General features: G+C 50.3%; 1 protein-coding gene, 1 non-coding gene and 1 pseudogene across 4 annotated transcripts; all 3 read left to right on the plus strand.

The window, feature by feature from the left end:
• The first annotated feature begins 14,577 nt into the window (after positions 1-14,577).
• Positions 14,578-119,349, plus strand: CTDSPL (CTD small phosphatase like). 3 transcript variants are annotated; one of them, XM_054729813.1, is made up of 9 exons: positions 14,578-14,863; positions 88,394-88,548; positions 97,703-97,735; positions 103,731-103,832; positions 107,071-107,127; positions 110,665-110,757; positions 115,250-115,435; positions 118,768-118,889; positions 119,225-119,349. In XM_054729813.1, the coding sequence occupies exons 1-9, from the start codon at positions 14,785-14,787 to the stop codon at positions 119,298-119,300; spliced, it is 903 nt and encodes a 300-aa protein (XP_054585788.1). In that variant the 5' UTR covers positions 14,578-14,784; the 3' UTR covers positions 119,301-119,349. The 3 variants fall into 3 exon arrangements, with proteins under 3 accessions (XP_054585788.1, XP_008153170.1, XP_054585787.1); XM_008154948.3 differs by having other exon boundaries at positions 14,689-14,863; positions 118,768-119,349; XM_054729812.1 differs by lacking the exon at positions 97,703-97,735 and having other exon boundaries at positions 14,689-14,863.
• Positions 34,176-37,074, plus strand: LOC129147147 (uncharacterized protein C3orf38 homolog; annotated as a pseudogene).
• On the plus strand, positions 108,675-108,755 carry MIR26A (microRNA mir-26a). The gene has a single exon (NR_129010.2). It is a non-coding gene; the product is annotated as a microRNA mir-26a (primary transcript).
• Positions 119,350-126,225: the final 6,876 nt, after the last annotated feature.

The raw sequence follows: 126,225 nt of genomic DNA on the forward strand, positions 1-126,225 counted from the left end.
TAGGTCAGCACATGAGTTTCACAGTTCTCACTGTAGGACATCCTAGGTCAGCACATGAGTTTCACAGTTCTCACTGTAGGACATCCTAGATCAGCACATGAGTTTCACAGTTCTCACTGTAGGACATCCTAGGTCAGCACATGAGTTTCACAGTTCTCACTGTAGGACATCCTGGATCAGCACATGAGTTTCTTATGAGGTTGGGTGTGGAAGTGCGTCTACCCAGGGAGGGCACGGGGCCTTCCAGGGTACCACCCCAGCCCTCAGCCCCCAAGGCTGTGTAACTAGGGTTACTAATAGTAATCATACATATAATCATGCAAATAATCATACCAAGAGTGTGATAAGGGCACGAAATGGCAGGGTTTGCCTCTTCTGGGAGATCAGGGAAGGCTTCCCTAGGAACAGAGATGCTCGAGAAGAAGAAATAAGTAGGTGAAAAAGGAGGGGACAGCATTCCAGGCAGAGGGAACAGATGTGCAAAGGCCTCGGTAGCAGGTGGGAGCCTAGATTGTTCACGATACTGAGGAAAGCCCAGAGGCCAGAGTGCAGGAGCCAGGAGGCACGGGGGTGAGGTGAGGCATGACAGGCAGAGCCAGGATCTCCCCTGGAATGGCAGTAGCGCTCTGCCAGCTCACGTGCTGGAGGGGAAGGCCCGAGGTGAGGGCAGCACCAGCACTCGCCATCCAGAGTCAGCGAGGAATCAAATAATCCGGCTCCCGGCTGTCCCCTGGTGGTCAGGACATGTCGGGCAGCCTTCCCGACAACTGCTTTGAAAGCACGTGGATATTTTTTTTGGTATTTATGGGAACAGAACATGGAACTCCCTCAAACGTCAGTGAAGTAGTGCTGAGAGGCCACACAAATCAAGAAATTAAGTTAGGCAATTAGTGGGAAAAGACAAGAAGGCAAGTGCCTTTTAAAAAAACAAAAACCTACTTCCACCATCAATTTATAAAAGCAATGTTGTAACTGGGCATTCATTTCAAGTTGCAGAATTATGGAAAAACTGAGAATTATGATGAACAGACCATAGAGACATGGGGCCATTCTCAGGCCCTCCAAAACTCTATCATGTCAAGAAAACCACTCTTAACCCCCAGGTAACGATGAGGGAAATGCTACTATGTCGATAGGTGTCTGTTGGCATCATTTCCTCTGCAATGCCATTGCAGCTACTAGAAACATCTGAATGTTAAATAATCCTATAAAGGCAACAGAGGCCTACTTTGATTCTAAGCTGTTTAGCATAGATTATTTTCCATGTCTGTGTTCATGTATGTATGTATGTATGCTTAACTACAGGCTCTGAGGCCATGAGTTGAAAGCACTTCATTGAGCCTAAGTCTCTTTACTCAGGTTTCTCCTAAAATTTTCTGAAAATTAATATTGTTCTGTCTTAAATATATGACCTTGAACTGTGGCATACTGACTTAAAACACTGGCATTTTGCCACCAGGAATGTTACCATGTGTTGTGTTAGATATCTGCAGGGGGGTAAAGCAGGATGCCTTGTTATTTAAGACATTTTTTTAGGGTAACTAATAATGCCAGTTAGAAACAGTGGCAATTCCAGAAAAAAAAATTGTAAACCAAAAAGGGACAATAAAATGATTGCATCATATATACATCCAAAATAGTATCTGCCACAGTATCAGGTCTGATGATTCTTTAGGCTCCCCAAATTTAAAGTAGTTCAATAAAGGCCAGGACAGACACAGATGCATCCATTTAATTTATTTGAGGAATAGCACTCAGCTTAATACACTTTCCTTTTTCAAATCCATTTCCCATTGATCATATGCCATGTGCCAAACCCTATATAACAGAGAAAACCTGTGTTATTCTCTGAAGAGTTCCTGAATTTGCCTTTTAACAATGTAGAAGATCTTGGTTTCTATCATTCTAGAACTAGAATTACCCCCAAAATTCTTTCTTTGCTAAATTCCCCATTTCATCAGCTGGAATATTTCTTTTCTTTCTTTATTTATTTTTTTATCGCGAGGCCTCTGTGTCGTGGATATTAACATTTCGTCTTGGAATTTCCTCTATTTCTCCCCTGGGTGGAGTGGTTTATTGACTGTCAATTTGTAAAGTGCCCTCTGGGATTGTCTGTATGCAAGACAGTAAGAGTGGAACATATTTCATTGCCTTTTCTGTCCCAATAGAATTACCATGCACAATATATCACCCTCTAGCGAGCGTGGTTTGAAGGCTAGGTTAAGGGAAAAAGAAAGGTACAAATGAGTATCTATTGCATGCCACCTTTCACATAGGCAGTGAGAAACAGGAATATACTGTTTACGTGTATCTTCTATTTGTACGGAACAAGAAAACCAAACCCAGAAGGCTAAACCAGAACGGAATGGGGGTGATGACCTAAACGCTAGGGTAGAAGCGGGGTGGAGAGGGTGTGGGGTTAGAGGTGAGGCACCCAAGATGGGGGAGTGCTACTTCTCTGAGGACACCCTTCTGTCTAGTTCTGACTTCAGGGACCACATGAACGTTCCACGAACCTGAAAAAGAATCAACAAGAATGGGAGGAAACCCTAAAATAGAATACAGACAGAAAGAAAAAAAAAATGACCCTAATTAGGGGGTGGAAGAACTAACCCAAGTCACATTTGAATAAAGTATTTTGACAAAAGACAAAGAGAACCATAAGCAAATACTGACCTCCACTCAGTGGGTTGGACTTTGCCGTGGAATGGGTTAGCAATTCTGAAGCCGCACTCTGGGGGTTCTGATCTTAGGTATACAAATATAGCGTGGGTGCTGGGAGTCAAGTTTCTCACTGAAGGAGAAGGAGGTTTCCAATGGTGGGAAGTGGGGAAGCTATAATAAATCATGTAGCATTAGACAGGAATTGGAGGAATCACTATAAACTCATGGTATTAGAAGATAGAAGAGATAGATGACATAGATAGATGATAGATAGATAGATAGATAGATAGATAGATAGATAGATAGATAGATAATAGATAGATAGATGATAGATAGATAGATAGATGATAGATAGATAGATAGACAGATAGAAATTTATTCTGTGTCCACTGAATGAACCGAGGATCAATAACAGCCCAATACTAATGAGCATATCTAGCACCCAGATCTTGGTTTGTAAACACCATTCTCCCCCCAAAATAACCAAGCCTCCTTAAATAAGTGACTGTTTTCAGGACTGGTGCCGAGAAAGGACAAGATGAGCTGGGGACTCACTGTCCTAGACAGTGAGCAAGAGCTCAACGAATAATGGGCATCTGCCAAGCGCTCACAGAAGCCAACTTGAACGGCCCCCCCCACTGACCAGACCGGAAAGCTGATGGCAGAAACTGATTCGGGCCAGCGTCCCCAACAGACGCTGAACCTGGAAGGTAAACGTTTGAGGAGACTAAAAATATTGACCCTGTCTCAAAGCACCTCCCCACACGATGCCTTTCAGTTAGAAAGGGGACACACAAAGGCACAAAATTTACAGTGGCCTTAACCAAGGCATGACAGTTAACGTTACCAATAATGCTCCAGCCCTGACGGGTAGCTCAGCTGGCTAGAGCATCATCCCGATACGCTAAGGTTGCAGGTTCCATCCCCGGTCAGGGCTCATATAACACAGCCAGTTTGTATTATCCGGTTTAGACCCGTTTTCCTGAGTTGATTTTGAGTGAGGCGTCGCTGATGACAACCTTGCCACTGCTGGGGCATCCTTCGCTGCCCCTGGAACTTTAAAACCAGCTTAGCAGCAAGGAAGCTGTAGAGACAGCCCTGATAGAAATCACCCATTTGGTCATTAAGCAGCTTACCTCTGAACGCAGCCCCAGGCCTCGGACATGGAGAAAAGCGGTTGTGGTCCAGACAGTCTCCCCGGGCGGAGAGCCTGCGTTTCGTTAGCTGTCTCGGAGAGGCTCAAGCAATCTTGCCTCCCGGTTTCTGATCTCAGCCTTACACAGCTCCAGAGGGGTAGCTAATCATCCTTCACTGAACCCCACTGCGGGAGATGTGTCTGTGTACATAAAGGGAAAAAAGAGACTTTATTTTTAATTTTTTAAAATATATTTGTATTGATTTCAGAGAGGAAGGGAGAGGGAGAGAGAGATAGAAACATCAGTGATGAGAGAGAATCATGGATTGGCTGCCTCCTGCATGCCCCACGCTGGAGATGGAGCCCACAGCCTGGGCATGTGCCCTGACTGGGAACTGAACCGTGACCTCCTGGTTCATAAATCAACACTCCACCCATGCCGGCCAGGTGAAAAAAGAAAACTTTGAAGTTGAATTGAGTTCTGAAGGGAGAAGCGTGTTTCAGTGCTGGGAAGGGGAATGTTCCTGGAACATCCAGCTTTTCCAGGTAGGAAGAGAAACCAGGGGCGGCACGCGGGTGGTCTCATCCGAGGGTGCCGCCCACTCTGCCAGAGCTAGGATGTCTTCAGTCAGTTCTGAGACTGGTCCAGGGGACATGTATGCCACCTCTGCCTTCTCACCCTGCAATTGCTCTTTCCCGATGAGTAAGTCCAAAGGCCAAGGGAGGGCATAGCCCAGGAGTACGGAACTCAGAGGAGGAAGCTGCCCGTGAGCGGGCCCGGGGAGCCGGAGAGGCTACCCAAGGGGAAGAGCAGGGAACAGCAATTTCGGCAGAGAGAACAGCATATGCAAGAGAATCCTGACGTGTGACATAACTTTGGGGCTGCGTCTTACTCTCTTGCCATTTCTCTCTACCCCCTCCTTTCTCTCTGGGAACAGGCCAACAGATAGGCAGTCTAGAGGTCTGAGTTTAGCTTCCTGAAGAATTAAGGGTCTTCTGAGCACGTACCTAGTACATCATGGCTCTCAGGCCTCATCACCAGAGCACAGAAAAACTGCCCATCTCAGCCCCTGGCCATACCCTGCTCACCCCAAATAAACACGTCTCCACTCAGGCCAAGGAGGTGTTGGTAATGATTGTTAATCCCAGAATACTGGTCCAGATTTCTGCCAGTGCCATCCCTGCTTCAAATCAATTAGGGACAGTCATTTTCTGAGCCACCCTACTGCAGGCACAGTGTGCAAGAATGGCAGAGCTCAGAGTCAAGATCTGGAAACAATCCCAGCCAAGGACTTGCCCTGAAACCTTGAGCAGCTGCTTCCTAGGCAGGGAGGAGCCCCAGACATGACTCTCTGAGCTCTGCGCTCTGGCTGTGTGACTGAGCGCGCCTCTTACCCGCTCTGAGCCTGTTTTCTCCTCTGTAAAGAGGCAGCATTGATCTCCAGCGCACAGAGAGGCTGTGAGGACCAGTGGAGACCGTTCCATGGCAGAGCTTGACATGCCCCCACTGCATTAGACTCTTCCCCAAGCCTGGGGGGCCGAGCGGGGCAATCTCTCCGCCTCTGGAAACGCCACCCCCCACCCACAGCCTGTGGGACCAGGGCAGGCCCGTGTCTGACACCTGTGGAGCCAGAGAACAGTGGAGGCCCACATTCTGTGTGCTGGCTGGGTTTTCTTCACGCCATCCAGTCCAAACCAGGACGCAACAAAGAAACACAAGGCTGGCAGGCCAGGTCACACTTCACATGATCAGAGTCCCTGAACTTCCGGACTGGAGCGTGACCTAGCCCAGGCTCCTGGTCCAGAGCCTGCCTCCTCCCCAGCCACGTGGCGTCCATGCCCATGCGTGAGGACTCTCTCTCCCTGCGCATCCCAGCTGCATCCTCTCCCTCCCCACCCCACCCTGCAAGCAGCCAGCCACCCTTTGACAGAATGCAGTACAAGTGGCCCAGAGTAACTGAGACCGGGTCATAAAACGTGACATCATTCTCTCTCTTGCTCAGGGCATGCTCGCCCTGGCTACCCAGCCTCCATAGTGTGAGGAAGCCCACGCCACTGGAGAGACCGCTCTTTTAAAACACAGATTTTCTTATTATTCAGGAACGGAAAGGCCCATAGACAGGAGACAACTGCCACTAGACAGAGAGTGTGCTATACTCAGAGTTCCCAAGAGAAGGGGGCACACCATGCCTTCGGGGGGGGGGGGGCCACACGGGGAAGCTCCAATCTGGGTCAGGAGGCAGAGGGAGAAAGGGAAACTGTGTCAAGAGACTTCGGTGTGGTTTCCACAGAAAGGAACGGGTGAGGCAGGGTGAGCAGGCTTAGGATTGGCTAGTTTGAATAACGCCGGTGGCCTCTGGGGTGCAGGGACTGTCCCTGGCTGTCTGGCACGGGGCCCTGAGGTGATTAGGGACAAGGAACAGTGGCCTGCAGCGGGAGAGCCTCGCGGAGGCGTGGTGTGGGCTGGCTGGTCTGCAAGGTGAGACGTGCTCACGGGCAGTTTGCTATCTCTAGGAACGAGCTTGCCTGGCCTGGGAGGGGCAGCCACTCGAGCAAGAGCCGGCAAGGCCCCAAGATGTCGAAACACCCGAGGACAGTAAATAAAAGGCACAGCTGCTACAGCCGTGTGGGGGTCTTCCAGCCAGCAGCCCCAGGTCTCAGGGCACAGCCGGCATCCACGGTGACTGAGAAAGTGAGTCTTCGGATGAGACCAGCCCCCCACTCCGCTGTCTTCAAGGGGTTCAGGGGACACCATGTGCAGCAGAGATGAGCCATTTCTACCGTGTCCTGTCCAGACTGCAGATCATATGCATATCTGTTTGTTGATTTTTTAAAAATATTTTTAATTGATTTCAGAGAGGAAGGGAGAGAGAAACATCAATGCTGAGCGAGAATCATTGATCGGCTGCCTCCCACAGGCCCCACATTGGGGATTGAGCATGCAACCGGGCATGTGCCCTGACTGGGAATCGAACTGTGTGTGACCTCCTGGTTCACAGGTCTATGCTCAACCACTGAGCCAGCCAACCAGGTGTTGCTTTTTTTTTTTTTTTTTAAGTCATTAAGTTTTCGAGTAATATTTTATACAACCATAGGAATTTGAACGATGGTAATGAACTGAGCCAAACAGATTTCTCTCTCTCCCCAGAAGTGAAACTAGGACTTGGGAAAATTAGTGAGTTGCTAGCAGGAGGACATGTGTTTAGGCCCAAAGAGAAACAGTGACGGGAGATACAGCTGAGACACAGCATGCCAAGGACTTATCCTGGAACAATGGGGGCGCTGGCCAGGAGTGCCCTGGTCCTGCGGGGTCTAGCTGCCGGGGGTCAGCCGTGGAGCCCAATCATCCCGGAGGCCTCCCAGGGGGTGAGTTTCTCCAGGGCCTGAACTGGATCCCTGTGAGGCCTCGGGGGGGGGGGGGGGCCGGGGAGGGTGACGGTGACAGAGAGCCCTGCTCTGGGCCCCTCATGCTGGTCCTCCCCCAAGAGAGTCTCCACCCCTTGTGTCCGTGGGAGCATGTGGTGCCCAGTCAGAGGCTGGCGTCCTGTAAGCACGCAGCATGGGTGACACCGCCGCACCTTCATTCCCCCCGTCAGGAGCTCTCGGGGCCTTACAGAAACAGTCCACGTTAAGGGGCTTGGTGAATTCTCCAGGTCTGGCCAAACCCACGTGGCAAGTCTCTTCATTTCTCACGAACATTTTGCGTTCAGCGTTTTAAAAATAGTTCGAATGGTTCCAAATGTCCAGACATTTTACTTCCTCAGTCCCATCTCCAAGCTCAGACCAGGACAGGCGCCCCCTTCTGGACCACAGACCATCTTCTGCCGTGTTCCTGCTGGAAGAGCAAGGCCCAGAGAGAGGAAGGAAGCACTTGCGTGTGGCCTCTTTCCATGGAGATGGGGCCTCCTCAGCCCTGGGTCCCCACACACCTCCCCCTCCACCCACCCAGCCCAGCAGGCAGATGTGGGCACAGGAAGTGCCTCCCATGCCATGTTAGCACCAGAGCAGGGCTGGGTAGACAGTGGTGGGTCTTTGGGGTTAAGACCCATCTGAGAATCGGCTTCAGTGCTGCGTTTGGGACGTGTGTGTAGGACCAAGCACAGCAGGTGCGAATGAGTGAGGTGTTGGGGGCAGGGGGAGGGAGACACACAGAAATGGATAAGCTGATTTATTAACATTACTTTTTCTCCTTGTATCCTCCCCTCCCCCAGTTCCAATGGAGATAGCCCAGCTCTCTCTCTCCACCTAGGCCTCTGGGGAAGTTTGTGGAAAAACAGAAATCGCCGGCAGACTCCTTTGCTCTCACTGTGACCATGTCCGTGAGGAGAGTCCCAGGAGACCAGAGGGGTGGGAGGCAGGGCTCAAGTGCTGGGCAGGGCTGGGACATGGATGCCAGACGGTGGGGGAGGAGGGAGAACCTTGCAGTGCCAAGGCGGGAGAAACCAGCCTGGGCAGACAGCCTAGTCACGTGTGCACTGTGCCCCGGCTTGCACTTGAGCCTGTGCACGAGGTAGCTTGTACCTGTGTGTGCCAAGATGCACATCTGTGACCAGACCTGCCTGTGAGAGAGCGCACGTCACAGGCTGTGGGCATGTCTGGGTCCGTCCGAGTCAGCTCTGCAAGCGCAGGTCAGGGGATGAAGGGAGTACCCGTGGCTGGGCCAGAGCCCAGGGCCTGGGGAACCTGGGCGAGAGCAGTTCCACCAGCCTGGCCAGGTGACACCTTGTGCCCTGGGACATAGGAGAGATATCGACAGGGCAATTCATCGATCTGTGGGGTCGCACCTCAAGGGGCTCACTGGCTCTAGAGCGGTGGTTCTCAACCTTTCTAATGCCGCGACCCTTTAGCACAGTTCCTCATGTTGTGGTGACCCCCAACCATAAAATTATTTTCGTTGCTACTTCATAACTATAATTTTGCTACTGTTACGAATTGCAATGTAAATATCTGTGTTTTCTGATGGTCTTAGGCGACCCTGCTAGCGGTTGAGAACTGCCGCTGTAGAGCCAAAGACCATCGGAAAACACAGATATTTACATTACAGTTCGTAACAGTAGCAAAATTACAGTTATGAAGTAGCAACGAAAATAATTTTATGGTGGGGGTCACCACAACATGAGGAACTGTATTAAAGGGTCGCGGCATTAGGAAGGTTGAGAACCACTGCTCTAGAGTCGCCAAATCATTTTGGGACTCTCTGTCTGCTCCATTCAGGAGGCAAAGCCCCTCCTGCCAATGGGCTGAGGACACACGGGGCCCTCCCTGCCTGCTCCAGTGGCTCTTCCTTTGTAACAGGCTTTCAGGGTGCGGCCATGTCCTGTCCCCACACAGGGCTCCGAGGGAGGCCCTGAGACGTGTCCCCTATTTCCACCCCAGTTCTCTGGGCAGGACAGGGCTTGGATTTTGGAGTTAGGGGGAAGGGATAGGGGTGTCTTCCTCTAGGAAGTCTTCTTGGATTCGGGTACCCTGAGGCTGTAACATCTCAGCCCAAGGCCCCAGAGTCTGTCCCAGACCAGGCTGTGCCTTGCTCTCCAGCTCCCCCAGTGCTCCCTGAACAACTTTATGCCGGGCGTCCTTGCCTCTGTGCTCAGGACCCTGGCTGACCTCCCGTCTCTCCTCCCCAGCAGCCAGCATCCACTCTGCCACTCCATTCCGACCCCAAGACTGGCTGCCAAGTGGGGGGATATCAATTCCCTACTCTCTACCCTCCAGACAAGCACACAGACCCTCACATTCCTGAGGGATTTCTGTTAACACCCTGGGGGCAGCTGAACAGGAGTGCAAATCAAAACCGCTAGGTGAGGTGAAGGACATGAGTGAGGCCAGTCTGGCTATGGTCAACCCCAGGCAGCTGGCAGGGACAGGAGCCAGCTTTCTATCCAATTGGGCACAGGACTAGGACCTCACAACACGGGGGCCACCAGGGGGCAGACTACACCTGCTGGACCGCTGGTCCGTTAGGGGCCTAGTACTTGGGAGTGAAGTGTCTCCAGGTGGGAAGGATCCCTTACACACGTCCCACGTGGGGCCCGGTAGAAAGCATCCCTGGGGATAAGGGCAGAGGGAAACGGTGCCTGGGAAGCCCCAGGTGTCAGTGGACAGAGGCATTTGGTGGGAGGGACCGAGGTGTGATGGGGAGAGGGAGTCCTGGAAAGGAGGGATCAGGAGGTCATGGGAGCATGGGTGTCGAGAGCAAAAGGAATAGCTGTCGGGAAGCCCTTAAGAATGATGTCGTGGGCATCTGAGCGGGGAAGACCAGACAGGGCGTCTTGGGACCTAAGGAAGCCCTCTGGCTTTCCTAGTAACACCAGTCACGGGAGGGGCAGCTGGAGTTCACAGCCTCCTTCTAGGGCCCTCCAGCGCCTCGCTTCAGGGGCACTGCTCCCAGAACGCTCCCGCCCAGGCAGGGAACCCCGTTTGGTTTCATGCGTCAAGATAGTCCCCAGGGTTGCTTAAGCTGGTTTGAGTTGTTTTGCACTTCTACCTCCGGAGAAGAGAAAAGGCAGACCAAGAATGGAGCCTGGTGGGGAGCGAGGCAGAGAGGGAGAGCAGAGCTGGGACAGGCTGAGAAGGGCAAACCCAGAGACAGACCCCTTAGCTCCCCTGTACTGTTTCTGGGGCTCCCGCTCTGAGGTTTGATGCGCTTTGGCCTTCAGTGGTTGGCATCTGTCCCAGGTCACTGGGGCTGCTCTGCTTTCTCCCCCCAGGGAACCCCAAGTGCCTGGGGCTTAAGGCCCTCAGGGCAGCCCCGGCTAGATCTGACATGTGAGAGCGTGACGGCCCAGCTCCCAAAACCTCCTTTCGGACAACCCTGAGATTCTGGGTCTAGACCAGAACCCAGCACGTAATGAGCACTCAATAAATGTTGGTTTAATGAACAAATGGAGCCAAATTTACATGTGTCGTTTCTGGAGTTTTTTGTCACTCTTAGGCTTTTTTCCATCCAAGATCAAAAAGGCATTTACTCATATTTGTTCTGGTGTATTTACTTCCTTACTTATGAATTTTGTATATTTAACAATTTGATCTATCCGAGGTAAATATGGATTTTCTCCTCATGGCCAGTCAGTTGTCCCAACAGCAATTCTTGAATCTCTCCTTTATCTGTAAAACCAAGATACTATATTATCTAGGTATTAAGCAATCATTTTAATGGTAGTTATAATGATTATGTCACCACAAGGAAAAATGCTCACCTTGTAATTTTAGCTAATTTTTAATAGACACATAAAAATTATGTCAACATCTAGGCAAGGGCAGGGAGAAACAGAGGGAAATAGATTGATGAAAGGGTAGGACTGTGTTTTTTATGTCTATTACTATTTATGGAATAAATTGAAACTTTAAATGAACAGAATATGGAGGAGAAGGGGAAGAAGGACTTTAAAAGATAGCAAGCTGTTTTGTTGCTCGAGCCTGAGACAAACACTTGGGTGGTTGTGTGGGTGATTTGTTTTGTGTTTGTTTTGAGGTGATCTCAGGAAGCTAAGGATAGAGGATGCAGGTAAGGGAAAATTGTTACTAGAGAGTCCTGGGGGTCATCCTATATAATAAAAGGCTAATATGCAAATAGACCGAACAGCTGAACAACCAGTCACTATGATGTGCACTGACCACCAGGGGGCGTGCGCGGAATATGCGGGCGTCAGCAGCAGGCAGCAGAGTGCAGAACATGGCAGGCGTCAGCCGTGGTGGGATGGTGGAGCAGGTGAGCAGAGGGGGGGGTGGGGGATGCCAGACCAAGGCAGGGCGCCAGTCACTGTCATCAGGGCAAGCCTCTGGTAGTTACTGAAAATTCTTCACACCTGCGCGCCACAGTCCCACCCAGCACTTGCACCTGCTGCCAGCACCGGCCCCCGCTCGCACCCACTGCCAGCACCGGCCCCGATTGCTTGGCGCCGTCAGCAGGTGCGAGAGGCGGCTGTCAGTCCCGATTGCCCCTGATGGCTTCTCCACCTCCCCATGCTCCTGAAGGGTGATCGGGGCAGCAGCCACCGCTTGCACCCGCTTATGGCACCAGCCCCACTCGCACCCGTTGCCGGCACCAGCCCCAATCGCTCCACACCATTAGCGGGTGGGAGCACTGGCGGTGGGAGCAGGGCTGTTGGCAGACAAGGGACCAGGGGCTGTGGCAGGAGGGGCCAGGTGGGGGGACAGAGGATGGGCTGAGATCCACCCCTGTGCCCACCGCAGCCTTGCCCACAGCTCCTTTCAAGGTGCACGAATTCATGCACTGGGCCCCTAGTTATTAGAGGAAAGGCCAGTAGAGAATCTGTCATGAAAACCACTTCCTTTGGCCCTGTACCCTTGAGCTCTGAGCTCCTTCCCAGCCTCAGCTAAGTGAACAAAACCTCTGAGAGTCCCCTACCCAAACTAAATCAGGCCTCAGGCTGTGGATCAGTGAGTCCTAATGCTCCCATCACCTTGCCCTGGCTAATGGGGTGCTGTGTCAGCCAGGTAGCAGGGATGCTGATCTTTGTGGTTATACACTAAGCATCTCCCCACACAGCTATCTCTGGAAAAGCCCTCTCTGACCCCTTAGAATTCAGTAGTTTTCTAAAATAGAATTCAGAGAACATTTTAATTCGTCAGGCTCTGGCCCGGCCAAACCCACCCTTATAACAGATGTGAAGAGCATCAGAAGTAGGGACCAAGGACGGCCTGGGTGCCATCGGGCCCTAATCTGGTCTGTACTTGGGGAGGGTTAGGCAGGGCATGTCCTGGGGCCTGGGCTACTTAACTCTGTCTTGCCTTCCTAACCAGAGAGCACTTCTCAACCTTCATGGCTCAGCTGCCCCAGGCTATCCACTGGGGTCCCAAAGGGGCCGTTAGAAGCGCTCGTGCCAAGGCAACTGACACCAAGACCCTTCCTCCCCCCTCGCACACAACCAGGATGTCACTGGAGGTCTGGCTTTGGGGGCAACACACCCCCTGCTCACCCAGCTACCTCTTAGAGCAGCTCCCCTGAAGTGCTCTCCCCTGCTTCAGCCACAGGAGCCCTGTCCCAGGGCAGTCTCCCACATGCCACCCTCACTGGGCTACACCTGGTGCAGAGAACAGACAGGCCTGCCGGCTGCCCCCCCCCCCCCCCCCCCCCCAGCAGAAGCGCGCTTCCTTAAATGTACAATGCATTCTTGGAGAGGCTCGCTGGTTCCCCCGTGAGCACTAGACCTGGCTGCACCCAAATCCAAGCTCCAGTGTATGTGCAGGAGAAAGGTCCCATGGCCTGGCTTCCTCTAGGGCACAAGCCTGGGCGAGCCTACCAGGCCCGGAGTGCGCGCGCAACGCAGCGCCCCGCTTTTGGGCGCTGGGGCGGCAGCCCGCCCACTCAGCCTGGCCCATACGTCACGCCCCGCAGGCCCTCCCACGTCCTCCTTGATTGGCGGAAAGCGCGCGCGAGGGCGCCCGCCCCGCCCCCCGCCCCGCCCCTGCGGCGCGGCCCCGCCCCCTGGCTTACAAAGCTGCCTGTGAGGCGTCCAAGTTGGAACGTGGAGGCGCGGGCGCGGGAGGGCTCCCGCTCTCCGGCCCGGAGAAGGGGCTCTTCCCCGTCGAGCTCGCGCTCGAGCCGTCGCCCCAGGCTTGACGGCGGCCGGCGGCGCTTCAGAAGCACAGTCCCTGCCCCGCTCGGCCCGCCACAGGCCCCTTCCTCTCCCCAACCCGCGATCGGAGGGGGGGTGGGGACCCCTTTCAGTCGAGCACCCGGAAATTCCCATTGCCCAGGCCCCCCTCGAAGGGACACCACCACGTGCCAGGAGGTTGATCCTCGAGGGCCCCGCACGCGGACTCGGGGGCACAAAGATGATAAGGATTCCGCCGGCACCCCGCGCCTGGAGCCTCCGTCCCAGTCCGCAGACGCCCCCATCCTGGCCCCTGCTCACCCCTTGTTTCCTCCTCCCGGGCCCTTGCGAACCCCCCGTAACCCCGGGTTCCTCCGCACACCAGCGCGCGGGACCCCTCCGCGGACGCCTCGGAGTAGGCACCCCTCCTTAGCAGCCTCTACACCCGCACACCCGGGCGCTCCCGCCCACGTCCCTGCTCCTCGGTTCCCTCACTGGGGCGCCCCTCACCCAGCGTCTCCCCCCGAACACCCTCACGGGACCCCCAGCCCCATCCCACACTCTACCCCATACTCCTGCCTCTTCCGGGTAAACACCCCTCCCCGGGGCCCATCCTCACCCCCGCAGCCATGCGATCCCTCCAGGTCCCAGAGTCCCCGGGTCCCCGCACCAGGCACCCCTCCTACCCCACCACACACCCACGGGCCCTGCTTCTCCCCCCACTCGTCTGCCAGACCCCCCCACACACACACACAGCCCTCACACCCCAGACCCCTCACCCACTCATCTTTGCAGCCCCCTGACACCTCTGACGCCCAGGCCCCTCACGTCTACCTCCAGAACCTCCCTGGAATCCCCTACACCCCAACGCTTCGCCTCACTCATCTGCCCGGGACCCCCTACGCGCGCGCCCCCCGCCCGCCCCACACTCACCGCCTCCAGCTCACCCCGCACCCCTCTCCCCCCGGGGCTGGCGGGCAGAGCCGGCGGTGGCCGCGGAGGCCGGTCCCTGGGCCGGGACACACCCACCCGCCCGCCCGCCCCCCTTCTCTCCCTCGTTCCCTTCCTCCGTCCCTCCCTCCTCCCGCCCTCCCGCCCTCGCTCCGCGCTCGCTCCTTCCCCCTCGCCCGCTCCGGCTTCCCGCGGCGCCCGGCCTCCCCTCCGCCTCCCGGTGCGCGGCTCTCCCGGGCGCGGCTCCGCGGTTCATGGTGACGAGGCGGCGGCCGCTCGAGCCCAGCGGCGGCCGCGGGAACTGGGGCGCGGGCGCGGGCCGCCTCTCCCCGAGCGCGGGGCCGGGCGGCGGGCGCGCCCAGGCGGCGGCGGCGAGCGCCCCCCCGGCCCGCGGCCCCGCGCGCCCACCGCGCCGCACCCCCGCGCGCCCGGCAGGCGGGGGGCCGGGCCGGTGGGCGGCCGCCACGCCGCGCACCCATGGACGGCCCGGCCATCATCACCCAGGTGACCAACCCCAAGGAGGACGAGGGCCGGGCGCGGGGCGCCAGCGAGAAAGGTGAGGAGGGGCGCGGGCGCTGCGGACCGGGGCGGTGCACCGCCCGCACCGCCGGAGTTTGCCGTCCGGCGCTAGCTGCCCGGCGCTGGCCCGGCCTGGGGCGGGGGCGGGGGTGCGGGGTGCGCCCGCAGGGGAGGCTGTGAGTGTGCGTGTGCCGGCCGAGATAGGCCGAGCGTGCCTGCGCGGGCGGAGAGCGTGTGCGGTCGTGTGTGCATCTCAGCAGGAGGTGGTGAGTGCGCGGGGTGACTGCCTGGCTGTGAGTTTGTGTTTGTGCTCAAGCCGACAGAGAAGTTGTGAGCGGGTGTGTGTTCCTGGCAGGTTGTGAGTGTGTGCCCTGGTGGGTTTTGTGTGTGCACTCGACCGAGGGGGTTGGAAGGATGTGTGTGCACGAGACAGAGGTTGTGAGTGTGTGGGTGTGCCTGATGGATTATGAGCGTGTGTGCACTAACTTGTGTGTGCACGCTCCAGCTGAGAGATTGTAAGGATGGGTGTGAGCGCATGTTTTCCTCATGCGCTGTGAGTTTGTATGTATCTTATGTAGAGGTGTGTGTGTACCTCAGAGGTGGTGGTGTGTGTGGGAGAGAGACAGAAACACCTTTGCCTGTGTGAGCAGGAGCCTGCAGAGATGTTGTATGTGTGTGTTCGCTCCTGATGGGGTTTGAGTGTGTGATTGTGTTCCTACACCACTCAACTGGCAGGTTGAATATGTTGTGTCCATGCGCAGGGAGGGTGTAGGGGTGTGTGCACTCTCGCACTTGAGAGCTGTGTGTGCACATGTGTGCGCCTGCCTGTACCGTATGGATGTGTCCGCCAGACAGTGAGGCTGTGTGCCTGTGTGAGTTTAGCTGGTTGTGCAGTGCTGGTGGGGGCTCGGTGCCGGGCAGTGCTAAGCCACCCGCCCTTCTCTGCTCTTCGAAGTCTCGGTGACCCCAGCCTGCGAGGCCTGGTCCTCCCTGGGCTCACTTAGGGCCCAGCTCGGGCAGGCGCTCAGGCAGCCCTGGGGTGGCCAGGTGTGTCCGTTCCCAGAGCCGCAGCACCTGGTTTGATTTTGCCACGTTTTGGTCCCATCACCCTCTTCCGTTTCCCCCTTCCTTTTTTCCTTTTTGTCGTGGCCCCTCTCTGAGACTTGGCGTCCCCCTCTCTCACGTGTCCTGCTTACTGTTCCTCTCCTGAGCTGTGCAGAGGCTTGGACAGAATATTCCGAAGGGCCAAGGCATTGAGCTAGTTGTGTGCTGATGAAAGCTTGTCTCACTTTCTTACTGCTGAGCCCCAGGTGGAGGTCAGGGGGGGGGGGGGGGGGCCGCTCAGCAGGAGGGACCCCTCCCCTCTGCAAGCCTGGCCTGGCCACACCGACTTAGGGAAAGAGTCACATTTCCTTCCAAGTGTTACCACCCTTGCTGTGCCAGTGGGGTGAGGTGGGCAACCCTTCTGAGGGAGCTGGATGGGGTGGGGGAGCGCTCCACTGCCTCTCCCCGAGGGGGGCCCCCTGGGCAAGCCCACCAGGAACACGCAGGAAACAACCAGAGGTACCCTCCGAGTGGGAATGTTCAACCCGTTTGCACTTTTGTAGACTGTAAACATTCTGTCTGCAGACTTGTTTTCTTTCATGTAAAATGAGAATTCAAACAACCCCCAGGCACTTTTCTGTGCCTTACCAACTGGCTAAAAACTTCTACCAGGTGAGCCTCCTTGTTCAACCGTGGAGCCCCAGCAGGCAGCACCGAGGTGACCTGGTCTTCTGCCCTAAGGACCGTCAGTTCGGGGGCCTGGCCTGCAGGCTCTGGGCTGGGTGTGTCCCCTGGGAGGGGTTAGTAGAATGGCATCAAGGAGGTGTGAGGCCTGTCCTCCCGCACCCGCTGTGGATTGAGTGTTTTGTGTGATGCTTTGCCAGAGAGAGAATCCACAGCTCTGTGCGGCGAGGTGGGGCACAAAGCAAGGGAGTATTTGTCAGGGCCTCAGCCCTCCTGCTGCCCCGCACCTGGCTCCGGGATCAGGACCTCCTCAATTTTCCCTTTTCCTCTCGCTGCAGGGCTTTTTAAAGCGGAGTCCGTCCATCCAAAATCCAAGCGGTGTCCAAATACTCAGGATGGTGCATGTTCTATTCTACTTGTTTACATTGCTTTTCACCACAGCCTTTTATCATCTTTAACAGCTCATTTTGTTTGTTTTCCAGTGTCAGACTGGTTGATTGTTAACTGATTAGAGGAATTCTTTACCCGTTTGCTCTGGGGGTGGGGTAGCTAGCTAGTAGCTTCTTTTTGCTGAAGCATTACAATCCAACTCGACTTAGTGTTGTTGTTTTTTTTTTTTGCTTTTAAAAAATGGAAATAATTTTGGTTAATTACAGTGTGGCAATAAACTTTGGAGCCAAACTTTGGAACAGCTTCTTCAGATTCATAAACCACTAAACAGGTTTAGCAGTGCTTCTAACTACCGTAAGCACGTTGATGTATTTAGATAGGCACAATACGTTCTACATCCTTTTAATTCCAGGCAAACACTTAAATCATTTTTGTTTTTTAAATATGGGGCCTGGAATGTTGTGAGTTTTTTTTGTGGCAGGAAAGAAACGATTGGTTTTCAAAGTTTGCTTTCATCACTTATTCTGTAAAGTAGGAATACTAATGACTTGCCTCGTGGGGTTGACCTGAAGGTTAAATGAGTTAAGGACTCTCTGCCTGCCTCGCCGTGTGTCACCGTTTCATAAGCCTGGCTTTGGGTGTAGATTTGCAAAGGAAGTGCTAAGCACGGGCTGGAACAGTGTTTTGCGTGACTTGAATTACTTCTTGACCCTTTGCTATGTGGTGGGGCAGCGCCCGAGGTCCCTGTCAGCCTGGCCTGTCATGGGAGATGGATTTCCTAGTTGTGTTTGATTTGACGGATAGCGTGAAGACGCAGAGACAGATTTCCCCAGGAGTTTAATTCCGTCTGCTTTGCTATCTGGAAATTGACTCTTACAGATCAATAAGAAAACAGTCAGGCAGTCCAGGAAAACGTGGTCCAGGGCTATACACAGGAAAGTCACAAGAGAAGAAATCCCCATGTCCAATACATGCATGCAGGGCTGCTCGGCTTCCTATGAAACGCTTCCATGCGTCAGCTTGGTTAAACATCTCAACGATTGCCAACATCCAGGGTAAATAAAAGTTTTAGGGGATGGGTGCTCTTCAGGATGTCTTGTGAGAGAATAAATGAAGTGAGCACAGACCTTTTAGAGAGTAATTTAGTCCTGAATCATGTGGCTACAAGGTAACCGGAAACCAGACTGACTCTGCGGCATGTGCCCGCGGAGGAGTTCATTTTTCTCACCTAACAAGCCGTCTGGAGGTAGGCGACGGCTGGCTTTGTTTCAGCAGCTCCTCGGTCAAGGCTGACATCACCCTGATTCCCCTGGCTTTCCTTTATGTGGCCGCAGGGCCGCCACCCCTCTGAACACCACAGCCACCTTCGGGGCAGGGAAATGGGGCAGTGCCAACCACGTCTGTGTCCCTTTTACCTGGAAAGCAAAAACGTTCCTAGGGAGCACTTACGCATTCTTTTGCTGGTGTTTAATTGGCTGCAACTGGGGCACGTGGCCACCGCTAGCTGTCAGCAAAGTGAGTTTCCAGCTTTTTTAGCCTTGGTTGTGGGAGGAGGAGAGGAGAGGATTGAAAATGAGGGGGAGGCAGGTCGTGGTTCAGCCAGACAACAATGCTGGCTATCCCTTCCAAGCCCAGTTCCACTTCTGGGTGTCTCTCCTGTTGAAATAGCCCCAGATGTGCTCAAAGGAGCATGTGCAAGGATTGTCACTGGTGGCTACGTTGCATGCAGGAGCCAAAGTTGGAACCTTCTGAAGTGTCAGCAGGCAAACGATTCGCCTATGGTACATCCATACCACAGACAACTGGAAAGAATGAGTTAAATCAGATCAAATATACTGACAACTAAATTTCCAAGACATTTCATTGGGGCGGGGGGGGTGGGGGCGGGGAGTGGAGGAATTTGAAAAACAGTTTAAATAGTATGATTCTCGCTGTAAAAACACGCACCTGCGAAACTGTACATATTCTAGAAATACAAAAAAGCCAGAAAGAAGTACTTCAAACTGGCAACAGTGATTTTTCTCTGGGGAGAGGGCTGAGATGGCAAGTGAAGGAACTTTGCCTTTTTGTTTAAATATTAATGACAGTGGACTCCTGTTTTTCAGATGAATTTTTTTTTAAACTAAAATAGAAAAGAAATTCCTCATCGCTGTTTGGAGGGAAATAAACAATGTAGGGAATTTAATAATGATGAAACAAAGACCCCTCGATTAATATGCAGCTTAGCAAGAACATAGCAACGGCAGCTAAACGGTTATTTTGTAAGCTGATACATGTCCCTGGATGGGATTTCTCTTTAGGCAAGTTTATTTTGGCAGATATTTTGGCCCAAGGTGCTAGGTAGATTTCTCCCAAATGTTTGCAGCATTTAAGCTTAACCTTTGGGCTGCTAGCAAAATTACAGCAAGCGGAAAACTCTTGGAAGCAATCGTTCTTTCAGATGCCAGAAGACATTAGGAGTAGATTCAGTTTGATTAACTTTTTAAACTTAAACCTTTTATTTAGAGACTAGAGGCCCGGTGCACAAAATTCGTGCACGGGGCTCGGCCCTCACAGCCCCGGCTTCATCTGGAAAGTTGTCCAGACAGACGTTCTGCTGTTTGGTCTAATTAGCATATTAGCTCTTTATTAGATAGGATAACTGTAGATTTACATGCAGTTTAAGAAATCACACAGGGAGCCCTTATCCCCTCTACCCACATCTCTCCAGTGTTAACATCTTGCAGAGCTATCGTGCAAAATCAGGATGTCGACACTGGTATAGTCACGACACAGAAAAATTCCATCACCAGGAAGGCCCCTCAAGATGCCTTTGTACAGCCACACCTGCTTCTCCCCCATCCCTGCCTCCTCCTTAGCCCACTAGTGTGTTCTTCATTTCTAAAACTTGGTCGTTTATGTGCGATCTTTTGTAATTGACCTTTTTCAGTCAGCATAATTCTCACTCTCTGGATTTTCACTCAGGTTGTTGTTTGCATAAATAGTGTGTTCTCTTTATAGCCCATGATGTGGATATACCACCACCGTTTGTTCAAGCATTCACCCTTCGAAGGACACCTGGGTTGTTTCTGGGTTTTGGCTGCTAGGAATAAAGCTCCTATAAGCACGAGTGTACAGGTTTTGTGTAAACACAAGTCTTCATTTCTCTGGGATAAATACCCAGACATGCAATAGCTGGGTCTCATGGAAGTTGTATATTTCCTTTTTTAAGAAATTGCCCAACTGTTTTCCAGAGTACACGTACCATCTTTCATTCTCACCAACAACGTGCGAGTCATCCAGCTTCTCTACATCCTCACTAGCATTCAGTGTTGTCACTGTTTTTTATACCAGCCATTCTGCCAAGTGCGTAGTGGTGTCTCATTATGGTTTTAATTTGCATTTCCCTGAAGGCTAAGGATATTAAACATCTTTTTATGTGCTATATATTTTTGGTGAGATGGCCCTTTGGATCTTTTGCTTGTGGTTTGGATTTTTTTTTTTTCTTTTTTGCTGTTGAGTTTTTAGAATTCTTTACATATTCTAGATGCTAGTCCTTTGTCAGGTAAATGGTTTGCAAATATTTCCTCCTTGTCTTATATTGGTTTTTCCTTTAATTGATTGTACTTTTTGTTGTTGTGTTAATCCTCACCAGAGGATACTTTTTCACTCATTTTTTTTTTAGAGAGAGTGGAAGGGAGAGGGAGAGACAGAGAGAGAAACATCAATGTGAGAGAGACACATCTATTGGTTGCCTCCCACATGCGCCCTGACCAGGGCCAGGGATCGAGCCTGCAACTGAGCTACATGCCCATGAGCAGAATCGAACCTGGAACCCTTCAGTCCACAGGCTGATGCTCTATTCACTGAGCAAAACAGGCCTTTTATTTCTTTTTCTTGCTTTATTGCATTGACTAGAACTTCTAGAAGTATATTAAATAGGAATGCTGAGAATGGACGTGTTGTGTATTTCCTTTTTTAAGCAATTGCCAAACTGTTTTCCAGAGTACACGTCTTGTTCCCAATCAGTCTTTTACCATTAAATATAATGTCATGTGTGAGGTTTTTTGTAGATGCCTTTATCGAGTTGAAGAAGTTCCCCTAAATTCTGAGAGTTATTATCAAGCATGGATGTTGAATTTCGTCATATGCTTTTTCTGCATCAGTTAATATGATCACATGAGTTTTTATTTTTAGTCTGTTAATATGGTAGATTACATTGATGAATTTTTTAATATTGAACCAGACTTGTATCCCTAAAGTAAGCTTCATGGTATGGTATATAAATCTTTTTATATATTGGTGAATACTACTTGTTAATATTTTGTTAAGTATTTTTATACCTATATTCATGAGTGATATTGTTCTATAGTTGTTGTTGTTTTTTGTGTGTGTTTTTTTTTAATTGTCTTTATTTGGTTTAATATCAGCTTCATAAAATAAATTGGGAAGTGTTTTCTCTTTTCTGGATGAGATTATGTAGAACTAGAGGCTCGGTGCACAAAATTCATGCACGGGTGGGGTCCCTCAGGGTGGCCTGCGGAGATTGGGCCCCAGCTCGCACCCCCAGCCTCACAGCCCTGCAGCTCCACCTGGCATCCCACCTTAGCCTGGCGCCATCCACTCACCTGCTCCACTATCCTGCCACAGTCCTGCTCTCATTGGGGTCCATCGGGGCCGGCAGCGCCTCCCCTGCCACCCGCTGCCAGCGCCACAACGCTGACGCCTGCCATGTTCCGCACCGCCCCCTGGTGGTCAGTGTACATCATAGAGAGCGGTCGAACTCCCAGTCGGTCAAACTCCCCCCTGGTCAGTCGAACTCCCGCCCGAAGGGACAATTTGCATATTAGCCTTTTATTACATAGGATAGGATTGGTGTTAATTCTTTAGTGAAATCATCTGGGGCTGGAAATATCTATTTGGGGGAGTTTTTAACTACAAATTCAATTTTCTTAATAGTTAGAGAGCTATTCAGAATATCTCTTTCATATTGGGTAAGTTGTTACAGTTTTTGTTTTTTAAGATTTTACCAATTTCATCTAAGTTGTCAAATATGTGTGTATACTAGTAATTGCTCATAGTACTATTCCCTTGTTACCTTTTGATGCCTACAAGGTATGAAGGGATAATCTCCTGTTTTATTCCTGATGTTGTTTGTTGGTCTCTTTCATCTTATTTTTTTGTCAGTCTTGTTAGAGGCTTCTCAATTTTCTTGTTCTTTACAAAGAACCAGCTCTGTGTTTCATTGATTTTTTCTCTATTGCTTTTATGTTTTCAACTTCATTTATCTGTGTTCTTTTATTAGTTCCTTCCTCCTGCTTGATTTGGGTTTATTTTGCTCTTCTTCTAGGTTCTTGGAGAAGAGCTTAAACTGTTGATTTGAGACATTTCCTCTTTTCCAATGTGTGCATTTAGTGCTACAAATTTTTCTCTTAGCACTACTTTTGCCATGTCTTAAGACATTTTGGTGTGTTGTATTTTCATTTTTATTCAGATCATTGTAATTTTTTAATAGACCTTATTTTTCAGAGCAGTTTTAGGCTCACAGCAAAATTGAACAGAACGTAGAGTTCCCATATAATATTGACTACTCCACTGGTAATACCACTCATACCCTGCACCAGAGTGTTACATTTATTGTAGTCAGTGAACCTACGTGGGCACATCATTATCGCCCAAAGTTCACCTTTTACATAAGGGTTCACTCTTGGTGTTGTGCATTCTGTGGGTTTGACAAGTGCGTAATGACGTGTATCCATTATTATAGTATCATACAGCATAGTTTCACTGCCCTAAAAATCCTCTGCGTTCTGCTTATTCGTTCCTCCCCAACCCCTGGCGACCCTGATCTTTTTAACTGTCTCCATAGTTTTGCCTTTTCCGGAATGTCACCTGGTTGGAATTATAAAGTATGTAGCCTTTTCAGATTGGCTTTGTTTTACTTACTAATATGCATTGAATTTTCCTCTATCTTTTCATGGCTTAATAGCTCATTGCTTTTTAGTGTTGAATAATATTCTCTGGTCTGGATGCACCAGTCACTTTGTGAAGGACATCCTGATTGCTTCCAAGTTTTAGCAATTATGAATAAAGCTGCTATAAATAGTTGTATGCAGGTTTTTCTGTACACCTAAATTTTTAACTCATGTGGTTAGAAACCAAGGAGCACCGTTGCTGTATTGTATGGTAAGAATATTTTTAGTTTTGTAAGAAACCACCAAATTGACTTCCAAAGTGGCATTACTATCTTTAGTTTTCTGAAGTTTAGTTATGATATATTTTGGCATGGATTTCTTTGTGTCTATCCTGTTTGTGGCTCACTCAGCTTCTTGAATTTGCAGGGTTATGTCTCTTGCCAGATTTGGGAAGTTTTCAGCCATCATTTCCTGGAGTACTTTTCAAGTGTTGCCTTTTCTCTTCTTCTTCTGGGACTATGAGGACACAATTATTAGATCCTGTGTTATAGTCCCACAAGTTTATCAGTACTAATTTTTTTAAAAATTTCTTTTCTCTCTGTTGATTCAGATTAGGTAATTTCTATTATTCTGTCTTCAAGTTCATTCATTTGTTCCTAGTCCTCTCCATTCCGCTATTAAGCTCATCCACATAGCTTTTTATTTCAGTTTTTGTATTCTTTAGTTCTAAATATTATATTTAGTTTTTCGTTATTCTTTGCATTTCTTTGCGGGGGCCTTCTATTTTCTTCATCTGTTTTCATTGTGTTCCTAATTGCTTTTATCGTAGCTGCTTTAAAATCTTTGTCAGATGAGTGCAACATCTCCATCCTCTTGGTGTTGGCATCTATCCGTTGTCTTTTATTTGGTTTGAGATTTTCAGATTCTTTGAATAGCAATTGGATTACAATTGAAGCCTGAACAATGGAAACTCTGCATCTTATTTAAACCTACTGTTTCCGTTGGTTTCCTCTGACCCTGATCCAGTAGAGGAGGGGCAGTACCGCCTTGTTACTGCCAGGTAGAGGCAGAAGTCTAGGATTCCACTTGGACTCTTTGGAGTCACTGCAGGGCCAGGGAGCGAGTGCAGCTCCCACGTGGTCTCTTCTAAACTGGGATCCGGCTGGCATGGCTCAGTGGTTCAGTGTTGACCTATGAACCAGGAGGTCACGGTTTGATTCCCAGTTGGGGCACATGCCTGGGTTGCAGGCTAGGTCCCCAGTGTGGGGCATGCAGAAGGCAGTGTGATCAATGATTCTCCATCATTGATGTTTCTATCTCTCAAACATCATTGATGTTTCTATCTCTTAAACATCATTGATGTTTCTATCTCTCTCCCTCTCCCTTCCTCTCTGAAATCAATAAAAAAATATATTTAAAAAAAATAAACTACAGTGGGAGTGGTGTCATTACTACTAGGCAGTGGTAAAAGCCCTGACTCTTCTGACATCTTCTCTGACACTACCCCAACAGGGCCAGTGGGTGCCTCCTTACACCCTGATAAGGGTGGAATTCTAGGTACCCATTGGATTTCGGTCATATGGTTGGGGATGGGGCCATAGTGTGTGTGTGTGTGTGTGTGTGTGTGTGTGTGTGTGTGTGTGTGTGGCTGGTGTTAGGCTGCAGTAGGGCAGTTACTGTCTGAAAGTTTTCTGTCTTGCTTGATTGTCTTTTTACTAGTTTTTTTAGGTTACAAAGAATAGGCTTTTGAGGGGGCTCTTTGTCTGCAACTATTGGTTTTTCTCTATATCCAGCCTCTTCAGCTCTAAATCTGGGCTATACGAGATAGAACAAAAACCCAGGATTACCAACCACCATGTTTTTTTAGATCTCAAAGTCCCCAGCTAGTCCGCCTTCTCTCCACCTTTCAGAATCTCCTCCATATATGTGCTGGATAAACAATGTTTTAGTTGAACTTAATGGGGAGAACAGGAAGACGTATGTCTCACTCCATCTTCCTAGAAGGAGAAGAAGGCGCCTGGTTAACTTTTAGACCTGTCTAAAGTGAGTACGTGAAGGAAGGCTGGCGTTGGAAAGTTATCATTTTAAAGGTTTATTTCAACATTGTGCTAATGACCTATGTGAAAGTCAAACTGAGTTAGGGCTTTGAGAATCCTGATTGTCCCCTAAAAAGAGAAAAACGGTGATGAATTCCATGTGAAATCATGTAGCTCAGTAGGGCTTCAGTAGCATCTCTTATTTCACCAATCTTAAACGAATACATTCGTGAGTTTTGCTCTTAACACCAAAATTTTGGATCAGAGTTCATGAGTATCCTGATTTTTAAATGCATTTTTTTAATCTCATATTCTGTTTGATTGGCAAGCATGTTTAAACCCGTATCTTATCTTTCCTTTTATTACTCAATAAAGAAAGAATTCACTTAAGTAAGTAGAAATGTCTTCCTGGGGCAAAGACAAAGGAGCTTATCTTTGGATTCAGCCCTCCTGACCACTAGACTGGGTTCCCTGGCCAGTGACTGGAAAAGACTGGTTCCAGACTGGGCTGCCCCGGGAGCAGGCTGCGGGCCTCAGAAATTTACCGACGCTGTGCTTGACTGGAGTGACCCTGGTTGTAGAGAAACCCCATTTGAAATGGCAGGACTGGGTTTTCAGGAGGGACCACACCGCTTCCAGTTTAATTCTGAGGTATGCATTTGTTTATCTTTCTTCTAGTTTTATGGACATACAATTTATATACCGCACTGTTTAAAATTTATAGCATAATGACTTCACAGGAAGTTTAGTGAACACCCATCACTTCATAGAGTTACAAAAAAATTGTTCTCCTAAGAACTTTCAGGATTTACTCTCTTAGCAACTTTTAAATATACTATACAGTATTGGTAGCTATAGTCACCATGTGTGCGTTACATCCCCAGTAGTTACTTACCTTATAACTGGAAGTTTGTACCTTCTGACCACTTCCACTCAATTCCCCCCTCACACCTCCAGCCTCTGGCAACCACAAATCTGATCTCTTTTTCTATGAACTTGTGGTTTTTTAGATTTCCCATATAAGGGAGATAGTACAGAATTGGTCTTTCTCTGTCTGACTTATTTTATTTAGCATAATGCCCTCAAGATCCATTCATGTTGTCACAAATGGCTGGCTTTCCCTCTTTTTATGGCTGAATAATACTCCATTATATATATCTCACATCTTCTTTATTCATTCAACCATCGATGGACACTTAACGTTGTTTCCATGTCTTGGCTATCCTATATAATAAAAGGCTAATATGCAAATCGACCGAATGGCAGAACAACCGGTCGCTATGATGCGCACGGACCACCAGGGGGCAAATGCTCAACGCAGGAGCTGCCCCTGGTGGTCAGTGTGCTCCCACAGGGGGAGCATCGCTCAGCCAGAAGCTGGGCTCACGGCTGGCTAGTGCAGCAGTGGTGGCAGGAGCCTCTCCCGCCTCCGCGGCAGTGCTAAGGATGTCCGACTGATGGCTTAGGCCTGCTCCCCATCAGGGAGGGGAGCGGGCCTAAGCTGGCAGTCAGACATCCCCCAAGGGGTCCAGGACTGTGAGAGGGAGCAGGCCAGGCTGAGGGACCTCCTCCCCTCTTTCCCCCCAGGTGCACAGATTTCATACCGGGCCTCTAGTTATAAATAATATTGTAATGACCCTGGGGTGCAGATGTCTCTTCATGATAATTATTTCATTTCCTTTGCTATATACCCAGAAGTGAGGTAGGTGGCTTTTTCTCTTTTAATGATGTTGGGGGCTGGGAGCAGGGATACATGGCAGTGCCAGTGGGTTCACTGGGTCCTTTCAGCCAGGAACTGGCAGAGGTCACCAAACACTCTGGCCACAAATGATTCTAGACTTACATTTGTTTTCTCGCTCCCTTTGGCGGTAATGTATGGTGCCAAGGTCGGCAGCATATAGCTACTAAAAAAAAAAAGGAATATAAGGATTCTCTTGGGTAATGTTGAAGGTATGATATATACCCTGGAACTTACTTTCCAGATCTTAAATCTTGGTTTATGAGACATTTAAAGTTCAGTGTTTTTAATGACCTTTCTTTTTAAAACGTACTTTCTTTGCCCTGGCTGGTGTGGCTCAGTTGGTTAAGCATTGTCCCATGTACCAGGAAGTCACTGGTTTGATTCCTCTTCAGGGCACATGCAGGTAGGGGGCATGCAGAAGGCAGCTGATTGATGTTTCTCTCTCTCCCTTTCTGTCTCTCTGTCTCTCTGTCTCTCTCTCTCAAATCAATAAAAACATATTCTAAAAATTTTTTTTAAATCTACTTTCTTTAAATGGTTTTCTTTCCTTTAATCTTTTAACATACATTTTTTGATTTTTTTTTTAAAGTGAGAATGCATATTCAGTGCTTTATTTAAAATAAAATTAAGCAAATATTTGCCTTTATGGCCTTGAAATAACATCGCATAATGGAGCAAAGACTTGGGAACTGCCTGTAGCACTGGGTTGGGATGTGGACAGTTTTATATTTGGGATCGAGGCTGAAAACACTGGTGGCATAGTTCTGGGAAACCAGAGCCTCATACACAGTGGTCTGTATGGATGCTGAGGATTATGTAATCACCTAAGTAATAGCTCATTTTGATTCTGAGTAGCTGCTTCAAGATAAAAACTGAAAGGTCTCTTTGTAATTATAATTTGTGTGAAGGCTATTTGCCAAAATGTTTTTTAAACCCTGGTACTTGAAGCACTTTCAGAATCGAAGAGAGCTGGCTCAGCGTTTGATGACTAATACTATCCTTACCTTTCAAAATCTGTATTTAACCTCCTCTTCCGGTGTTCCAGGGTATCTTGAAGAACAAACTGCTCCACCTTGTCAACGTGGCTCGAATAAGTGTAGCCTTTCCGTACCAGAGAGAAGTCAGAATTCCAACAATGACTCGTACTGTACTTTAAATTGTGTGTAAGGTCTCCCTCTGCGTCCTGATCAAGATTTAGCTTTCGTGCTTAGCATCTCGTAAATTTGTTCTAAGTACTTGGCTGACTTCTGTTCGAGTCAGACACCAGTGACTTGAGTTCCATAGACTTCAGTCAGAGCCCTGTTTCCTTTCCCCATTTGGAGGAAATGGCTCGAGGTATTTTTGTTCTGGTTAGACTCGAGCAAATGCATTTCATAGCAGTCATCAAACAAGTGTATAACGCAGGTAGCTATGGACTCTGTCGAGTGTAGAAGCACTTACTGGGGAGCATTAATTTTTCCGCTCTGCAGTGTACCCTGATTCACTACCATAGGCCTGACTTCTCTCCTTGAACTTGAAGTCTTTTATTCAGGTGAAGTTAAATGCAATAAAAATTATTACTTTTGGTGTTACCCGAGGTTGCAGCGTTCTGTGTGTTTGGACAGACTCACGCAGCACCATCAATATAGAGAATATGACCTGTGCCCCTTGGCTGGTACCGTCCCTCCCCACTCAGCCCCCAACAATGACTGGTCTGTGTTCTTTTCTCTGTCACTTTCTGCCTTTTACAGAATGTCGTCTGAATGGAGTTGTTACCGGAGAATCCAACTCCCCTGTGGCTTGTGGGAGTGAGGTTCTTGCCATAGCTTCAGAAAAAGAGTTTTCTTAAGATTTGCACGGGAGGGTGGGATGTGGATAAAGATTTTATTGGCGTGGAGTTACATTTTTCGGGTTTCCAAGTCCCCTGCCCCTTAGGCCAGTCCTGGACAAGGTAGGGCTGGGGTTCCAGCAGAGCCCGAAACAAGGGCAGGGGCCAGCGCTTCCTTCCATGTTGCAGCTGGGTGTCGTTCAGCATCTAAACTGAAGTTCATGAGTCCACGTGTGGAGTCCACTATGGCCGTGCGCCGTGTGGGCACAGGGGAGCGTGCCCCTGCCACAGGAACCGCAGGAACCACAGGAGCCCTGGAGCCTAGAGAGAGAGTGGCTCCTTTGTCTAGTGTGTATATGTTTAGACTAGAAGCCTGGTGCATGAAATTCGTGCACTAGGGGGAGGGGGGTGGTCCCTCAGCCCAGCCTGCGCCCTCTCACAGTCTGGGAGCCCTCGGGGGATGTCCGACTGGATGGCTTAGGCCCGTGGTCGGCAAACTGTGACTCGTGAGCCACATGCGGCTCTTTGGCCCCTTGAGTGTGGCTCTTCCACAAAATACCACGGCCTGGGCGAGTCTTATTTTGAAGAAGTGGCGTTAGAAGAAGTTTAACCCTTTGCACTCGCTTGCTTTTTTCTCGATTCCTTTATTCTAATGCTAACCGTGTCAGGTCACACTCGACATCCGAGTGCAAAAGGTTAAGTTTAAAAAATCTGGCTCTCAAAAGAAATTTCAATCGTTGTACTGTTGATATTTGGCTCTGTTGACTCATGGGTTTGCCGGCCACTGGCTTAGGCCCATTCCCCACTGCACTCGCCAGCCGTGAGTCCGGCTTCTGGCTGAGCGGTGCTCCCCCTGTGGGAGCGCACTGACCACAAGGGGGAAGCTCCTGCATTGAGCATCTGCCCCTGGTGGTCAGTGCGCATCATAGTGACCGGTCGTTCCGCCATTCGGTTGATTTGCATATTAGCCTTTTATTATATAGGATTTTGTACACTTGCAGTGGCCACACTCATCCTGGCCACTAATGTGTCCCCAGTTATGACTGGCAGACGGGTAGGCACCTTTCCACGTCGCTCAGGCCTTACTGGGCGTGCTTCTCAGCTGCCTTTGTCCGGTCTCTTTCCCCGTTGATCCGTGAGGAACAGACTTGGAAAATGTTAAATGCAGCCTTTTGGCAAAGCTATAGAGATGGCACGCCTGTATGGTAGTCTTCCCTCTCCTTCTTTTCTGTTCAGTAATGGCCAGGTTATTACAACGGCATCCTTATCACGCAGGGTGTGGCTTTTGAGTTTGGGTTCTTTCCACGTAGGGTAATACTTTTGAAATTCATCCAGGGGTTGTATGGGTCAGCAGTGTGTTGCTGTTGCTGAGTACTATTCAACTGTAGGGATGGACTACAGTTTGCAAGTGAAGGTTTTAACTTTATAAAAAAAAACCTGCAAGTCGTTTTCCAGAGTGGTGGCACCATGTTGCATTTCCAGCAGCAGTGTAGGACAGTTCTAGTTGCTCTGTATCCTTGTCAGCTCTTGGCATTATCCGTTTCTTATTTTAGCCACTCTAATGGGTATCTAGTGGTTATCTTGTTATGGCTTTAATTTGTATTCCCCTAACAACTGATAGCACTGAGATTCTTTTTTATGTCGTCTGCCATTTAAGTTCTTTGGTGAAATGTCTATCCAGATGGTTGCCTATTTTTTTTAAAGTTGGATTGTTTCATTTCTTATTATTTAGTTTGAAGGTTGTTTATATATTCTAGATACCACAGTACTTTGTTGGATTTCTGCAAGTATTTTCTCGCAGTCTGTCATTTGTCTTTTCATTCTCTTGGCAATGTTTTTTTTCCCCATTTTTAAACCATTTTCAAGGGTACAATTCAGTGGTTTTAAGTACATTCAGATTGTGCAACTATCACCACCATCCATCTCCAGTACTTTTTTCATCTTGTGAAACTGAAACACCGTACCCGTTAAATAACTCCCCATCCCCCCACCCCACCCCAGCCTCCAGCCCCTGGCAACTGCTATTCTTTCTCTCTCTGATTTTGAACACCCTGGTATCTCATATCAGCAGAATCATACAGTATTTGTATTTTTATGATTGGCTTATTTCACTTAGTGTAATATCCTCAAGGTTAATCGATGTCAGAATTTCTCTCCTTTTTAAGGCTGAATAATATTACATTGTGTGTGTGTGTATGTGTGTATACATTATAATGCATAAATATTTTACATATTATGTATTTTTATATGTGTGGTTTACAAAATATACCACTATTTGCATATTTGTTCATCCCTCAGTGGACACTTGGATTACTTGCATGTTGAGCTATTGTGAATAATGCTGTGAACATGGATGTACAGAGAGTGTTTGAGTCCCTACTTTCCGTTCTGCTGGGTGGATACCCAGGAGTGGAATTGCTGCATCGTATGGTAACTCTGGGTTTAACTTTTTGAGGAGCAGCCACACTGTGTTCCACAGCAGTCGCCTCATTTTCTATTCCCACCAGGTCCACAAGGGGCTAGTGTCTCCACTCCTCACCAATACTTGGTATTTTCTGTCTTTTTGATAGTAACTATCCCGATGGGTGTGAGATGTTAAAGATGTGTTTTGAAGAGCAGAAATGGAGGTTTATTTGTTTGCATATGGATGTCCAGTTGTGTCCACATCCGTTATTGAAAGGACCATTTTTCTCTATCGTATTGCCTTTGAACCTCATTAAAAATCAATTGACTGCATACGTGTGGGTCTATTCTGGACGTATTCTCTCCTTAAATTTTGATCAGCCTCCCTCATGTGAAGCAGTGCGAAGCTTAATATAGCACCAGCCCTCCCTCAGAAGTAACTTGTGGGTCATGATTGAAGCAGAAGAGAAGATGAAGACATTTTGCAATCTGGCAGGGCAGGCTTACTCTGCAATTTGCAGGGGTGGGGGGTGCGGGCTCCGAAAGATAAAACCTATGGCTTTCTCCACTCTTTTTTTTTAGGAACGAACCCAAACAGATTTTGTATAGTATATCTTTTTCAGGTTTAAAATCGGGGCTGAGACTTTCTTCTGCAGAAAGCTAACACAGAGGTACAAGATGAGATAAATAAGCATTTGGATTTAAACTATAGGCTCCCGTAGTTATACAATAGTATAAAAATAACGACTATCTTGATGGAGGCTAAGAGAACAGAGGAATCGAATATCACTAGAACCGAAATAAATGTGCTGAGGTCCCAGCTGCACAGAGAGGGCCTGGGCTCAGGAGGGTGTGGGGACACCTTTCAGGCTGTTCACAGATTTCTGCCGGGGGGAAAAAAGGAGGTGCGTCTACGCCCTAAAACAGTAGGGAAGGGCCGGGCTCATTCACTGGTAGCGGGAGTTCTTTCGCCACCAGTTCAGTAACCCGGGTGTAACTCTTCTGGGAATGAAACCCTCATCCAGGGAGTGTCGCCCGGTTTGTATAGAGAGCACAGTTCTGTTTGCCCCTCCTATGAAGACGTCCCTTAGACCCGTGGTCGGCAAACTCATGAGTCAACAGAGGCAAATATCGACGGGACAACGATTGAAATTTCTTTGGAGAGCCAAATTTTTTAAACTTAAACTTCTTCTAATACCACTTCAAAATAGACTCGCCCAGGCCATGGTATTTTGTGGAAGAACCACACTCCAGGGGCCAAAGAGCCGCATGTGGCTCGCGAGCCGCAGTTTGCCGACCACGGCCTTAGACAGTACTGTCGAGATGGCCAGGGTCTCAGAAATGGGAAAGAACGACCGGGCACATAGCTCACATTCTTTTCTATCTTCCTACCTCCCGTCGGGGCTCTCGTTCCCGCTCTTCCTCGGGGAGGCTGCTGGGTGTACATTTCTAAAGCACAGCTCTGATCGCGTGGCTGCCTGATCACGCTGTGTTTCAATGGTTGCCCGTCGGCCCCCAGATAAAAACATGACATTTCACAGCTGCAGCCCTTCAGGGCCTGGCCCTGGACTACCTTTACCGCCTTTTCTCGGGGCATCTCCTTTCATGCAGTAATGGACGGCCTGCTGAGCCCAAAGAGGCTATGCTTTTTCACTCCACTGGCCATGTACTGGTCCTTCTTCCCGGGATGGCTTTTCCTTTATGTGCCTCATGGATTCCTCGTCATCCTCTGAGATCCAGCTCAAAGGCCACCTTCTCTCGACAGCTCCCTGCACTGCCTGAGCAGGAGGCAGTGAGTAGAGGATAATGTTCAAGGGCACAGGCTTGGGTTTGAATTCCAGCTCCATCACTTACGAGTTGTGTGGATTTTGACAAGTTACTTAATCTCCCTGAGCCTTGATTTTAGTTTATAGTTTTTAAGATTTTTAGAGAGAGAGAGGGAAATATCAATGTGAGAGTAAAACATCGATTGACTGCCTCTTGCAGGCCCCCAACTGAGGATTGAGCCCACAACCTGGGCATGTGCCCTGACCCAGAATCAAACCAGCAACCCTTCGGTGCACTGGATGACACTCAACCAACTGAGCCACCCGGCCAGGGCTGAGCCTTGATTTTATAAGAGTAAATACCTCAGGAGGTTATTATGATAATTAAATAATATAATACATATGCATTATATAAGTATTTAATAACCATGTGTTCATATTAGTATTATCTTTAACTCATTGATTCAGTAAATATTTATTGAGCACCCACTACATGCTCTTCACCTGTACCAGGTGCTTGGGATGCACAAATGAATGAGACCCGACCAGCCACGTATTGGAGGTGCTCGTGTGCAGTCCTTTAAGAAGAAGGTTTGCAAAGCACCATGGGAGCTACCATTTATTTTGTGGCTACCATACGCCGAGCACTCACGTGTGCATCTCAGTTCATCCTCCAACAACCTCCAGCTGGAGGTGGTATCATTCCCGTTTCACATCTGTGGACACTGGCTCTCAGCGAGGGTAGGTAGCTTGCCTATGTGATCCGGGGATACCTACCGAGTCGTACAGGCAAGAGTTAAACCCAGCCTGCCTGACTCTGTCTAAAGGAAACTTAGGAACTGTCTGGAGGATTTTATAAGCCCTTTGAGATTTGCATCTTGAAAGGCACAACCATATTTTCCCAAAAGATGCTCCTTTCTGCTTCTGCCAGAGGCAGCGTGTTCCGCGGGATCACTTCTAGGGCTTACCCGAGATGACAGGCCACGCTTCCTTACAACTCACGTTCTGTTGTTCATATACCAAACGCTGTTTCCTCGAGTCTCGCCATGAACTCCTCAGCCTCTTCCATATGCACCTGAACAGTAAACAGGAGAGAGCTGAAAGTTCATAGGCAAGGTCAGGAACCCAGTAGCTTTTCTCGCTAGAATTCTGGAAGAGGTGGTAGGCTTCACTCATCACTTACACGCTCTGTCCAGGTGTGTAAGTAAAAGCAGCGTTTTAAGATGTTTTTAGTTTTCCGCAACCAGCTGCCTTGTGGAAGGTGGATGTTCCCGGTGTAAACGGTGGTGCCCCCCTAAAGTGAGATCCGTGGGACTCTGCTCTGCCCTGAACAACTAGTTGGAGCAACTCGTTTACAGATTGGCCTCATTGGCGATTCATTCTGCCCAAAGGTGTGGAATACCCGAGGCGCTTTGGGGGGGACCCGAAAGGCACTTCCAGTGCCTGTTGCCAAGGTGCTGGCCCCATGGACCTACAGGAGCGACATTATTGTCATCATCCTCTTCCCCCTTCCTGGGGGTCAAGTTGTCAGGGCTCAGCTGCCCAGGTCCTAACCTGCTCGGCCTTCTGGATGATGATGAGATCATGGATACTGATGAGATCATGGATAACGATGAGATCATGGATACCGATGAGATCATGGATAACGATGAGATCATGGATACCGATGAGATCATGGATAACGATGAGATCATGAATAATGATGAGATCACGGCCCTATGCGACACCATCACCAACCGCCTGGTGCAGCCTGAGGACCGCCAAGATGCCATTCGTGTGATATTCGTGCACAGTCAACTGTAGGAGAACTTCTGAGGTGCACAAAAGTCCACCAAGATGTCATATTTAAGTGCTTGTCATCACAAGGGGTTATTATACCTCCAGCTCCTGAAAAACAGTCTTATCCAGCATGCAAAGGGTTACTGGAAAAAAGCACCTACATCTGAAATTGAAGGAAACCCCCGAGCCAGTTAAGACCTCTGAGGACATTAGACTCTTTCAACAGCAGGAGAAAGAAGATTTAAAAAAGCTGGAATAGCCCGGCTTCTGTGGCTCAGTTGGTTGAGCGTCCTCCCATGCACCAGGAGATCGCCAGTTCGATTCCCGGTCAAGGCACATGCATAGGTTGTAGGCTGGATCCCCAGTAGAAGGCATGCAGGAGGCAGCCGATGGATGTTTCTATCTCCCTCTCCCGTTCTCTCTCTGAAATCAATAAAAACAATTTTTTTTAAATTTTAAGCTGGAATAGTTGATTTCTATTGATTAGGAGAAGAATCCTGTCAATGGTTCTTTGAACTTCTTAATTCTCAGAATACTTTTCTTGGACCCCCTCAACATGATTGGGGGCCACAGCACCTCTGCACAAAATGTGATAGTCTACCAAGGAGCAGAAACTGTGAGCCTTCGTCTGCTGTCCCTCGTGAAAGGAGGACATATTGTTTTCAATGCCAACCTTTATTCCCACGGATTGAAATGTGCTTCTTCTTCCCATCACCTGGCTGTGGTTGGAGTTGCTGGGACTGTCCACTGAGGGGAACACTTGTTTGGGCATTTTTTAACAAATTTTTTGACTCATCTGCTGCTCTTTTATGGAGAATACTTAGAAAATCAAATTTATTGGTCTGAGAATTATTGTAGAGACTTGCTTCCCTTGCTCCTGGAACGTTAATGAAACCAGCTATTCATTTGAACCTAGTGATACAGAGGCCTTTTATAACGTAATCATTTGATGTGGTACCTACGAGGTAGGACATGATATAATGTCAGGCAGGCCTTGGCTGGCGGAACTGGACCCGCCTTTATGTGGTGGAAATGAGACGTTGTTGAGCAAAAGAGAACTGAGTTTACTAGTAAATTACCCTGTAAAGCATCGAGCACTGATGTCAGTCCACACAGAAACTCTCCCAGGTACTGCATGGGCATATTTGAATTGAAATACCTTTTTGGACTACAGACTTACATATTATGCGAACACTTGCCTCTCTCTACCTGAGCTGCAGCAGATGTTCTGAAGGCTTAATGCAGTTCATCAAATAAATCCCATGGTAGATATTTTAAAAGAGATGTTTTTAAGAAGAAAAGCGTGCTAACAAGGCTCTTAAAGATGTTTGGATCCCATTGCATTGGTCATAGTTGTTAGTGGCAAACACATACTCCACTTAAACTATTTTAGTCTGAAAAGAGTTTGTCTCAAGAGTTTAGTGGCTTGTAGATCACCTCGGATGGCCAAACAATCACATTTGGCTGTTCTCACAGCCAGGAAAAAAAAATGCTTAATGGTACCTTAGCACTATTCTAGCAAAAAAAGACACTGCTGCCTCCACCTGCTGAGGATTGAACCTAGAAGCTTCAATATAACAGCACTTATTCTCCCTTAAACTTGGTGCTCTCTTTCTAGGGAATACAAGAAATAAAAGAAAACCAGTTCTTATAGGTGAATTTGACTCTTTAGGTATATATATTTATGCTCACTCTAGGAACTGAGCTGAGATCTTGTTAAAAGAGGTCTTATAAAAACAAAAGCCTAGATAAACAGATTGAGGCATGTTTAAACAATGAAATCATTTATAACCAGTAAAAGGAATAAACTAGAGTCACATCTGTGCATATGCTTACAATGGAAAAATGTAATGTTGAACCACAAAAAGCAAGTTCCATAATAACACATAATAATAACACATACAGTGGGATATCATACATACAAAGTTTGAAAACTTGCAAAAACAGTTCCTATATAGTATATGGATATATGTATATGTTATAAAACTATAAAAAACATCCTTAAGAATGGTAAGTTCATACTAGTAATTATTTCTGGAGAGGGAGGAAAGAGAATGGGATCAGCAAAGGGTACACAGGTAGCTTCAGTTGTATTTTTAATGTTTTGTTCTTTTATGAACTATTTTCTTGAGACAGATAAAGCAAAATGTTAAGATATACTAGATCTGAGTCATTGGGTAGCCTAACATATAGTTGTTTGTTATATTTATTCTCTGTACGTCTCTGTATGTTTAAATATTTTATAATTTTAAATATTCTGGACTTTTGAGTATTAAGATACATTTATTTTAATTAAGTATTAAGATACATTTTTTTAAATATTACCTTTTTAAAATATATTTTATTGATTTTTTACAGAGAGCAAGGGAGAGGGATAGAGAGTTAGAAACATTGATGAGAGAGAAACATCGATCAGCTGCCTCCTGTACACCCCCTATTGGGGATGTGCCCGCAACCAAGGTACATGCCCTTGACCGGAATCGAACCTGGGACCTTTCAGTCCGCAGGCCGACGCTCTATCCACTGAGCCAAACCAGTTAGGGCAAAATATTACCTTTTTTCCATAGAGAGGAATTAAAAAGAAGTGGTGAAAATGCAGTTACTGAATTCCGTCAGTTCTCTTCCCTCTAGGAAAGTGTTCGGGAAGGTATCCAGAAAACTGTATCCAGAAAACTTGGTCATTGAGCTGTCCAAAGGGGCGTAAGCGACCCTCAGTGCTCGCTCCGGCTTTGCCAGGTGTGTGAGCTGGAGCCAGAGCACACCCCGGCCCTATCATGTTTCTCTCAGGTGACCTTCCAGAGGGTGTCATGCGTGCTTGGTCTGGAGCCACGTGGGCTTTGTGTAGAGTTCTGACCACAGAAGTCCATGTTGGTTTAAAATGTTCTGTTTACAAACGCGTAGTCCAAGAGCTGGGATGTCATCAAAGGAATGATTTGCTTGACTTGCCAATTCTGCCCCGTTATCGTGGGAATTCACGGGGAGGACTAAAGGGACTGAAATGTTCAGTGAAGTCCTTTCTGTTAAGCAAAGTGAAATCCCATTGGAAGGAGAACAAAGAAATGTGTGAAATGCAGAATCAGGAGGAGGCCTCTTAAAAGAAATCAGCTGAAGGAGTATTTGAAGGCTTGTGGGTCCCAGCACAGAGGCCCCACCGAGATCTGACCTGCTGGGATTCCCGCGTGGACTGAGCTCTGCTTTCCCAGGGGCTATGCTGCCTCCAGCACCAGTTTGTTTGTTGGTTGGTTTGTTTTTTCAGCACAGGAATTTTGACATGGAGGCCACAAATCCCCCAGTGGTCCATGAATAGACTTCAGAGATAGTACATCTTCCTTTTTATTGACCTCTGACTAAAATTTAGCATTTTCCTCCGTTACGGAGGTAACTGGCAACAAACAGCTGTGGTATTAACAGTGCCTGTACCTTTATCTTTATGTCCAAAACAGACCGGTCGGTGATTTCCTTCTCTTTGCATGTCCTTGTGAGGTTTTGGTGTCAATGTTATGCTGGACTTAAAAATAAACTGGAAGAATTTGAGTAAGGTTGGTGTTATTTCTTTCTTCGGTGTTTGGCAGAATGCATTGGTGAAGCCCTTTGAAGCCTGGAGGTGTTTTTGTAGGAAGGTTTGAAATATAGATTTAATTTACCTAACAGAGGCGGGCCTATTCAGATATTCTATTTCTTCTCAAATAAGTTTTGGCAAGTTTCTCTTTCCGAGGAATTTGCCCGTTTCATCTACATTCTCAAAACAATGGGTGAACATTATTCAAAATATCCTCATCTTTTTAATGACTGGAATCTGTAATGCTGTCCTCTTTTTCATTTTTGATATGAAATGAAATTTGGAAACATTGCCAAACCTTGGGGCTCTTAAGGACAACCATGGATATAGGAGTTTAAATTAGTTCAATCTTTCTGGAAGACTGTTTTGCAGTGTATATCAAACATTATAAAAAAATAAGTATATTGTACCCAACAATCCCTTTTAAGGAATTTGTCATAAATAAATAGTTTCACGAATTCAAAAATATTCAATACAGCATTCTCTACACAGCAGAAAGAAAACGCTACCTGTAAACTAACAGGGGATAGAGAAGTCAGTATGTTGTTTACTTTCACCAGAATGCCTTTTGAAGTTACAAACAGAGGACTCTGAGATGGGTCAAGTGCTGGGGAGATATTGCGGGCTCCCCAAAGCAAGTCATAGGAGAACATGTGCAGTGTGACCTCCGCTGTGTTAAATACATACTTCCACATGTGAATGTTTACATAGGAAATAACTGGGAAGCATGGTCATCGCATTCCTAGGAGCGGTTATCTGTGAGGGGTAGGACGTTGGGTAATTGTTTTCTCTGTGCTCGTCTGCACTGTTGAAACTGTTTGCATGAACATGTGTCGCGTTAACAGCTCCAGCGAAACTTTCTGAAGAGCTTGGCAAGTAGCAAGGAGATGAGAGGGTGTTAGGAGGAGGGAGTGTCAAAGCATTTTTCTTGCATGATGGCGGAGAGCTTGAAGTCTACAAGAAAGAAGGAATTATCAACCAAGTTAATCCTCTAGAAGGCTAGGAAGACACAGAAATTAGCCTTAAAGGGACAGGACAGCCTATTTTTCCAGAGAGAAGGAAAAGATGACTGGAGGCATGCAAAAGTTCACAGCTGAAGAGAAGGGAAAATAAGAATGTTCATAACGCATGGCTGCCGGTATCTTAGTGAAACAAGGTAAGATCATTTGCCATGAGTGGAACGTGCTAAGGGTCTCCAATAGAATTGGCAGTAAGATTGGGGTTCAGTGGGGTGTGGGCAGCTGAGCTGACCTGGGTGCCTTACTTGTGTCAGGGAGCCCCATGGTATGCTGGGCAGTTTTTCTCTCGTCGGTACCAGGCTTAGCAGAGCTTCACAGGATAGTGATGAGGGCCGTTTAAATAATTGGCCTCAGAATCCGGGATGCTTGGCAGGAAAGTGAAATCGAAGGAGAACCAATGACTGGATATTTAGTTGGAATCTGGCTGGACATCCAAGAAGTCAGAAGACGGGGGTGTCCACGGTCAACGTGGGGTCTCAGAGCTTGCCATGTTATATGTGGGGGGCGTGAAGGTCTGCTCGGTGGCCGTGGGTGTACAGGAATGGTCAGAGAAGTTGGCTGGTCAGCGGGTTGTGATGCTGGGAGGTTCAGTTGCCTTCCTCTCGGATGGCAGCCTTTCCCAGGATGATGACAGGAATTCTTTGGGAGAAGAAGATGTTGAGGCAGGTACCATGGGATTGGCTCCAAGGAGAGAAAGAAAGCTAACTCCTCAGAGACTGCTCGGTGAAGAGAGAGGTAGAGTCCTGGCCTGGAGCCACTGCGGGATAGCAGGGAGTTTACTGACCTCAGGCCAGGACCCTGGGCTGCCCGGCCGGCGTGGCTCAGTGGTTGAGCATCAACCTATGAACCAGAAGGTCACGGTTCGATTCCCAGTCAGGGCACATGCCCAGGTTGCGGGCTCATCCCCAGTGTGGGACTTTGCAGGAGGTTGCTGATCAATGATTCTCTCTCATCGTTGCTGTTTCTCTCTCTCTCTCCCTCTCCCTACCTCTCTGAAATCAGTAAAAGTATAATTTTTTAAAAAAGCAAAGGAGAAGGAATGTTCTGCAGAAACCTCCCAGCAAAAGGACAAGAGGTATGGGGTGCAGAGAAGTTGGTTAAAAAAAAAAACGAGAAAGGGGGTTCTTAAAGAGAAACAGACTAGTGAGAGGAAGGGTTAAGCTGCCAAGGGATGGAGATTAGTTTGCTGGTTTCCCAAAGGAAATGCTGAACTGTATGTTTCTCTTTCTTATCACAGAGCAGTATCAGCTCGCTGCAGAGAGAACAGAAACTACAGATAAGCGAAAAACAAAAACAAGTAAAACTAAAAGAACCATAACAACTACCCAGATCCCAGGGCCCCAGAGCTCTGCCACTGACATGTCCTCCCCTCCTGTTCCCACTGCCGCAGACGCAGGTCCGGGCCACATCATCTCAAGAATAGGCTTGTCCCCTGGGTCACACGTGTCTCCCTCGCTGAGTCACCAGGCCTGTCCCTCCCACTTTTCCCATCCTGCGTGGGTCGCCCGGTCTTCTTCCCAAAACACCGCTTTCCATTGTCGCTACATCGCCTCCCTGGCTTTCAGGGGCTTCTGAAACCTGGAGCCGTCTTCCCTGCCCACCCATGTTTCCGAACCTTTTCCTTTACTCAGACCTGCTTCACTTCCCCCCCACTCACTCCCCCTCCACCCCCACACCTGGTCTCTCCCCTCGCTCTGATGCCTGGCCTGTCAGGATGACCACCCCAATCCGGATTCTCCCCATTGTCAAGGCCCAGTGCCCTACTCCAGCCCACACTGACTGGTCATTGCCCTTCCAGGTCCTCACTTGGCCACTCCTCTCAGGACCTCACCAGTTCTGTTTAAGCAACACTCAGGTTTGGTGAGGATACTTAGGTAGGAAGCGCAGGATTCCAAGCGGGGAGGAGCGTAGTCCCCTGATCGTACTGATGGGGTGCCATCGTACAGACTCACAGAGGCCAAGGGGTGTCCCCGATGTCCACCCGCAGGCTCTTCATAGAACTGAGACTAGAGCCTGGGTTCTCAGGCCTGAATGCTACTTGTTGAATTGAATATTGCTTTTAAAGGACAGCTTTTCTCCGATGCCTGACCTGCAACCCCAGAGACCCACAGCAATGGGTCAGCAGTGTTTAGAAGACAACAGAATTGCCTGGGGTGACTTCTAAACATCTAGACTTCTAAGCCCAATCGTGGGAAACCCTGGTTCAGGAGGTCCAGGGTCGGACTTGAGTGTCTGCGTTTAAAAACAAAACGAAACGCCCGGCGGTGCTGGTGTGGCTCAATGGCTGTGTCCACCTGTGAACCCAAAGGTCACCGTTGGAGGCAGCCGATCAGTGATTCTCGGTCATCATTGATGTTTCTATCTCTCCCTCTCCTTTCCTCCCTGAAATCAATAAAAATATATTTAAAACCAAACCAAACAAAAGAACCTCCCTGGATGATCCTGACAGAGGGAGCCCATGGATCAGCCTTGGAGACGTAGAGCTCAGACCTTTGGTTTTGCTTCCTTTGTGAGTTCCCTGATCCGGGCCCCGTGGACACTACTGCTTGTCTGAAGCTTCCGGTCTCAGGAGCCGGCCAGGGTTACCCCACGTCCACCTTCCCATCCAGGAGGTACCAGCACCAGCTCAGTGCTGCGGCCCACGTACCTCCTCAGGCATGACTGGCCTGGGTCCCAGGAGCAAAACTGTTTTCCAAAGTACTTGGGGGCGCACCTTGGCAAAATAGTGAGTGTAGTGGCATTGTTGGAAACACTCCCGTTTGCCAAGGTGTCCCGAGCACCTGCAGCGTGGATGCCCAGCCTCTGTGGCCTGCCAACTGCCCATGCCACAGGACACCCATGTGCCCAGAGCTCGCCAGCCCCCAGCACACGGAGCCCTGGGCCAGGATGGCAGGGAGCAAAGGCACTTCGCATGGTGGTTAGGGTGAGACTCGGGACACACCGCCTGCCTGGGTTTGTATCTCAGTTCCGCCATTTCTAGCTGCATGGCCTTGGACATCCTTCTGCCGCCTCTGTTGGCTCATCTATAAAGTGAGGCTAGAAATTAAAAACATCATATAATTATAAAAATAATTCCTGTCACAGGATGGTTATGAGGATAACAAATAAATGCATGGAAAGCATTTGAAATCGTGTTTGGCACATAGTAAGTGCCCAATAAGGGATTGCAATTCATATAATTATTTCATAAAAACTGGGATGAATTTATGAGACTCTAAAGAGGTGATTCATTGCTCTACACAGTTATCGGTCTGCAAATTAGCAATTCCCTCCTTGTTGCATATGAGCATGGATCAGAGGAATAGCGAAAAATGTAGTTATAGCTCCTCAGAATGTTTCCAGAACCTCTGAGGACAATTAAAATATGCTAGGCATTTTCTAGCAGGAAGGTCAAGCCTTGCATAATGGAAGAAATACACAGAAGTTCAGCATGCTGGTGCTTTGATAAGGTGGCAGTTACATAACGGGCTGCAACCACGCAGACGAGCAGAGCCGCGGGTGGGAGAGCGGCTGCTCTTAAAAGATGGAGTGAGGGGTGTGATGAATGACGGACAGGGCAGCAGCTGCAGCCTTCATCAAGACTGATTCTGGGAGGTTTGGCTCAGTGGATAGAGCGTCAGCCTGCGTACTCAAGGGTCCCAGGTTCGATTCCCAAGGGCATGTACCTTGGTTGCGGGCACATCTCCAGTGTGCAGGAGGCAGCTGATCGGTTTCTCTCTCATCGATGTTTCTAGCTCTCTGTCCCTCTCTCTTCCTCTCTGTAAAAAATCATAAAATATATTTAAAAAAAAAAAAAAAAAAAAAAGACTGGTTCTGGGAGATCCGTGCCTGCCCTGTGCCAGTTTGGGGGGCACATGTTGGCTTGACAGCGGGAAAAACAGCTCCCGACATTCACTGTCAGGCTAACACCTATGGGAGGTGTGAACGTGTGCCTTGCATTGGCCATGCTGCCAGTGTTTTCTCCTTGGTTGTGTTCTTAAGCTAAAAGTAAGATCGCATCAGTCTCTAAAGTGGCACAAAGCTGAATTCGTCTCTGAAATCATCTGTTTTATCAACCGTTTCTGTAAAAAACTCAACTTGTAGCCTGGCTCACATGACTCAGTGGTTGAACGTCTACCTAGAAACCAAGAGGTCACGGTTCGATTCCCAGTCAGGGCACATGCCTGGGTTGCAGGCTAGCTCCCCAGAGAGGGGTGTGCAGGAGGCAGCTGCTGATCAATGATTCTCAGCATTGATGTTTGTAGATCTCTCTCCCTCTCCCTTCCTCTCTGAAATCAGTAAAAATATATATTAAAAACACAACAACAACTCGACTTGTAGAGTTGCCAAAGCATCACCATCCTGTGTCACGTCGCCAAGTTAACCTTGCTCGGTGCTTCAGACTTCGTGGTGCCATACCTCAGATTCCAAGCACGGGAGGGCCCTAAAGGGTATGAGAAGGCAGGTCCCAGTGGCTCATTTCTGCTGGGGATGGGAGATGCTAGTCCGTGAGCACCTAGCCAGTGATCTCCCGTGCTAGCCACTAAAGTACTTCTTAGACGGCCCTATTTGAATTGAGCAAGATTTCTTTAAAAGAGGGCTGACTGATTTAACTAGACTGCTTGGTGTTTGTCACCACGTAAGGCTCAAACTTCTAGAGACCAGCAAGCCATTTTGTTTCTGGAACCATCATTAGGCCTGGCATCATCTTCATCTCCTAGGACAGTGGTCGACAAACTCATTAGTCAGCAGAGCCAAATATCAACAGGACAACGATTGAAATTTCTTTGAGAGCCACATTTTTTCAACTTAAACTTCTTCTAACGCCACTTCTTCAAAATAGACTCGCCCAGGCCGTGGTGTTTTGTGGAAGAGCCACGCTCAAGGGGCCAAAGAGCCGCATGTGGCTCACGAGCCGCAGTTTGCCGACCACTGTCCTAGGAGGAGCCAGAATAGTTCATTTGTTGCCCAAACTTCTTGGAGATGATGCTCCAACCAGGGTTCTTGAGATCCATGGATGGGGAGGGTGATAGAGGGGGCTGCTGCCAGCCAGAGCCGGCTGAACGCTGTGGCTCCGCCTCAGCACTCGGTAGCTTGCTGTTTGCCTTAGCAAGAGGTTGCTGTGAGTCCCTGGAAACGGATGAAGCCAGGAAAACCTTGTTGGATTGAAAACCATAATCTTACCTCCAGGTCTCGTACACGGAATAATTTTTAAATATTTACAACGAGAGCAGAATGTGAGATGGATATATTCTTTTTTATTGCTGCCTATCCAAGCAACGTGGGGATTAGGATGCTGGCTCGATGGCTGGGTGGCAGGCAGGAGCCAGGAGGCCCTAACGAGCTACAACTTTTTTTATTAACGTAAGACCCCCTTGACACAGGAGGTGGACCACTCAGTGCTGTGCAGGAAGGATGATGACTGAAGTCTCGCCGAGTACATGTGTGTCAGGCATTATTTGGAATATCAAACTTGGAAATGTTTTATCATCCAGTTTTCTAGAAGTGAGTATTTGAGAACAAGAAGGAGACCCCGGAAAATAAAAGTATAACTAACTTAAATTATTTTCAAATATAATAGAAAGGACGTAGAACAAAATCAGTGAGCTTCCAAAGGTAAAGTGAGAAGAGGAAGGGAGAAAATAGAGGCGAAATCAGAAGTGAAAATGTTCAATGGCAAGTCTAGGAGTTTCAATATCTGACGAATAGGAGTTCTATGGTGAAAGGGCACAGAAAATAGAGAAAAGGAAATTATCGAGGAAATAATAAAAAGAAACATTTCAGGACTGAAGGTCAAAACTCTCTGTATTGACAAGTGCTTTAAATCTAAAGCCCAGTCCCGTGAATGGAAACACACACATACACACATACACACGCGCGCACACACACACACACACACACACACACACACACACACACACACACTTAACGCACACCAAGGCATTTTATCATCAACATTTAAAACTCCAGAAACAGTGAATGATAAAAGCTTGGAGGAGGGAAACTTGTCACAAATAAATGAATGAAAATCAGAATGATGTCAGGGTTCTTAACTTCAATATTGGAAGCTAGAAGATAATAGAACGAAGTCAACAAAATTCTAGGAGAAAACTTTTTTCTTTCTAGAACTTGATACCCAGCTGAACTTTCAATCAAGTGTGAGCATAGAACAGAGACATTTTTAAGTCGGCAAGAACACAAAATTTTGCTTCCTGCAGATCCTTTCCTAGGAAACAGCCAGAACAAATACTTTAAGGAGCGGAGAAGAGAATTCAGAAAGCAGGAACCAACACAATGTGTATGAAATAGGCCCAGTTACTTTGAAGGTCACAGATTATCTGATGCAATTGGCCATTTGGAAAATAATGTTTATATATAGTGATAGTTCCGATAGATTGTTTGGGGGAAAATTCAAATGTAAGGGCATAGGGAAATAAGCAAGTGAAATAAATATGGAAGTGTTAATTCCAAGGGGAAAAATGTACAAGGAAAAAAAGAGTCAACTCCTTGGCTTTATGGTGAACAGTTCTTTATCATAATACTATAAGGAATGGGGAAGTGTGGGAGGTGGTATGAAAAGCTAAAATCTAAACCATTATAAGAGGCAGTTAATTAATGAAGGATAAATAGATAAACCAAGGAATGGCAATATTAACATATTATTTGGTTAAAAAAAGGCTGCAAGCATTGAAAGTGTTTGCCTCGGGGCAGTGTTGTTTCTTTTTTTTTTTTAACTTATTTCAGTATTTTTGAGCAATTTCATTTAAAACCTGATTTTGTTTTCTTTGATAAAAATGAAAATTAATTTTTAAATCAGATAAAAGGTCAGAATTTTGGCCATCCGTAGGAAGCGCGAGCCTGTGCCAGCTAACCAGCTTTTGCCACCACCAGCTTCGCCGTCGTGGTGGACGGTGGCACACTATCAAAGTCGTGATCGAATCTGGACTCCCTGTCTCCGGGCTTTTGGTCACAGGATATATCCTCCCTGTCCTTTGGCAGGTGACCGGGCCGTCTCCTGCCAGAGTCATACCAAGTTTCAGATGAGGTTGGAAGGCTGAGCAGGGGTGTGTGCCTCACCACAGGAAGGGAGGAAGAAGGAAGGAGGAAGGAAGGAAAGAAGAAGAAAATGCCTGCATGGATGGATTTAGAAAACAATTTGCCACTTTGCTATCGAGACAGCTTCAGGGAAATTCTATCTGAAATGCACCCACCAGCTGACTATGGCATCAAGTGACGATTTTGCAGCTTTTCCATCTGAAGCTTGCTGGCGTGACTCAATAGTGCGTCTCTAGGCCAGCCCCAGGAAGCAGAATTAAACGGGGGGCAGACCAGGCTGTCCCATTCCTGCCCCTGCTCCCAGGCTGGAGTTGAGGTGCTGTAATACTAAAGGTTCCAGGCTGGCCCAACCCAGTGATCCATATAGAGCACATAGAATGGGCCAGGTTACCCTCCAGCCTCACCCCTCACCCGGGGTGGGCGGGGGGGGGGGTGACCTTCTCTCCAGCCCTCACCACTGCTGACTGCTGACTGCAGCTCAGCCTTGTCCGTAAGTCTGGGCCCACCTCCGTCCACACTAATCCGTCTGGGCCCACCGAGGCTGGTGGGATTGGACCACCCAGATCATGGCAGTACTCAAGCAGCCACTCACTTCTCTAGACCCTCCTTCTGTTGGCCACACTCTCTGAAAGAAGTGATTGTCCAGGGAAGAGCCTTTCTAATCCTCCACACAGGTGTGCAGGGCACCAGGCCAGACGCCAGCGAGGAAGCAGCTGCTTGTGTCGACGGGCCTGCGTTAAAGCCCAGACTGTCCCCTATTCCAGGCCCTTTTATAGTGGAAACGGCTGTACCAGCTCCTGGTTGGGGAGGACCCCTATACTTTCAATTAGTGGTAACGTAGCCTGTTTATGGAACTGTTTCCCTTTGAAAAGAAAAGGATCTTTTATTTTTTAGGTAGTGAGCCATTTTTTAAAATCTGTTTTATTACACAAGCATGTTTATTATATGTTTATAATAGATTGAAGCAATACAAAAGAATGTTAGTAAAAGGATAGTGTATATGTAGTACAACTTTGTACACTATATTTATGTATATGTGTGTACATATATAACATACATGTGTACACACATGTATTTCACAAACATCTGTAACTACACGTTATTGCTCAACAAAAATGAGACTTTTATCTATAAAATGGAACTTGTTTTTTCTGTTTACGTGATATATATATATATGTATATGTACATATACATATATATATATCTTTTTATATATAGATCTGTCTCATACTCAGAAATATTCTTTATACAGATACACTTTGATTTATCTCGCTTCCCTACTGTTGAATGTTTAGATTCTCCCAGGCTTTTGATGTTATTAGTGGTGCAATAACACCCTTAACTCTGAAGTCAGACAGCCTTAGTTCCGATTCCAGATACCCCCTTTACTTACTTTGTGTCCTTTAGCAAGTTATTTAAACTCTCTGTGCCTCTGTTTCCTGGCCTGTGAAATGGGGATAAAATTGTCCTTGCAATATCCCCATGAAAAAAAAACAAAAACCTAAGTAAAATGATATGTATATACATATAATGCACTTAGCATGTTCTAATAATGATAATTATCAGTTCTGAGTACTTACTATTAGCCAGGCATCATGCAGGTAAACAAATACCACACTGTTTTTATGTGTTAGCCTTATACCATGTTTTTAATATCTGCAAAGGCAAGTACCCCATCTTCCTTATTAAAATGACATTCGCTATTCCTGTTCATTTACTCCTCCAGGTAAATTTTTTAAATCAACTTGCCACCTACTTCCCATCAATATGACAGGTGTTGTTTTTTTAAATGCCGTTGGCATTTTCAAGGGTGTCTCTACCCTTGAAGGTTGCCAGAGTAGACTGACCCTTGGACTTGAGTCACACAGACCCGGGTGTTCATGCGGTGTCCCGCCAAAGCCACATGGCCATGGGAAGGTCATTTAAATGCTCCGAGCTTCCCTGCCTGTGAAATGGGAGGGACGGGCCTTCCAGGAGTCGGGGAATGTGGTAAGAAAGCACTGCCGACACGTTTATTGAGTGCCTGACGCTAACTACACGTGCTTGCTTTGGAGGCAAGTCTCTTTACTTCATCTTCAGGTCCCTCGTCATCAGCCCCGTTTTCAGTGGCAGAGCCAAGATGATCCTCAGTGAAAAGCGTTCGTGTCAGAGCAAGAGCCGCCGTGTGTGAGCAGGGTGAGGTCCGAGGCCCCTGCTTCCTGTGCGAGGCGAGCGGAGCATGGACGGCCAGTGAAGACTCGCAAAGGGGAGGAAAGGGAATGGGAACAAACAGAGGCCACCCCCCGGTGCCGGCATGTGCCACCGGCCATGGAGTGGACTTCCTGCGGCAGGATGCGGCTGACCTTTGGAGAGTCACTGTCTGGGTGAGGCTGCCCTTTAGCAGGACAGAGCACAGCTGTTGTTTAGATGTCAGAGGCTCGCTTAATAACTTTGTTTGGCAGCCAGCTTGGGATGGGAGCAGTTTGGAAAACAGTCTGCTTTTAGGTTGAAGGAAGGCCCGTATGAAGGGAATCTTTGTTTTGTGTTACCAACAGGTTGTTTTGGTAATCCTCCTTAGAACAAAAATGAGCACTTAGCAGCAGCTTTAAAAAGTATTAAGGGACCTCATAAAAGTCAGAGCAGATGTGCAGGAGACGGTCACACTTCCAGACCTCTCTGGGGGACTATTTCTGGACTAACAAGTCCAACAAATGTGTTAATTCAGGTTGAGATTTTCTTATGCAAATATTGACTCGGTCTCCATCTTTGCAGTTAATTCTCCAGCTTGAATGTGTTCTTTCAGGAGAATGTGCCGATATGTATGTTTTCTTTCCTCCTGCCTAATAGTTTGCCCACCCTTCATTTTGAACTCGTAGCAGGTGAGTTTTTTAATGGTCAGTTCTGAATTCTTTTCCTAGGTCTGAAAAATGCTTATAGGGATGAATTTAACCGTTCCTTCATTTTCCTACTGGCATAATTGTGGAGAAGGAGAGAGAAGAGACAGACACTTGACTCCAGAAAATCCTGGCAGAATGTAAATGACTCTCAGTCTTAGATCAGATTGCATAAAAATAACTTCTAACCCACTATTGAATATTAAAGAAAAACGGAGGACAGATTTTGTTGATTCCTCCCACCCACCCACCCAGTTCACATGATATTTTAATTACCATTAATTTAAAAACATGTGTTCTGAAGTTTATATGAATTCATGTGTAAACTGCTACCTGGCTAATTTTTAGTATAAAAGTAAAAATTTTGACTAAAACACATAACAAATATAATATATACTTACTTCACCTACATTCTTGAAAGATATTTTCACCGGATATAGAATTCTGGATTGAAGTTTTTTTCTAGATGCATCTTCTGGCTTCAGTGGTCCCCAGAATTTTTGTTACCTTTATGTAATATTATCATTTCTCTCTGGCTGCTTTCAAGATTTTGTTATTTTTATACTTGGGTTTTCTTTGTATTTATCCTGCTTGTAGTTCATTGAGATTCTTGAATTTGTAAATTTAGATTTTATACCAGATTTGAAGAACTGACAAGCCATTATTTCTTCAAATGTTTTTCTACCCCATTCTCTTTCTTCTCCTTCTGGGACTACAATTACACCCATGGTAGACTTTATTTGTCCTAAAAGCCTGAGATTCTGTTCAGGTTTTGGTTTTTTTTTCCCCAATCTTTTTTTTTTTTCTCTCTCTCAGTTCTTTAAGTTACATTATATCATCTCCATTCTGTTCAGCTCATCCAGTGATTTTATTGGGGGAAAGTTTTACATATTGTTGTTGTTGTTGTTGTTGCTTTTAGTTCTAGAACTTCCCGTTGGTGTTCTTTTATGGTTTCTGTTTCTCTGCCACTGTGCAGGCCACCACACGCATACATGGTTCAGGAGTCAGCCGGAAATCTAGGCAGAAGTTTTACACAGAACTTGAGGCTCTTTCTTTCTGACTATATGTTTTCTGGGATTCCCTCTTCACTTTCTATTTCACATATCCTTTCCTGCCATTGGGCATAATTATAATAGCTGCTTAAACGTTCTTCTCTGCTAATGGCTGCATCTGGGTTATCTTGGGATCGTTATTGTCTTTTTTTTTCTTGAGGATAAGTTGCACTTTTCCTATCTCTTTGCTTAATTTTTATTGTACTTTGAACATTGCACTATTACGTTATGGAGACTCTGGATCCTGTTCTTCTGAAGAGGTTCATTTGGGAGCAGAGTGAGTTGTTTATTTTGGGTTTTGCCTTAGCCAGCAATTAGCTTTAACCACAAACTCTGTCTCTTGGGCAGCACCTCAGTTCTTGGCTCAGTTATTTTTTCCTTCTCTAGGTTGCTCAGAGGCCACCGCATGCATACATGGCTCAGGAGTCAGCTGGAAATGTAGGCAGAAATTTTTACACAGAATTTGAGGCTCTTTCTTTCTGACGCTATACTTTCTGGGATTCCCTCTTCCCTTTCTAGTGGCTGTGGTTGTCCCGAAATCTGTCTCCCAGGTATGCATGCTTTCTATTGGAGTGTCAGCCACCCAGCGTGGCACCACCGGCAGCCTGCTCCCAGGAGTTAGACCAGCAGGTCTCCAAGGCCCCTCTGGCCCTAGCGTTCTCTCATCAGGCGGCCGCTTGAAAAACTTGTTGCCCAGATTAAATATTTCCCCCTTGCCATGTGATTTTGCTCTGCTGGCCAACTCTTTCTTTATAAAGTCTGGATTGTACTGTTAGATCCTGTGCAGATTCCATGTTCAGAACTCATAAACCGTTGCTGTGTGGTAATCTTCTTTTTCACAGAGTTGTGACATGGCAAGCTATTGAACTTTCACATTATGAAGAAAACGACTGCGTTGTGAAGTTAGATGAGGGTCACAGGGGAAGCCTCATAGCGCTTGTCTCACATGGAATCTCCTGTCGCAGATGAGTCTGAATAGTCCAAACTTGAAATGAGACTCTTGGCAGAAAGCTTATACCATTCTGGTAATTCCCACATGCAAGGAAATGAACTCTGAAAGTTGTATCAGACAACACGATGTCTTTTGTTGAAAAGAGCACATATGACCGTGTGAGTTTTTAATAATGGCTCTAGCATTATCTCTGATGTACTAAGTATTTTCATCTTTGGCCCAGGAGGGTGGGGGGAAAAGTCTGAAACAATATATTGAACCATTGGGTGAGTGATGAAAAATGCACTCTTCGTCTGTACGCGTCCAAGTCTAGCGGGACGTCTGTGTCAGAGTGAAGACAGGATGCTGGAAATAGTGTTATCCTCACTGGGAGGATATGCTGGGAAAGCTGTGTGAGGTGGGAGCGCAAACCTTTGGGAGGAGAAACAGAAAGAGGGGTAGCCCGGAGCACCCCCATTGGTGAGTTTGCCGTTGCTGTGCTGGCTCGGTAACTGGCTCAGACCCAGTTCCAGAGACACAAGCTCGATCCCCTATGGAGGGCGGCTGGTGATGCAGACCGCTCTCTTGCAGAGAAAACATGTTTCTTAGCATTCCGTTCACTTTTCATCTTAGTGGGGAGAGAAACCATGTCCCGACCTCATCAAAACCATTTGAATGAGCACCAAGCCACACGTCTCCCAAGTGTCTCATGTATGTGTGGCCTATGAATTGGACAACGATGCTTCGTCTTCAGATTTCTTGATAGAATGAGTCAAGAGTAATGTCAGAACCCCCAGGGCCTTTTACAAAGAGGGGCTTCTCTCAGGGGACCGCAGTGAGAGGGGTCTCGGATCCGAGCCTCCAGCCCGAGGCCCCACTGAGGGAGGAGGGTGCTTCCCTGGGCTGGGAGACGAGGGGGCCACATCCGAGACTCTGCCATCTTACAAATATTTCACTGAAATGCATGCTTACTGGTTGTTAGCAAACAGCATGCTTTGAAGCCAGATACCCTGTCCAAGCAATAAACACTCTGTCTCAACTTCTGTCGTTAGCACACTTTCACCTTTCCTCAGCTTCTTTATAAGGATTTTTTTTTTCTTACGGCTATAAAAGGGACTGAAGAAATCTTAGAAATATAGAAAAGTGTAGAGACAAGAGAGTCATCCATAATACCGCGAATTAAAGATGTTAACCACTGTTCGCTTTCTACGATGTTTCGCCTTGCCTTTTTAATTTTGTGCATAAATATCATAAAGGGACCGTGGGAAATAGGCTACATGTATAGTTTAACACGCCAGCTCTTTGTCACATAACAAGAATTTTTCCATAAGAAAAGATGAAGTACTGCCGTTTGCGACAACGTGGATGGGCCTTGAGAATATCACGCGAAGCAAAAGAAGTCAGACAGAAAAAAGTTAAAACCATATGATTTCACTCATATGTGGGATATAAAACTGAAAGCAACAAATGAACAAATAAGAAAAACACACCAACCAAAACTCATAGACACAGACAGCAGAATGGTGGTTACCAGAGGGAAGGGGGTGAGAGGTGGCACAGTAAAGGGGCATATAGTGATGGAAGAAGATTTGATTTTGGGTGGTGGGCACACGGTGGGTTATACAGATGATGTGTCATAGAATTGTACACTTGAAACCTATGTAATTTTATTAACCAGTGTCACCCCAATAAATTTAATTTTTAAAAAATTTTGCCATGGCTCAGTGGTTGAGCATCGACCTATAAACCAGGAGGTCACTGTTCGATTCCCGGTCAGGGATCATGCCAGGGTCGCAGGCTCAATCCCCAGTATGGGGTGTGCAGGAGGCAGCCGATCCATGATTCTCTTTCACGATTATGTTTCTATCTCTCTCTCCCTCTCCTGTCCTCTCTGAAATAAAATACATTTTTTAAAAGAAAAAGTTTTGCCATGTTATATAAAACCTTTAGAGGATATTATATTTGATGACTACAGAATATTTATTGTATTTTGCAGACATAACACCATTTTTTAAAACAGTACCTTACTAGTAGACGTATAGGCTGTTTCCCGAGTTCAGTTGTAAAAGTGGCAATGTCCATTGTTTTAGGAGACACACTTCTGTGTCTGGGGAAGGTGGAGATGTGTGCGTTTGCCACAGTGCCTATGCCCCTAACGAACCTGTCTAGCCCTCTTCTCAGGGCCTCTGGCTTTCTGCGGGTGCTCCAAAGGGGACCTGGGTCCAGGTCGAAGGGACAGGGAGGGCGTACTCAGATCCACCGATGGTGCCAGGGGTCACCTGTACCTGCGCTGCTCTTCCCGGAGGACGAGCAGGCTGTGGGAATGGGAGGTGAGCTCAGTGGACAGCCCCTCTGCTCCCAGTGCCCCTGTTAGGGCAGAAGACCTAGCCCTTCCTCACTCTCTCTTCCTCGGAAAGAGGGACACCTCTTTCTGGGTCCCTGTTTGTCCATGGTCTAAGGTCGATGGTCTCCTAACACAGGAGCTTCACGTGGAGTGGCCGAATCAAAATAGTAATAACCGTGGCCAGTGTTTATTGGGCATCTGCTAGGGTGGGTCAAGTGCTTTACATATAGCATCTCATTTAATTCGCAGGCCTTGTGTTCTGAGAGCCAGAAGCAGTGTTGTCCTGGGGAAGGAGGTGACGTGGGCTCCGGCGCAGTGCAGACCTCGGTTAGATGCTCAGCTTCACCATTGGCCGGCAGCTCTGTGCCTTAGGCAGGTTATCAGTGAAGCATGCAGTCCCCTGCAGCTAGCAGAAAACCCAACCAAGAGTGACTTAAACAAGTAGGTGGTCCTTTCTCAGACACAAGGAGCATTCCGGAGGGAGCCAGCCCAGGGCTCATACGATGTCATGAGGGCCCGATCTCTTATCTTCCTAGCTGCTCTATCCTTGGCACAGGGCTGGCATCCTCATGGTTCCCAGCGGGCTGCTGCATGTGAGGGCTCCTCTCTGAGTGGCCCAGGCAGGAAGAAGTAGAGGAGGAGAAGTGGGGTGTCTCGGGGGGGAGCTCAATCAGGAAAACAAAAGCTTCTTGGGAAACGCTCAGCTTACGTCTCACTGGCCAGACTTTGTCACATGGCCACCGGCCTGTAAGGGAGCCTGTGGGAGAAGTTTGGGCTGGGCACCTGGCCATCCCTAAAGAAGTCGGGGTTCTGTTAGAAAGAGAGACAAGGGAATGCTTGGTGGGTAAGCAGCCATCAGCGTCTGTATCAGCAAGCCGCTTAATCTCTTTGAAGCTCAATTACCCCTCCTGTAATCATTCCCCCCTCTTCCAGCCAGGCTCTTTCAGTTCATGGGAGGTGTGCCCAGTTCGCCCCGGGGGTGATGGGGGCTCCTTGTGAAGATCCCCGGGGACACGGGCAAACTCAGGCATGAGTGCAGCGACATAGTCCATTCACCAAGGGCTTCTGTCCTTCCCAGCCGACCTGTTGGCACCTCGTTGTTCAGGATGTGCCAGGAGCTCTGGGGACGCCCCATCATGCCATCACTTTAGAATTGGGCATTCGTGGCTCCCTTCCCTAGGAGTCCTCCAGGCGTGGAAGGCTCACTCCTTTCCCTCGCTTCTACTCTTCTCTCTACTGCCTCACCCCAACTGTTGTCTGTGCTGCCACTGCTGCAGCTCACATCCAGCCCACCCCCCAAAAAGAGACAATGGCTGCTCGAGCCGGTTTGGCTCAGTGGATAGAGCAGTGGCCTGTGGACTGAAAGGTCCCAGGTTCGATTCTGGTCAAGGGCACATTCCCAGGTTATAGACTTGATCCCCCACAAGGGGCATGCGGGAAGCAGCCGATTAATGATTCTCTCTCATCATTGATGTTTCCATCTCTCTCTTCCTCTCCCTTCCTCTTTGAAATCAATAAAAATATGTGGGTTTTTTAAAAGAGAGACAATGTCTTAGGTTGGTCAGTTACCACACAGCGAGGACCATCACAGTCGTCAGTCTCACCCCAGGCTACCCAGCGGTCACCAGTCGTCCTTGAGCCCCAGGACACATGTGGCTTCTTTCCTCAGCAGAGACCAATGGCTGTGGCAAGTGCTAATGGACCCCAGACCCTCTCCAGCACCTCCCTGCAGAGAGTCTCGGGTGCACAGCACTGCACAAGTCAGGGTGGGGGGGGGCCCACCACCCACAATGCAAATGGGAGTTGTTTCCCCTTTCCTTGAGGTTGAGGTACAGGTCCCGGGTGGGCCTGGGCTGTTGTTTGAGACCGTGAGACGATGGTGGGCTTCTTGTTGTCTGGCTGTTAGGGAGCCAGCCTGGGCCACTGGTGTACTAACCCCGGGCCCAGGGGAGCGTGGGGGTTCTGTGAAAAGAATGAGGAGACGTGGGAAAGAGCCGCTGATCTGATGGCTCACATTCCTGAGGGGGGCCTTGTCTTGTGAACAGGAAGCTGCTGGTAGCTACTTTCTTCTTCATCCCAGCCGCTGAGAGGTGAGGGGCAGTAGTTAGGACACGCGAGGGATTGTTTGTGCACATACTTTGAACCGGTGACTCACGCGAGAGGCCTCCTTGTTGCTGTTATCACAGCTGCTGCTGCTGCAGAACAGCTTGGAGCCCTGAGGCATAGGCGGCCTTTGGAGGTAGGGCAGGGAGGGGGGGAGTTGTTGGCCAGCACAGGACCTGAGAGCTTGCACTCAGTGGCGGGGAAGGGGACATGAGGAGGGTTGGTGAATAAGGCTTCTCTGTTTCCTAAATAGTGGTTTGAGGTTGTTTGTGAAATTCCTGATGCAGCGATAGAGCACATCTGGGTCCTGAGTGTCAAATGCAAGAGTCAGGCAAGGATGCCCTTGTTACGCAAGAGTTAACCACGGGGCGGTCTAGGCCACCAGTCGGCAAAGGATACACTGAGTGGCCAGATTATGATGATCGCTGAACGCATAATAATCTGGCCATTCAGTGTGTGTGTGTGTGTGTGTGTATATATATATATATATATATATATATATATTATATTAGAGGCCTAGTGCATGAATTTGTGCATGGATGGGGTCCGGCCAGCCTGGCCAGGGGGAGGAGGGGAGGGGACATGGGCGGTTGGCCGGCCTGCCTGCTGGTCAAACTCCTGGTCAAGGGAACAATTTGCATATTAGATTTTTATTATATAGGATATACACTGAGTGGCCAGATTATCATGCGTTCAGAGATCATCATAATCTGGCCACTCGGTGTATATCAGGCCTTCACTAGACTCCTCTCGGTGTGGGCTATGAGTTGGCTTCATAGGGAACCAGGCACAAGCTCGGAGCCTCCTGGGATAGAAGCCCAGTGGCATCTCTTCCCTCGTCCACCCTGCGTTTATACTCTCCCCCAGAGAAGCTGCAATAGGTCGGATGCTGCCACTGCTGGGGCAGAGTTCTTGCCAAATCCACCCTCAGTTGCTTCTGGCTGGTGCCAGGCCCCCAAGCCTGCCTGCTGCTGCTGCTGCCACTGCCTCCAGGCAACTGGTTCATCCAAGCAGCGCAAGCCTGGGCCGTGCCAGCGTAAACCGAAAAGAACTAGAGGGCTCCGCCTTCCTCGCCAGATCCCTGCGCCCACTCCTGTGGCTTCGGGACTCCTCCTTCAGCCTGTGCAGAGCTGGAGGGCTGGAGAGAAAACTCCTTGACTTGAAGAAGTTGGCTGCATGGGCTGCTGGCAGCAGAGCAGCTCTCCACCGAAGCTCAACAACCTGGACTCCGTGTCACCTGCACCCTGGGCAGAGAAGAAGGCCAGACTGCTGAGCAGAGTGCGCGGCTGTGGTCCTTGCTTTGACTGTTTCGTGCACTGTCATCCCCTGAGGGGGAGGGGCCTCGCTTGGCCCTTTTCAGACACCATGAGGAGGACCCGTGCGCTCTCCCAAGCTTCCACCAGTGGATGGAAGGCCCAGGGGGCTGCACCCACCCACGCTGCGAAGAACCTCGTGTGCAGAGCTGGCTGTGACCCACTGGGGTGGAGGTGGGAGCGTGGGGCGCCCCTCAGGGGCGAGAGGGCCCCTACTCACTCCTGGCCAGAGCAGGGCTCCTCCAGGCTCCCAGGAGTCGGCGCCTGTGGATACCAGACTCTGAGACTACGCACAGGGCAGGGCCCAGCTCTCTTGTCTCAGCCCTTGGCCTGCAGCCTGCTGGTCACCATCAGGACACACCTCCCCTGGTGCATCGCGCACACCTGGTCCAAGTCTCTGCTGCTTCCTTCTCTGCGTTCTCTGGTCTGAGAAAGGGGTTTGTCTGTCCATCCTCACGTCTTTTCATTTGTTTATCTTTATAGTTGAAACCATTACAGATGTTCCCCTTTGTCCCCCCGTTGACTCTCCTCCTCCCCTCTCCCGTCCCCTCCCCAGGCCTTCACCCCACTATTGCCTGGGTTATGCATATAAGTTCTTTGGTGGGTCTCTTCCCTCTCCCCTTTCCTGCCCTCTGAGGATCCTCAGTCTGTGGCAAGCGTCTATATCTCTGGATCCACTTGGTTTGTCAGTTTATATTTTGTTCATTCGATTTCACATGTAAGTGAGATCATGTGGTACTTGTCTTCCTCTGGCTGACTTATTTCCCTTAGCGTAATACTCTCCAGGTCCCTCCATGATGTTTCAAAGGGTCAGAGATCCTTCTTTTTTACAGCTGCATAGTATTCCCTGGTGGAAATATACAAAGTACTCATACAACTCAACAAAAGGAAGACAAACAACCCAATCAAAAAAATGGGCAGAAGGCCTACATAGGACATACGGATGGCCAAGAGACCTATGAAAAAAATGCTCAACATCACTAGTCATCAGAGAGATGCGAATTAAAAAGACAAGGTGGGCCCTAACCGGTTTGGCTCAGTGGATAGCGCGTCGGCCTGCAGACTGAAAGATCCCAGGTTCGATTCCGGTCAAGGGCATGTACCTTGGTTGTGGGCACATCCCCAGTAGGGGGTGTGCAGGAGGCAGCTGATCGATGTTTCTCTCTCATCGATGTTTCTAACTCTCTATCCCTCTCCCTTCCTCTCTGTAAAAAATCAATAAAATATATTTTTTTAAAAAATAAAAGACAAATGTGGTACCACCTCATACCTGCTGGAATGGCTGCCATCGATAAATCAACAAACAACAAGTGCTGGCGAGGATGTGGGAAGAAAGGAACCCCTCCTCACATCTTACTAGTAACTGCGATACTACCGCGCCCTCCTGACGAGGCTCCCTGTCTCTCAGCCTCATCCTTGTCCCCCCTGCATCTTTCCAGCATCATCTGCCAAAACGAGATGCAGCCCAGTCACCCCCCTGGGGGGAAGTTTTCTGCGCTGCACCTCGCCTCTGCCTAGAAGAGACAGAGGAAGGTGGGGGAACCTTCCTTTGTGATTTCCCCCCCACACCCGCCTCTCTGAGTCTTGTTGTACGTTGTTCCGCCTCCAGCTCCAAACAGGAGGCCTCGGGAAACTTCTAGAGGCAGAATGAATGAATATAAAAACTAGGAAGCCAGACAAGAGCTCTCTGGTGTTTTCCATGTTATAGTTAAAAAGCGCGATCACGCTCCTATCTGCATGAGATCCATCATTGATAGTCTTTTCACGGTTCTCTTGAAACAAGCCCATTATGCAAAGACTCGAGAAGCCTGCCCCCTACTCCATAAAAGGGGCAAGGTTGATAGACGAGGTAAGGAAATCGAGAGGCAGGTACCGTTATCATCTTCCATGTGGAATTTGTAGATCAGACCATGCCTACAAAAAGGGTCTCGATAATTTGCTCCTTTGTTAGCCAGCCAGTTAACATTAAAGAGGCTTGGGAGAACATGTGATTTCTTCTTTACTCTCCCGGAGGAGTCCTCCGGGCCTGGGCGACACGTGGGTCAGTGCTCTGCTGCTATTTCTGTATGTCAGTAGCGTGTTAGTTCCCCGCCGGCCGGGGCCTGCTTGTCGGAACTGGAGGCTGGACGGAAGGACTTCCTTCTTCCCTCGCTGGGCCCCAGCTGGGCTTCCCTGCAGAACCACACACGCGTCCTCCTCACCCATGTGTTTGCGTGCACATGCCTGCTGCGGGATGTTTTCTTCTGAGCTGGTCCCTGGGAAGTGTGGGGACCCTGACCCCCTGTGCAAGGGGCGGCACACAGGAATGAACAAGTCGGCATTTGGGGAGTAGGCTGTACCGCGGCGGGGTAGCTTCGGAATACACAATCCGTGACCCTAAACATACATCTCCAGCCGATTGAAGGCCTCGTCATGTTCAAGGTGTGAGTCATGCTTACCGGACAGGGAATCCCGGGTGAGGTGGAGAGGGGAGGAGTATGGACCGGCACCCCGGGATTGAGTTCCCAGCCCAGCTCTAAAGCTCACCCACTGCTGTCCCCCGGGACACGGGCCCTTTCAAGGTAGGGGGTTGGGTCCGTGCGTTCTTGTGCAGGCTGTGTTCTGTTTGTCCCTCCAGATTCACGGGCCACCCTTCTCCACCCTGCCCGTGCTCTCGCTGACCGGGGGGACCCTGTGCAGGGGCTCCTCGCTTCTGGGCCCCCTATTGTGTTCTTGGCCCAGCAGGGATCGGAGCGGGGAAGGAGAACACGGACAAAGGGCTGAGTCTCCCGGCTCCTCCCTGTGGCATCACCAGGTCCCGGCTGCTGGCAGGCAGCCCTCTGCAAGGGCAGTGTCTCGGGGTTCCAGCAGCCTCTATCCCTCACCCCTTTGGTCCTCGGGGTGTCAATGTGACACGGTTATGGGTCTCAGAACGCAGCGCTGCGGTTCCCCTGCCCCTGCCCACGGCTCTCTAAACGGTCCCTTTATTAAACTCTCCTCAGATTACCCAGCTGGAGAGTGCCATCTGTTTCCTGCGAGAACCCTGGCGGGGATGGTTCCTAAGATCTTTCCCAGCTCCGAAAAAAGACGCCCGCCCGAGGGGAGGAGCGGGTCCTTCGGGGCTCCCGGTCCTCACTGGTGCCTCCCTGCCTGGCTCACCCGGACCGCGGGAGGGAGGCGGGAGGGAGGCTGAGGGAGGCACTGCTGGAAATCGGATCTCCGGAGCCAGCGGCACTGGGCAGGAATCACCGGTGCCTGGGTCGGCAGGGGCCGTCTGCATCCGGGTTTCCGTCTGGTGCACAGGTGTGCTGCCCCGCTGTGGGGGAGGGGAGAGCGCAAGGGATGCTCGCACCCACGGAGGCTGGGCTGTCACTCACCTCGTTGTGCCTCTGAGCTTCTACTATTTCGGTCCCAACCCAGAACTTACAGCAGCTACCCGGGCCCACACAGGATTGTCATGAGGCGCAGAGGAAGGAGTCTGGGAAACCGCTCCGCCGCACATTAAAAAGTGCAGGAATGAGGAGCGTTGGAGTCATCAACAGCGTCTCCTATGGTCGGGGTCACAGGCAGGGCACAGCCCAGTGGGGGCATTCCTGCTGCTCCTTTCTCTCGCTCTCCTGCTGGGTGCACTTGCCGAGACCTCCATGGCTCCCAGGGTGTCGGCTTCAGGATCAAAGCCTGGCCTGGAGCTACCAGACGACGGGGTCGTGCCATCCAACAGCCCCGCAGCCTCTGGCTCCCCTGGAATTCGGATCCTGACCTTGAGGGTCCTGGGTGGTCACCTGGGGCCCTTCTAAAAGCAGCAGCTGTGAACTTAGGCCTAAGCGAGGATGAGGGGATTAAGAGCATCCTTTTTTTTTATTTAAACAACTTCTTTAAAGTTATCGCAGACTTCTTGACACAGGAGAAAAATACATTCTTGAAAGCTCCATATCTCAAGTGCAACTTTCTCTTTAAAAAAAAAATAATAATAATAAAGGGACTTTAAGGACCTTAGTTATACTCACTCGGCTCCGTTGATACTATGTCAGGCCACAAGCATACAGTCCGACCCAGGCAGCTCATCTGCAAGCTGAGGGCGGGAGGGAGTTGAGGAAGGAGGGGAGGGGTGGCCGGCTGGGAGAGTGCACAGCGTTAAATGCACACACTGATCCTTCCATAAGTTAAACAAAAAAACAGCAGAAAGACCCTTCGCACATTTTGTGCTCACTCTTGCAAACAGAGAGACACAGCTCCAGCACATTGGGTTTGCCTGTGGGGAACGGGAGCCGCCTACAAGGGATAAAAGGGAAGTAGAGTCACGCATACGGGGCTTTTGTCTGCCAGACAGCGTTAATCCCGTGCCAGGAGCTGTTGCGTATGGTACATACGACCTTCTGCTCTCATTTCTCTCTTTTATGTTTGAAAAGAAACCTAAGAGAACTTTCCCCTTAAGCTTGCTATGGTCTCCCCCATCGTCTTCAGTGTCGCCCCTAAACCACAAGCGGCGAATGGGACAGAAGTAACCTTGGTGGGGTCAGAGCACAAAAGCCGCCTGGAAACCCCGGGAAAGGAGGGGCGCTGTGCGCCGCCCTTGAGGCTCACCCTGGACGCTCAGCACCTGGCAGTGCCCGCCAGGTGGGCGAGGGTCCATCCTCACAGGTGAGAGTATTCCATACGTGGTTCTCTTTTGTCACAAAACAAAGTGCCTGAGGGAAAGTGGATAGATGGCAAATGCGTGCAAACCTCTCAGAAGAGCCTGCAAAAATGTTTAATGACCCCCCTCCTTCCCACTCCCACCCCCTCCCCAGGCCTTCACCACACTATTGTCTGTGCCCATGGGTTTCTGCAGAAAATTATTTTGAAGTATATACCCTCTTTTTCTTTTTCTTTTTCTTTTTTTTTTTTGATATGTTTCCTTTTCATCTCTTGTCATGGGTAATTTGTTTTAAAAATTTAAAAACTTTTATTGATTTTTAGAGCGAGAGGAAGGGAGAGAAAGAAACATCAATGCAATACTGGACATCAGTTGGCTGCCTCCTGCACGCCCCCGGCAGGGGATCGAGTCTGCAACCTGGGCATGTGCCCTAACCGGGAATCAAACCGGCAACCTTTCGGTGCCCGGGACGATGCCCAGCCAGCTGAGCCACACTCTGCAAAAGCGATATCACATGTCTGCATAATCACATTTTACAGCGAACACCTTGTTGCATCCTTACCCCAGTTATTCTTTCCTTAATGTTGCCTTTAACAGTATTTTTCCATCGTGATACATAGACTCTGTCACCATCATTTTTAATAGCTGAGTAATGTTTTATTGACTAAATACTCCCACACTTATTTGAATGCCATTTAGGGTGCTTTCCACTTATCCCCCACTTATAAGTAATGCAGAAAGGAAAGTATGTGTGCTGCATATAACGTCTTCGTGTTTTAAATTAATCCTCTGGGATGGACTCAGGAAGTGGAATTACTGGGTGAAGGAATGTGTAAAGCTTCCATGACTTGGTACAAATGACTAAATTGCTTTCCAAAAGGATAGTGACAATTTACACCTCCCGCAGCCGTGTGCCCTCATACCAACACTGTGTTCTGCAGCTCTTAATGGCCAATTTAGTAGCTATAACATATGTTGATTTTATTTTTGCATTTCTTTGATTAATAATGAGGTTGAAATTCTTCCAAGTTTGTTGGAGATTCGTCTATCTGTTTGTTTTACTATTGCGGGTGGTTTGGGCCTTTCCATTTGTGTGCAGCCTTTACCCGATAATGGACATTTAATCTTCGCCATCGTTCTGCAACTATTTTGTTTGTCCTTTACATTTTTTTTGAAGTGTTGCACAAAGTGTTTTTCTTTCAAGAAACTGATACTGATTCGTTGGTGGCTTTGTTTATTTTGTTGGCTACACACACAAAAAAAAAAAGACACCTTGTTGGTTCCGTTTGAGAAAGAAATTGTACGGCAGGGGAAGATGAAAAAGGCATCAGGTTGAGGGCTTTCAAAGCAGGCAACGCCCGCTTCCATCCCCGCCCCGGAGGCCCTGGCTGAGGACGTCGGTCAGCTCTCTGAGCCTCACTGTTTTCATGACCCACCTTCCAGGTATGGGCCTGGGACGGTGAATAAACAGTGGCAGAGCGGGTGCCCAGTAAGCATGGGCACGCCTTTGCCCTCCAGATCCTAGGCTGCCCCCGGCGGCTGGGTGGCTGGTTAGAAGGAACCAGCCACAGCGCTCACCCAGGACTGCCCGAGGCATGCCCAGCACCCTGGGGCTGGCTGTTTGCTCCCAGGCCGGAGGCCCCGGGACACAGCGGTGGCTGTGCTTCTTGCCAGTCGCCGGGAACAGTGGGGTTGTTGTTCTGGCGTATCTGGTGACCAGCTTCCTGTTTTTCCTGGTGTGGTGTTGTTCTTTTAAGCAGCAGCAGGGAGGGCTGGGGCGGGGGAGACGGGGAAATAGTCCTGGGTGGGTAACCTCAGTTCTCTAATCCCTCCTGCAGCGAGAAAGCCCGGCCCTTTTCCACCAGGGACTCTGTGATCAGGAACTCAGGCTCCGTGACCTTGAGCAGAGCCGGGATGTCAAGTCCCACGAGTGGTCAGGGAATGAAGGAAGGGACGGGGGAGTGACCATTGCTTGGAATTCAGGCCTGTGGTGCCCCTGAACTAACGCTAAAATGCTAATGGATTTTAAACGTATGCTGATTAAACATTAAACTTGCATTTCCCACAAAGTGAATGCATCACACATCCCCGTTCTCTTCACCTTCTGGGAAGGAGGGCTCAGGCACGCCCCGGAGCCAGGCTGCCTGCCGGGATTCTAGCTGCAGCTCCCCTTAGTAGCCGTGTGACTTCGGGCAAGTGGCTTACCCAGTCTAGGCTGCAGTTTCCTCATCCGTAAACTGGGAGAATCATAGTAAGTACTGCCCCTGGCCAGTATGGCTCAATAGAGTGTTGGCCCGCATACCAAAGGGTCACGGGTTCAATTCCCCCGTCAAGGGCATGTTTTCCTGGGTTGCGGGTTCAATCCCCGGCCCAGATCGGGGCACATACAGGAGGTAACGGATCAATGCATCTCTCTCACATCAATGTTTCCCTCTCTTTCTCTCTCTGTCTCTCCTGCTCTCTTTCCCTCCCTCCCTTCCACTCTCTCTAAAAATCAATGGAAAAAATATACTCAGGAGAGGATTAACACAGAGACAAAAATAGTACCTATTAGGAGTGTCGTGAGGTTTAAATGAGGTCTGATGAGTAAGGTACTAAGAATTCTAGGCCACATAGTAACCATACGATAGTTAGCATAAGGTCTTAAGATTTTACTTGGAATACTCCATTTGAATCTGTGGTACTCAGAGGCTGGGCTGCATTTTAGTCAGTGAGCTAGAATTCCGTTTAAAGGTGATTTGGTGAAACGGCTCAGCTTGTTACAAGTAGATGGTATTTATGAAGAGTGCGCATCAAGAATATAGTAGATCTATTCCTAAAAATTGGTTGTAAAATGTAATCTTTTCTTTCCATTGGCTTTGTGTGTTTTTTTAATATTCGGGGCTGTATTCCCAGGAAATAGTTTGCCTGCTGCTAAAATAGATGTCCCTTTGTCCCAGGCAAACACCGAGGCTGAATTACTCCACAGAGTGAGGTGTGAGCTCACCACATGTGCATGTGGGCGGTGATGTCTGGGGGTGGTGGGGGGGGAGTGAGCCTGGGGCAGGTGCGCCGGTGGGTTACAGCTCTTCTCAGGCTCCGTGGTGCCAAGATCGGGGCCCCTGCCCCGTGTGCAGAGTCCCGGCCTCTGCCCTGCCTTATGTGCATAGGGCTTTGCTAGATGATGGTGTGGTCCCGTAGCTTCCGAGGGGGCTGGACAGGTGCGGAACGCAGTGAGCACGTAGGTAATCTAGATCTCTGATCGCCTTGCTTCTTTCTAAACAGTTGACCAAGGGCCTTGACGTGGCTTATGGCTGGACTCAGGAAATCAAAGCAGAGGGTGAGCCCTCGTGGTTTAGGTGGCGGCTGCATTCCCTCCTCTGCCGTGTGCCTTGCCGAGGTGACGGAATACCAAGAGGTTTCCAGGGAAATCACAAACTTTTGGTAACACTTTGCAGTGTAAACTGAGCCTAGGCTGCAGGCTGATGATGTCCCTTTGGTTCCTCTTCCAGAACTGGGAGTGAATTCAGAGAGGGGCCAGCGAGATCCGAGATCCGGGAGGGCAGACCCCCGAGGGAGGTAGAGCTGTGGAGCTAGAACCGAGAAGGCTGAGGGACGGCTGAGCAGGGACGCCTTTGTCGGGAGGGCAGATGAGCTGTTTCTGGGTCCACCGAACATTCAATAAGAAGAACCTTTGACAAGTAACAGGAAAAGATAATGTTGGAGAAAAAAATTTTTTAAATCAGATTGCCAAAGCAGATGCAGATGCTCTTACTGGGAAGGGCAAGAGGAGGGTTAGCAGCAAGAATCCGGAAACTGTCCCGGCCGGGTGTGGCTCAGAGGTTGAGCGTTGACCTATGAACCAGGAGGTCACGGTTCGATTCCCAGTCATTACACATGCCCAGGTTGCAGGCTTGATCCCCGGTGTAGAGTGTGCAGGAGGCAAGCTGATCAATGGTTCTCTCTCTCATCATTGATGTTCCTCTCTCTCCCTCTCCCTTCCTCTCCGAAATCAATAAATATATATATATATATTTTTTTTAAATCAGGAAATTGTCCAAACAGCAGGATGGCAGGGATAACCCTTTCTGTAGCCAGAGGGAAGAGCAGGATTCTTATACGCTTACACGTCAAAAGCTGTCCTTCGGAGAACCTCTTCGGTTAATTAGTTGAGTATATTCATCGGTGATTTTAAAAGCACCTTAGTTTATGGTGTCTTAGGGGTGGGGGTACTTAGCACACTCCCCCTGGGTAGGGTCCGAAAGTCACATGACTGTCCCAGCAGGGAAGGCCAGCTCCTTCCTGCGGTCAGCCCTGGCCCCTCCTCCCATCCTGGCAGGTGTTTTCAGGCCTCAAGTGTAAGCTCTAAAATAGGGCTTTGTCGTACCCACCTTCTTGGTGGTTTGGAAATATTTCCTTTACAGGCCGTTTTGGTGTTAGAAGTCTCTGAGTAAGGGGGCCCCGCAGTAAAGCACAAGTTGACCACACAGGGCAGAGGGCCCCCCATATGTTCAGGATGGGGAGAAGGGAAAAGATACCAGCCGAGGTGGGGGTTGGGGTAGTGTGTGTGTGGTGTGTGTGTGTGTGTGTGTGTGTGTGTGTGTGATGTTGGGGTCTTGGGAGGAGCCCGGTCTTTCATGGAAGGCAGAAATATATTAGGAATCCAACGATCATTTCAAAGCAAGCCCACTCCTATAAACAAGGGGACATTTAACTGCAGGGTTTGTGAGCGAGCCTGGTAAATTAGTAACTCCCCCATTCCACAAATATTTGTTAAACATTAACCACACAGGAGGCACTCTGTGATAAACCCTCACAAGTCCAGTTTGTTACCTCCATCATCCTGTCTTCATCATTAGCAAATCGCCCCAGCCCCCGCCCCAGTCTGTTTTCCATCACGGCTTTCTCTTTTTAAATGCTTCCTATGAATGAGACACTGTCCTCAATGCTTTGCAAGCATTAGTCAATTTCATCCTCACAGGAGCTCTCCTTTCACAGCTGAGGACCACGGAGGCTCCGAGCGCGTGAACGGTTTGGTTAGAAACTTGGTAGACGTGTGAGTGAAAAACAGTGTTTTAAAACCAAGGTCTGGCCCCGCTGGCGTGGCGCAGTGGTTGAGCGTCGACCTATGAACCAAGAGGTCAGGGCACAGGCCCCGGTTGTAGGCTCGATCCCCGGTGTGGGGTGTGCAGGAGGCAGCCAATCAATGATTCTCTCTCATCGTTGATGTTTCTCTCTCTGAAATCAATAAAAATATATTTTTAAAAAAGAGAAAAGATAAAACCAAGGTCTGCCTCATTCATCCACTGCCTTGTCTGCTTCCTAAATGAGCAAACATTGCAAGATGCAGCAGTTCATACACGTTATAGGCCGACGGCCCTGGAATAGTTTGGATTAACATCTGTCTGTAGGTGGCGGGACACGGGGCGTAAATCCCCATGTTTCCCTTTTCCCTCAGAAAGCAGACGTGGGGAACAGTTCCCTGGGAGGTTGTCTTGCTTTAAGGCGGCCATGAGAATTGGGGAGACCCTGCAATCTGTTCGTTTTTATTTCAAATCAGAATTTTTGTGACCTAGCTCAAATGACAGATGTTGTAGATGAAGGCGCGGAAGTCCAGATACGGGGAGAGGGCCTTGCGCAGGAGGACTACACAGCAAGGCTCCGGGAATCTGCCAGCGTGGGTCTCCCCGTGTGAACAGAGCTATGCCTGAGACTGTGTCCAGGCTTTGTGTTCTGTGGCATTGGTCTGTTTCTCTGTTCTTTGGCCAGAATTACACTTTCGTCACCGCTGTTGCTGTATACGTTCCAGGAGCCAGTGGAGCGAGTCCGTTACCGGCCCTTGAGATGTCCATGTCCGTCTTAGAGTCAGCTTACCTGCTTCCAGTTTCCACGCAGTGAGCAAACGAACAAAAGCTGCTGTGGTTTTCACTGAGATCGCATGGAATCTGTAGACTAGGTTTTGGGGAGAGTTGACATCTTTACACTAGTGAATCTTCAAAACCATGAATATGGTGTGTCCCTCATGGACTTGTAAATTTTCTCAAATTTTAGAAGTTTCTGCATACAGGTTGTACATACCTTTCAATTCTTAGATATTTTATATTCGGATGTTAGTGTAGATTATAACTTAATTTTTTTTCCTTTTTCTAAATGTTTACTCTTTTTTTTTTTTTTTTTTTTTTTTTTTTTTATCCTCACCCCGAGGACTTGCTTAGAAAGAGAAACGTCAATCAGGTGCCTTCCTAACGCGCCCCTCCCCCATCCCAAACCAGGTACCTAACCCGCAACCCAGGCCTGTGCCCTGACCAGGAATGGAACGAGCAACTTTTCAGTGCTCAACCAACTGAGTCGCTCTGGCCCGGCTTTCGATGTTTACTCTTGGTGTTTAGAAACACAAGAGAGGTTTTCAGACTGACTTTCTATTTCCCAGCTAATTGTTGATTCTAGAAATGTATCTGGAGATTCTTTGGGGTTTTCTTTGCACACCATCAAGCTATCTGTGACTGAGATTTCCCCTCCCTTCTTTATACCTGTTTTTCCCCCCAGTAGGATGTTTCATAGAGGTGGTGACTCTGGCATCCTTCTCTTGTCTTTGATCTCAGCAGGAAGCTATCAACATTTCAACATCACGTATGATGAGTGCACTGGGTCTTCATAAAAAAACATTTACCTGATTCAGAAGGTCCCTCTCTAGTCCCGGTTTGCAAGGCATTTTTTATCACAAAAGGATGTTGAATATCAAGTTGTTTTTCTGACTCTATTCATGCTTTCCTCTCTCTTCTGTAAATATGATGAATTGCCTCCCTGCATCCAATCCATTTGCTTGAGATGTATTATACTCTCCTTTTTATGTATTGCTGGATTCATTTTCTGAATCTCCTACTCAGGATTTTTCTATCTGTGCTCATGACAAGGATCGCCTCTGGTGTTACTGTTGGGGAGTGCCTTTGCTATGCTTGGTCAGTCTCATGAAATGAATTGGGAAGTGACTCTGGAAGAATGTCTGTATGGCTGGTGTTATTTTTTCCTTAAGAGTTTGTTTAAAATGGGTGTATTTCATTTTTTAAACATTTGGATCTTTTCTTTCAGCACTTTGACAATATTCCAGTGTCTCTAGGCTTTCAGTATTTTTGTTGAGAAATTAACTGTCAATGTTACTGTTACTCCTTTGATGATGATAATCTGTCTTTTTTCCCCTCTGGCTGCTTTGAAGATTTTCACTTTGTCTTTGGTGCACAGCAGTTTACTATGTGCCTACGTACCCTTTTCTTTTAAGTTACCCTGTGTGGAGTTCATCCATCTAAGATCTTGGATCTGTGCTTGATGTCTTTCTTCCGTTTTGAAAAGTTCCTGGCTGTTATTTCTTCTGCCCAATTCTCTCCCTCCTCTACTGTAATTCTTTTCTTTTTTACTCTTTTTTTTGGAAATCTTTATTATTCAGATTATTACAGATGTTCCTCCTTTTTCCCCCATAGCTCCCCTCCACCTGGTTCCCACCCCACTCCAGGCCTCTCCCCACCCCCCCCCGCCCTCCCGGTGAATGTAATAGAATCAGGGGCACGGAAAGGGAGCAGGCTGACAATTCTCGGGGGGAAGGGCCTGTGTGGGGTGCGGGAAGAGATTGGACAAAGAGCTGACTCCTGTAATTCTAATTGTATATCTATTAAACCCCCCTTTTTTGTATCCCCTATATCTCTTACCCTCTCATCATTATTTTCTATCCCCTTGTCTCTGATTTTCAAGCTAGGTGTTTTCTTTGGGCCTATCATTTAGTTGACTGATTTTCTCTTCAAGCTGTATTTCAGCTATTGTTAAGTCCACCGATTCTTAATACCAGTTATTTTAAAGTTCCGGAGTTTCTATGTGTTCTTTTTGTTCTGTTTCGTTTCTAGTATTCTGAGAAACGTTCTACTCTTTTTAACTCTTGAACATATGGAGCCTAGTTTTTTTTCAATTCGGTGTCTGGTAACACCTTTATGTTTAGCCTTTGTAGGTCTGTTTCTGTTGCCTGTTGTGTTACTTGGAATCCATTCATATGGTCTTACATCCTCATAGGCCTGGTTATTGTTGATTGAGAGTAAGACATCATAGACGAAAACCCACAGAACTAACTTGAGGCCTGGGGTGATGTTGTCTTCCTTTAGGGGAGGCCCCGGAGCACCAGCAATCTGTTCCAGGGATTGTACCTGTGAGAACCAGCCTCATGGGGTTCACCTTTCCTCTTCCTTTAGGAGGGGGACTCCCACTGTAGTTTCCCCGTTCCCCGGGCTGTCCCGCGTGCTGTGCAGCCTCTCAGCCTCTCAGCCAGGCATTCTTGGGAAGCGCGTTCCCAGGCGCCAGCCTCGCCCCTCCAGATTCCTCTCTTCTCCTGAATCTTGGCCTCGTTATTCTTTGTCACCTGCTAATCCTCCATCGCTTCAAGCAGAATCTGAAGAAGACCTTTCTACCTTTTCTCATTGTCCTCAGCCGAAAAGATAGTCTGGATGACCCCGTCGGTCATGATTTCACGGGCTTTTAAATGGGGTGCTTTTATTCACGTGGCACTTACTGGGGATTCATTTGTTTCCTGCACAAAGAACTGTTGAAGTCCTAACCCCCCCGTACCTCAGAATGTGACCTTATTTGGGAATGGGGTCAATGCAGGTGTAACTGGTTAAGATAAGGCCACAGTGGCCCTTGTACGAGGGGAAGAGAGACAGAGGCCGAGGCACACCGAGAGGAGATGGCCGTGTGATGGTGGAGGCAGGGATTGGAGTGATGCACCCACAAGCCAAGGAGAGCCGAGGATTGCCAGCAAACACCAGACGTTAAAGAGGCACGGGATTCTCCCTACAGGATGCAGAGGGCCATGGTCCTGCCAACACCTTGATATCAGACTTGAACTGTGAGGCAATTGATTTCTGTTGGTTTGGGTTTTTTTTTTTAATATGTAATTTTATTGATTTCAGAGAAAGGAAGGGAGAGAGAGAGAGGAAGAGAAACGCCAATGACGAGAGAGAATCATTGATCGGCTGCCTCCTGCATGCCCCACCCTGGGGATCCAGCCCTCAACCCAGGCACGGGCCCCGACAGGGACTCGAACTGTGATCGACTGGTTCATGGGCCGGTGCTCCACCCCCTGAGCCACATCGGCCGGGCAGCAATAAATTTCTGTTGTCGTGTTAAGCCACCCAGCTTGTGGTACTTTGACGTGGCAGCCCTCGGAAGCTCTACAGGGCTTTCTAGTGTACAAAATGCTTTCCCATAAACCACTTCGTTTGTTCTGCGCAACTATCCAGACAGATGGTGCTAAATGAGATCGGAGTTAGAGGAACTGAGGCCCAGAGAAGAGGCATGAACCTTCTGGGTGCCACAAATCACAGGCGAAGTTGGGGTGCGCCTGAGTAGCCGGCTTTCTGCCCCCCTGAGATGCCATCGTTCTTGTCCAGTCCCGTCTTTCTAGTGTCCCTGTCCCACGGAGAGGTTCCCTGTGACCCTGTGCGGACGCCCGTTGCTCTGTAGGTGAAAAGGACAGAATGTTGACTTGACTGAGCAGTGCACACATCACTTGTTCAGCGGACGTACTGAGCGCCGAGGTCCTGTGCCTGGGGGAGGCGCCAGGCAAGGGCACAGGACAGAAGGACGGACGTAAGAGGGACACAGCAAGGCCTCCGTCCCTGTCCTCGTGAGCTCACAATCCAATGCAGAGAAGATACATGCTCACACTTAAACTAGTGTGGCTTTTCAGATTAGAAATTAGGCCCCAGCCGGTTTGGCTCAGTGGCTAGACCAGTGGTCGGCAAACTCATTAGTGAACAGAGCCAAATACCAACAGGACAACGATTGACATTTCTTTTGAGAGCCAAATTTTTTAAACTTAAACTTCTTCTAACGCCACTTCTTCAAAATAGACTCGCCCAGGCCGTGGTATTTTGTGGAAGCGCCACACTCAAGGGGCCAAAGAGCCGCATGTGGCTCGCGAGCCGCGGTTTGCCAACCACTGGGATAGAGCAGTGGCCTGCGGACTGAAGGGTCCTGGGTTCGATTCCGGTCAAGGACACGTACCTCGGTTACAGGTTCCTGGCCCTGGTCGGGCGGTGTGTGGAAGGCAATCAAATGACACATTGGTGTTTCTGTCTCGCCCTCTCCCTTCCACTTTCTCTAAAAATCGATGGAAAAAATATCCCCGGGTGAGGATTAAAAAAAAAAAAAAAAAAGTTAGAAATGAGCAGAGTAGGAATAATTTTACTCCTGAAAAGTGAATGTTCCACTCTGGTCTATACACAAATGAAATGTAAGAAAGCATGTGTGTATCCTGTTTCATATTTATGGCACACCCTTTGCCCTAAAGCGTTCGATGTTCTCCCTGTAATTATTTAGAAAATGATCCGCTGATAAATTGTCCTAAATTATAGCTGAATACAGATGAATACATTTAGGCCTTACGAGGTTGATGTCATCTAGTTAGAAATGCAGCCTGGCAGCAAATGCCAGACCACAGTGTACTAGACCGCAGTGTATTAGACCTAGTAAATGTTTCTATTTCGTACATCGTGTTACTCGGTCATCAAATTTTTACTTGGAACTTTCAAAGGAGTATACAGGAAGTGCCGGGCAGATCTTGTGCTCAGAGAAAAGCTGTAAGTGATGAAATCTTTATCTTTTCCTTTGCTCAACCTTGATTTAATAGTCCAGGCAGTGGGGATACGGTGTGGAATAAGACATGCGTGAGCAAAGAATAAAATTCAGTGCCACTGTGTGAAACAGCAGAAACTGGAGAAGAGAGCTGGCTGAGCCAAGTGCCCAGAGGCACAGTAGGTATTTGGGAAGAGGAACGTGGGCTGGAGTTTTTAGGGGAGAATTTCAGAAAGCTTCATGGAACTGGGCCTTACTAGGCAAGGAAGGGGCTCGAGGAAGGCACGGGGGAAGAACTAAGTGAGGAGAGATGGGGAGCAGAAGCGGGCAGGGGCAGGGAGGACCCCGGAAGCACGCAGAGGGTGCCCGGGAAGGGACATGAGCCTCCTGCACTCAGTTACATGCGTGCGCGCTTCATTGAACAAGAGAACAGAGCGCAGGGCCTGGAGAGCCGAGGTCCAGCCTCGCTCTGCCTCTAACCAGTTCTGACATTGAGCGTCTCTCAGCGCCTTTACCGAGAACCTCGAGAACCGCCCGGCATCAGAGCATTCCTCCAATCCCACTTGTGAGAGCCCCTTGCACTCCTGCCCAGTGAGCCCAGGCCTTTGCCAGCTCTGAACGCCCCTGCGTCTCCTCCGGCTCGGTGCTTGAGGCCCCCTGTGCTGTGTGCTCGGTCATCGCTTCACGCCTCTGCTCTCAGGCTGACTCCCTACCTTCAGGGACACGTGTGGAATGTTTTCCAGACCTTCTTGCATGGAATGGAGCCCTCCAGCCCGTGGACGTGCCCGCACCTCGCTCGGAGTGTCCATCTGGCTCGCAGATCTGCAGCCCTGTGGTTTCGTTCTGTCCTTCCGGCACATTCCGGTTTTGTGTCAGTCGGTTTTCTTAATGGTGCTCCCGTCACATGTTCTCTTGACTTAATCTGATCGCAGGCTGCATAGACCAAAACTTGCATTGCTTTACAGGGGCACGGAGAAATTGTCTTCTTTCGTGGTGGTGGGGCTGTGTTTCGTCTTTCAGCATCAGCTGGATGGGGTCCTACATAAAGGAGAGCGCCGGGAGCTTGGGAACAATTGCATCATCCGCCCAACAGACATTAAGAACCACGTGTGATCTGGGCCCATTAAGAACCACGTGTGATCTGGGCCCTGTGCTATCAGCGCGGTCAGGATCTTGAAGAAAACACAGTTCGCTGCCCACAAGAAGCAGGCCCCATTTTTTTTCCCCTCCTCACCTGAGGATACGTTTTTATTGATTTTCAGAGAGAGGAAGGGAGAGAGAGAAACATCGATGTGAGAGAGAAGCATGGATGGGTTGCCTCCCGTAGGTACCCTGACCGGGGATCGAACAGCAACCGAGGCATGTGCCCTGACCAGGAACCAAACCCGCAGACTTTGGGCACACGGACGGTGCTCCCACCAACAGCCTCACGGGCCAGGGCCCTGGAAGGGGAAACGGGCCCTGTTAGGTGCCCAGTGATGGGAGTAGAAGACTGAGGGACACTGTGGGCGCAGCGCCTTTTACTTAATAAGACCCCTGTCTTATTAAGTAAGTAAATAGGAATATTTATTATTAACAAGATTTTACAAAGTATAAAAAAATAGATTATGTGTGATATCAGTGGTTTCAGATGGTTCTAAAATCTCTCTTGGGCCCTAACCGGTTTGGCTCAGTGGATAGAGCGTCGGCCTGCGGACTCAAGGGTCCCAGGTTCGATTCCGGTCAAGGGCATGTACCTTGGTTGCGGGTGCATCCCCAGTGGGGAGTGTGCAGGAGGCAGCTGAATCGATGTTTCTCTCTCATCAGTGTTTCTAACTCTCTATCCCTCTCCCTTCCTCTCTGTACAAAATCAATAAAATACATTTTTTAAAAAATCTCTCTTGGACTGAGGTAGATCAGATACAGTTCTTACACTCCATCAACCCTACCCTCACACACACACACACACACACACAGACACACATACACACTCAGCAGCTCCTCTTAGCTTCTAGTGTTTTACATTAGGTGTCCTTGTATGAGCTACTTTTTAAAACGTGGATACCCATTATATTTTAAAGTTTGAAAACTAGACTTTTTTTGTACAAGGCACTTCACCATGGATTCCTGAACTTGGGAAGGTGCACTTAGGAATCTTGCAAGCAGAGGATCTTTGTTGTTTTCAGGAGATGGTTCCAAGATAGAACCCCTCGCCCGGCTGGTGTGGCTCAGTGGTTGAGCATCGACCTATGAACCAATAGGTCACTTTTCAATTCCCGGTCGGGGCACATGCCTGGGTTGCTGCCTCGATCCCCAGTAGGGGGAGTGCAGGAGGCAGTCAGTTGATGATTCTCTTTCATCTTTGATATTTCTATCTCTCTCTCCCTCTCCCTTCCTCTCTGAAATCAATAAAAATATTTATTTTTTAAGAAGATAGGACCCTTCACCTTAGGACATTCAGAACAGTAGCCTCAAGATAGAGCTTAAGCGTGTCCTTTCTCTGGGGAAACAGGATTGGAATTTTGCCTCAAGGCGATAAGTAACGTGACATGGCAGAAGGACGGATTCTCTGAAACCTTTCTTTTAAAAGTGAAGTGTGAGGTGCAGACCGAGACAGGCCATTGGAGTGGTATGGAGCACCGTTTTCAGGAGGGATTATTTAATGACAGTAGGTAGTTCCCAATCCAAAACCAGGCCCTGGAGAAGTTGAGGAATCTGTGGGAGGCTGCAGTTTCTAGAGCTGGAATGTTCGTTAGCAGCTCCTGCAGCTGAGGAAGGCTGGGCAGGGACGGATGGGAGGGGCCAGGGCTCCCCATCCTCGGGAAAATGGGTTCTCCATCAGCATCTGCCCCCAGAGTCCCTCCTGGGTCACAGGAGCAGTGAGGAGATCAGTGTCTGGTTTAAGATCACCCATCCCCTTTAACCCGTGCCCCCCAGTGCTCTCAGTAACTAGGGGTTTAATGTGCATTTCACTTGTTCTGTGGACTGGGGCAAGTGTTAGGGTTCGATTCGCTCACTTGGGTTTAAGAGGAACTAATAATTCAGCCCAGTGCTAGCCTCTTCCCTGCCCCAACCTCCTGTGAGCCCTACACACACACGCGCGCACACACACACACACACACACACACATGCACGCATACACAGTGTATGCAACTTGCGTGCTGACGTAGAACTCTGATGAGGCCTCACCTCCGCGGTCAGGGGACTTGCCCCGGTCAGAGAGTGGTCACTCAGCTCCTGGTCCTGCTGGCCCTCCTGTTTCTCCTCTCTGTACCCTCTTCTCTTGGGCCTTGTCTCTGCCAAGGTCAGGTGTGCTGGAGGGCTTTCTCCCAGGTCTTGGGGAATGCAGATCCTCCTGGGGGAGGAGAGGTAGCCAGGTCCGCCCCATCGAGCACCCCTGGGGAGGAGCCTGAGGGCCACCCCACAGGTAAATGAGTTTGACTCCTGAATGCTGTCCTCAGCGGCAGGCTCGCAGGTCTGTGGAGCATGAGGGCCCGGGTCTGACCCCGAGTGACCCTGAGCGGTCTGGGGAGCAGAGTCCCGAGGGACCTGAAGCCGGGGCCGCGGGGACCCGTGGCAGTCCCAACGTGAAAGTGGGCCTCAGGGCAGGACCTGGGCCAGGAATCCCGTTGCTCCATCTCCCTGGGAGAGTCTCCTGCCTCTGCTCAGAAACGTCTTCAGTGCATAGATCGCTGCTCTCTTTCCTCGCACATGTGGGTCTTCTGGGTTACGGGTTAAATCGGGCCTTATGGGCTGGCGTGGGCGCCCTATCACTCTTGACCACGTGGTATTTATGGGAAATAGCCTTCCAGGTCCCACGCAAGTGATTGGCAAGTGGGGCTGGTGAACACAGCCTGCTCCCCGCCAGGGCCTTGCCGGCTCCTGGCCAGAAGCACTGCCGCGTGTTCCTGGGTGAGGGCTCCCTTCAAGGCTGCGGCCCAGCCCGGGCTCAGAGCCCTGGGGCCTGGCGGCACGGTGCCGGCCTGGGGGCATCGGACAAGCCAGGGCAGTGCTTCCCTCGAAAGGGTAAGCCCACACGCGTCCTTGACTTCCCTGTTACCTTGTGGCACAGGACAACAGCCCGGCCCACGCCAGGGAGGGGCTGTAAGCAGGCAAGGGGCCTAACCACACCTGCATTTGAGAAAAGATCACTCTGAAAGAGTGGGTGAGCCCAGCCCGTGTGGCTCAGTGGTTGAGCATTGTCCCATGCACCGAGAGGTCACTGGTTCGATTCCCGGTCAGGGCACATGCTAGGTTTGGACCTCGATCTCCAGCGGGCGGGGGCGAGAGAGGGGAGGTGGGGGCGCGTGCAGGAGGCAGCCAGTCGATGTTGATGTTTCTCTCTCATCAGTGTTTCTATCTCTCTCTCCTTCTCCCTCTCTCTCTAAAATAAATAAAAGCTTCTTTTTTTTTTTTTTTAGAGCAAGAGTGGGTGAGGAGAGACTGTCACCAGTCAGACTGCTGCACGGGTTCGGGGAGGGTGGGCGGCGGCGTGGGCTGAGATGGTGGCTGAGCAGATGGGGGAAGAGCCGGGCCCGATAGCTGGTGGATTGTGAGGGACGCAGGAGGCGAGCTGAACTTGGTGTCCACATTCCTGGTGTTGTTGACGTGACATCGGAGTCGTCAGCTGGAGGAAGGAGCCCTGAGGGCCTCTTTGGGGAAAACCCTGGAAAGGCCACGAAGCCCGCCCTTCCCCGCTGACGGTTCGAGCGCGTTCTTAAAATACCCGCTGTTGGCAGAGCGGAAGTCTGTGTGGGAAGAGTCACGTGGAACTTCTTATTCCAGGTTCCGTCCCCCAAGTGTGGTATTTATTTTGAAATCTGTGGCTTGTGCATCTTTAGAGAGGTCTCTTGGTTAACATTTTTCCATTTGCAACGGTTTTATGCCCTGGAAAATTCCTGGTAAAGGAGCACATCACCAGATCATTCCGGATGAAGTCATGCCGCTCTGGGACTTCACAGGGTACGGTTAAGAGCTCTAGGCCGGTGACACTGACATTTGAATGTGCATCTTTCCATCTGAATTATGAAACTGCCGGCCCGTTCATACAAACCAGCCTTCGGTGTCTCCCTGGCTTTTCCCTGTGTTTGTTCACGAAACAACACGCGAACCAGTACGCCGTCCACATCGTACTAAGTCACTCGTGGAGGCGCTCGGAAAACGACAATAGTAGGAAGGGAACTATCTATAAACACGTGACTTCATGAAATCTGCGGAGTTCATCTGAAAACACGTGTCCACGCGCCTTCGAGCCGATGCCTGTTGGGATCAGGATGTGGGACGCGTAGACTCTCGTATTTTACCCTTCCCTTGTTGAAACAAAACGGAAGGGTTTCTGTGTTAGAAAACAAGACAAGAGAGGCCTTTGGCCAGGGAGAGCGCTCACACCGGTCCAAGGTGAGGTTTTCTCTGAAATTGCGGTGAGCGTTCAAGAGTGCGTTCGAGTTGGCGCTGACGCCGTCTCCCTGGTCCGGCCTGTGTGTCCCGTCACAGGAGGGAAAGATGTCTCTCCTGGCCTGCCATGGGCTCCTCTGTCCCTGGGGGTTGCTGTCCCACCGTCGGAAGGGCTGGGGAGTCCGGGCTGGATGTCTGAGAGACGGAGAAACGGGCCGCGTGACCCGGAGCCAGCGTGTTTGCTTTCACTGCCGACTCCCCTCTCGTGCCCTCACCCGCTTCTCCCGGGAGGGGGGGCCCGGTGGGCATCCTGAGCCGTGACCCCGGTGGGAATCGTGCACAACGCCCCGGGGCTCCTGTTGATCTTCCTGCCTCCGCACTGCAAAAATAAGGATAAAAGTAAATATTTGGGGCCGGGTTTATTTTGGTGAGACAAGTTCCCAGTCTGGTTTCTAAAATTAGGGCTTCTGCGGGATGCACGCGGTCGCGGTCCGAGGCGCCCTGCAGGGGAACTTTGCCTCGGGGATGGGCGGTTCTCCTCCTTGTTGTCGCTTGCTCGCAACTGGGCGTCTGAACCCTCTCTCACGGCCGTCCATCCGGCCGTCCACCCGCGCACACCCACTGCCCGGGTAGGAAGCTGCTATCCAGCGCATTGTGGTAGGCTCCCGCCCCCTCCCCCACCAGCGTGACCCCCCGCTTAGATGAGGATCCACCTGCCTTCTGTCCTTCATACACTGACGGACCAGCCTTCCGAGAGACTAGCTCTCTCCCTGTCCCTGACCCTCCTCAGAGCACTCACTGACGCCCCCTCACTGCCTTCATGCTAAAGCCTCCCCCCCCCCCCCCCCGCCTCTGGTCTCACCGGGCCGGACCCCCTCTGCCAGTCAGTGGCCTCCTCGCTGCCCCTCACACTCACTGGCTGCGTGCTTGCCTCTGCAACTTTGCATTTTCTCGGATGTGTCCCTCCATGTGCCCTCCCTCGGTCCATCCCCCTGGCTCAGTGTGGTCCCACCTCCCCTGGGGGACCGCCCTGCTCAAGGGGAGCCTGGACCGAGCGCGGTGGAGGTGTGCCGGCTTCGTGGGCCGGTCTTGTCTCTGTCCCTCAGTGCCCAGAGCGGAGGACACAGGCGGGAAACACTTCTGGTTAGCCCTCTCTTCCAGTGTCAGCCTTGCCCCTGCGGAAGCTGTCCTGGCTCTAAAAGGCTGCCCTCCCAGCACCGTTCCCGGGCTGGTCTCTCTCCTCCACCCAGACTCAGTCAGCTAGCTCTTTGGAGAAGGCAGCCGGGCTGCTGTTCCCCCCCCCCTCCCCCTGCACCCAGGGCTGTGTGGGAGGGGGTGGGGACTGCATCCAGGGGCTGCCTTCATGGGCCTTCTTGGGTAGAATAGGGATAGGCAGGGCCAATGGGCAGAGGCCCTCTTTCCTCCCTGACTCCCCTCCCCCTTCCCCACACGTGGTTTAATGCTCTGCTGTTTGTACCTTGAAATTCTTACTTTTTGAACAAGCGGGCCTGCATTTTCCATTTTGCGCCGGGTCTTGCAAAGTATGTGTCTGGTCCTGGGAAGAGAGCAGGTGCTGACAGACAGGTGAGGGTGGGGAGCATTGCAGAGGGAATGCGGGTGGTATGTGTGAAGGCCGGTGGGGGGTGGGTACCAGACAGAAGGAGGTGGAGGTCATGCATCCTTCCTGTAGGGGCGCTAGTTCTCCAAAGCCGGGAGTGTGCTCAGGTGGGGCCCTCCATAGCCCCTGACTCTGGCCCCAAGTAGCCTTATTTCATTTCTGTTGTAAGCCTGCCATCTGTGTGGCCCTGTTCCAGCAACTTTACTATCTCAATCGGAGGAAACCCCAAGTCCTTCCAGTGGCCCGGAGGCCCTGCCTGACCTAGCCCTTGACCCCTGACCTCCTCCTACCACTGTCACCACAATTACTGCGTTGCAACCACACTGGCCTCCTGGCTGTTCTTGAACATGCCCAGCATGCCCCAGCCTGAGGGATAGGGATGGGGTTGGGTTAGGGTTAGGGGGTGCCATCTTCACTAAGGATGGCAGGGAGCTGCAATCTGGGTTCCGCAGAGCAGGGGCCCGGCCCTCTGTGGGTGGCACAGGTTCAAGGACGCGGGCAGCTTGCTGTGGGCAAGAGGGTTCCCAGGCAAGCGGTGCTGCCTGGGCTGAGCGCTCTCCGGAGGACTCGCAGGAACCGCGTCTTTGTAAAGCATCAGTCGTTTTCACGGTTCTGCTTCCTTTCATCCATTCATGTAGTCCGTGAGCATCTGCTGGGACAGGCCTGCTGTGTCCCGGCGTGTTTCTAGGTCTCGGGGACTCACGCGTGAACAAGGCGGGTTCCAAGCCCGTGTCCCTGGGAGCCCACCGTCCAGAGCTTGTCCCGAAGCACACGCCAAGGTGCAGGCACGGGGCCGTGGCTGACACGCTCCACCTGACGTGACCACGGACACTTCCCCACGTGTCTTCCTCGCGGCCGTTACTTAGGGCAGCGCAGGATTCCACCCGGTGGCCGTGCCCTGATGCCAGTGACATGTCTGCTCCCTGAACATCCGGATTGTTTGCTCTTTGGCCCCTCGCTCCCCCGCTTCTCACAGGGACGGTTCCCGTTGCCCTTACCGGCCGCGTGTGTGTGCATGGCCTGTGCCGCCAGAGCCTTACCGCCGCCATGGGCTGCAGGCTTTTATTTTTATCATTTCTGCTCGCTTCCCAGGTACAAAACTGACCTCATTGTTTAAACACTCGTTTATTTGATGAGTGTTAAATTTTAACCTTTACTTCCTCCCAAGCGCCCTACGTGTTTGGATCCTTTGTTCCGTTACCTGGGGCTCTCGAGGTGAAAAACAGGCTGTGGGTAGTGATCGCCACGAGCTCGGCTCCTCGGCTCGCACAGACCTGGTTTCTATCCAGCCCTGCTGCGGAGGAGTGGTGTGACCTCGGGCACAGAGGTCTGGGGAAGTGCCAGGATGAGAAAGGGCATTCCCAGAAGAGCGGCTCCAGAAGAGAGCTGGGTGGCCTGGGGCAGTCAGGGCACAGTGGGATGGACAGCCACTGGGTCCGGTTCCATCTCGTAGGGCTGTTGTGAATATCATGGTTCATTTTGGAGTTTTGAAGTGAAGGCAGGTGGCGCAAAACCTCATAGTCACAGTTGCTCCCTGGAAATAAAACTCCAACCCCAAAGAGTGCTGGGGAGAGGCAGGAAGGGGTGTGAGGTGGCTGGGAGCCCTGCAGTCACGTGGCCCTGGCTTTGAACCCAGCACCCTTGCTGCACAGTCGTATGCATTCTGAGTCCCTGTCTTCTCATCAGAAAGGTGGTCACGTCTAGCCAATGTGGCTCCGTGGTTGAGCGTCAACCTATGAACCAGGAGGTCACGGTTCGATTCCCGGTCAGGGCACATGCCTGGGTTGCGGGCTCGATCCCCAGTAGGAGGCATGCAGGAGGCAGCCGATCGGTGATTCTTTCTCATCATTGATGCTTCTATCTCTCTCCCTTCCTCTCTGAAATCAATAAAAATATTTTTTAAAATAAGAAAGGTGGTCACATTGGCACTGCCCACTGTGAAGGCCAGAGACGCTTTATGTCCAGAGCCTCGCACACAAGGCTCAGTTCACGTGGGCTGTTACGAGCCGACCGTGAACAGGGGAACCGTATCCTATCGTCATGGGAAGGTGAGAATGACATTCCTCCCGTGCCGCCTTTAGCCACCAGCCCTGCTCCCCACTCCCACTCCCACCCCCGCCCCCGCCCCCGGACTTCTCGCTGCTGGAGGAACAGGGCCAGTTCCAGGCTGCGGTGGGGAAAGGCGCTTTCAGAGGTACCTTTCTGTCAGAGAGCGTTTGGGTGGGACTCCCTGGGGAAATGCATCGCTTAGAAACGGAATAGGGGCTGACTGGAGATCTCAAAAAAGCGACTCTTTGGGTGCCGCAGCCCTTTTTTCTCTAGGAGAAACGGATGTTTGGATTCTCAGCAGCCTGTGCCCTGGCCTCGCCCCGCCCCCAACACCCCCCTGATGTCCCAGCAGAGGGAAGTTGTGGTTGTTGACCACTCTCCGGGTGGGAAAGGAATGTAACGTATGCGTAGACCGTCCAGAATTTCCTGTTAGACACCCATCGCAAACCATGGCCCCGGGATGCATTCCAGACACCGCAGCCGATTCCAGGAGGGAAGAAACGGTGCATTCATTTACCGCTGCCCTCCGAGGGCGCGCCCCTCCGCCCGGAAAACCGTGTTTAGCGTATTCCATAGTGACTGCGCCCCGAGCTGCCCGGCTCTGCAGGGCTGTGGGGCGCTCTGACACCCCCTCGCGTGAAGGAAGATCCCTGCCTGGGGAAACGGCCGTGTGCCGTTGTGTAGCCTTAGCAGCCGTGGTGTCCACGTCGGTGCTTGGAACGGGTCGTATGTTTAATGTTCTGCTTAGATGATATAAACCTGCTATGGAACACCATTATTTTTAAAGATTTTTTTTTTTTATTTCAGAGAGGAAGGGAAAAGGAGGGAGAGATAGAAACATCCATGATGAGAGACAGTCATTGATGGGCTGCCTCCTGCCCGCCCCACACTGGGAGTCGAGCCCACAACCCAGGCATGTGCCCTGACCAAGAATGGAACCGTGACCTCCTAGTTCATAGGCTGACGCTCAACCACTGAGCCACACCGGCTGGACCTGGAGGGTCTGGTTTTAATGAAACCAAGTCCTCAGATGATGCTGTCGGCGATCTGGCCCTCTCCTGTCTCGGCTACTTTCCCTCCGTTTTGGCTTCACGCTCAGGTAGGAGCTCCTCACCGGGTGGCAAAGACGGCCACAGGGGCTCCAGGCTTCCGTCCTGCCAGCTTAGGGAACCAGCAGGAGCCGAACGGCTCTTCCAGCAGCGGCGGCATCCGTGCTGGGGCAGGCGCTCCTGGGCCCGGGGGGGGGGGGGGGGGGGGAGGGGGGTCATGTGCAGATCCCTCAGCCGGTCACGTGGCTCTGAGTATCCAGGCCTTGGTCACGGCCTGGAAGCTGGTGGGGTGAGAGCGATTCCCCAGGAACGTCGAGGCACTTTGACCAGAAAGATGGGTCCTGGGTGCTGGCAGGCAAAAATGTCCACTGTCTCCCGTGTTCCCCATCGCTCGAGGGCGCTCTGAAGATCCTGGCTGTTGCCACTGGGCCAGCGCGGTTCCCGGAGAGACCGAGGAAGTATTTGGGAGGCTTCCCATCTCGCCCGTAGGACTGAGGACTCGGAATGGCAACTACAGACCGATGCACCCACGTTGAGCCGCCGCTTCGCAGGCCTTGTCCAGGCCCCTCTCTCGCTGCGCTGGCGGAGGGAGGTCCCAGCCCTGGGCGGAGGAAGAGAGGGAATGTCCGTGAACGGGAAGCAGGGTCTGTCTTTCCTGGCTGGGCTGCAGTGACCCCAGGTCCAGGATAGAAGCATTAGCTCCCAGGAGGGATCCAGGGAAAGAGCTACGTGCCCGTTTGACCTCCGTGTCACGCTCCCTGAAGCCGTCAAAGGTCACAGCAGGCCTGGCGGAGGCCCAGGCCCAGCATCTCCAGCTCTCCACCACCCCTCCCAGGCTTCCTGTCCGCTTGGGCCTGCTCAGAGAAACGGAGAAAGTTACGTCTTAGGGTCACCCCATCTGCTCCTGCTGGCGATCCCCCTCCACTCAGCCTATGGGATGTCCAGGCCCCTGGCCCAGCGTCTGTGCGAAGAGAAGGGCAGCTGCGGGGAGCGGCCGTGGGCGTGTCTTCGTTGGCAGGGCTCAGGAGGAGAAAAGGGGGCGGTCCTTCTGACAGGCCTTCCCTGCCAGCGCCAGCCTCTCATCGCCCCGTTAGATGGGGAGCCTGCAGGAGAGGCCCCTGCTGGGTCTGTTCGCCTCCTGCACGGGCCTCCCGGGGTTCACCTCACGTGGGAGGCCCCTCGTTTTAATGCACAGCTAGAGGGCAAGAGGCCTGGGTAAGATGCAGACTGGGCAGGCGCAGTGCGCGGCCGGGTAGAGGGCTCAGCTAACGAGCCCAGGGAGAGGAAAGCAGGTAGCAGCCCCCACAGAGCTCACTGGGACCCTTAACCCTTCCCTTTCTTTTCTCCCGTCGTCAGAGCAATCCCGTGGAACCACTTTCCCAGATTGGTTTCTAGTTTTGCTTTCTAAGTTACAGTTTATGGAACCGATGTCTGTTATAGTAAGTTATGCCTCCCAGTTGTCAGATGCCAGGGGGGGGGGGGAATTGGGGGGGAGAAATGTGTACCCACAGAATCCAACCTTGGTTTCAGAACCCCCACTCCTTTAAAAAGCAAACGCTTTTAAGAGACGCATGATAATAACAAGCGCTGACATTTGTGAAGTGCTTGCCCAGTGCTAGACACTGTTCTGACGCTTTATAAGGACTCATTTCATTCTCACAATTGCCTGTAATTGCCTGTATTACCCCCATCTTACAGGTAAGGAAACCGAAGCACAAGAAAGTCGCGTAACTTAACCTAGGTCCTGACTGTTGCTGGTCAAGCCAGAACTCTTCCCTGAGCAAGCTGCCTTCGAGCCCGCGCTCAGAATGACCCAACAGTCTGCTCACTCGTTGGCCTTCCCTCGGTGGGTCATGTCGCTAATTGGTCATAGGAACAACATCAGCAAGGAAACGAGTCGCAAAGCTATGATAGTTGCCCAGGGACAAAAATGGCGAGGGCTTCAGCCGGGGTATACCAGGGGCAGGGAATTGCTGAGGGCAGACGTAAGAGCTGGTAAGGAGATCAGACAACCCAATGAAAGGGAGAAGGGTAGATTTTGAGACTAGGAGAGGGGTGGCCTGGAAGTTAAGAGAGAGGAATGAGCTGAAGACATATCTCAGCCCAGGTGGCGTGGCTCAGTGATTGAGCGTCCACCCATGAACCAGGAGGTCACCGGTTCGATTCCCGGTCAGGGCACATGGCCGGGTTGCGGGCTCGATCCCAGTAGCGGGCGTGCAGGAGGCAGCTGATGGATGTTTCTCTCTCATCATTGTTTCTGTCTCTCCCTCTCCCTTTCTCTCTCTTTAAAAATCAATTTTAAGAAAACATTTTTAAAATATATATATATATCTCAGACATGCACACATTCACGTAGAAATTCAGTGGCCAGGGAACAAACTCCTTCGGCTGGAGTGGGCTTCCTTCGAGAGGCGGGGCTTCGAGCCAGCCCCTGGAGAACAGGAATGTTCGCGAAGAGGGGATGTGAGGACAGAGGAGTGGGAGGTGGGATGTCAGTGTGATCCCAGGGAGGAAACGGGAGTGAGGTGGGCAGGGATGGGTGTGGGTACGAGTGGGAAGGTGATGGGGGAAAGCAGAAAACTTTGGGATGATTTTCGATGACTTTTTCTTCCTAAGTCTGATTTTTTTTAAAAAAAGCAAGTCTTTATGTCATGTTCTAGACCGATGTTCAGAGTTGCTACCCCTTCCTTGACGCCTCCAAAGTAGTCTTAAAACCCACGTAACAGGAAGATGCGTGCATTAAGCTCTAATATCCTGCTGTCACAGCCCTGATAAAGACGTGTTCCTGGGTACCTGAGCCACCCGGGGACCTCTCTCCTAGGCACGTTATCGGTGGGAACATTCTCAGGGAGTGAAGAAAGGTGGCGAGAGGCCGAGTCCTGATTAAAAACAAAGCAGCTGACGGCATTTGTGTGCCCAGGGCGGGTGGAGGGTCGGCTGGGGCTGCCGGGTGAGGAAGCCAGGGGGAGCGTTCTGCTGGGAAGGACACGTCTCAGGCGCCTTCCTTTCACGGGGGGCCTCCTCTGGTTGTGAGGTCATCACGGTCCAGGGGGTGTGGGCCGTGATGGTAGCGACATTGACTTCCCGCAAGGCTGCCAGCAGCACAGCTGCCGCCTGGTGTGTGCTTCCCGGGCCTGGAGTGGGGAAGCATAGGAGTCCGTCTGAAGTTCAGGTTTGGAAGCGGATATGCTTTCTCCTGAGCATCACCGAGGTGCTGATCGGAAGCTTAACAAGCGAGCTTGCTCCCCCGTCGAGAGAGTAACACGTGATTGCCGCACCACGCTGGGAAAACACGGGAGGAGGACATGGGGGCGCCCATAACCCGATGATGACTGTTCACCCTTTGACATGGTTTTGCCGATCTTATCTGTGCTCGCTTTTCATTTGTTTTTGTACAGTTCTAATCCAGTCAGATACACAATTATGTATCGAGCTTTTCTGATCTCATGTTATAAACATTTCTCCATCAAACTATGGACTTTGATATCATGTATCGCCCGGCCGGCGTGGCTCAGGAGTTGAGTGTTGACCTACGAAGCAGGAGGTCACGGTTCGATTCCCAGTCAGGGCACATGCCCGGGTTGTGGGCTGGATCCCCAGTAGGGGGCGTGCAGGAAGCAATCCATGATTCCCTCTCATCATTGATGTTTCTCTCTCCCTCTCCCTTCCTCCTCTCTGAAATCAATAAAAATATACGTGTATTTTTAAATACCATGTTTCAACCAAAACCTTCCCACCAGCTATAGCTGGAGGAGAGGCAGCTGCTGGGGTGGAAGGCAGTGGGGCGGGCGGTTAATTACAAGCCCAAGTCTTGAGCCCTTTGAGGAGCAAGTGAGCCCTGGGGTGGGGCGAGGCCAGTGCTGGCCTGATTTTGAGGGCACCGGACCCAGCCAAGAGGGACTGGACACTTAGAAAGCCCCAGCCTCCCGGAGGCTCCTGCAGGCCCGAGACCAGTTAGCGGGAGAGGCCTGGGCCCTGCCGCAGGCATGCGAGGGAGGCCGCCGGGGCTGCTCCACGGCTTCCTGCGGAGAAGGGCGGACCTGAGAGGCTGCCATTTCCCCATCAGGGTGATGGGCTCCCCAGTGACTCAAGCTCCTGTAGTGACTCTCGCAGGCTATTTATAGCCTCTCCAGGCTAAGTAATCAGATGGCGGAAATTATAAGCAGCTCGCTGGCTCCGGGTTTAGGATTTTTTTTTTTAACATATAAGTTAGTTAGTTAGTCAGTTATAGGTTGATGTATGTGATCCTCAGAGGAGGAACATAGAATCGGGGAAGGTGCTCCTTGCAGAACTGTTTACTGCCCAGCCTGGGTGTTACCTGCTCAGTGTCTCTGAGACAGGAACAAATAGCTTGTTTCCTTGCAGGGAAATGGGCTGTCGTTCAGAGGAGAGAGAGCTGTGTTTTGATTTTTGTTTTTAATCCTTACCCGAGGATAGGTTTTTCATTGATTCTAGAGAGAGAAGAATGGGGAGAGAAAGAGAGAGAGAAACATTGATGTGAGAAACATTAATCAGTTGCCTCTCATACACGTCCCAGCTGGAAATCGAATCCACAACCCGGGCATCGAATCCACAACCCGGGTATGTGCCCTGACCGGGAATCGAACCCAAGACCCTTCAATGCACAAGCCGACGTTCTAGCCACGGAGCCACACTGGCCAGGGCAGAAGAGAGTTGTTTCCTTCTCTGTAAAATGCTTGAGTGTGGCACAAAAACGAAAACACCCAACATAACAACAAAACAGTTTAATATTTTACATTGAATATGAGTTTATGGCAGTAGTTTTCTCTCCGTTTGGCCTTTTTCCTCTCCTTCTTAATCTTACCTAAGTTGTTTCAAGATTGTCTTTGGCATGGCATACAGAGAAAGCACACACTTCGGGAACAGGCCCGCGTGGGTTCGAATCCTGGCACTCGCAATTACTGGTTATGTTTTCTCAGCACTGAGAGGGACAGTGACCTAGGGGAGCGGGGAGGACTACAGGAGATGCGGGTGGTAAAGGACTGGAATTAAGACGGCTGGTCCTCCGTAAGCAGTGGTCAGTATCGCTTCCCACCACTGCTGCTAACTCGGCCTCTGGGTCCAATGGCCTGGTCTGACCTGAAATGGTACCTGGGACATGCGCTCAGAGACTCACCAGGAAGATAAAACAGCCAGCTTTCCCAGGGATTGATGGTTCTGAAGCTCATCTTTGGTGAGTAAGGGTCTTCAATTCACACTTACTGGGCCATTTGCCCAAACGCAGGCCTAGAGACCCATCCAGGCCTATCGAGTTGCTGGCAAAACAGCTTTTCCATCCTTTTTCAGAAATCCCGTCTGAACGCCCGTGCTCTTGCCACCAGCAGGAGAGCGAGTACCCCAAGACTTTCAGCGAAGGTTTTGCGATCTCTTGAGGGGGAAGGTGCTATACACTTCCCTCAAGTGTTCAAAAATAGGATTTGTGCCAGAATTGCTTTTGGGGAGAGAGAAACTCCAACAGCGGTCGTGTGGACTTCAATCATTCCCCACCTGGGTGATTTTCCCAGTAACCCTGAGCATGTCCCATTGCTTGTGGCCTCTTCCCAGAGCGCTGCTGACCCACCCCGACGTGGTATGTGGGGGGACCGTCCTGGCTGCATTCCCAGGCAGAATCGCCCTGCCCTCCAAGGTCCGTTTCCTCCCCGGGCTGTGTCTGTCCTCGGTACCGCTGTGTGCCTCCTATTGCTGGCGGGGGCAGCTTGTCCTGCACCCGGGGTAACAGAAAGGATCCATCACTCGCTCCGGGGCTTTGGTCCAGGCCCGGCCAGGGAACGAGGCCATGGCCCAAAACCCACCTGGGTCTCACGAAGGTGGACTTGGCCCAGGCCAGCCCTGCTCGGGCCAGGCCCGTGTTCTCTGCCCCAGGGTTCCTGCTGTGTGTGTTACAAGTGTAATGGAAGCCTTCAGCCCTGAGCTCTGGGAGTCCAGACTGCGGTCAGTTCCCCATCAGAGTTGAGAAAGGGGCTCCTGCATGCCTTTAACATGTGCTTTCCTCACCCATGAATGAGGCATTTGCATGGTGAGCAGGGAGTAGCTAAGACCCTAGTTTCAGAGGGACTCTTGGGTCCCTTCATAGAGAAACGCTGTTCAGAGCCGTCAAGGACCTTTGTTTGGAAGGAGCGCTTCGTGCAGGGTCGGGAGACGTTCCCTGCCGGGCCCAGGAATGCAGATGGAGCCTGACCCCGAGCGTGGGTCACGTCATGAGCAAGCAGCCCCCGCTGGGCTGCGGTCCGAGGAATTCTGTCCAGCCAGCAGGACTGGACTCCACCGGCCAGCTGGCCTTCTAGGATTCGCATGCCGAGTAACAGTCCTTCAGCGTGCTTCCTGGGGGCCCTCGTCTGTGTGTCCGGAGTGGGTCTCCCGGTCTCGGGGCCGGAGTCGGGGTGGGGAGGGGGCCATGCCCACTGGGGCTTTCACGTTGCCTCACGGCGGTGAGTGCGTGCTGCCCTGGGCCACAGCGTGCTGCCTTCTCTCCCCAGCCTCCCACTGCAGCGTCAGCCTGAAGAAGCAAAGGAACCGCAGCATCCTCAGCTCCTTCTTCTGCTGCTTCCGGGACTATAATGTGGAGGCCCCGCCCGCCAGCAGCCCCGGTGCGCCGCCCCCGCTGGTGGAGGAGAACGGCGGGCTGCCCAAGGTCAGTGCTGCCCCGGGACCGCGCACCCCGCCAAACCGCGCAGCTGCCTGTCTGTCACACCCGGGACAAACGTCCTGCAGAAGAGCCTAGCACGGTGTGGGTGTGGCCGTTTACTTAACCCTTTGCACTCGCTTGCTTTTTTCTCGATTCCTTTATTCTACTCGGGATTTAATTTTTTAAATACCCCAGATTTTACAAAGCGCGGCAGTAGAATAAAAAACTGGAGTTTCTTTTCATACGAACTTATTTATTTGGATTTTTTTTTTATATTTCAAATTATTGATACATTCGATACAATTCGACAGACGAGCTGCTACCGGTGCTAACCGTGTCGAGTCACACTCGACATCCGAGTGCAAAAGGTTAAAGATTCGAAGTCACCAAAAACGTCGTCTCTCTTGTTAGAGGATGTCTCAGTCGTTCCCATGTAGCAGCTGAAGAGGGTATGTGAAGAGAGCTGTAAGCCTCAGTTCACATTTTTACAACATTCTTGGCCGGTTGAATGTACGAATGGAGAGTTAAAGGACGATGAGCCGACAGAGAAATGGAAAGCCAGAAGGAGAAACAGGGTCCTGGGAAAGAGCTAAGAATAAATATACATGGCTTTTTCACTACCTTGTTTAATAACAAACATAGTTGTTATAGATTCTTTTACAGGTAGCAAATAAACACTTGTAAGCCGATTGTCACCGTAGTTAAAAAAAGAACAAACAGATTCTACCCACATGCTGTCTACAGACATATTCAAAACAGAGTAACTCAGAATAATGAAAAGTAAAAGGAGGAGCAAAAAGACATCCCACAAGTATAAGCAAAACGAAAACAGGTTACAAAATCAATGCAGTGAAGACAGAAGTTCGGGTGAAAATCGCTGAGGGAGGCAAAAGGGATTACTCATGATGAAGATAGTCACGATTGAGGGCACAGAAGTCATAAACCTTTATGTCCCAAATACCATGGGCAAAGGACATGAGCAGGTATTTCACAAAATAAGTAATACTGTTGGTCAATAAGCAAAATGTTTTTCCATATGGCCAGTAACCAAAGAAAGACAAACTAAATGAGATCCTTTTCCATTATCAAAGGTATTTTTAAAGGTAATATTTGGGTGTGGTGTAGGGGTGGGAAGAGGGGGGGTAGAGGAGATACATCGGTTACTGGTAGGAGTGTTCATAGGTTACACCTTTCTGGAGGGAAATTTGGGATCTGATCTTAAACCCTTAAAGATAGGCCCATCTGTTCCCCTAAGCAGCTCCAGCTTATGGACCCAGGCGAGCCTGCACTACAGCCTGGGAAGTGTATTAATGCCTCCAGCTTTCCTGACATCTCCCGGGGAAAGAGCAGGCACGGGACTCATTCTCTCTGGTGCTCAGTGAGAAGCAGGGAACCCCCAACAGGGGAAATTGCTCACCTCTCTTGGAGTCCTAGAACAGAGACATAAAATGTACAGTCCTGTGAGGTCAGCCACCCGGCAGGAGCCTGGGGGCCCACTGTGTGTGTGTAGTCCTTGAAGGGGCCGTACTGATGAGCTGAATTGCTTGCACTTCTTGTGCCCTGGACGAGCCCCGTGATCCAGGGTCCTTCTTCATCTCTCCGTGGTTTGTCAGTTTGGGCTTGGCTGGAGCATGAGAGCGTCAGTCCTTGCTGGGCCTCGGGGTGCTCCCTCGTTTGCCACTGCTGAGAAAGTCCCGGTTGAACAATTAGACTATGAGACTCCTACTGAGGTAAAACTAATGGAAGAAATAGAAGAGAGCTTTAGCAGAAACTCAGGAAATGACATTTCAGGGACTGAATTTTAAGTGCAAAAGTAACTTTTAGAACTTAAAAAACATCCCATGATTTCTAAATATAAAAATTCAGTAAACAAACCGAGAAAAAAAAAAGGGGGAGAATGAGAAATGGTCACTGCTGAGAACTGAATTAATGTTCTGGGAGAGCAAATGGAAGAAATATCTTACAATTCAGACCAGAAACACAGAGATGGTAATTGAGGGAGGGTGTGGGGGGCCATCTAGGAGACCTTGTGCAAATAATAGGACTTGCAGAAAGAGAAGAAGTAATAGAAGAAATTTTTCTTGAGCTGAAAAAAATTTTAATTTGCAGATTAAAAGGGTACCAAATCTACAGTAGGGTTAGTGGGGGCAAGCGAGGGAACACAGGCCTAGATACATGCTAGACTTCTCAGCAACACTGAAAGCCAGAAGACTATGAAAAGTGTTTATAAGCTACTGAGAGAAAAGAATTATAAACCAAAACTTCTGTCTATCATCAAGATATCATTCATCTATGAAGGAAAAAGATGCACATTTCAGGCATAGAATGATTCAGAGAGGGGAGCAAAATAAATCTGGGTGAGATTGATGTTATTACAATACTAGAAGCCCAGTGCACAGATTTGTGCACCTGTGGGGTCCCTTGGCCTGGCCTGTACCCTCTCCCAATCTGGGACCCCTTGGGGGATGTCGGATAGCCAGTTTCGGCCTGATCCCCGCAGGCCCAATCCTGTGCATTGAGGGTCTGTGCCCTGGTGGTCAGTGTGCGTCATAGCGACTGGTCAACCGGTTGTTCGATCTTTCAGTCGCTCAGGCTTTTATATATATAGATGATTATAGAAAATGTAGGAATAAATATAACTATTGGGAACAGAACTAACATAGCACAATTAAAAAATAGATCCTCAAAATTCACTGAGAGTGAAAGGAAAAGTAAACAGAAATGTGAACAAGCCATCAAAATTAAGGAAAGGGAAAAGGAACCGATAACATAATAAATAGTAAACCCAACATAAAGAGTAGGTATAAAACCAAGTTTAATAAACCAAATTCTCCTGATGAAAGACCAAGACTATATCGGATGGGCTTGAAAAATCCTGCAGTATATGTTCCCAAGAATATACCTACATCAGATGGGAGTGGTTTTGGCAGCAAGTAAAAGGAAACTGACAAGTAATAGCTTAGACAAATAGGGGGCTATTTTTGTCAGATAAAAAGCCTGAGGCTGGTCGTTGCTCCCGTTAGCTTAAGTGCCAGAGGAGGCCATCGGGACCCTCACTCTTTCCGTCCTTTTGTCTTTTCGTCGTTCTGTTCCACCGTCCTTGGCATGTTTGACTTTACCCTCATGCCTGTTGTTCATTATCTCAAAGCACGAGCTTCAGCCGTCACATCCACATTGAAAGGAAAAACAGAGGGAGGAGTAGTCTAGCCGTGTCTGTCCCTTTTATGGAAAGTAGCAGCTTTCACAGAAAAGCCCAGGAGACTTCAGCTAGGTCCCGTGGGCCAGAATTTGGTGATGTGGCTACCCTTCAGCAGCAAGGGAGGTCCGAAAGGGAAAGAATTTAGACCAGCAAAAAGAATTTATTTTTTAATATATTTTTATTGATTTTCAGAGTGGAAGGAAGAGAGAGAGAGAGATAGAAGCATCAATGATAAGAGACAATCATTGATGGGCTGCCTCCTGCACGCCCCCTACTGTGGATCGAGCTCGCAACCTTGACCAGAATCGAACCTGGAACCCTTCAGTCCACAGGCCAGTGCTCTGTCCTCTGGGCCAAAACGGCTGGTGCCCAGCAAAAAAGAATTTAGACAAACAAAATCAGAGCTCTTTTCACAAAAGAGAAAAGAGGAGTGACTACTGAGTAGATGTACTTACTAGTCAGTGAGGATTCAGTTACACTGCAGTAACATTCCCCCAAACCCCAGAGGCTTAAAATAATAAATAAAAAATTTTTTCTCTCTCATGCTGCATGTTTATTATGGAATAGCTGGGCCTTCTGCTCTGTGGTCCAATTCAATCAAAATATGATGTGAGCCACATATAATTTAAATTTGTCTAGTAGCCCCATTTTTAAAAATTATATATATATATCTATATATATATATATAAAAATATATATATATAATTTAAAAAATGTAATATGCTAATTAGACCAGACAGCCGAATGACCTTCCAGACAAAGCCAGGGCTGTGAGGGCCGAGGCAAGCCACCGTGGCTGCGAGGGCCAAGCCCTTTGCATGAATTTCGTGCATCAGGCCTTTAGTATATATATAAATTGATTTCAGAGGGAGGAAGGGAGGGGGAGAGATGGATGGAAACATCAATGATAAGAGACAATCACTGATGGGCTGCCTCCTGCACGCCCCTTACTGAGGATCAAGCCCGCAACCTGGGCATGTGCCCTGACCGGAAATCAAACCATGACCTCCTAATTCAGAGGTCGACGCTCAACCACTAAGCCACATCAGCCAGGCCAAAATATTTTTAAGGTAAATTAATTTTTTTTAAGGTTCTGTTTCTTTTTTCTTTTTTTAAAGTATATTTTTATTGATTTCAGAGAGGAAGGGAAAGGGAGAGAGCTAGAAACATCAATGATGAGAATCATTGATTGACTGCTTCCTGCACGCCCCTTACTGGGGATCGACTCCTAAACCCGGGCATGTGCCCTTGACCCGAATAGAACCTGGGACCTTTCAGTCCGCAGGCTGACACTCTACCCACTGAGCCAAACCGGCCAGGGCAAGATAAATTACTTTTAATAATATATTTTATTTAATACAGTATAGTCAAGTACAATTTTAACATATAATTAATAGGAAAAAATTGTCAATGAGATAAAATTTACATTTTTTTATCGTATAGTTCTTCGAAATCTGGTGCACTTTACATTTATAGCACATCTTGATTTGAACTAGCCACGTTTTACGTGCTCGATAGCCTCATGTGACTAGTAACTATCATTATCGGATTGCATTACCCCAGGCGTCCTCAAACTACGGCCCGCGGGCCACATGCGGGTGTTTTTGCCGTTTTGTTTTTTTACTTCAAAATAAGGTACGTGCAGTGTGCATAGGAATTTGTTCATAGTTTTTTTTAAACTATAGTCCGGCCCTCCAACGGTCTGAGGGTCAGTGAAATGGCCCCCTGTTTAAAAAGTTTGAGGACCCCTGCATTACTCTACCCGATCCTCAGTCATGGACCTAGAGGGAGGAGGCCCATCTCTCCTTCCATGCTTGTCCCAGCAGGGAAAGGGGAGTGTGGTGCTCACACGGGCTCCTGCAGTTTTCACTCAGAAGTAACATGCCTTGTTCCTACGGGTTAAACGCTGAACTAAGACTGTAATGTGGTGGCTAAGGATGTGGGGCTTAGCTTGTGTCCTGGCCATACCAATTCCTACTCATGTGACCTTAAGCCCATTACTGTAACTATAAAAGAAGATATAATAAATGTTTGTCACATCCTTATTTTTTTTTTAAGATAGTAACATGCCTCGTTTCAACGTACATTTTATTGGCCAAGGCAATGCTAGGGGCATAGAAATGTAATCCTACCGTGTGCCCAGAAAGAAAACTGGAATTATTTGGTGAACTGTGCTAATGGCTATGACAGTAGGTGGCTAGTCGTTTTTGACCTGATGTCTAACATATAGTTGTTTTTTTAAAGGTGGAAAATAAAGAGATGGGCAAAATGTACCGAGCAGATCAAATAAAAAGCAAAAGTGGCAATGTTAATATCAGACAAAACAGAATTTAAGGCCAAAAGCATTAAATGGGAGCAAACGGAACATTTGGTAATGATAAAATGTCTAATACAGGAAGTGTATAATAGCCATAAATCTTTATATACCAATCAATAGTACAGCCAAATACATAGAAGAAAAGAATTTAAATGTGATTTAAAAAAAAAAACTATCTTCTAAAAATAAACAGTAAACAACATGGGAAAATCATTGGCAGTTTCTGACTGATGTAATAAGACAAGAAAATAGCCAAAACCGGTTTGGCTCAGTGGATAGAGCGTCGGCCTGCGGACTGAAAGGTCCCAGGTTCGATTCCGATCAAGGGCATGTACCTTGGTTGCGGGCACATCCCCAGTAGGGGGTGTGCAAGAGGCAGCTGATCAATGATTCTCTCTCATCGATGTTTCTAACTCTCTATCCCTCTCTCTTCCTCTCTGTAAAAAATCAATAAAATATATTTTAAAAAAATAATAATAAGACAAGAAAATAAAATGATTGGTACAAATATGGAAAAGATACAAAATTAGTTTTATTTGCAGATGACATGATTATTTACACAGAAAACCCAAAACACTACAAAAAAAAAATAGAGTCATTAAAAGATTTCAATATGGTAGCTCTTATTTATGGAGAAAGGTGTTGTGTTTCTGGATAGGAAGATATAAAATTTATATAGAAGAAAAATGTCTAAGAATAGCTAGAGAATTTGGGGGAGAGAGAATTATGAAGGATGACTTGCCTTAACAGATGTTAAGCCTTATTCTCCATTGGTGTAGAAAAATCTATGAGTGAAATTTGAGCAATGACATTCCACTGTCAGCCGTATCACAGTCCCAGGTTCTGATACCATCCCTCAGTATGCTTTCCTCAGACTCTTCCCTCCCCCCAATTTAAAAATTGTTTCTGTAGAAAATTGTCCTCAGTGAAGAGAACATAGTTTGTACCCTAGACCCGTGGTCGGCAAACTGCGGCTCGCGAGCCACATGCAGCTCCTTGGCCCCTGGAGTGTGGCTCTTCCACAAAATACCACGGCCTGGGCGAGTCTATTTTGAAGAAGTGGCGTTAGAAGAAGTTTAAGTTGAAAAAATGTGGCTCTCCAAAGAAATTTCAATCGTTGTACTGATGATATTTGGCTCTGTGGACTAATGAGTTTGCTGACCACTGGCCTAGACCTATAGAGGGGGGAAAAAAAAGAAAAAGAAAAAGAAAAAGAAAGGAGTCAGTGCTGTGATAGTAAAGGTTATTTTAGAATAGTTTCTGCCCAGGTGCAGTGACCTGGGAGGATGGTGCCGCGTCCCCGGAGGTTTCCCACAGTATTCAGCCGTGTGTCTCCGTGAGCAGAGGCCTGTAAGGCAGTTCTCTGGCACAGCGGAGCTCACCTGGGCTTGGGGTTCATTCATGGGCTTCCCTCCGTTACCATTTGTCAGACGCCTTTTTAAAGAATGACGTTAACTCTGAGCAACGCATCATTTGCATGACACTCGCGTTTTCCGCCGGAGACCAGGCCCTCATAGAAAGAGCCCGTGTTAAAGTGGGACCAGCTAATTCCCTGAGGAGGGCCCTCGGCCCTTGGCTCTCCACGTGGTCAGGACACCCGCACACACAGCCCAGGCCCATGAGGTGGGGAAGCAGATTCCAGGCCTGTCTCTTCTGCTGACTCCTTAGCTCCCCCTGCCTCGTGGAACGCAGCATGCCAGAGGCAGACGGGAGGCTGTGGACAGAACGCGGCAAGCAGATGGCCTCTGTGGAGAAATGCTTCGCCAGGAGTGGCCTGGTGGCAGCCATCGCCATATCCAGTTACACCCTGGACCTGCAGGCCAGTGGCCCAAAACCAGTGTCTGCAGCCCCTGGCCAGAGGCTAGGACGAGTCAGCACCTAGAAGAAGACCAATGGCAGAGACCAAGCAGGACTTGTAAGGGTGAGGACAAAGTGAGCGAGGTTTCTGGACGCTCACTAATGCATGCATGCCCCGTGCGTGCGCGAGCACACACACACACACACACACACACACACACACGTAAACTTCTGGGGTGATTTTCGAGCCCAAACAATAGTCTGTGTGTTGTCAAGCCCTTCGGATGTTATGGTTCTCTTGCTGTCACTGATGTGTCCTCTCATTGAAGGGGTGCCTGTGGGGGGGAGCTGTGCGCAGTCTCCCTCTCGTGCAGGGTCTCTGGAGGTGGTTTTGCCCCCTGGGGAACATTTGGCAGTGTCTGCGGACATGTGTGATGGTCACTCCTGGAGGTCCTACTGGGATCTAGTGGGTGGAGGCCCAGGATGCTGTTAAGCATCCACAACATCCAAGACACCCCCCCCCCCCCCCCCCCCCCCCCCAGGACAGAGTTCTCAGGCCCAGAACGTCAGCAGCGCTGGGGCTGAGAAACCCTGCTCCAGGCTGACCCAGCTTGTGAGCAGCCAGTTAAAATCGCCCAAGTCCAGCTGCTGGAAGCAGTGTGATTTAAGAGCTGCGGAAATGAACTTCTCTAGGTGGGCTTCTCGCAAACTGGGGCGTGCTCCGATGGCGCCCACTGTGTGCTGAAGAGCAGCACAGCTCTGCTTTGAATCATGGCAGGAGGCCGCGTAGCATCCTTCAGACCAGCCCCGGGTGTCCTGAGCCGGAAAGAGCCATCAAGAGGATCTCAAGAGGAAACAGTCGTCGCTGTTAGACTGCAGAGCGGGCGGCTGGGGTGTGGAGACAATCAGGAAGGTGCCAGCCACCTGCCCCTGTCGGCAGGCTGGGCCCCTTCCTGTGACACCCCTGTCACCAGACCCCCCTTCATAAAAGATGGTTACACTTTCCACAAAGCGCTCCGTGTGTGGGAGACCGTGAACTGAGCATGCCCTGACCGGGACCACGCTGCCGCTGTCTGTTGCCTCCCATCCCACCATCTAAAGAAGCAGCAGCACAGAATTGATTTTTAGAGAGAGAGGAAGGGAGGGGGAGAAGGGAGAGAGAGATAGAAACATCCATGAGAGCAGAACATGGATCAGCTGCCTCCTGCACCACTGAGCCACAGCAGCCAGGCCAGGGCCTGGATTTTCTTGACACCCCCCTGAGGATACAGGTCCTGTGCCCCTTAAAGGGAAAGCTGTGCCATGTCTGTGGCCTCGCAGGGCACTTCTTGTACCTCGCCTTGACCCCCTGCCCGCTCCTCCCTAGAGGAGGACCAGGAGTGGCCAGGGAGTGCCTTGTAATCTGATGAACTTGCCTTCCTTTCCCTGCCCACTGTATAGACTGAAGGCTTAGTGTTCTCAGGGGAAAACTTACGTAAAAGAAGAAACAAGCCAGTCATTAGAGGGAGTCATGGATCAAAGTAAAGTATGGGTTTTCATTTTTAAATTTCAATTAAGGATTAAATTTCTGGGCGTCCGGAGAGGCACTATTCAAATAAACAAGACGAGGAATGAGCCCCAGGAACCCAGCCTGGACTGTCAGGGGAGGGGGTGTCTGGGAGGCAGAGACCCTAACTGTGGGGAGTCTTTGGGTTCCTCCCTCGCGTCAGATACCGCCAAGGTGCCGAGGATGGGAAGTCATGTGCCTGCTGTACACTCGGAAGTGCTTTGGAGTTTCTTTTGAGTATATGTTCTACTTCTCTTGAAACCTGACAATGACCTTTTTTTTTTTTTTTCTTTTTCCTCAGGGTGACCAGAGGCAGGTCATTCCCATACCAAGTGTATGTATATTTATTCAATTTTATTTAAACATTCGTAGCGTCTTACAGCTTTGGGCCTACTAGTATAAACTGTTCTTGCTTATGTTGTGTTTTACCATGTGGTATTAGCCAACTCTGTTCTGTTAAAAAGTAACATGAGGCTACATTTTTTTAAATATGTTTTTATTGGTTTTTAAAGAGAGAGAGAGAACGGGAGAGGGAGAGAGAGATAGAAACATTGATGAGAGAGAAACATCTATTGGCTGCCTCCTGCACGGCCCCCACTGGGGATCGAGGCCGCAACCCAGGCATGTGCCCTTACCAGGAATCGAACTGTGACCTCCTGGTTCATGGGTCCACACTCAACCACAACCAGCTGGGCCACAAATGGATATTTTAATCCAAAAAATTCTATTCTCCAAATTATCTGATTCAAATTGGTTCTCTATTTTTCCTTGAATTTTTTTAAATTTATTTTCTGGGACCGTCCAAGAGGCATAGCAGTCCTGCATTTGAAAGGAATGGATTTCAGCAGCACAGGCTGACTCTGCATTTGGTGACGCATGCCACTTACAAATGGCCCAAACAGTGTCTGATAATTTCCTTTTCCTCAGAACTTGAACTCTCCACGTATGAACAAGTTGCAAGGGTGTGTGGAGTGATTCAGACTTGGCCAGCATACCTGGGGGTTGGGCTTTGTTGGGGAAACTGATCAAAACGTTTGGTCAGGCAGCACGACTTCTTCTCCAACGTTGAGTAGGATTCAGATCGGCTCCTCTATCTTTCCGTGGATTTTTTTCACATATTTTCAACCCCCAGTGAGATTCATAGCCTTCATACCAAGTAGCGTCCGGTACTGCATTCTTCCCGCACCGGTGCCTACGTTACACAGGTGCCCGGGGGCCCCTCTCCCCCTCCCTCTGACACTCCACTAGCGCTCCTTCTCCTCGAAGCTCCTTCACTGTCGTCTGTACAGTTAGGTGCTGAATCAAGCACTTGTCAGGGTAAAAACTACTGAGAAAGATGGCCCTCTCCCCCCAAACCTAGACTCATTCTAGAATCCTAGAATAAGATAGCAGTGGTTCTCAACCTTCCCAATGCCGCGACCCTTTAATACAATTCCTCATGTCGTGGTGACCCCCCAGCCATAAAATGAAATTTCGTTGCTACTTCATCACTGTAATTTTGCTACTGTTAATGAATCGTAATGTAAATATCTGTGTTTTCTGATGGTTTTAGGCTCTACAGCAGCGGTTCTCAACCCACAGGTTGAGACCCGCTAGCAGGGTCACCTAAGACCAGGCGTCCTCAAACTACGGCCCGCGGGCCACATGCGGGTGCTTTTGCCGTTTTGTTTTTTTACTTCAAAATAAGATATGTGCCGAGTGCATAGGAATTTGTTCATAGTTTCTTTTTTAAACTATAGTCCGGCCCTCCAACGGTCAGAGGGACAGTGAACTGGCCCCCTGTTTAAAAAGTTTGAAACCCTGCACCATTGGAAAACACAGATATTTACATTACGATTCATAACAGTAGCAAAATTATAGTGATGAAGTAGCTACGAAATTCATTTTATGGTTGGGGTCACCACAACATGAGGAACTGTACTAAAGGGTCGCGGCATTAGGAAGGTTGAGAACCACTGGCCTGGAGGGAAAGGATTCCTTGTGTAACATAGCCCAGTGCGGGGTCTGTAACCTGCTGGCTGCCTCTTACCTCCGCGACACCGGGGCCGGCCGTAGGAACCTGTGAGCTGTCGTGCAGAAAACGGAAGCCTCACGCGAGTAACCTGCTCCTTGAGCGAGAACCTCCAGAAAAGCAGTTCTACTGAGGGGCACGTGTGGTCTCTCCGCTGCCTGCTTTACATGCAGCACTGAGCCACGTCCTTCTGAAGGCCAGCTCAGCCCGGGGATTCGGGCCTTAGGCTCCCCTGCAAAACCTGCACCCACCTGTCGAGGCCGCAGGCCACCTACACAGAGTAGCTCTTCTGAAACACAGGGGGACCTGGTCAGTCCTGGGAGCCCCGAGAGCTTGGGGTGCTGCGCCACAGGCCCAGAAATCCAGGCTTGGACTGAGCCCACCAAGCAGGTCCCACAGCCTCCTGAAAGCTTTTTCCAGGCCCTGAACATGAAAGATACCCCCGAGTAGCTCCAGCAGGGGTCCCCCGTCTCAGCTTCTCACCTCACCCCTCTTTTCTCATTCTCAGGATTTTCTGTGTCTACTCACAGGTTTGGCGTTCTGATGTTTCACGAAGCAATAAATGCAAGCTCAAGGTTTAAAAAAAAAAATACTGCCCAGCTGGTGTGGCTCAGTGGTTAAGCGTTAACCTATGAACCAGGGAGATCACAGTTCGATTCCCAGTCAGGGCACATGCCCCAGTTGCAGGCTCGATCTCCAGTAGGGGGCGTGCAGGAGGCAGCCGATCCATGATTCTCTCTCATCGTTGATGTTCCCATCCCTGTCTCCCTCTCCCTTCCTCTCTCTGAAATTAATAAGAACATATTTTTTAAAAAAAAAGAAGAAAGAAAGCAACTATAGAATTAACTATTCGTGGCTGCAAGTTCACCAAGGACAGGAAATCTCAGATCGACTCCCAGGAAGAGAATTCCCAAACCGTGGATGACAAGTCACGGTCCCTCCTCCTCCTCCTCCTCCTCCTCCCCCCCATACTACCACGTGCTTTCTGTCCCCCCACCACCAGCCATCCTCACCCCCTTCATCCCCTGGCAGTACTCCTCTTGATAGAACTGGCGTTTCTCTTGTTCAGCTTTATGTTGGCCTGAGAGAAAATTTGCTTCAGGACATTTTTTTTAGTTAGTGATTCAAGCATCACCTGGACAGATCAATTGAAGCAACAAAGCACTATGGCCTGTATGTAGTGTCCTTGCATGCTCCAAGGACACAGTGGTCCGCAAGAATTCTGACCCAGGGTTTGCGTGCATCCAAAGCGCAGCGCCCCGAGGAGCTGTGTGCACTTAGGAAACGGGCTAAGGATTCATGGGGTCCTTCCAGCCTGTTGCCCCCCGCCAGGCCTTGTTCTCTGCAGCACAGACGCTAAGTCCATAGCTGGCTTAACACCCTCCCGCCCTTTTCCCTCAGAGCAGTGATGGGAGGCATCTCACTTACTGTTAACTCAGAGAGCGTTGGCCAGGTGTGGGTTAAATACGCTACGAAAGTAATTTTTAGTCTTGGGTTTGGAAAATAACTGAGCCCCTTTTGGCCGATCTTGGGAGTTTTCAGAGATGCCAGGGATAGAATGTCTAGATTCTTACTTCCCGGGCTGGCTATCAGTTACATAAAGTTAAACTGCTGTCTTGGTGCTTAAATGCATAGAGAAAGCACTGGACAGGTCGACACCAAACTAAAAAGGGAGACACCTGGGGGAAGGGATTGGGGGGCAGAAAGAGCACGGAAAAGAGAATAGTTGTATTTTCATGTCTATATTTTTTTTTTTTATTATGTGTTTATTGATTTTTAGAGAGAGAGGAAGGGAGAAGGATAGAGAGATAGGAACATCAATGAGAGAAACATCATCAATTGGGTGCCTCCTGCATGCCCCCTGCTGGGGATCGAACCCACAACCCGGGCATGTACCCTGACCCGGAATCAAACCCGTGACCTCTTGAGTCACACCAGCTGGGCCATGCCTATATTCTTTACATCGTTGCATAATAAGAAGTTAAAACAAATTCTATTCTAGTCACAAGCATGTTTTCTGTTATTGCCCAAACAACGGAAATAACCCAAACCCTTAATGTTCACTTATAGAGTTTGTCATACCCTGCCTTTTTAAAGCACTTTTCAATAGAAAACTTCTTGCAAGTGTATGTTAATTTCACTAATAACCTGCCTGCTTGCTGGTTTATAATGACACAGTCCTTCCTGGCACCCTGAGCCCCATGGCCCATGTCTGGGCACACCTGTTCCCAGTGCTGCCGGGTTAGGAATCCTGGTAGTGCTTGGTGCATAAGGAGGCCATAAAGGCGTTTTCTGGATGAGGTTGGGAAGAGTGAAGCACCCACACTTACTAGAGAGAGCCCCTCTAGAATGAGAAATGCCCGTGTCCCCACACACAGCTCGTCCTGGTCAGCCCCGCCCAGTACCTTCCTGCCAGAATGATCATTCCACTTGCCGACTCACCGGATGACCACCTCTGCTACCTTCCCTACGGAACCGGCTAAAGTCCAAAATTAACTCCAGGTCCTTGACTAAGGTTCAGTTTAGACCAAAAACAAACAACAACAAAAAAGCCATTTAAAAGGGGATTCATCTTGATTTCACTTTTCTCTTGTTTTCTTTGATAAACTAAATCGTTCATTCTTCAGTGGCTAGGGACAGATGCTTTCCTGTGTTTTGTTGAGCGTTAAACATTACACAGAGCTTGACCTTCTTCCAGCTCAGAGAATTAGCTTGTTAACGTTGGATACTGGCTATGCCACAGAGTAAACTAAAATACTTCAGATCTTTTCTGAAAAGGAAGCAAGGCCCAAAGAAAGAAATACTCTGAATCCAGAATGAGGTTGTCTGAAGATACCTAACATTTCATTAATTCTTTATGACCTTTTTATCACAAGGTTAGAGTCAGCTACTACAGAGACAGATAAATAGATTTTCTGGCCGACACGCAGCATGTGGGTTAAAGCAGAGAGGTAAAAATGCCACATTCACTCACTGTTACACAGCAGCGGGGCAGGCACTGGGCAGGACGCTGAATCTGGACCCGTTTTATTCCTGTTTCCTATGACTGGAGGGTACTTTGGGTTGCATTTTGCTGGTGGGTCTATAGTTTCCCTTCAAGTTTATGAACATTTCCATCACTAAAAAATAAATAAAAGATACTGTGGTTCCACTATAGCTCTGAAATATACTTATGTACCTTGGTGAATCTCAGGCAAAATGTGATTCCAGGGAAATGAGCCTGCATAGAGTCGCTGTTGTAATTTAACATTCATTTCTGTGTAGTCCATTTTAACAATAACAATAACCATTATATATGTGCCAGGCAGAATGCCGGCATTTACCGAAATTATAGCAGATAACCACAGCCTTTCATGATAGGTATTATTATCCCAGCTTACAGCCCGGAAAGAGACAGAGCTGATAGTCAAACCCAGGTTTATCTGGTTCCCAAGTCTCAGCCCTCATAATGGCCATTCAGACAATGGCACAGAATTTGGTAAAATTTCAGTTGCAAACTACAAAATTCCATGATGCACTAGACCAGGCATCTACCGTACTTTCCGGTGTGTAAGACGACTGGGTGTATAAGATTTTCTTGGGTTAAAAAGTCGTTTTATACACCGGAAAATACGGTATATTGGACTATATTGATGGGATTAGATATATTGGACTACGGTATTTTCCAGCGTATAAGACGACTTTTTAACCCAGGAAAGTCTTATATGCCCAGTTGTCTTATACGCCAGAAAATATGGTAAATGCTTGGTTTCAGAAAATTAACATGTGGGGGGAAAAACAACAACTGTGGTACATCTACACAATGGAATACTATTCTGCGGTTAAAAAAGAAGGAATTCTTACCATTTGCAACAACATGGATGGGACTGGAGAGCATTATGCTGAGCGAAATAAGCTAGTCAGAGAAAGATAAATTCCACATGATCTCACTCATTTGTGGAATATAATGAACATCATAGACTGATGAACAAAAACAGAACCAGAGACATAGAAGCATCGAACAGACTGTCCAACCTATGAGGGAAGGCAGGGGGTGAGGGGGTAAGAGATCAACCAAAGGACCTGTATGCATGCGTAAGAGCATAACCAATGGACACAGACAGTAGGGGGGTGGTGAGGGCATGTGCTGGGGGCTGGGGGCAGCCGGGGAGAGGTCAATGGGGAAAATAGGAGACTGGTATAATACTTTAAACAATAAAGAATTTAAAATAAATAAATGTTTGGTTTCCTTTTTAACCTCATTAACATAGTACAATACGGTAATAAGAGGATGGGTGTGTCTTTTATATCAGGGTAATAATAATTTTTTTTTCTTTAGCCACCAGCTAAATACCTCCTCCCCGAGGTGACGGTGCTTGACTATGGGAAGAAATGTGTGGTCATTGATTTAGATGAAACGTTGGTGCACAGCTCGTTCAAGGTGAGTCAACGTAAAGACCACACGTATGGTGGTTAGTGTGTGACGTCATGTTCATGAAGAAACCCCAAGAACAGTTGCTTATTAACTCAGGTGAACAGTAACTCGGGGAGTTGAATATTAACGTCGTTGGTTTGGTCGGGGGGGCGATGCTGGACTGCCAGGATCCCTGAGACCCATTCCTCTGTCTGAGCTTGGACTTGGCAGCGCTTTAACCCTCAGAAGTGCTTCTCAGGAGGCACAAGGCAGGCGGTGCACCGAGGCCCCGGACACTGCTGTGCATTTGTCAGGGTAACCAGAGGGCCATATGTGTTACCGGGAGGGGCGGGGCGGGCACGGTCCGAGCAGCCTGCTCTCCTGGAAGTTTTCCCAGACCCGTGTTTGAAAGATGTCCAACACTGAAATGACTTCCAGAGTGACGGCATCTGAGCAGATTCCGCCCTTTACCAGTATCTTGGCCATTTTCATAACAAGAGGTTGCTAGGGGTTTGAGAAGCTTCACAACTAAATGAGTATCTACCTGCATGACTTCTCCCCTGAAGGGCTCGAGGCTTCTGTGATGTCAAGGTGAGCATCAGATAGTCTATAATTTATATATATATATATATATATATATATACATATATATATATATATATATATATTATTGATTTCAGAGAGGAAGGGAGAGAGAGACAGAAACATCAATAATGAGAGAGAATCACTAATCGGCTGCCTCCTGCACTCCCCACCTTGGGGATCGAGCCTGCAATCCAGGCATATGAATTGAACCGTGACCTCCTGGTTCAAAGGCCGATGCTCAACCACTGAGCCACACCGGCCTGGCAGGTAGTCTACATCTTATCACCTCCCTCCCTCCCTAGGTCCCCGTCAGAGTAAGAGCAAAACTTAATTACAAATTGCCAGAGGACCTCCATGCGGGAGCAGCTGTAATTACACTATTGAGCTAATTAACCATTTTCCTTTTTTTTTTTTTTTTCAAAGGAATACATTATTTCAAAGAGGCCAATGATGAAAAGGTTTGGAAACAGGAGATTGGTGTGCTGGGGGAAAAAGGGGTTTTTAGGGTCCTGGTCCTGTTTGCCTTGGGGTCTTTCTGGCATCGCTGGCCAGTTAGACCACGTTCCTCTATGTAGCGCATCCCCAGACGCCCCTACTTCACATGGAGGCCCCATCCATGATGGGGCATGTGTCTCACGTGAACCAGGCATTCCTTGATGGTGTGTGGGAAGCGGAAGAGCCATCAAACCTGCCTGCAGACCTTCGTGCCAACATTTCTTTCCTTCGCCTGCTCTCACTAAACAGAGGCCTTCCTTGACAGGTCAAGGCCAGGTGCTCACCTTGGAGTCCTTTGGGAGAGGAGAGGAGAGGCACGCTGGCCTTTAGCACTGACCCATGGCCGTGTGGCCACTGTGGGGCAGGTGGTACCACCCACAACCTCGAGGGCCCTCCCAGGATTGACCCGAGGGCTGCAGTGGCCTGTGGCCCAGCTCCGCCCTGAAAGGCACTGGCAGCCTTCGTCCCCTCCCCCACGAGCAAGTTGCTCAGAACTTTTTCCAAGTCCCTCTGGAGACAGGGAAGCCCTTTAGGGGAGGGGTCAGTCGCCCTCACAGCATAGACAGCTGCCCCCCCCCCCCCCCCCCCCCCCGCCCAAGCATCTCTGGGAGTGTAGGCAACGCGGGCCAGACCGCCCCAAGGTTGCTGAGGGCTCCTGGCTCCACAGGAGGGGCCTCGCAGCCCTCGGTGTCCGCAGGGCCTGCTCACAGGGCATTCATAGGCCACTGAAGGTGGACAGCATCTTCTCATCTCTTCTTGCCTGGCCTGCCTACCTTTGCAACAGAATAGTCTTTATTGTGTGGTGTGTTTTTAACGTTCTGGGCATTTCAGAGCCCTCTGAGAATTGAAAAGCTGTGAGCCTCTCTCCTTGAACATGTACAACACATAAGCTTGTGCACCCCGGCCTTGGCACCCGTGGCCGCCTCCACACCACCATGTGCTGGGGTCAAGGGCGGGTGCCTTCTCTGAGCTGGGGGATGTTCTTTTTCTCTCAGTGTACTCTGTGGAATATGATTTCACCATCTCATGCCTTGTGAGAGTTTCTCTCCTCGGCCCCATTTTGCTTTCCGGCATGATTCCGTATTTTAGTAGCGAAATGATTTCAGTGGTGAACTCGTCCGTGGCCTCCCAGCCATAGGAGTGAATAAACCGTTATCTCAAGCCCCAGGTGCTCTGCAGGGTGCTTAGTAATGGTTGTATTTTCCGCCGTTTCTTCCGTTTACATAGCAAAGGAGAGTGGGTACAGCGAGGGGCTTCAAGGCAGACCCCAGGTCAGAGTCTGACCAGAGATTCTGCACCCAAACCCCTGCCCAGGGGCCACCCCGCCCCTTCTCCCTCCCTCCCTGACTCTCCTGCTGGTCCCAAGGGTTTGCTCCCTGATGATTCTCCTGGGCCTGTTCATGGGAGTCGTTTTCCACCTGATTTGTGGATTTATGTTTAGAATTCTTTGTGAGTCCGTCGTTGGGAACAGCGTGGCTGCTAAAGAATCATAGTTGAATGTAAAATGGCATTAATATTGGCAGCCTTATCTGAAATATCCCACAGTTTGTGAGTGTGACTTAGACCAGAGCAGGCGAGGGTGGCCTGACATCCCTGGTGCTCAGGACTGGATGGAGCCATGGACACTTGTCACAGTAGCTAGGGAAGAGAGGAGGAACTGGGGTCCGGAGAGAGCCTGCCCAAGGTCGTACTGTGTGGCCTCTAACTTCCCCCCCACAAGTCCGTGGCCCTGCTTTGTGCCCATGGGCTCCTGCCCGTCATTGGGCAGCTGGCACTTGTGGGCCCAGTATTAATTACTGCCCCCAAAGTAGCCCTGTCCTCTGGGACCATGGGGCTCTCGTCGCCTCGCCCTGGTGGCCAACGGTGGTTCCCTCTTATCCGGGCTTTAAACCAGAGCCCCATTCCCTAGCCAGGCTGCCCCACCCTTTGTGGTTGAGGCAAAGGCAGGTGATGAAGAAGTTGGACCGAGATGCTGAAAATGTAACGATCTTCTGGAAAAAAAAATAATAATAATACGCTTTCCTGCTTGTGCTTGCTTTAAGGAACCCAGGCACGCTCCAACATCCTCTGAACGGTTTTTCCCAATAGTAAAACACATTGGTCCAGGCAAGCGCTTTTCTCGCTAAAGTTTTCCATTTTATTTCACCCTTTGAGACGTATTAATGATGGTTTCTTTTCTCTCTAGCCTATTAGTAATGCTGACTTCATTGTTCCGGTTGAAATCGATGGAACGATACACCAGGTAAGAAATCAAAGCTAAAACCTGAGTTTCGATGAGCATGGTTTAGTCATTACATTTCTCCTGGACTTTCTCGAACTTCCCATTTCAGTAATAATCCCATTACCGAATCAGAAGGAAGCAAGCTTTGTAAAGCAGATACAATGGCACCCTGCTCTTCTTCTTGTCACTCATAAATGTGTTGTATCCTGAGTGTGTACGGGAAATTATACCTATTAGATGTGGCTGCAAGTTCAAGTCGTTCCTTGATTGGATGCAGGCATTTAGAAGTTTCTCTGCCCCCCACTCGTCTCGCTTGATGGTCTAATTAACTTCCCCGTGTAATTGCTTCCGGCTCCTCTCCTAGCAGGCGACAGGAAAAGGCCACACAGCAGCCCCTTATGGTGGATTCTCAGGAAAAGGTGTCCGTTTCCCATGCCGGCCACTCCAGCCTGATCTTGTCGCCCCTGCACCATGTCCTCCAGTGAACCTTTAGCAAAAACCCACCCCAAAGAGAGAGGGCGAAGGGTGTGAGTTTGGGATCAGCAGGCGGCGTTGCAGAGAGAGCCTGGTCAGTTGGCTTACATCTCTGTCCTGATTGTTCCTCCTTATCTGCATGAAGCTCCTCCGGGAACAGCTTCATTGATGGACATATTGGAAACATTGTAGGAAAAGTAGCTTTGAAGGCTGCGGAGCCTTGGTGGGGGTTCCCACAGGGGTGATCTGACCATCTGTCTTCCTGTCAACCCCGCGGTCTTAAAGTGGGAGTCTCTGGCCTGATAGTTCACATCCCAGGAAGCAAGATCTCTCTCTCTCTCTCTCTCTCTCTCTCTCTCTCTCTCTCTCTCTCTCTCTCTCTCTCTCTCTCTCTCTCTACTTGACCCATAGCAGGATGTGTCTCCTTAGCAATGCCCATAGCCTCTGGTCCTTGAGTGGAGGGTGTCGGAACTACCAAGGCCCTGGGAATCAGCTGATCCAGCCACCTCATGTCCAGATGGGGAAACCGAGACTCAGCCAGAGAAAGTGTTGCCTCAAGGGCATACAACATAAAGAATTAAAATGAGGCTCTTCCCCTCACCCTCCCATTCCCTTTCCTGCCTGCCAGGAGGCCCTGCCAGGAAGCCGCCCCTGGAAAAGGCAGCTGTGTCCCTAGCATCTCCACTCTTCATGCTCTTAAAAGCCGTCAGGGGAGCCAGCCCGGCAGGCCCCTGGGCATTTAACGTTTGCCAAAGCATCCGCTGAATTAACTCAGCATCTGAGAAGCAGTTCAGGCTTCTGCACTTGCTACCTTGGCTCATGTTACAAAGTAATGAGCCGAAGGCGAGGCTGCCCACTGGCACGGCAAGAATGAGGAGAGAAGTTAATACCTCGTGACTGTGAGCGTGACCCTCGGGGCCTGACCTGCTATGGCCAGACCCTTCTAGAAGGAGCCAGCCCAGCTCCCCCAGCCTCCCTCCAGACTGTGCTGAGACACCCCCCCCCCCAGGGCACCAGGGCGGGGTTCAAACACTCTCTGTCCTGAGGGAATGAAGCCACAGGCGCCAGGAGGAGGACCAAAGCCCTGGCGAGGCCGTGGCCTCGTTCAAGTAATCCAGGATAGGCTGTGCAGGTCCCGATGGGCCTATTCTCGGTTACTTGCACGGGGACGCGGGCCTGGACGCCGGCATCCGGGCCCCGGACCCTCCTCTCTGCCGGAGGCACCAACACCAGAGTTCCCAGAGCAGCCTCCTGCCCTTTGCCGGTAGCGAAGCTTGCTTTCCAAGCAGCCTTCCCGGGGAGACTGAGGACCCCGGGCCACGCCATTCCCTGCACCAAGAGGCTCCTGGGCAGAGAGCGCCTGGAGCTGCTGCAGCCACTGGCCCCGCCCTCAGCCCCACCCGGCCTCCCCGCACCCTCGGCCACAGACCCATGATCACTTGACTCTTTCGGTCGGCCACGAGTTTCCCAGCAAGTCCTGGCTCTATAGAATTTCTGTGTGCCCCAGCCAGGGTGGCTCAGTGGTAGAGCGTCAACCTATGAACCAGGAGGTCATGGTTCGATCCCCAGTCGGGGGATATTCCCGGGTTGCGGGCTGGATCCCCAGTAGGAGGCGTGCAGGAGGCGGATGATCAATTATTCTCTCTCATCATGGATGTTTCTATCTCCCTCCCTCTCCTTCCTCTCTGAAAGCAATAAAAATACATTTTTTTTAAGAAGTAAATCCTGTGTGGTACAGAGCCCCCTGTCTCCCCTCTGTCCCTCCTCTTGTCGGATGTCCAACCTGCTCCATCTGCCGAAATTCAGGGCCCCGCACACTCGCTCCCACCTGTCTCTCACACTTCGTCTTCGGCCACTTCTCCTTGCCCCCATCTCCCGTCTTCGATGGTTGTCGCTGGAGGGCTGGTCACGCAGGGCACGGGCCATTCTCTGACGCCCCACGTATTTCCGGTCCAGGTCTCCTGCTTACTACTGTTCCCTCTGCCGGGAAGCTCGCTTTCCCTTGCTGGCCTGGTGAACTCCTACTCATCCGTCAAGGTCCAGGCCAAACATTACCTTCTATGATTCCCTCCCCTTCAGAGGGCAACTGATGGCCCTTAATTGACGCCTCTGCTGTAACTCTGGCTGTGCATGCTTATTTTGGTGTATTTTTGTGTGTGTCTGCTCTAGTCTGTGAGCTCTTAAAGGGCCAGGCCTGGGTGTTACTCATCTTTGGAACTGCTTCAGGCTGAGCACAGCGCCGAGGCTCCGTGAGCACAAGCTGGATTGAATTTTAACAAGTCTGATTTATTTTAGGGACGTGGCTAATTTCGAATGGAACGTATTCAGGTTTTAATTAGTTCTTCCCTCCTCCTACCTCCTCTATCTTTGCTCACCAGCGTTGCCTTCCCGACCATCTCCCCGTTTCCTCAAGATTTGTTCAGGCCCCCGGTCCGGAGCCCGGGGCCCCGCCCCTCTAGAAAACGCTTTGCCCCCTCTGCTGGGTGGCCCCTCCTGAAGGCCCGTGTCTGGGGCCTGGGATTCGGCTGCTTCGCATCCCCCGAACCGTTCATTTCTGTTCCAAGCCCACGCGCAGGGCCTTCGTGGTGTCCACAAGGAAGGCACCTCCTCCGCGGGCCTTCCCAGCGAGGGAGTGTTCCCACCGGAGGCCCTGCTGGGCCAGGCCTGGACCTCCAGACGATGCCCCTCACCACGGCTGGGTCCACACGCAGCCTCCCCCAGAGCGTGTGCCCAGAAACACAGTGAAATGAGTGACTTGTTTCTCACAAACAGGGCCTGGCCCTTCCATTCCCTGGGTCTGAAAATCCCAGGCCCTCGGGTCCCTGCTCAGCCTTCCTTTCTCCCTTGCGGGGGGAGGGGGAGGAGGGGGTGAAGGGGGCAGGGGGACGCGTTGGCGCCAGACTCAGACCCGGAGCCCAATCTGAGCGTGTGTCTGGCCTGAAGTAAGATCTGGGTCTTCATGCGGCTCGCAGACCCCGCGGGCAGGAGGCGGGTCACCTTAGGAGCCCTCCCTGCACTGGCGTTCGGACCCGGGCCATGCCCAGCGCCTGCTCTAACGCCGCTCGCGGCTTCCTGCCGTTGCAGGTGTACGTGCTGAAGCGGCCGCACGTGGACGAGTTCCTCCAGAGGATGGGCCAGCTCTTCGAGTGCGTGCTCTTCACTGCCAGCCTGGCCAAGGTGCGTCCCGCCCCCGCCCCGAGCCCCCAGCCCCTCCACCCCTACCCCTGTCCGTCAAACCGCCCTTCGGAAAGGTGGGGGAAGCTGTTTCCATGGCGACACATTCCCACCCCAGATGGGATGGATGCAGGCTCTGTGCACAGTGCCAGGCTGAAAGGCTTCTGGGTTACCATGGTGACAGGGAGCACTCAGAACAAACGCTCCATGAAGTTGCTGCGCGCAGCCGCCTGCAGCTGGTTGTCCACAGAACAGGAGATCACAAATGTGTCCCGCGTAACCAGGAAGGGTGTCTGCATCTCACCTGTTCGCTGGCAACCACATGCTAGGGGCTCAGGCCCCTGTGCCCTCGGGTGAGGTGCACGGGTCTCGGGGAGAGGTCGGTGCCAGCCCCTGACCCGCGTGCCTGGGCCCAGTGAGTTCTGACTGCGCTCATGAGGACTGTGACCTCAGGCAAGTTACTTCGCTTCTCGCCTCCGTTTCTGCTCATCGGGGATCATTTCGTCTGCCTCGTGGGGTGGATCGAAGGAAGGCACGTGAAGGGCTTGATTCATATCCAGCAAGTACTCACGGGTACCTGCTGTGTCCGTGTGCTCCGCTGGGCACTGTCCCGTGGCACGTGCTCCCGTGTCGTTGTTTGTTATCATATTTGTCATGACGATAAAGTAGCCCACGTGTTTTGACCCTGTAGCTGGGTATGAATCTCTGACCCAGCGTCTACGTTGGCTCTGAGCAAACAGAGTGCTTTCTTTGCCCTCTCCCACTGTTCGAGGGGAATTACCGGGTTCACGGGAACCTGAGATGGTTTAGTCTACCCTTCGGCAGGTGCGCTGAGGCGCTGTGCTTGTGGGACAGACAGGCAGGCCCCCGCTCCTCAGAGAAGATCCTTGTGTGGCCATCTCTCAAACCTTGACTCTGACGGGGCCAACACCATTTTTTTCTTAAATTATGTATGTGTATGTACACTGAGTGGCCAGATTATTATGATCTCTGAACGCATAATAATCTGGCCATTCAGTGTATGTGTATGTGTAGATATAGATATAAATATAGATATATACACACACGTGCACACACACACACGCACACACACACACACACACACACACACACACACACTAGAGGCCTGGTGCATGAATTCATGCATGGGTGGGGTCCAGCCAGCCTGGCCAGGGAGAGGGGACATGGGCGGTTGGTCGGCCTGCCTGCTGGTCAAACTCCTGATTGAAGGGACAATTTGCATATTAGCCTTTTATTATGTAGGACTAGAGGCTCGGTGCACAAAATTTGTGCACAGGTAGGGTCCCTAGGCTTGGCTGGCTATCAGGGCTGATCAGGGCCTTCCGGCTGCCAGCCTGGGCCTCCCTCCCCTGGCGGCTGGCTGCCAACCGGGGCCTCCCTTTGCCAGCTGCCGGCCAGGGCCTTCCTTCATTCCACGCCGCCCCCTGGTGGTCAGCGCACATCATAGCGAGCGATTGAACTCCTGGTCTTTCAGTTGAACTCCTGAGGGGACACTTTGCATATTAGCCTTTTATATATATAGATATACACTGAGTGGCCAGATTATTATGCCAGAGATCATAATAATCTGGCCACTCAGTGTATATTATTGATTTCAGAGAGAGGGAGGGAAAGAGGGAGAGAGACAGAAACATCAATGATGAGAGAGAATCCTGGATCAGCTGCCTCCTGCATGCCCCCTACTGGGGTCAAGCCTGCAACCTGGGCCTGTGCCCTGACCGGGAATCAAACTGTGACGTCCTGGTTCATAGGTTGATGCTAAACCACTGAGCCACACCAGCTGGGCAACACCATCCATTTCTTAGTGGCACCACCCGTGTCTCCATGGGCACCTCAGAGACCCCGAGTGGTCCCAAAGATGAGCTTTGTGGAGCCCAAGTTAGCCACGCACCTGTCTCAGACCTGCTCTGAGGACACATGCAGCTGCCTCCTCAGGTCCTGCACCCGGATGGTTCCCTTCTCTGCAGGCGGGGGTCTCTGACTCCAGGTGCCCAGATGGGCTGCTTTGCCTGCCTGGGCGATCCTGGCTTGGGCCATCTCTCTGTCATGGCCAAGGTGAGAGAGAACCTCACCTGCACACCATTCTTGCAGTCTCATTGCCAGTCCTTAAAGCATGAGCCGGCAGAACCAGAATCCAAAATCTGGGCCTTACTGTTGTGCGCTAAACCGAGAACATGGCCTCGGGAAGACGTAATCTTCCCAGCGTGCACGCTTTCCGGTGAATGATACCGAGTCTGACTGTAGTACAGGCTCTCCTGCCAGGGCCCTGGGTGCGGAGGGGCCCCAAGTGATAACCAAAGAAACAATGAACAGGAAGATTGCACCGGTGATGGTAGGCTGAGGATGCTTTTTCTTGGGCAAAATTGAAAGTGCTCCTCCTTGGCATTGTCCCCAGCACCCACTTCCACATCCTTATTCCGTCTCTTCCTGGACGGCTCCCACCTGTCCCTCCATCTGTCTCTCCACCTTCTCCCGCTGCTACTCCAGCCTGGCTCGGCCTTCCAGCCTCTTTCCTCCCTGATGCCCAAGCTGTGCTGACAGGTGGGCACTCCCCAGTGCTTGGCTCTGGACTCAGCTCCCAGCCAGCACCATTGGTGCAGTGACCCTCCTGGCCCACCGCCCGGGGGCCAACAGGAACCCTGAGCTGCCTGGCAGAGCCCTTCAGCGTCTGCATCCTCATCTTCGTTTCCTCCGCTCTCTCAGTCCCCCTCCACTCGCTCAGTCTCCCAACAAGTATTTACGTAGTACCTACTGTGTGCCCAGCACTATAGTAGTCCCTGGGCAACAGCAGAGAGCTAGAGGTGCCATCCCAGGCCTCCGAAAGCTTACCTTCCCCAAGCCCATCTCCAAAGCCTGAGGCCCTGGGCCTGGACACGCCCTTGAAAGATGCATGCCATGACCAGTGACAGTGATTGTGAGGACGGTCATCATCTTTCCCACGTGGAGTGAGCTCCCTAGGACCCACCCACGTGGCACGTGGCTGCCTCCCAGCAGAAAGCTGCAGTGCCCTGAGCGCTCGCCCCCGTGTCAGCAGGAGGTGCAGCTGCTCCTGGACTTGGCCTCCCTCATGAGGTCCCTGGAAGAGAGAAGCTGGCCATGGCATCGGAGCTGCTTTACTTTCTGCCTCCGGGGCCGTCGCTGGGCCCCTGGTGACACCTGGCTGTGCCCGCACTGGTGTCTGGTGCCGAGGCCTGGCCTCACATTGGGGTGGGAACTGCCACTCTTGCCTCCAGCTCCAGCCACTCCGTCTGGCCCAGCCTTTTAGATATCTCCATTTACGAAGATTTTCCCTCAGGGACGACCCCTTTATGTCTTGATCCATTTCAGCCTGTTGGGGAAAACTGCCCAGGCCGTGAGAGAGGGCCAGGCAGGGTGATCCCCAGCCGTAGGCGGGGCTCAGACTCCCTCCCATCAACTCCCGGTGAATGGAAGTGGGTGTCTGGGCCCCATCCTGAGACAGTCAGGGGCTGGGCAGGCCAATTGCCCACAGCACCTCTAGGGGGCGGTGTGGCTTCATTAAAAGTCAGCTCAAAAATAAATAAATATATACACTGAGTGGCCAGATTATTATGATCTCTGAACGCATAATAATCTGGCCACTCAGTATATATATATTAGAGGCCCGGTGCGTGAATTCGTGCATGGGGAGGGGACATGGGTGGTTGGCCGGCCTGCCTGCTGGTCGAACTCCTGGTTGAGGGGACAATTTGCATATTAGCCTTTTATTATATAGGATATACACTGAGTGGCCAGATTATTATGCGTCCAGAGATCATAATAATCTGGCCACTCAGTGTATATACTAGTACATACATACATACACGTCAGCTCATTCGTTGTTCACTGCTAAAACTAGTATTTACCGAGCCCCAACCATGGGGTCGGCACTCTGCAAGGTGCAAGGTAAACACGGCATTGAAGAGAAAATAAAGTGATCCTCCCGTGAGGACTAGAGCCGCATCCACAAGGAAGATGCAGGAGGACCCTAAGCGGGTGGTGAGGGACGCGGCCTGAGAAACGAGGGTGCGGGAGAGGCTCGTGCAGAGAGCTGGGGAGAGATTGTTCCCACTGTGTTCAGTGGTGCGAGGTGGGGTGGAGAGGTCGCAGAAGTCATGCAGCTGCAGGCTTGACGGGCCCGGCCGTGAGGAGTGCGGGCCTTATTGCAAGTGAGTGGCTGGAAGGGAGGCCCAGGGGAAGAGGAGGCCACCCAGGAGAGGCTAGAGGACTGGGCGAGGGCCGTGACCCCGTAGTAGAGCGCCAGGGAGATGGACAAGAACTCCGGACAGACTGGATAAGGGGAGTGAGAGAAGGGGAAGAACCCAGGGTGTCTTACACACACAGAGGAAATAACCAGGATCCTGAAACTTCCGCTGGCGTGAATCCCTCTTGAGAAAAGCAGGCTGCATCTCGCCGCGGTAGGGCAGGGTTTCTGGGCTCTCGGGCGCCAGCCTTCATTGCCACACCTGCCTTCCAGTACGCAGACCCCGTGGCTGACCTGCTGGACCGCTGGGGTGTGTTCCGGGCCCGGCTCTTCAGAGAATCCTGCGTTTTCCATCGAGGGAACTACGTGAAAGACCTGAGTCGCCTGGGACGGGAGCTGAGCAAAGTGATCATCGTGGACAATTCTCCAGCCTCGTACATCTTCCACCCTGAGAACGCAGTAAGTACCTCTGGGAGGAAGCGCGCAGGGCTCCATCTGAGCTCTGTCTTTCTTTTTTCTTTTTTATGTATTTTATTGATAGAGCCCACAACCTGGCCATGTGCCCTGACCGGAATCGAACCGTGACCTCCTGGTTCAGAGGTCGATGCTTAACCACAACTGGCACGGCTGTACCGTTCAGCCACCTATGCAAGGTCTCTTGGCCTTTTCCGTGGTGAAATCCCAACTCTGCCACTTAGCCACTGCCTGACATTGGCCCGGTGATTTAACCTCCATGGGGATGACAGGAATGCGGATCTCAGAGGATTACTGGAGGATTCATTGTGGCAATACATGCAAAGCGCTTACCGCGGTGCTGGCCGTGGGTCAGTGCTCGGTGAGCCTGCTTCTTAGCATCTTTGGGACAGTTCCTGAGCAGGGCTCTGTCTGTCACGAACCTCCTGGGGCTGGCTGCTGCCTAGGACCTAGGGCCCCTGTAGGCTCAGAAGGCCCGGGTGACATCTTCAGCAGAAGCAGCTCTTAAACGGGAATGAATAAAACGCCTTAACCTTTTGCACTCGGATGTCGAGTGTGACTCGACATGGTTAGCATTAGAATAAAGGAATCGAGAAAAAACCGAGTGCAAAGCGTTAATAAGGTCATAATAAAGCTGCCAGGCTTTACTGCCTCGCCGTGATGTGTGAAACGTGTACAATGGGAGCATGTCCTACAGAAAACTCCCTGGAGCGTGGCAGCTCCCCTGTGGACTCCCTGGGTGCAGCACGACTCTCAGAACAAGACACCTCCCAGGCCCTGCGTGTCCACAGAAGAGAGGTCAGCCGGGCCTCTCAGACCCAACAGAACTTGGCTGCTCCGCTTATCATGTAAAAATGAGTTCAGACCAGATTCACTTAGGGTGTAATCATCCTTTTAATCAACCTTCAAAACTCATTATATTTAAACATGCTCATGGTAATGAGTCAGTCATATTCAACATAATTCATTTTGGGCCTCTAACAGAGAAGGATGGCTTTTTAATGTAATCACCATTCAGTGATCACGTCTGACACAACGAACAGTTTCTCCCGCCTCACGTCCAGACCGCATCCATGGACTCCCAGTTACCTCGAAATGCTTTCTTAGGTTTGGTTTGAATCAGAATCCAAACAAGACATTTGCTCAGTAGGTCTCTTAACCCTTTGCACTCGCTTGCTTTTTTCTCAATTCCTTTATTCTACTCGGGATTTAATTTTTTTAAATACCCCAGATTTTACAAAGCGCGGCAGTAGAATAAAAAACTGGAGTTTCTTTTCAAACAAACTTATTTATTTGGATTTTTTTATATTTCAAATTGTTGATACATTCAAAGAGTAATTTTAATCTCAACATCCGAGTGCAAAAGGTTAATTCTTGCATAACCTTAACAACACGTCTTCCCCTCCCCCTTCAATGTCTTCATGCCTTTTGTTTGTTGAGGGAATTCTGGCTACTTGTCTCGTAGAAATTTCCTACATTCTGGGTTTGCCTGATTGCAGCCTCATGGTGGTGGTTGATATGTTTTCGCAGCCAGTATCTTTTCTTTCTTAATATATTTTTAATGATTTCAGAGAGGAAGGGAGAGGGAGAGAGAGATAGAAACATCAATAATGAGAGAGGATCATTGATCGGCTGCCTCCTGCACACCCCACACTGGGGATCGAGCCGCAAGCAACCCAGGCATGTACGCTGACCAGGAATCAAACCGTGGCCGCTTAGTTCATAGGTCAGCGCTCAACCACTGAGCCACGCCAGCCGGGCAGTGTATTTTCTTGAACACAAAGTTAGATCACTACTTCTTAATGAAACTCAGGTTCAGTTTTCCGTTTCCCCCCACGAATATGTCATAGGCGGTATTGTGTGCCTTTGGGGTATCACCTCAGGAGACATAGGATCTCAGGTTGTCCCACTTTTAAAGATTTTAAATTGATCTCTGGATTCAGTGGTGTTCGCCGGATTCGTCCATTTTAAAATTGCCCCCCAACCTTTTGTCCTAAAAATATAAGCAGCCTTTGATCATGGCCTACACCCACTGCTTCATCAGGAATTGCAAAATGGTGATTTCTACACTTTACCATTCTTTCTGCTTTTGTTGGCTGGGATTCTAATTTTTTTTTTTAATTACACTTGCCCTTATTGATGGCTTCAATACCCTAAAGTTCAGTTTGAATGTTTGAATAGGGAAGGCAGGCTAAAATCTTGGTTCTTTGTCTTCAAGTCCCCAATTTCAGAATAATGAGTTGGAGCTCTGGCAACTTCCAAAAGTAGCCAAGGATATTTGGTTGGTGGTGGTACCATCATGAACTCGTGGATGTTTTATTGTTACAGTTTAACCCATTTATCATGCTGTTGTATGCTTAAGTATTCCGCTTTGGCTGGCAGACACCCCTTCAAGTAGCAATAGTCTTCGATAGCTTCCTGCTTTCTGGTACAACAGAATGTTCCGGACTCATCTTATCCATTTCTTGCTTCAGCCCTAAAATCAGCCATTTTTCTCTGGAGCCTGGTTCCTGTCAGTGGAGAGGGTATTTGGAGACCACAATGGGGGCGGGGGGCAGGGGGCGGGGGGAGGCGGTTCTCATTGTTACTGGAATGTTCTTTGCTTCTAGTCCTTTCTACTGGACAGAGCTAAAATATACATATTTTTGAAGTGCAAACTAAATCATAAATTCACCTGGGTTTTTCCCAGTGTTTTTCCTTCCTTTCCTTTTTTGGTGTTTGTATGTGTCTCCTCTTAGGCTAAAACTCTTGATTTCTAAAGATACCCACATCATTAATATTTTACTTACTTTCTAGTATATCCCGAATAATTTCAGAAGAGCAGTACTAATGTCATTGCTAAGAGTAAGACAATTGGATACCGTTAGGGTTTGGGGGAAAAATGTGCAGACAACACTACCTTTTGAAACTACTGGAAATCATTCTCTGTGTGATCGAGGCACCGATGTTACCCACACTCAGCTCCGAGGTACAAGGAGTTGGCTTGCCGGAAAGAGTAGCAAGTAGCAAGGCCAGTTCTCACACGTCCTGCGCTCCGGCCACCCTTTCTGCGGCAGGAAAACGAAACAGGCAAAGGCGTGCAAGCTGGGTCCCCGGCACCCGCCTTCCTGAGCCACTGCCCCGACCAGGCTGCTCTGGGTGGGTCTCGGTTGGGGCGGGGGGGGGGACAAACAAAACGATGGTGGTGGTGGTGATGGCTAGACGCCTGGCCTCCTTACCGGAGAGAATGTTCTGTTCGTAAGAAAACGGGCACCCAGTCGGGCTGGGAGCCGCCAGCCCTCGCGCAGGCCCGCTGCCCCCCGCGCCCTGTCTTCCAGGTGCCTGTGCAGTCCTGGTTCGATGACATGACGGACACGGAGCTGCTGGACCTCATCCCGTTCTTCGAGGGCCTGAGCCGGGAGGACGACGTGTACAGCATGCTGCACAGGCTCTGCACGAGGTAGCCCCAGCCGCCGGCCGCCGCCCCTGCGCACACGGACCCCAGCCCTGGGGACCCGCCCGGCCGCCGCTCCCCGGGAGCCAAAGTGAGGACACGCCGTGCTCCGGGCCGCGGGGTGAATGTGGCCATACCTACCTGTTTTATTTTTTAAAAAACAGAAACAACTATTTTAAAAAAACGAACTCTTTTAACAGATTTCATAAAGGGACATCCTGCATTTTACTGGATTTGCTTTTCTTAAAACATACCAAAAAGGGAAAAAAAGGAGGAAAGAAAAAAAAAAAAAAGCTTGATATCTCTCAGACTTCCTTTCAACTGTCTTCCCTTCCCCGCAGACAACCTGCCTCCTCCTACCCCAGCTCGGAGCAGCTGACCAGAATCTCCTTCCTCCAGGATGAAGTGCCTTTCTGAATGTTATTTTAAGCTGAGAGTTAATTTTTCTATACAGCCTATTTCCAGACATCTTTTAGTCTTTTATGATCTCAGATTCTCTAACAAGATAAAGAGGACAATTTTCTAGAACCTGGGGGGTGGGGGGGGGAGGCGGGGTCTGGGGGTGAGTCCGGGAGGCTGTCTCGCAGCAGGTGGCACGCGGCAGGGCCAGGCGCCTGGTGGGAGTCTGTGTGACCGCGTCAGCGTCTCCGTTCACGGCTGACCCCGTTGGGGACGGGTCTGCCATCGTGTGGCCCCACGCTCCGGGGAGCAGTCGATGGCTTTATAGGATGATGGTTTTGGACGGTGACAGATGGGTCTTGGGGGTCACATTTTCCCCTTGGAAAAGGGGGCATCGTGTCACTCCTGCTTTCACACGACTGCCATACTTCTACGTGCTTCGTGCTTTGTGTTTGTGTTGTTGTTTGGGGGGGTAGAGCAGGTCCCCAAAATCTCAGACCCTTGCATCTAAGAAAGAAAAAGGAATCTGTTGATTGATTTTCAAACCTCTCCTTTCCAAAAGCTGGCTGCACACGGAGCTGTTGGGGAATGTTCTTTGCTGCTATGGCGCTGCCACCAAATGGAATTGACCAGCGGCTGTTCCACTGTTCTTTGCCACTGTGCCTACGCTCAGAGCCCGCTCACTGCTGCGCTGCACACGCGACAGGGTTAGGAGCAGGTGTGTCCCCCCGTGGCAGGCTGCGCCCACTGCACCCCCTGCACCCCGGCACCGGCCACGGGAATCCGGAAGGGTACAGAGAGGGCCAGCACACCACCCAAGGCGGTGCTCACTCATGCATAGCTGCAGTCGACACCCGGTGCTGTGATCGGCCGCCTCTTCTCTCTGAGAACCCGTGGCCGCAGCCATCCACCACGCTGCTGTGGCCCGAGACCATCTCTTGGTCTTGTCTTCCGAAGCACAGCCTGTCTCCGAGCCGGGGGTTGGGGCAGCCCGTCCAGATGTGGGGGGCTCACTGTCCTGAGTCAGGGAGAGGAGGGCCCCCTCCTCGCGCCGGGGCTCCCTCCGCCGCCTTGCCCAGGGAGATGTTTTAAGCGGTGCCGTGTTCCCTGTGTGACAGCAAGCCTGTCACGTCCGGCTCTCACAGATCATTCACGAAACGCCCTCGCACGTCGGCACCGCTGCCTTAGTCCTCTCTGTGGGCTGGGCCTCCGCCCGAGTTCTGGTGGGGGCGGCGGCCGGCACCAACAAGGCTGGAGATGGGGTGTCAGAGTCCAGTTTCTTCTTTGCTGCCATTCACAACATAGGGAAGCCAGCTGCCCATCATGTCCTCCTGACAGCACTTTGGTCTGTGGACTGCCCGGCTCTCGGAAGGAAGTGTTCAGGCGTAACCGGGTCTCCCAGCATCCTGAGTATTCCGAACCCGGGAACCCACGTTCAAACAGAAACAGCCCCTTGCTGGGCGTGGCCACACATGATGACAGGGACGTGGCCGAGCTGCCCGTGCCGTGCACCTGGATTTGGGAAACTCCCGTTAAATGAACCCGCTGCCTTAAATGTCTTGAATGTTTCAGTCCAGCGTCTGTCCTGTGCTGAGATCCACATGGAACGCGGTCCCGAGGAGAGCCTTAGACCCTCCCCTGCGCCCCTCCGTTGGTGGGCATCACAAGGTTCTTGTTTGGGGGGGGACAGAGAGGACAAATTCTAGAATATTCCAGGGGACTAGAACCTAGAAATAGTGCCAGTTGGAGTGAAGACACTTGGCAGGCGTGAGCCAGACACTTCACCCAGTGGTTCCCGAAACCATGCGTGCCGTGCGCTGGCCCGGGGCGGAGCTGCCGGGGGTGGAGCCGGCTCCTGCCACGCGGACACAGAACGTCTCGGGAGGCCCGGTCCACCCTCCGCGGGTTCTGGATTCTGTGCACCTTATCGGACCACACTCCAGAATCCCGTTTTTATTTTAACCCTTGATTCCGCTTTATGTACATAATCAAAGTAAATATATCTATATATATATATTTTTAATCATCTACCTGTAAATGAAGCAATAGATTTCTAACATAAGGCCAAGAAATGAGATGAATGTTTGGGGTTTATGTTTTCTAAGGTAAATACGGGTATTGTTTTTAATTGTTACCTTTTATTAAATTGTGGGCTTTAAAAACTGAATTGAAACCGATTAGCTATTTCTCTGTGCCATATACTTCCCATGGTACCAAAAGATCCCTAACTCTTTAGCCAAAAGAGAAACCTGACCTCCTGAGTTCCCATGATTCCTCTTACCAGGTCAAAATATCGTCTTCTGGACAAGTATTTTTTTACACTAGGATCTGGGCCTGGATACCTTAGGTGGAGAACTCTGGCCCCTATGATGCCCTCTCTCCGGCCGGGCCTCGAGGGGAGGTGCCCAGGCAGGTCTGAGGTTGTTACTGCTCTGTCTTCCATCGCTCTGCGGTCCTACGTGTTGGTCTGTGGTTTCTCCCATTCGCTGTTTGTCCACAATGCGTTTGAATCCTGGGAAAGAACACCACCCACCATGGCGGATAGTCGGTGGGGAAGCCCTTTTGACGTGGTGCCATTTCGATGAGATAACTTTGGAGATGACGGGGGACGCCGTCGTGACACTGACGGGTCACGGTTGCAGCATTCGAACTTTGGGTACATAAAAAGAGAAATCTGTACGTCTACAGCCTGGCAACATGTTACAGCAACCCTGCATTGTAAGGATGGCTTTCTAATAAAACCCAGAGCCACACAGCCCCATGGTCAAACACTCGTGACGCCTGTGCCTCTGCTTCTCACGGTGCTGTGATGGGGGCGTGGACAGCTCGAAGCGCTCGCGGTTAGCGACCTGGGCAAGGCCCGCTGGCTGCCTCTGTCCCTATTGTACTGTAACTGGATGGTGTCTGTTCCTACTCCATTCTCCAGGGAGCTTCTCTCAGACTAACACCCGCCCTCCCCAGTTAGTGGAGATGCTGGTGTCTGGGGAGCCATGGGTTTCTGTTGGGCATTTGAATGTGATGAGCAATCCAGCATTACTCGGGGAAAACTACATGTGGAATGTGCACGTTTCAGGGGTGAGCCTTGTTAGTCAAGAGACTTGCAATGATTTCCTGCCTGCCTGCCAAAAATAAACACATAAAACCGCGCCCTCTTGTGGATGAACTGCTTCTCTACTGGTAGCGCCTCTCAGTCACTCGATTCTTGATTCTCTACCCTCTGCCCAGCCTATGCCAGCACCTTGGGTCTCCCGGAGTATGGGAGCAGGACTGCGCAATCTCAGGAGCCCCGGACCACAGGGGGAGCTAGAATAGTAGGCCCCCTGCTTGTCAGAAGCAGTCTGGCTCACCACCCTCCCACAAGGATTCCAGCCCTTTCCACATGCAGCCCCCACCCCACCCCATGAGAGCCACAGGCACTGTGTGTGCCTAAACCATAGCCCTTGGGCACCCTGGCTGAGATGCTGTGATTCCCATGTGCATCGGTCTCTGTTCTGTCTGTCACCGGGATACAGCGTTCTACCAGGCAAGTTACTCATCCCAAACAGCACAGGACTGTGCGTATGTCAGCCCAGGGAACATAATAGTTACCCAGAGACAAAGCCAAACACCCCCACACACACACACAGCTAGCCTGTGCTGTGCCCCAAGGTGCCCTCTCCACCGCTACCCTGCCAGAGAGGTCACCCCAGTTCCCTCCCCTGGTTCTGGGCTCTGACTGTGTCCCTGTCCCTCTACACTCCTTCACTGTGCTCCCTGGCCCTCTCTTCGCCGCCTCTCCCCCTCCCTCTCTGGCATTGCCCCCACCCCCGACTGCTTCACACCTTTGCATGCAAGCAGACAGACAGATGGTTGGCAACTGTGGCTGCCAGTGAAGCTACTTGGGACTTGGGCATCCTGAGATTTCACCTCCTGGTTTGTTTCTCGGTTTGAGCCCTTAACCACCAGTGTATGTTGCAGGACCAAGGAATGGGCTGGGACCAGGGCGTTTTAACAGGCAGTAGAATCGAGGATCCGAGTCAGGTGTCCCCTGCCCGCGCTGCATGCTGCACGAGGGTCAAGATCTGCAGGACCTGCACCTGCCGGGACTTCAGAGAACCCTGGGCCTGGAGGGCGTGGCCTGGAAGCCACCCCGTGGGTCACCAGGCAAGTCAGGGCTCAGAGCCACCAAATGAGCGTGGCCGCAAGCCTAGTTCCCGAGGCCAGCTCACGGGACCCTCAGGAGGAAGCTGTGGGCTGCAGAGTTTTCTACCCCAAACTTCCGTTACAGTGATTCTCGGTGCTGGCTGCCCATTAGAACCACTTGAGGCCTCTCAAAAATCCAGGTCCCTCAGGTACCCTGATCACTTAACCCCAACCCTCTGGGCGTGGCCCTCGAAGATGCAGCCAGGGCAGAGAAAAAGGGGGGCGTCCTGATAAGAGCCCCACGTGACTGACAGCTCCCTGCCTTTCCTCTGCGGTGGGGAGCAGAATGGACACCTCCCCTTCACCTTGGAGCACCGGGTCGCGCTGCCCCCAGGAACGGAACTGAGACTCTCCTGCCTGAGCTGTGTCTGCAGGGGGTGGGTGCACAGCTGAGCAGGGCCCCGCAGCCCCCGCCCCAGGTACGCCCGGCAGCCGCGCCTTCTCCTTTGCAGGGACTTAGGCCTGTCCTTGGGACGGAGGACTCGCCCGCGGAGGGGAGGCCCCGGGGGCTCAGCTCCACCTCAGGCCCTGGAGGTCCCCACAGCGCCCTCTGGGAGCCGCTCTCAGGCTGGGAGAGCCCTGGTGACCCCGTCACTGCCCCTCCGCAGCCTGCAGACAGAGGTGGGGGCCCACGCGGGCCCGAGGCTGCTCTCCTCAAGGGCTTGGGGCCGGGGCGTGGAATCGAGGACCCGAGCCAGGCGTCCCCGCCCCACATCCTGTCCGCGCTGCATGCTGCTCGAGGGTCCAGAGCTGCAGGATGTGCACCTGCCGGGACTTGAGAGAACCCTGGGAATCAGACTGGCGGGAGCCTGGGGGCGGGGCCTGTGTGGTGGGGCGGGGCCTGGGAGCTAGCCCCGCCCACGCCGGGCCACACTGCCGCTTTTGCCAATGTTAACCTTAGCGGCCGGGCCTGGGAAGATCAGCCAGGAAGGAACAAAGTAGCAGGGAGAGAGCTCTCAGAACCCGCCTGGCGAGGGGTGGGGTGGGCCGCGGGGGACCCGGGCGGGAAGAGGTCAGTGGGACCAAGGGGGTCATGTCCCCGCCCAATCAGGAAGGAAAGAAGGGGCAGCCCAGGATGTGGGAGCGAGCGATGGCATCTCTCTAAGGGCAAACCAGCCTCTCCCACGATGGATATCAGGGCTTCCTGGGAGGGCTGTGCCGGGCGTGGAGCCCACATTGGGGGTGGGGAGGACAGCAGAGATGTTACAGAGAGCCCTGCCACCTCCCCTGACCTCCTGAAGGGACCTGGGTCTCAGGGAGCCCCACTGCCGCCCCCCCCCCCCCAATCCCTTCAGCCTTGGTCCTGCTGCCTCCTAAAATTTGCTGGGGTGGCCTGGCCTCCGGGTCAGGGATCAGGAGCCCCCCTGGGCTCTCAGGAGGGAAGTCGCAGTGTATTGCACATGCACATCTTGGCCCAGCGCAGGCCTCCGTTCCCGGCTCTCTGGCCCCCAGCACCAGGGGCCTGGTGTGGCCTGGCCTGGGCCCCGAGGAAGGGTGGGCTCTCAGAGAGCTGGGTCAATATTTGTTGACTGACTCACCGATTGACCAAGTGTGAATGCCCAGGGCCTCCCCCCCCTCAAGAGATGGGGTGTGTCCTGCAGGGCGGAAGCAGGGATTGAGTTTCAGCGGAGGGGGGAGCGGTGGGCAGAGCCTGGCCCCCTGCCAGGCCCAGCACTGCCCACAGGCAGGGCGAAGCTGCCAGGAGCTTCCAGCAGGTAGGTAGGCCTGGCAGGGAGGGGGCACGGGGCACAGCGGGGCCGGGGGCTTGGGAGAACTGGAGTGGATGGTTGAATCAGGGGTGTCCGGTGTGGGGGCACAGGCTCAGGGTTGCCAAGGGGCTGGCAGAACTGGGAGGCAGCGAGGAGCCGAACACGTAAGAACACTGGTCGGGGCAGGGAGACCATGGCCGGAGCGACTGGCAGGGAAGAAAGTAGCAGTTGTACGTGGGTGGGGATCTCTGTCACCCACAGAATCTGACTGTCTGGGGACCCAGGCCCGGCCCTCCTTTCCTCCAGCGGGCAGCACCCCTCCCCCTTCCTTTCACAGGTATCTTAGGAGAGAAAGGGGCACCAGAGGAGGCAGTGGGTGGCTGGGTAGGGAAAGGGGGTGCCAGGGAAAGGGGGGCGCTGGGGGAAGGAAGGAAGTGTTTGGAGAAGGGAGCACCTGGGTGGGAGGGGAACCTAGGGGAGAGTAGGGGGGGGAGAGCAGGGGAGGGAGGGTGCATTGTGGGTGGAGGGGATATTGGAGGAGGCAGCTGGGGGAAGGAGGGGCACTGGGGGGTGGCAGAGGGGGATAAGGGGTACCCCAGGAGGAACCGGGCATCTGGGAGAGAAAAGGGGCCCTGGGTGGAGGGAGCCAGCCTCCAGGGAAAAGAAGGGGGCTCCCAGTCTAGGGAGAGGACATAGGCAGGGTCCCCACTCAGGGGAGGTGTTGGAAGGGGGAGCCTTAGGGGAGAGAGGGATATATGTGGGTGGGAGGGCTCTGTGGAGAGGGCAGGGACCCCTGAGGGAGAAAGGGACCACCTGAGGGAAAGAGGAGATGCTAGGGGAAAGAGGAGACCCCATCCTTTGAGCATCCCTTCCTCCACCCCCCAGAACCCCGCTGGAAGCCACTGAACACAGGTGGTACTATGTGAGAGTTTGGCCCCCCAGGCTGGAACTGGATATTGGGGCACACACCCCCAGCCCCTCAGGCATGATGCTGTCCCCACCCAGTGAAATCAGCCCAGTCCCAACTTCCTGGCCACCAGTGTGACTTCCTG

This window comes from Eptesicus fuscus, chromosome 18 (assembly GCF_027574615.1).
Source record: "Eptesicus fuscus isolate TK198812 chromosome 18, DD_ASM_mEF_20220401, whole genome shotgun sequence".
NCBI lineage: Eukaryota > Metazoa > Chordata > Mammalia > Chiroptera > Vespertilionidae > Eptesicus > Eptesicus fuscus.

Bases quoted from the DNA above. Each gene is read 5' to 3' on its own strand.
- CTDSPL (XM_054729813.1), top strand. From the start codon at position 14,785: ATGGACGGCCCGGCCATCATCACCCAGGTGACCAACCCCAAGGAGGAC. The intron at 110,758-115,249 runs GTGCGTCCCGCC...CCTGCCTTCCAG, and splicing joins TCACTGCCAGCCTGGCCAAG to TACGCAGACCCCGTGGCTGA. The intron at 118,890-119,224 runs GTAGCCCCAGCC...CCTTCCCCGCAG, and splicing joins CTGCACAGGCTCTGCACGAG to ACAACCTGCCTCCTCCTACC.